Raw genomic sequence first — 144179 nt, 5'->3', positions numbered from 1 at the left:
GAGAACTGAGGAAATAATTTTTTCATGAAAATTCCGTTTTTTCGTCATGACGTCATCAAATGACGTCATAGCGTCAAACTGTTTACAGATCTGGGAAGCACTCATCAAGGGCATTCATATGAGGTATTACTCGATATGGTACCTACGATTTCAAAATTTGACCTTGGGGTCAATAATTTTCGACCTCCAGCGCTAACCATGAAGGTCAAGGCCGATCGCCACCAAAAAATAATCAGCTGAGAGCCGGACCATATACTAGATAGATTCCCATGAAGTTTGGAGACGATCCGATCAAAGTTACTCAAAAAATAAGGATTTCAACATTTGACCTTGGGGTCAATAATTTTCGACCTCCAGCGCTAACCATGAAGGTCAAGGCCGATCGCCACCAAAAACTAATCAGCTGAGCGCCGGACCATATACTAGATTCCCATGAAGTTTGGAGACGATCCGATCAAAGTTACTCAAAAAATAAGGGTTTCGTCGACCTCCATGATTGACCACAAAGTGACCTTGACCTTTGACCTTGACCTTCAAAATTTTGTGTGCTGAAGGGTATCTCTATAGGACTCTGATATGTGAAGTTACATGTGAAGATATGCGAAGATATGGTACCTACGATTTCAACATTTGACCTTGGGGTCAATAATTTTCGACCTCCAGCGCTAACCATGAAGGTCAAGGCCGATCGCCACCAAAAACTAATCAGCTGAGCGCCGGACCATATACTAGATTCCCATGAAGTTTGGAGACGATCCGATCAAAGTTACTCAAAAAATAAGGGTTTCAACATTTGACCTTGGGGTCAATAATTTTCGACCTCCAGCGCTAACCATGAAGGTCAAGGCCGATCGCCACCAAAAACTAATCAGCTGAGCGCCGGACCATATACTAGATTCCCATGAAGTTTGGAGACGATCCGATCAAAGTTACTCAAAAAATAAGGGTTTCGTCGACCTCCATGATTGACCACAAAGTGACCTTGACCTTTGACCTTGACCTTCAAAATTTTGTGTGCTGAAGGGTATCTCTATAGGACTCTGATATGCGAAGTTACAGGAGTTTCCAATAATAACTGTGGTCTACAGAGTGATCTAAACGTGAAAAAAAATGATTAACCACAAACAAAAAAACAAAAAAACAAACAAAAAAACAAACATACAAGCTGACTAATACATCTTGCAAAAACTTCGTTTTGGCAAGATAAAAACAAAAAAACAAACATACAAGCTGACTAATACATCTTGCAAAAACTTCGTTTTGGCAAGATAAAAATGAACATATGTCACCCACAGGGTGAACCGTATCTTGCCATTTGACCTTGACCTTAATAATTTCGTATGGTGAATAGTATGTCTTCATGACCAACGCACATGAAATATTGAAAGATTTTGATGAGAACTGAGGAAATAATTTTTACATGAAAATTCCGTTTTTTCATCATGACGTCATCAAATGACGTCATAGCGTCAAACTGTTTACAGATCTGGGAAGCACTCATCAAGGGCATTCATATGAGGTATTACTCGATATGGTACCTACGATTTCAAAATTTGACCTTGGGGTCAATAATTTTCGACCTCCAGCGCTAACCATGAAGGTCAAGGCCGATCGCCACCAAAAACTAATCAGCTGAGCGCCGGACCATATACTAGATTCCCATGAAGTTTGGAGACGATCCGATCAAAGTTACTCAAAAAATTAGTGTTTCGTCGACCTCCATGATTGACCACAAAGTGACCTTGACCTTTGACCTTGACCTTCAAAATTTTGTGTGCTGAAGGGTATCTCTATAGGACTCTGATATGCGAAGTTACAGGAGTTTCCAATAATAACTGTGGTCTACAGAGTGATCTAAACGTGAAAAAAAATGATTAACCACAAACAAAAAAACAAAAAAACAAACAAAAAAACAAACATACAAGCTGACTAATACATCTTGCAAAAACTTCGTTTTGGCAAGATAAAAACAAAAAAACAAACATACAAGCTGACTAATACATCTTGCAAAAACTTCGTTTTGGCAAGATAAAAATGAACATATGTCACCCACAGGGTGAACCGTATCTTGCCATTTGACCTTGACCTTAATAATTTCGTATGGTGAATAGTATGTCTTCATGACCAACGCACATGAAATATTGAAAGATTTTGATGAGAACTGAGGAAATAATTTTTACATGAAAATTCCGTTTTTTCGTCATGACGTCATCAAATGACATCATAGCGTCAAACTGTTTACAGATCTGGGAAGCACTCATCAAGGGCATTCATATGAGGTATTACTCGATATGGTACCTACGATTTCAAAATTTGACCTTGGGGTCAATAATTTTCGACCTCCAGCGCTAACCATGAAGGTCAAGGCCGATCGCCACCAAAAACTAATCAGCTGAGCGCCGGACCATATACTAGATTCCCATGAAGTTTGGAGACGATCCGATCAAAGTTACTCAAAAAATTAGTGTTTCGTCGACCTCCATGATTGACCACAAAGTGACCTTGACCTTTGACCTTGACCTTCAAAATTTTGTGTGCTGAAGGGTATCTCTATAGGACTCTGATATGCGAAGTTACAGGAGTTTCCAATAATAACTGTGGTCTACAGAGTGATCTAAACGTGAAAAAAAATGATTAACCACAAACAAAAAAACAAAAAAACAAACAAAAAAACAAACATACAAGCTGACTAATACATCTTGCAAAAACTTCGTTTTGGCAAGATAAAAACAAAAAAACAAACATACAAGCTGACTAATACATCTTGCAAAAACTTCGTTTTGGCAAGATAAAAATGAACATATGTCACCCACAGGGTGAACCGTATCTTGCAATTTGACCTTGACCTTAATAATTTCGTATGGTGAATAGTATGTCTTCATGACCAACGCACATGAAATATTGAAAGATTTTGATGAGAACTGAGGAAATAATTTTTACATGAAAATTCCGTTTTTTCGTCATGACGTCATCAAATGACGTCATAGCGTCAAACTGTTTACAGATCTGGGAAGCACTCATCAAGGGCATTCATATGAGGTATTACTCGATATGGTACCTACGATTTCAAAATTTGACCTTGGGGTCAATAATTTTCGACCTCCAGCGCTAACCATGAAGGTCAAGGCCGATCGCCACCAAAAACTAATCAGCTGAGCGCCGGACCATATACTAGATTCCCATGAAGTTTGGAGACGATCCGATCAAAGTTACTCAAAAAATTAGTGTTTCGTCGACCTCCATGATTGACCACAAAGTGACCTTGACCTTTGACCTTGACCTTCAAAATTTTGTGTGCTGAAGGGTATCTCTATAGGACTCTGATATGCGAAGTTACAGGAGTTTCCAATAATAACTGTGGTCTACAGAGTGATCTAAACGTGAAAAAAAAATGATTAACCACAAACAAATGAATGACCTTCAAAATGACCTTGAAGGTCAAGGCCGATCGACACCAAAAACTAATCAGCTGAGCGCCATACCACACCCTATATACCCACCAAGTTTGGAGATCATAAGATCAAAGTTACTCAAAAAATAAGGGTTTCGTTGACCTCCATGATTGACCGCAAAGTGACCTTGACCTTTGACCTTGACCTTCAAAATTTTGTGTGCTGAAGGGTATCTCTATAGGACTCTGATATGCGAAGTTACAGGAGTTTCCAATAATAACTGTGGTCTACAGAGTGATCTAAACGTGAAAAAAAAATGATTAACCACAAACAAAAAAACAAAAAAACAAACAAAATGAACATATGTCACCCACAGGGTGAACCGTATCTTGCCATTTGACCTTGACCTTAATAATTTCGTATGGTGAATAGTATGTCTTCATGACCAACGCACATGAAATATTGAAAGATTTTGATGAGAACTGAGGAAATAATTTTTTCATGAAAATTCCGTTTTTTCGTCATGACGTCATCAAATGACGTCATAGCGTCAAACTGTTTACAGATCTGGGAAGCACTCATCAAGGGCATTCATATGAGGTATTACTCGATATGGTACCTACGATTTCAAAATTTGACCTTGGGGTCAATAATTTTCGACCTCCAGCGCTAACCATGAAGGTCAAGGCCGATCGCCACCAAAAAATAATCAGCTGAGCGCCGGACTATATACTAGATAGATTCCCATGAAGTTTGGAGACGATCCGATCAAAGTTACTCAAAAAATAAGGATTTCAACATTTGACCTTGGGGTCAATAATTTTCGACCTCCAGCGCTAACCATGAAGGTCAAGGCCGATCGCCACCAAAAACTAATCAGCTGAGCGCCGGACCATATACTAGATTCCCATGAAGTTTGGAGACGATCCGATCAAAGTTACTCAAAAAATAAGGGTTTCGTCGACCTCCATGATTGACCACAAAGTGACCTTGACCTTTGACCTTGACCTTCAAAATTTTGTGTGCTGAAGGGTATCTCTATAGGACTCTGATATGCGAAGTTACATGTGAAGATATGCGAAGATATGGTACCTACGATTTCAACATTTGACCTTGGGGTCAATAATTTTCGACCTCCAGCGCTAACCATGAAGGTCAAGGCCGATCGCCACCAAAAACTAATCAGCTGAGCGCCGGACCATATACTAGATTCCCATGAAGTTTGGAGACGATCCGATCAAAGTTACTCAAAAAATAAGGGTTTCAACATTTGACCTTGGGGTCAATAATTTTCGACCTCCAGCGCTAACCATGAAGGTCAAGGCCGATCGCCACCAAAAACTAATCAGCTGAGCGCCGGACCATATACTAGATTCCCATGAAGTTTGGAGACGATCCGATCAAAGTTACTCAAAAAATAAGGGTTTCGTCGACCTCCATGGTTGACCACAAAGTGACCTTGACCTTTGACCTTGACCTTCAAAATTTTGTGTGCTGAAGGGTATCTCTATAGGACTCTGATATGCGAAGTTACAGGAGTTTCCAATAATAACTGTGGTCTACAGAGTGATCTAAACGTGAAAAAAAATGATTAACCACAAACAAAAAAACAAAAAAACAAACAAAAAAACAAACATACAAGCTGACTAATACATCTTGCAAAAACTTCGTTTTGGCAAGATAAAAACAAAAAAACAAACATACAAGCTGACTAATACATCTTGCAAAAACTTCGTTTTGGCAAGATAAAAATGAACATATGTCACCCACAGGGTGAACCGTATCTTGCCATTTGACCTTGACCTTAATAATTTCGTATGGTGAATAGTATGTCTTCATGACCAACGCACATGAAATATTGAAAGATTTTGATGAGAACTGAGGAAATAATTTTTACATGAAAATTCCGTTTTTTCGTCATGACGTCATCAAATGACGTCATAGCGTCAAACTGTTTACAGATCTGGGAAGCACTCATCAAGGGCATTCATATGAGGTATTACTCGATATGGTACCTACGATTTCAAAATTTGACCTTGGGGTCAATAATTTTCGACCTCCAGCGCTAACCATGAAGGTCAAGGCCGATCGCCACCAAAAACTAATCAGCTGAGCGCCGGACCATATACTAGATTCCCATGAAGTTTGGAGACGATCCGATCAAAGTTACTCAAAAAATTAGTGTTTCGTCGACCTCCATGATTGACCACAAAGTGACCTTGACCTTTGACCTTGACCTTCAAAATTTTGTGTGCTGAAGGGTATCTCTATAGGACTCTGATATGCGAAGTTACAGGAGTTTCCAATAATAACTGTGGTCTACAGAGTGATCTAAACGTGAAAAAAAATGATTAACCACAAACAAAAAAACAAAAAAACAAACAAAAAAACAAACATACAAGCTGACTAATACATCTTGCAAAAACTTCGTTTTGGCAAGATAAAAACAAAAAAACAAACATACAAGCTGACTAATACATCTTGCAAAAACTTCGTTTTGGCAAGATAAAAATGAACATATGTCACCCACAGGGTGAACCGTATCTTGCCATTTGACCTTGACCTTAATAATTTCGTATGGTGAATAGTATGTCTTCATGACCAACGCACATGAAATATTGAAAGATTTTGATGAGAACTGAGGAAATAATTTTTACATGAAAATTCCGTTTTTTCGTCATGACGTCATCAAATGACATCATAGCGTCAAACTGTTTACAGATCTGGGAAGCACTCATCAAGGGCATTCATATGAGGTATTACTCGATATGGTACCTACGATTTCAAAATTTGACCTTGGGGTCAATAATTTTCGACCTCCAGCGCTAACCATGAAGGTCAAGGCCGATCGCCACCAAAAACTAATCAGCTGAGCGCCGGACCATATACTAGATTCCCATGAAGTTTGGAGACGATCCGATCAAAGTTACTCAAAAAATTAGTGTTTCGTCGACCTCCATGATTGACCACAAAGTGACCTTGACCTTTGACCTTGACCTTCAAAATTTTGTGTGCTGAAGGGTATCTCTATAGGACTCTGATATGCGAAGTTACAGGAGTTTCCAATAATAACTGTGGTCTACAGAGTGATCTAAACGTGAAAAAAAAATGATTAACCACAAACAAATGAATGACCTTCAAAATGACCTTGAAGGTCAAGGCCGATCGACACCAAAAACTAATCAGCTGAGCGCCATACCACACCCTATATACCCACCAAGTTTGGAGATCATAAGATCAAAGTTACTCAAAAAATAAGGGTTTCGTTGACCTCCATGATTGACCGCAAAGTGACCTTGACCTTTGACCTTGACCTTCAAAATTTTGTGTGCTGAAGGGTATCTCTATAGGACTCTGATATGCGAAGTTACAGGAGTTTCCAATAATAACTGTGGTCTACAGAGTGATCTAAACGTGAAAAAAAAATGATTAACCACAAACAAAAAAACAAAAAAACAAACAAAATGAACATATGTCACCCACAGGGTGAACCGTATCTTGCCATTTGACCTTGACCTTAATAATTTCGTATGGTGAATAGTATGTCTTCATGACCAACGCACATGAAATATTGAAAGATTTTGATGAGAACTGAGGAAATAATTTTTTCATGAAAATTCCGTTTTTTCGTCATGACGTCATCAAATGACGTCATAGCGTCAAACTGTTTACAGATCTGGGAAGCACTCATCAAGGGCATTCATATGAGGTATTACTCGATATGGTACCTACGATTTCAAAATTTGACCTTGGGGTCAATAATTTTCGACCTCCAGCGCTAACCATGAAGGTCAAGGCCGATCGCCACCAAAAAATAATCAGCTGAGCGCCGGACCATATACTAGATAGATTCCCATGAAGTTTGGAGACGATCCGATCAAAGTTACTCAAAAAATAAGGATTTCAACATTTGACCTTGGGGTCAATAATTTTCGACCTCCAGCGCTAACCATGAAGGTCAAGGCCGATCGCCACCAAAAACTAATCAGCTGAGCGCCGGACCATATACTAGATTCCCATGAAGTTTGGAGACGATCCGATCAAAGTTACTCAAAAAATAAGGGTTTCGTCGACCTCCATGATTGACCACAAAGTGACCTTGACCTTTGACCTTGACCTTCAAAATTTTGTGTGCTGAAGGGTATCTCTATAGGACTCTGATATGCGAAGTTACATGTGAAGATATGCGAAGATATGGTACCTACGATTTCAACATTTGACCTTGGGGTCAATAATTCTCGACCTCCAGCGCTAACCATGAAGGTCAAGGCCGATCGCCACCAAAAACTAATCAGCTGAGCGCCGGACCATATACTAGATTCCCATGAAGTTTGGAGACGATCCGATCAAAGTTACTCAAAAAATAAGGGTTTCAACATTTGACCTTGGGGTCAATAATTTTCGACCTCCAGCGCTAACCATGAAGGTCAAGGCCGATCGCCACCAAAAACTAATCAGCTGAGCGCCGGACCATATACTAGATTCCCATGAAGTTTGGAGACGATCCGATCAAAGTTACTCAAAAAATAAGGGTTTCGTCGACCTCCATGATTGACCACAAAGTGACCTTGACCTTTGACCTTGACCTTCAAAATTTTGTGTGCTGAAGGGTATCTCTATAGGACTCTGATATGCGAAGTTACAGGAGTTTCCAATAATAACTGTGGTCTACAGAGTGATCTAAACGTGAAAAAAAATGATTAACCACAAACAAAAAAACAAAAAAACAAACAAAAAAACAAACATACAAGCTGACTAATACATCTTGCAAAAACTTCGTTTTGGCAAGATAAAAACAAAAAAACAAACATACAAGCTGACTAATACATCTTGCAAAAACTTCGTTTTGGCAAGATAAAAATGAACATATGTCACCCACAGGGTGAACCGTATCTTGCCATTTGACCTTGACCTTAATAATTTCGTATGGTGAATAGTATGTCTTCATGACCAACGCACATGAAATATTGAAAGATTTTGATGAGAACTGAGGAAATAATTTTTACATGAAAATTCCGTTTTTTCGTCATGACGTCATCAAATGACGTCATAGCGTCAAACTGTTTACAGATCTGGGAAGCACTCATCAAGGGCATTCATATGAGGTATTACTCGATATGGTACCTACGATTTCAAAATTTGACCTTGGGGTCAATAATTTTCGACCTCCAGCGCTAACCATGAAGGTCAAGGCCGATCGCCACCAAAAACTAATCAGCTGAGCGCCGGACCATATACTAGATTCCCATGAAGTTTGGAGACGATCCGATCAAAGTTACTCAAAAAATTAGTGTTTCGTCGACCTCCATGATTGACCACAAAGTGACCTTGACCTTTGACCTTGACCTTCAAAATTTTGTGTGCTGAAGGGTATCTCTATAGGACTCTGATATGCGAAGTTACAGGAGTTTCCAATAATAACTGTGGTCTACAGAGTGATCTAAACGTGAAAAAAAATGATTAACCACAAACAAAAAAACAAAAAAACAAACAAAAAAACAAACATACAAGCTGACTAATACATCTTGCAAAAACTTCGTTTTGGCAAGATAAAAACAAAAAAACAAACATACAAGCTGACTAATACATCTTGCAAAAACTTCGTTTTGGCAAGATAAAAATGAACATATGTCACCCACAGGGTGAACCGTATCTTGCCATTTGACCTTGACCTTAATAATTTCGTATGGTGAATAGTATGTCTTCATGACCAACGCACATGAAATATTGAAAGATTTTGATGAGAACTGAGGAAATAATTTTTACATGAAAATTCCGTTTTTTCGTCATGACGTCATCAAATGACATCATAGCGTCAAACTGTTTACAGATCTGGGAAGCACTCATCAAGGGCATTCATATGAGGTATTACTCGATATGGTACCTACGATTTCAAAATTTGACCTTGGGGTCAATAATTTTCGACCTCCAGCGCTAACCATGAAGGTCAAGGCCGATCGCCACCAAAAACTAATCAGCTGAGCGCCGGACCATATACTAGATTCCCATGAAGTTTGGAGACGATCCGATCAAAGTTACTCAAAAAATTAGTGTTTCGTCGACCTCCATGATTGACCACAAAGTGACCTTGACCTTTGACCTTGACCTTCAAAATTTTGTGTGCTGAAGGGTATCTCTATAGGACTCTGATATGCGAAGTTACAGGAGTTTCCAATAATAACTGTGGTCTACAGAGTGATCTAAACGTGAAAAAAAATGATTAACCACAAACAAAAAAACAAAAAAACAAACAAAAAAACAAACATACAAGCTGACTAATACATCTTGCAAAAACTTCGTTTTGGCAAGATAAAAACAAAAAAACAAACATACAAGCTGACTAATACATCTTGCAAAAACTTCGTTTTGGCAAGATAAAAATGAACATATGTCACCCACAGGGTGAACCGTATCTTGCCATTTGACCTTGACCTTAATAATTTCGTATGGTGAATAGTATGTCTTCATGACCAACGCACATGAAATATTGAAAGATTTTGATGAGAACTGAGGAAATAATTTTTACATGAAAATTCCGTTTTTTCGTCATGACGTCATCAAATGACGTCATAGCGTCAAACTGTTTACAGATCTGGGAAGCACTCATCAAGGGCATTCATATGAGGTATTACTCGATATGGTACCTACGATTTCAAAATTTGACCTTGGGGTCAATAATTTTCGACCTCCAGCGCTAACCATGAAGGTCAAGGCCGATCGCCACCAAAAACTAATCAGCTGAGCGCCGGACCATATACTAGATTCCCATGAAGTTTGGAGACGATCCGATCAAAGTTACTCAAAAAATTAGTGTTTCGTCGACCTCCATGATTGACCACAAAGTGACCTTGACCTTTGACCTTGACCTTCAAAATTTTGTGTGCTGAAGGGTATCTCTATAGGACTCTGATATGCGAAGTTACAGGAGTTTCCAATAATAACTGTGGTCTACAGAGTGATCTAAACGTGAAAAAAAAATGATTAACCACAAACAAATGAATGACCTTCAAAATGACCTTGAAGGTAAAGGCCGATCGACACCAAAAACTAATCAGCTGAGCGCCATACCACACCCTATATACCCACCAAGTTTGGAGATCATAAGATCAAAGTTACTCAAAAAATAAGGGTTTCGTTGACCTCCATGATTGACCGCAAAGTGACCTTGACCTTTGACCTTGACCTTCAAAATTTTGTGTGCTGAAGGGTATCTCTATAGGACTCTGATATGCGAAGTTACAGGAGTTTCCAATAATAACTGTGGTCTACAGAGTGATCTAAACGTGAAAAAAAAATGATTAACCACAAACAAAAAAACAAAAAAACAAACAAAATGAACATATGTCACCCACAGGGTGAACCGTATCTTGCCATTTGACCTTGACCTTAATAATTTCGTATGGTGAATAGTATGTCTTCATGACCAACGCACATGAAATATTGAAAGATTTTGATGAGAACTGAGGAAATAATTTTTTCATGAAAATTCCGTTTTTTCGTCATGACGTCATCAAATGACGTCATAGCGTCAAACTGTTTACAGATCTGGGAAGCACTCATCAAGGGCATTCATATGAGGTATTACTCGATATGGTACCTACGATTTCAAAATTTGACCTTGGGGTCAATAATTTTCGACCTCCAGCGCTAACCATGAAGGTCAAGGCCGATCGCCACCAAAAACTAATCAGCTGAGTGCCGGACCATATACTAGATTCCCATGAAGTTTGGAGACGATCCGATCAAAGTTACTCAAAAAATAAGGATTTCAACATTTGACCTTGGGGTCAATAATTTTCGACCTCCAGCGCTAACCATGAAGGTCAAGGCCGATCGCCACCAAAAACTAATCAGCTGAGCGCCGGACCATATACTAGATTCCCATGAAGTTTGGAGACGATCCGATCAAAGTTACTCAAAAAATAAGGGTTTTGTCGACCTCCATGATTGACCACAAAGTGACCTTGACCTTTGACCTTGACCTTCAAAATTTTGTGTGCTGAAGGGTATCTCTATAGGACTCTGATATGCGAAGTTACATGCGAAGATATGCGAAGATATGGTACCTACGATTTCAACATTTGACCTTGGGGTCAATAATTTTCGACCTCCAGCGCTAACCATGAAGGTCAAGGCCGATCGCCACCAAAAACTAATCAGCTGAGCGCCGGACCATATACTAGATTCCCATGAAGTTTGGAGACGATCCGATCAAAGTTACTCAAAAAATAAGGGTTTCAACATTTGACCTTGGGGTCAATAATTTTCGACCTCCAGCGCTAACCATGAAGGTCAAGGCCGATCGCCACCAAAAACTAATCAGCTGAGCGCCGGACCATATACTAGATTCCCATGAAGTTTGGAGACGATCCGATCAAAGTTACTCAAAAAATAAGGGTTTCGTCGACCTCCATGATTGACCACAAAGTGACCTTGACCTTTGACCTTGACCTTCAAAATTTTGTGTGCTGAAGGGTATCTCTATAGGACTCTGATATGCGAAGTTACAGGAGTTTCCAATAATAACTGTGGTCTACAGAGTGATCTAAACGTGAAAAAAAATGATTAACCACAAACAAAAAAACAAAAAAACAAACAAAAAAACAAACATACAAGCTGACTAATACATCTTGCAAAAACTTCGTTTTGGCAAGATAAAAACAAAAAAACAAACATACAAGCTGACTAATACATCTTGCAAAAACTTCGTTTTGGCAAGATAAAAATGAACATATGTCACCCACAGGGTGAACCGTATCTTGCCATTTGACCTTGACCTTAATAATTTCGTATGGTGAATAGTATGTCTTCATGACCAACGCACATGAAATATTGAAAGATTTTGATGAGAACTGAGGAAATAATTTTTACATGAAAATTCCGTTTTTTCGTCATGACGTCATCAAATGACATCATAGCGTCAAACTGTTTACAGATCTGGGAAGCACTCATCAAGGGCATTCATATGAGGTATTACTCGATATGGTACCTATGATTTCAAAATTTGACCTTGGGGTCAATAATTTTCGACCTCCAGCGCTAACCATGAAGGTCAAGGCCGATCGCCACCAAAAACTAATCAGCTGAGCGCCGGACCATATACTAGATTCCCATGAAGTTTGGAGACGATCCGATCAAAGTTACTCAAAAAATTAGTGTTTCGTCGACCTCCATGATTGACCACAAAGTGACCTTGACCTTTGACCTTGACCTTCAAAATTTTGTGTGCTGAAGGGTATCTCTATAGGACTCTGATATGCGAAGTTACAGGAGTTTCCAATAATAACTGTGGTCTACAGAGTGATCTAAACGTGAAAAAAAATGATTAACCACAAACAAAAAAACAAAAAAACAAACAAAAAAACAAACATACAAGCTGACTAATACATCTTGCAAAAACTTCGTTTTGGCAAGATAAAAACAAAAAAACAAACATACAAGCTGACTAATACATCTTGCAAAAACTTCGTTTTGGCAAGATAAAAATGAACATATGTCACCCACAGGGTGAACCGTATCTTGCCATTTGACCTTGACCTTAATAATTTCGTATGGTGAATAGTATGTCTTCATGACCAACGCACATGAAATATTGAAAGATTTTGATGAGAACTGAGGAAATAATTTTTACATGAAAATTCCGTTTTTTCGTCATGACGTCATCAAATGACGTCATAGCGTCAAACTGTTTACAGATCTGGGAAGCACTCATCAAGGGCATTCATATGAGGTATTACTCGATATGGTACCTACGATTTCAAAATTTGACCTTGGGGTCAATAATTTTCGACCTCCAGCGCTAACCATGAAGGTCAAGGCCGATCGCCACCAAAAACTAATCAGCTGAGCGCCGGACCATATACTAGATTCCCATGAAGTTTGGAGACGATCCGATCAAAGTTACTCAAAAAATTAGTGTTTCGTCGACCTCCATGATTGACCACAAAGTGACCTTGACCTTTGACCTTGACCTTCAAAATTTTGTGTGCTGAAGGGTATCTCTATAGGACTCTGATATGCGAAGTTACAGGAGTTTCCAATAATAACTGTGGTCTACAGAGTGATCTAAACGTGAAAAAAAAATGATTAACCACAAACAAATGAATGACCTTCAAAATGACCTTGAAGGTCAAGGCCGATCGACACCAAAAACTAATCAGCTGAGCGCCATACCACACCCTATATACCCACCAAGTTTGGAGATCATAAGATCAAAGTTACTCAAAAAATAAGGGTTTCGTTGACCTCCATGATTGACCGCAAAGTGACCTTGACCTTTGACCTTGACCTTCAAAATTTTGTGTGCTGAAGGGTATCTCTATAGGACTCTGATATGCGAAGTTACAGGAGTTTCCAATAATAACTGTGGTCTACAGAGTGATCTAAACGTGAAAAAAAAATGATTAACCACAAACAAAAAAACAAAAAAACAAACAAAATGAACATATGTCACCCACAGGGTGAACCGTATCTTGCCATTTGACCTTGACCTTAATAATTTCGTATGGTGAATAGTATGTCTTCATGACCAACGCACATGAAATATTGAAAGATTTTGATGAGAACTGAGGAAATAATTTTTTCATGATAATTCCGTTTTTTCGTCATGACGTCATCAAATGACGTCATAGCGTCAAACTGTTTACAGATCTGGGAAGCACTCATCAAGGGCATTCATATGAGGTATTACTCGATATGGTACCTACGATTTCAAAATTTGACCTTGGGGTCAATAATTTTCGACCTCCAGCGCTAACCATGAAGGTCAAGGCCGATCGCCACCAAAAAATAATCAGCTGAGCGCCGGACCATATACTAGATTCCCATGAAGTTTGGAGACGATCCGATCAAAGTTACTCAAAAAATAAGGATTTCAACATTTGACCTTGGGGTCAATAATTTTCGACCTCCAGCGCTAACCATGAAGGTCAAGGCCGATCGCCACCAAAAACTAATCAGCTGAGCGCCGGACCATATACTAGATTCCCATGAAGTTTGGAGACGATCCGATCAAAGTTACTCAAAAAATAAGGGTTTTGTCGACCTCCATGATTGACCACAAAGTGACCTTGACCTTTGACCTTGACCTTCAAAATTTTGTGTGCTGAAGGGTATCTCTATAGGACTCTGATATGCGAAGTTACATGCGAAGATATGCGAAGATATGGTACCTACGATTTCAACATTTGACCTTGGGGTCAATAATTTTCGACCTCCAGCGCTAACCATGAAGGTCAAGGCCGATCGCCACCAAAAACTAATCAGCTGAGCGCCGGACCATATACTAGATTCCCATGAAGTTTGGAGACGATCCGATCAAAGTTACTCAAAAAATAAGGGTTTCAACATTTGACCTTGGGGTCAATAATTTTCGACCTCCAGCGCTAACCATGAAGGTCAAGGCCGATCGCCACCAAAAACTAATCAGCTGAGCGCCGGACCATATACTAGATTCCCATGAAGTTTGGAGACGATCCGATCAAAGTTACTCAAAAAATAAGGGTTTCGTCGACCTCCATGATTGACCACAAAGTGACCTTGACCTTTGACCTTGACCTTCAAAATTTTGTGTGCTGAAGGGTATCTCTATAGGACTCTGATATGCGAAGTTACAGGAGTTTCCAATAATAACTGTGGTCTACAGAGTGATCTAAACGTGGAAAAAAATGATTAACCACAAACAAAAAAACAAAAAAACAAACAAAAAAACAAACAAAAAAATGATTAACCACAAACAAAAAAACAAAAAACAAAAAAACATATGTCACCCACAGGGTGAACCGTATCTTGCCAAAATGTGAACATGAGTGACTTGCTTCAGGTCACACTGAGGTGAACACCTCCATGATTGGCCGCAAAGTGACCTTGACCTTTGACCTTGACCTTCATAATTTTGTGTGCTAAAGGGTATCTCTAAAAGACTCTGATATGCGAACTTACAAGAGTTTCCAAAGGGAACTGTGCTCTACAGAGTGACCTAAACAATGCGAACTAAAGCAATACAATATACATGAAAAGTGCAGTTTTTTCGTCATAACGCCGTCAAATGACGTCACATTGTCAAACTAGTTATATGTTTGGAAAGCACTCAACCAGGGCTTCAATTTGAGGTACTACTCGATATGGTAACTGAAACTTGAAAATTTTACCTTTTGGTCAAAATTGAATGACCTTCAAAATGACCTTGAAGGTCAAGGCCGATCGACACCAAAAACTAATCAGCTGAGCGCCATACCACACCCTATATACCCACCAAGTTTGGAGATCATAAGATCAAAGTTACTCAAAAAATAAGGGTTTCGTTGACCTCCATGATTGACCCAATTGAATGACCTTCAAAATGACCTTGAAGGTCAAGGCCGATCGACACCAAAAACTAATCAGCTGAGCGCCATACCACACCCTATATACCCACCAAGTTTGGAGATCATAAGATCAAAGTTACTCAAAAAATAAGGGTTTCGTTGACCTCCATGATTGACCGCAAAGTGACATTGACCTTTGACCTTGACCTTCAAAATTTTGTGTGCTGAAGGGTATCTCTATAGGACTCTGATATGCGAAGTTACAGGAGTTTCCAATAATAACTGTGGTAAATATGGTAACTGAAACTTGAAAATTTTACCTTTTGGTCAAAATTGAATGACCTTCAAAATGACCTTGAAGGTCAAGGCCGATCGACACCAAACACTAATCAGCTGAGCGCCATACCACACCCTATATACCCACCAAGTTTGGAGATCATAAGATCAAAGTTACTCAAAAAATAAGGGTTTCGTTGACCTCCATGATTGACCCAATTGAATGACCTTCAAAATGACCTTGAAGGTCAAGGCCGATCGCCACCAAAAACTAATCAGCTGAGCGCCGGACCATATACTAGATTCCCATGAAGTTTGGAGACGATCCGATCAAAGTTACTCAAAAAATAAGGGTTTCGTTGACCTCCATGATTGACCGCAAAGTGACCTTGACCTTTGACCTTGACCTTCAAAATTTTGTGTGCTGAAGGGTATCTCTATAGGACTCTGATATGCGAAGTTACAGGAGTTTCCAATAATAACTGTGGTCTACAGAGTGATCTAAACGTGAAAAAAAAATGATTAACCACAAACAAAAAAACAAACAAACAAACAAACATACAAGCTGACTGATACATCTAGCAAAAACTTCGTTTTGGCAAGATAATAAACATATGTCACCCACAGGGTGAACCGTATCTTGCCAAAATGTGAAAATTCCGTTTTTTCGTCATGACGTCATCAAATGACGTCATAGCGTCAAACTGTTTACAGATCTGGGAAGCACTCATCAAGGGCATTCATATGAGGTATTACTCAATATGGTACCTACGATTTCAAAATTTGACCTTGGGGTCAATAATTTTCGACCTCCAGCGCTAACCATGAAGGTCAAGGCCGATCGCCACCAAAAACTAATCAGCTGAGCGCCGGACCATATACTAGATTCCCATGAAGTTTGGAGACGATCCGATCAAAGTTACTCAAAAAACTACGATTTCAAAATTTGACCTTGGGGTCAATAATTTTCGACCTCCAGCGCTAACCATGAAGGTCAAGGCCGATCGCCACCAAAAACTAATCAGCTGAGCGCCGGACCATATACTAGATTCCCATGAAGTTTGGAGACGATCCGATCAAAGTTACTCAAAAAATAAGGGTTTCGTTGACCTCCATGATTGACCGCAAAGTGACCTTGACCTTTGACCTTGACCTTCAAAATTTTGTGTGCTGAAGGGTATCTCTATAGGACTCTGATATGCGAAGTTACAGGAGTTTCCAATAATAACTGTGGTCTATATGGTACCTACGATTTCAAAATTTGACCTTGGGGTCAATAATTTTCGACCTCCAGCGCTAACCATGAAGGTCAAGGCCGATCGCCACCAAAAACTAATCAGCTGAGCGCCGGACCATATACTAGATTCCCATGAAGTTTGGAGACGATCCGATCAAAGTTACTCAAAAAACTACGATTTCAAAATTTGACCTTGGGGTCAATAATTTTCGACCTCCAGCGCTAACCATGAAGGTCAAGGCCGATCGCCACCAAAAACTAATCAGCTGAGCGCCGGACCATATACTAGATTCCCATGAAGTTTGGAGACGATCCGATCAAAGTTACTCAAAAAATAAGGGTTTCGTTGACCTCCATGATTGACCACAAAATGACCTTGACCTTTGACCTTGACCTTCAAAATTTTGTGTGCTGAAGGGTATCTCTATAGGACTCTGATATGCGAAGTTACAGGAGTTTCCAATAATAACTGTGGTCTACAGAGTGATCTAAACGTGAAAAAAAAAATGATTAACCACAAACAAAAAAACAAACAAACAAACAAACATACAAGCTGACTGATACATCTTGCAAAAACTTCGTTTTGGCAAGATAAAAACAAACATACAAGCTGTCTAATACATCTTGCAAAAACTTCGTTTTGGCAAGATAACAAACATACAAGCTGACTAATACATCTTGCAAAAACTTCGTTTTGGCAAGATAACAAACATACAAGCTGACTAATACATCTTGCAAAAACTTCGTTTTGGCAAGATAAAAACAAACATACAAGCTGACTAATACATCTTGCAAAAACTTCGTTTTGGCAAGATAATGAACATATGTCACCCACAGGGTGAACCGTATCTTGCCAAAATGTGAAAATTCCGTTTTTTCGTCATGACGTCATCAAATGACGTCATAGCGTCAAACTGTTTACAGATCTGGGAAGCACTCATCAAGGGCATTCATATGAGGTATTACTCGATATGGTACCTACGATTTCAAAATTTGACCTTGGGGTCAATAATTTTCGACCTCCAGCGCTAACCATGAAGGTCAAGGCCGATCGCCACCAAAAACTAATCAGCTGAGCGCCGGACCATATACTAGATTCCCATGAAGTTTGGAGACGATCCGATCAAAGTTACTCAAAAAATTAGTGTTTCGTCGACCTCCATGATTGGCCGCAAAGTGACCTTGACCTTTGACCTTGACCTTCATAATTTTGTGTGCTAAAGGGTATCTCTAAAAGACTCTGATATGCGAACTTACAAGAGTTTCCAAAGGGAACTGTGCTCTACAGAGTGACCTAAACAATGCGAACTAAAGCAATACAATATACATGAAAAGTGCAGTTTTTTCGTCATAACGCCGTCAAATGACGTCACATTGTCAAACTAGTTATATGTTTGGAAAGCACTCAACAAGGGCTTCAATTTGAGGTACTACTCGATATGGTAACTGAAACTTGAAAATTTTACCTTTTGGTCAAAATTGAATGACCTTCAAAATGACCTTGAAGGTCAAGGCCGATCGACACCAAAAACTAACCAGCTGAGCGCCATACCACACCGTATATACCCACCACGTTTGGAGATCATAAGATCAAAGTTACTCAAAAAATAAGGGTTTCGTTGACCTCCATGATTGGCCGCAAAGTGACCTTGACCTTTGACCTTGACCTTCATAATTTTGTGTGCTAAAGGGTATCTCTAAAAGACTCTGATATGCGAACTTACAAGAGTTTCCAAAGGGAACTGTGCTCTACAGAGTGACCTAAACAATGCGAACTAAAGCAATACAATATACATGAAAAGTGCAGTTTTTTCGTCATAACGCCGTCAAATGACGTCACATTGTCAAACTAGTTATATGTTTGGAAAGCACTCAACAAGGGCTTCAATTTGAGGTACTACTCGATATGGTAACTGAAACTTGAAAATTTTACCTTTTGGTCAAAATTGAATGACCTTCAAAATGACCTTGAAGGTCAAGGCCGATCGACACCAAAAACTAATCAACTGAGCGCCATACCACACCCTATATACCCACCAAGTTTGGAGATCATAAGATCAAAGTTACTCAAAAAATAAGGGTTTCGTAATTTGACCTTGGGGTCAATAATTTTCGACCTCCAGCGCTAACCATGAAGGTCAAGGCCGATCGCCACCAAAAACTAATCAGCTGAGCGCCGGACCATATACTAGATTCCCATGAAGTTTGGAGACGATCCGATCAAAGTTACTCAAAAAATAAGGGTTTCGTTGACCTCCATGATTGACCGCAAAGTGACCTTGACCTTTGACCTTGACCTTCAAAATTTTGTGTGCTGAAGGGTATCTCTATAGGACTCTGATATGCGAAGTTACAGGAGTTTCCAATAATAACTGTGGTCTACAGAGTGATCTAAACGTGAAAAAAAAATGATTAACCACAAACAAAAAAACAAAAAAACAAAATGAACATATGTCACCCACAGGGTGAACTGTATCTTGCCAAAATGTGAAAATTCCGTTTTTTCGTCATGACGTCATCAAATGACGTAATAGCGTCAAACTGTTTACAGATCTGGGAAGCACTCATCAAGGGCATTCATATGAGGTATTACTCGATATGGTACCTACGATTTCAAAATTTGACCTTGGGGTCAATAATTTTCGACCTCCAGCGCTAACCATGAAGGTCAAGGCCGATCGCCACCAAAAACTAATCAGCTGAGCGCCGGACCATATACTAGATTCCCATGAAGTTTGGAGACGATCCGATCAAAGTTACTCAAAAAATTAGTGTTTCGTCGACCTCCATGATTGACCACAAAGTGACCTTGACCTTTGACCTTGACCTTCAAAATTTTGTGTGCTGAAGGGTATCTCTATAGGACTCTGATATGCGAAGTTACAGGAGTTTCCAATAATAACTGTGGTCTACAGAGTGATCTAAACGTGAAAAAAAAATGATTAACCACAAACAAAAAAACAAACAAACATACAAGCTGACTAATACATCTTGCAAAAACTTCGTTTTGGCAAGATAAAAACAAACAAACAAACATACAAGCTGACTGATACATCTTGCAAAAACTTCGTTTTGGCAAGATAATAAACATATGTCACCCACAGGGTGAACTGTATCTTGCCATTTGACCTTGACCTTAATAATTTCGTATGGTGAATAGTATGTCTTCATGACCAACGCACATGAAATATTGAAAGATTTTGATGAGAACTGAGGAAATAATTTTTTCATGAAAATTCCGTTTTTTCGTCATGACGTCATCAAATGACGTCATAGCGTCAAACTGTTTACAGATCTGGGAAGCACTCATCAAGGGCATTCATATGAGGTATTACTCGATATGGTACCTACGATTTCAAAATTTGACCTTGGGGTCAATAATTTTCGACCTCCAGCGCTAACCATGAAGGTCAAGGCCGATCGCCACCAAAAACTAATCAGCTGAGCGCCGGACCATATACTAGATTCCCATGAAGTTTGGAGACGATCCGATCAAAGTTACTCAAAAAATAAGGGTTTCGTTGACCTCCATGATTGACCGCAAAATGACCTTGACCTTTGACCTTGACCTTCAAAATTTTGTGTGCTGAAGGGTATCTCTATAGGACTCTGATATGCGAAGTTACAGGAGTTTCCAATAATAACTGTGGTCTACAGAGTGATCTAAACGTGAAAAAAAAATGATTAACCACAAACAATAAACATATGTCACCCACAGGGTGAACCGTATCTTGCCAAAATGTGAACATGAGTGACTTGCTTCAGGTCACACTGAGGTGAACAGAACTGCTATCCACTAGAAGCGACTCTTTGAGGAATGTCTGCCCACGAGATATTCCGATGATAATCGTTCTAGAGAGTGACCTTGAAAAATACGTGTTTGCCTTATAACGTCACCAAATGACGTCATTTATATAATGTCTAAAGCTTGACCTTGACCTATAAATGTCTAAAGCTTCACTTCGCAAAGTGACCTTGACCTTTGACCTTGACCTTAATAATTTAGTATGGTGAATAGTATGTCTTCATGACCAACGCACATGAAATATTGAAAGATTTTGATGAGAACTGAGGAAATAATTTTTTCATGAAAATTCCGTTTTTTCGTCATGACGTCATCAAATGACGTCATAGCGTCAAACTGTTTACAGATCTGGGAAGCACTCATCAAGGGCATTCATATGAGGTATTACTCGATATGGTACCTACGATTTCAAAATTTGACCTTGGGGTCAATAATTTTCGACCTCCAGCGCTAACCATGAAGGTCAAGGCCGATCGCCACCAAAAACGAATCAGCTGAGCGCCGGACCATATACTAGATTCCCATGAAGTTTGGAGACGATCCGATCAAAGTTACTCAAAAAATAAGGGTTTCGTTGACCTCCATGATTGACCGCAAAGTGACCTTGACCTTTGACCTTGACCTTCAAAATTTTGTGTGCTGAAGGGTATCTCTATAGGACTCTGATATGCGAAGTTACAGGAGTTTCCAATAATAACTGTGGTCTACAGAGTGATCTAAACGTGAAACAAGCTGACTAATACATCTTGCAAAAACTTCGTTTTGGCAAGATAAATATGTCACCCACAGGGTGAACCGTATCTTGCCAAAATGTGAAAATTCCGTTTTTTCGTCATGACGTCATCAAATGACGTCATAGCGTCAAACTGTTTACAGATCTGGGAAGCACTCATCAAGGGCATTCATATGAGGTATTACTCGATATGGTACCTACGATTTCAAAATTTGACCTTGGGGTCAATAATTTTCGACCTCCAGCGCTAACCATGAAGGTCAAGGCTGATCGCCACCAAAAACTAATCAGCTGAGCGCCGGACCATATACTAGATTCCCATGAAGTTTGGAGACGATCCGATCAAAGTTACTCAAAAAATTAGTGTTTCGTCGACCTCCATGATTGACCACAAAGTGACCTTGACCTTTGACCTTGACCTTCAAAATTTTGTGTGCTGAAGGGTATCTCTATAGGACTCTGATATGCGAAGTTACAGGAGTTTCCAATAATAACTGTGGTCTACAGAGTGATCTAAACGTGAAAAAAAATGATTAACCACAAACAAAAAAACAAATAAACATATGTCACCCACAGGGTGAACCGTATCTTGCCAAAATGTGAAAATTCCGTTTTTTCGTCATGACGTCATCAAATGACGTCATAGCGTCAAACTGTTTACAGATCTGGGAAACACTCATCAAGGGCATTCATATGAGGTATTACTCGATATGGTACCTACGATTTCAAAATTTGACCTTGGGGTCAATAATTTTCGACCTCCAGCGCTAACCATGAAGGTCAAGGCCGATCGCCACCAAAAACTAATCAGCTGAGCGCCGGACCATATACTAGATTCCCATGAAGTTTGGAGACGATCCGATCAAAGTTACTCAAAAAATTAGTGTTTCGTCGACCTCCATGATTGACCACAAAGTGACCTTGACCTTTGACCTTGACCTTCAAAATTTTGTGTGCTGAAGGGTATCTCTATAGGACTCTGATATGCGAAGTTACAGGAGTTTCCAATAATAACTGTGGTCTACAGAGTGATCTAAACGTGAAAAAAAATGATTAACCACAAACAAAAAAACAAATAAACATATGTCACCCACAGGGTGAACCGTATCTTGCCAAAATGTGAAAATTCCGTTTTTTCGTCATGACGTCATCAAATGACGTCATAGCGTCAAACTGTTTACAGATCTGGGAAGCACTCATCAAGGGCATTCATATGAGGTATTACTCGATATGGTACCTACGATTTCAAAATTTGACCTTGGGGTCAATAATTTTCGACCTCCAGCGCTAACCATGAAGGTCAAGGCCGATCGCCACCAAAAACTAATCAGCTGAGCGCCGGACCATATACTAGATTCCCATGAAGTTTGGAGACGATCCGATCAAAGTTACTCAAAAAATTAGTGTTTCGTCGACCTCCATGATTGGCCGCAAAGTGACCTTGACCTTTGACCTTGACCTTCATAATTTTGTGTGCTAAAGGGTATCTCTAAAAGACTCTGATATGCGAACTTACAAGAGTTTCCAAAGGGAACTGTGCTCTACAGAGTGACCTAAACAATGCGAACTAAAGCAATACAATATACATGAAAAGTGCAGTTTTTTCGTCATAACGCCGTCAAATGACGTCACATTGTCAAACTAGTTATATGTTTGGAAAGCACTCAACAAGGGCTTCAATTTGAGGTACTACTCGATATGGTAACTGAAACTTGAAAATTTTACCTTTTGGTCAAAATTGAATGACCTTCAAAATGACCTTGAAGGTCAAGGCCGATCGACACCAAAAACTAATCAGCTGAGCGCCATACCACACCCTATATACCCACCAAGTTTGGAGATCATAAGATCAAAGTTACTCAAAAAATAAGGGTTTCGTTGACCTCCATGATTGACCGCAAAGTGACCTTGACCTTTGACCTTGACCTTCAAAATTTTGTGTGCTGAAGGGTATCTCTATAGGACTCTGATATGCGAAGTTACAGGAGTTTCCAATAATAACTGTGGTCTACAGAGTGATCTAAACGTGAAAAAAAAATGATTAACCACAAACAAAAAAACAAAAAAACAAACAAAAAAATAAAAATCACCCACAGGGTGAACCGTATCTTGCCAAAATGTGAACATGAGTGACTTGCTTCAGGTCACACTGAGGTGAACAGAACTGCTATCCACTAGAAGCGACTCTTTGAGGAATGTCTGGAGCGGCTATCTCTAAAAGACTCTGATATGCGAACTTACAAGAGTTTCCAAAGGGAACTGTGCTCTACAGAGTGACCTAAACAATGCGAACTAAAGCAATACAATATACATGAAAAGTGCAGTTTTTTCGTCATAACGCCGTCAAATGACGTCACATTGTCAAACTAGTTATATGTTTGGAAAGCACTCAACAAGGGCTTCAATTTGAGGTACTACTCGATATGGTAACTGAAACTTGAAAATTTTACCTTTTGGTCAAAATTGAATGACCTTCAAAATGACCTTGAAGGTCAAGGCCGATCGACACCAAAAACTAATCAGCTGAGCGCCATACCACACGCTATATACCCACCAAGTTTGGAGATCATAAGATCAAAGTTACTCAAAAAATAAGGGTTTCGTTGACCTCCATGATTGACCCAATTGAATGACCTTCAAAATGACCTTGAAGGTCAAGTCCGATCGACACCAAAAACTAATCAGCTGAGCGCCATACCACACCCTATATACCCACCAAGTTTGGAGATCATAAGATCAAAGTTACTCAAAAAATAAGGGTTTCGTTGACCTCCATGAGTGACCGCAAAGTGACCTTGACCTTTGACCTTGACCTTCAAAATTTTGTGTGCTGAAGGGTATCTCTATAGGACTCTGATATGCGAAGCTACAGGAGTTTCCAATAATAACTGTGGTAAATATGGTAACTGAAACTTGAAAATTTTACCTTTTGGTCAATATTGAATGACCTTCAAAATGACCTTGAAGGTCAAGGTCGATCGACACCAAAAACTAATCAGCTGAGCGCCATACCACACCCTATATACCCACCAAGTTTGGAGATCATAAGATCAAAGTTACTCAAAAAATAAGGGTTTCGTAATTTGACCTTGGGGTCAATAATTTTCGACCTCCAGCGCTAACCATGAAGGTCAAGGCCGATCGCCACCAAAAACTAATCAGCTGAGCGCCGGACCTTATATACTAGATTCCCATGAAGTTTGGAGACGATCCGATCAAAGTTACTCAAAAAATTAGTGTTTCGTCGACCTCCATGATTGGCCGCAAAGTGACCTTGACCTTTGACCTTGACCTTCATAATTTTGTGTGCTAAAGGGTATCTCTAAAAGACTCTGATATGCGAACTTACAAGAGTTTCCAAAGGGAACTGTGCTCTACAGAGTGACCTAAACAATGCGAACTAAAGCAATACAATATACATGAAAAGTGCAGTTTTTTCATCATAACGCCGTGAAATGACGTCACATTGTCAAACTAGTTATATGTTTGGAAAGCACTCAACAAGGGCTTCAATTTGAGGTACTACTCGATATGGTAACTGAAACTTGAAAATTTTACCTTTTGGTCAAAATTGAATGACCTTCAAAATGACCTTAAAGGTCAAGGCCGATCGACACCAAAAACTAATCAACTGAGCGCCATACCACACCCTATATACCCACCAAGTTTGGAGATCATAAGATCAAAGTTACTCAAAAAATAAGGGTTTCGTAATTTGACCTTGGGGTCAATAATTTTCGACCTCCAGCGCTAACCATGAAGGTCAAGGCCGATCGCCACCAAAAACTAATCAGCTGAGCGCCGGACCATATACTAGATTCCCATGAAGTTTGGAGACGATCCGATCAAAGTTACTCAAAAAATAAGGGTTTCGTTGACCTCCATGATTGACCGCAAAGTGACCTTGACCTTTGACCTTGACCTTCAAAATTTTGTGTGCTGAAGGGTATCTCTATAGGACTCTGATATGCGAAGTTACAGGAGTTTCCAATAATAACTGTGGTCTACAGAGTGATCTAAACGTGAAAAAAAAATGATTAACCACAAACAAAAAACAAAATAAACATATGTCACCCACAGGGTGAACCGTATCTTGCCAAAATGTGAAAATTCCGTTTTTTCGTCATGACGTCATCAAATGACGTCATAGCGTCAAACTGTTTACAGATCTGGGAAGCACTCATCAAGGGCATTCATATGAGGTATTACTCGATATGGTACCTACGATTTCAAAATTTGACCTTGGGGTCAATAATTTTCGACCTCCAGCGCTAACCATGAAGGTCAAGGCCGATCGCCACCAAAAACTAATCAGCTGAGCGCCGGACCATATACTAGATTCCCATGAAGTTTGGAGACGATCCGATCAAAGTTACTCAAAAAATTAGTGTTTCGTCGACCTCCATGATTGGCCGCAAAGTGACCTTGACCTTTGACCTTGACCTTCATAATTTTGTGTGCTAAAGGGTATCTCTAAAAGACTCTGATATGCGAACTTACAAGAGTTTCCAAAGGGAACTGTGCTCTACAGAGTGACCTAAACAATGCGAACTAAAGCAATACAATATACATGAAAAGTGCAGTTTTTTCATCATAACGCCGTCAAATGACGTCACATTGTCAAACTAGTTATATGTTTGGAAAGCACTCAACAAGGGCTTCAATTTGAGGTACTACTCGATATGGTAACTGAAACTTGAAAATTTTACCTTTTGGTCAAAATTGAATGACCTTCAAAATGACCTTGAAGGTCAAGGCCGATCGACACCAAAAACTAATCAGCTGAGCGCCATACCACACGCTATATACCCACCAAGTTTGGAGATCATAAGATCAAAGTTACTCAAAAAATAAGGGTTTCGTTGACCTCCATGATTGACCCAATTGAATGACCTTCAAAATGACCTTGAAGGTCAAGGCCGATCGACACCAAAAACTAATCAGCTGAGCGCCGGACCATATACTAGATTCCCATGAAGTTTGGAGACGATCCGATCAAAGTTACTCAAAAAACTACGATTTCAAAATTTGACCTTGGGGTCAATAATTTTCGACCTCCAGCGCTAACCATGAAGGTCAAGGCCGATCGCCACCAAAAACTAATCAGCTGAGCGCCGGACCATATACTAGATTCCCATGAAGTTTGGAGACGATCCGATCAAAGTTACTCAAAAAATAAGGGTTTCGTTGACCTCCATGATTGACCGCAAAGTGACCTTGACCTTTGACCTTGACCTTCAAAATTTTGTGTGCTGAAGGGTATCTCTATAGGACTCTGATATGCGAAGTTACAGGAGTTTCCAATAATAACTGTGGTCTATATGGTACCTACGATTTCAAAATTTGACCTTGGGGTCAATAATTTTCGACCTCCAGCGCTAACCATGAAGGTCAAGGCCGATCGCCACCAAAAACTAATCAGCTGAGCGCCGGACCATATACTAGATTCCCATGAAGTTTGGAGACGATCCGATCAAAGTTACTCAAAAAACTACGATTTCAAAATTTGACCTTGGGGTCAATAATTTTCGACCTCCAGCGCTAACCATGAAGGTCAAGGCCGATCGCCACCAAAAACTAATCAGCTGAGCGCCGGACCATATACTAGATTCCCATGAAGTTTGGAGACGATCCGATCAAAGTTACTCAAAAAATAAGGGTTTCGTTGACCTCCATGATTGACCACAAAGTGACCTTGACCTTTGACCTTGACCTTCAAAATTTTGTGTGCTGAAGGGTATCTCTATAGGACTCTGATATGCGAAGTTACAGGAGTTTCCAATAATAACTGTGGTCTACAGAGTGATCTAAACGTGAAAAAAAATGATTAACCACAAACAAAAAAACAAATAAACATATGTCACCCACAGGGTGAACCGTATCTTGCCAAAATGTGAAAATTCCGTTTTTTCGTCATGACGTCATCAAATGACGTCATAGCGTCAAACTGTTTACAGATCTGGGAAGCACTCATCAAGGGCATTCATATGAGGTATTACTCGATATGGTACCTACGATTTCAAAATTTGACCTTGGGGTCAATAATTTTCGACCTCCAGCGCTAACCATGAAGGTCAAGGCCGATCGCCACCAAAAACTAATCAGCTGAGCGCCGGACCATATACTAGATTCCCATGAAGTTTGGAGACGATCCGATCAAAGTTACTCAAAAAATTAGTGTTTCGTCGACCTCCATGATTGGCCGCAAAGTGACCTTGACCTTTGACCTTGACCTTCATAATTTTGTGTGCTAAAGGGTATCTCTAAAAGACTCTGATATGCGAACTTACAAGAGTTTCCAAAGGGAACTGTGCTCTACAGAGTGACCTAAACAATGCGAACTAAAGCAATACAATATACATGAAAAGTGCAGTTTTTTCGTCATAACGCCGTCAAATGACGTCACATTGTCAAACTAGTTATATGTTTGGAAAGCACTCAACAAGGGCTTCAATTTGAGGTACTACTCGATATGGTAACTGAAACTTGAAAATTTTACCTTTTGGTCAAAATTGAATGACCTTCAAAATGACCTTGAAGGTCAAGGCCGATCGACACCAAAAACTAATCAGCTGAGCGCCATACCACACCCTATATACCCACCAAGTTTGGAGATCATAAGATCAAAGTTACTCAAAAAATAAGGGTTTCGTTGACCTCCATGATTGACCGCAAAGTGACCTTGACCTTTGACCTTGACCTTCAAAATTTTGTGTGCTGAAGGGTATCTCTATAGGACTCTGATATGCGAAGTTACAGGAGTTTCCAATAATAACTGTGGTCTACAGAGTGATCTAAACGTGAAAAAAAAATGATTAACCACAAACAAAAAAACAAAAAAACAAACAAAAAAATAAAAATCACCCACAGGGTGAACCGTATCTTGCCAAAATGTGAACATGAGTGACTTGCTTCAGGTCACACTGAGGTGAACAGAACTGCTATCCACTAGAAGCGACTCTTTGAGGAATGTCTGGAGCGGCTATCTCTAAAAGACTCTGATATGCGAACTTACAAGAGTTTCCAAAGGGAACTGTGCTCTACAGAGTGACCTAAACAATGCGAACTAAAGCAATACAATATACATGAAAAGTGCAGTTTTTTCGTCATAACGCCGTCAAATGACGTCACATTGTCAAACTAGTTATATGTTTGGAAAGCACTCAACAAGGGCTTCAATTTGAGGTACTACTCGATATGGTAACTGAAACTTGAAAATTTTACCTTTTGGTCAAAATTGAATGACCTTCAAAATGACCTTGAAGGTCAAGGCCGATCGACACCAAAAACTAATCAGCTGAGCGCCATACCACACGCTATATACCCACCAAGTTTGGAGATCATAAGATCAAAGTTACTCAAAAAATAAGGGTTTCGTTGACCTCCATGATTGACCCAATTGAATGACCTTCAAAATGACCTTGAAGGTCAAGTCCGATCGACACCAAAAACTAATCAGCTGAGCGCCATACCACACCCTATATACCCACCAAGTTTGGAGATCATAAGATCAAAGTTACTCAAAAAATATGGGTTTCGTTGACCTCCATGAGTGACCGCAAAGTGACCTTGACCTTTGACCTTGACCTTCAAAATTTTGTGTGCTGAAGGGTATCTCTATAGGACTCTGATATGCGAAGCTACAGGAGTTTCCAATAATAACTGTGGTAAATATGGTAACTGAAACTTGAAAATTTTACCTTTTGGTCAATATTGAATGACCTTCAAAATGACCTTGAAGGTCAAGGTCGATCGACACCAAAAACTAATCAGCTGAGCGCCATACCACACCCTATATACCCACCAAGTTTGGAGATCATAAGATCAAAGTTACTCAAAAAATAAGGGTTTCGTAATTTGACCTTGGGGTCAATAATTTTCGACCTCCAGCGCTAACCATGAAGGTCAAGGCCGATCGCCACCAAAAACTAATCAGCTGAGCGCCGGACCTTATATACTAGATTCCCATGAAGTTTGGAGACGATCCGATCAAAGTTACTCAAAAAATTAGTGTTTCGTCGACCTCCATGATTGGCCGCAAAGTGACCTTGACCTTTGACCTTGACCTTCATAATTTTGTGTGCTAAAGGGTATCTCTAAAAGACTCTGATATGCGAACTTACAAGAGTTTCCAAAGGGAACTGTGCTCTACAGAGTGACCTAAACAATGCGAACTAAAGCAATACAATATACATGAAAAGTGCAGTTTTTTCATCATAACGCCGTCAAATGACGTCACATTGTCAAACTAGTTATATGTTTGGAAAGCACTCAACAAGGGCTTCAATTTGAGGTACTACTCGATATGGTAACTGAAACTTGAAAATTTTACCTTTTGGTCAAAATTGAATGACCTTCAAAATGACCTTAAAGGTCAAGGCCGATCGACACCAAAAACTAATCAACTGAGCGCCATACCACACCCTATATACCCACCAAGTTTGGAGATCATAAGATCAAAGTTACTCAAAAAATAAGGGTTTCGTAATTTGACCTTGGGGTCAATAATTTTCGACCTCCAGCGCTAACCATGAAGGTCAAGGCCGATCGCCACCAAAAACTAATCAGCTGAGCGCCGGACCATATACTAGATTCCCATGAAGTTTGGAGACGATCCGATCAAAGTTACTCAAAAAATAAGGGTTTCGTTGACCTCCATGATTGACCGCAAAGTGACCTTGACCTTTGACCTTGACCTTCAAAATTTTGTGTGCTGAAGGGTATCTCTATAGGACTCTGATATGCGAAGTTACAGGAGTTTCCAATAATAACTGTGGTCTACAGAGTGATCTAAACGTGAAAAAAAAATGATTAACCACAAACAAAAAACAAAATAAACATATGTCACCCACAGGGTGAACCGTATCTTGCCAAAATGTGAAAATTCCGTTTTTTCGTCATGACGTCATCAAATGACGTCATAGCGTCAAACTGTTTACAGATCTGGGAAGCACTCATCAAGGGCATTCATATGAGGTATTACTCGATATGGTACCTACGATTTCAAAATTTGACCTTGGGGTCAATAATTTTCGACCTCCAGCGCTAACCATGAAGGTCAAGGCCGATCGCCACCAAAAACTAATCAGCTGAGCACCGGACCATATACTAGATTCCCATGAAGTTTGGAGACGATCCGATCAAAGTTACTCAAAAAATTAGTGTTTCGTCGACCTCCATGATTGGCCGCAAAGTGACCTTGACCTTTGACCTTGACCTTCATAATTTTGTGTGCTAAAGGGTATCTCTAAAAGACTCTGATATGCGAACTTACAAGAGTTTCCAAAGGGAACTGTGCTCTACAGAGTGACCTAAACAATGCGAACTAAAGCAATACAATATACATGAAAAGTGCAGTTTTTTCGTCATAACGCCGTCAAATGACGTCACATTGTCAAACTAGTTATATGTTTGGAAAGCACTCAACAAGGGCTTCAATTTGAGGTACTACTCGATATGGTAACTGAAACTTGAAAATTTTACCTTTTGGTCAAAATTGAATGACCTTCAAAATGACCTTGAAGGTCAAGGCCGATCGACACCAAAAACTAATCAGCTGAGCGCCATACCACACGCTATATACCCACCAAGTTTGGAGATCATAAGATCAAAGTTACTCAAAAAATAAGGGTTTCGTTGACCTCCATGATTGACCCAATTGAATGACCTTCAAAATGACCTTGAAGGTCAAGGCCGATCGACACCAAAAACTAAACAGCTGAGCGCCGGACCATATACTAGATTCCCATGAAGTTTGGAGACGATCCGATCAAAGTTACTCAAAAAACTACGATTTCAAAATTTGACCTTGGGGTCAATAATTTTCGACCTCCAGCGCTAACCATGAAGGTCAAGGCCGATCGCCACCAAAAACTAATCAGCTGAGCGCCGGACCATATACTAGATTCCCATGAAGTTTGGAGACGATCCGATCAAAGTTACTCAAAAAATAAGGGTTTCGTTGACCTCCATGATTGACCGCAAAGTGACCTTGACCTTTGACCTTGACCTTCAAAATTTTGTGTGCTGAAGGGTATCTCTATAGGACTCTGATATGCGAAGTTACAGGAGTTTCCAATAATAACTGTGGTCTATATGGTACCTACGATTTCAAAATTTGACCTTGGGGTCAATAATTTTCGACCTCCAGCGCTAACCATGAAGGTCAAGGCCGATCGCCACCAAAAACTAATCAGCTGAGCGCCGGACCATATACTAGATTCCCATGAAGTTTGGAGACGATCCGATCAAAGTTACTCAAAAAACTACGATTTCAAAATTTGACCTTGGGGTCAATAATTTTCGACCTCCAGCGCTAACCATGAAGGTCAAGGCCGATCGCCACCAAAAACTAATCAGCTGAGCGCCGGACCATATACTAGATTCCCATGAAGTTTGGAGACGATCCGATCAAAGTTACTCAAAAAATAAGGGTTTCGTTGACCTCCATGATTGACCACAAAGTGACCTTGACCTTTGACCTTGACCTTCAAAATTTTGTGTGCTGAAGGGTATCTCTATAGGACTCTGATATGCGAAGTTACAGGAGTTTCCAATAATAACTGTGGTCTACAGAGTGATCTAAACGTGAAAAAAAAATGATTAACCACAAACAAAAAAACAAACAAACAAACAAACATACAAGCTGACTGATACATCTTGCAAAAACTTCGTTTTGGCAAGATAAAAACAAACATACAAGCTGTCTAATACATCTTGCAAAAACTTCGTTTTGGCAAGATAACAAACATACAAGCTGACTAATACATCTTGCAAAAACTTCGTTTTGGCAAGATAACAAACATACAAGCTGACTAATACATCTTGCAAAAACTTCGTTTTGGCAAGATAAAAACAAACATACAAGCTGACTAATACATCTTGCAAAAACTTCGTTTTGGCAAGATAATGAACATATGTCACCCACAGGGTGAACCGTATCTTGCCAAAATGTGAAAATTCCGTTTTTTCGTCATGACGTCATCAAATGACGTCATAGCGTCAAACTGTTTACAGATCTGGGAAGCACTCATCAAGGGCATTCATATGAGGTATTACTCGATATGGTACCTACGATTTCAAAATTTGACCTTGGGGTCAATAATTTTCGACCTCCAGCGCTAACCATGAAGGTCAAGGCCGATCGCCACCAAAAACTAATCAGCTGAGCGCCGGACCATATACTAGATTCCCATGAAGTTTGGAGACGATCCGATCAAAGTTACTCAAAAAATTAGTGTTTCGTCGACCTCCATGATTGGCCGCAAAGTGACCTTGACCTTTGACCTTGACCTTCATAATTTTGTGTGCTAAAGGGTATCTCTAAAAGACTCTGATATGCGAACTTACAAGAGTTTCCAAAGGGAACTGTGCTCTACAGAGTGACCTAAACAATGCGAACTAAAGCAATACAATATACATGAAAAGTGCAGTTTTTTCGTCATAACGCCGTCAAATGACGTCACATTGTCAAACTAGTTATATGTTTGGAAAGCACTCAACAAGGGCTTAAATTTGAGGTACTACTCGATATGGTAACTGAAACTTGAAAATTTTACCTTTTGGTCAAAATTGAATGACCTTCAAAATGACCTTGAAGGTCAAGGCCGATCGACACCAAAAACTAACCAGCTGAGCGCCATACCACACCGTATATACCCACCACGTTTGGAGATCATAAGATCAAAGTTACTCAAAAAATAAGGGTTTCGTTGACCTCCATGATTGGCCGCAAAGTGACCTTGACCTTTGACCTTGACCTTCATAATTTTGTGTGCTAAAGGGTATCTCTAAAAGACTCTGATATGCGAACTTACAAGAGTTTCCAAAGGGAACTGTGCTCTACAGAGTGACCTAAACAATGCGAACTAAAGCAATACAATATACATGAAAAGTGCAGTTTTTTCGTCATAACGCCGTCAAATGACGTCACATTGTCAAACTAGTTATATGTTTGGAAAGCACTCAACAAGGGCTTCAATTTGAGGTACTACTCGATATGGTAACTGAAACTTGAAAATTTTACCTTTTGGTCAAAATTGAATGACCTTCAAAATGACCTTGAAGGTCAAGGCCGATCGACACCAAAAACTAATCAACTGAGCGCCATACCACACCCTATATACCCACCAAGTTTGGAGATCATAAGATCAAAGTTACTCAAAAAATAAGGGTTTCGTAATTTGACCTTGGGGTCAATAATTTTCGACCTCCAGCGCTAACCATGAAGGTCAAGGCCGATCGCCACCAAAAACTAATCAGCTGAGCGCCGGACCATATACTAGATTCCCATGAAGTTTGGAGACGATCCGATCAAAGTTACTCAAAAAATAAGGGTTTCGTTGACCTCCATGATTGACCGCAAAGTGACCTTGACCTTTGACCTTGACCTTCAAAATTTTGTGTGCTGAAGGGTATCTCTATAGGACTCTGATATGCGAAGTTACAGGAGTTTCCAATAATAACTGTGGTCTACAGAGTGATCTAAACGTGAAAAAAAAATGATTAACCACAAACAAAAAAACAAAAAAACAAAATGAACATATGTCACCCACAGGGTGAACTGTATCTTGCCAAAATGTGAAAATTCCGTTTTTTCGTCATGACGTCATCAAATGACGTCATAGCGTCAAACTGTTTACAGATCTGGGAAGCACTCATCAAGGGCATTCATATGAGGTATTACTCGATATGGTACCTACGATTTCAAAATTTGACCTTGGGGTCAATAATTTTCGACCTCCAGCGCTAACCATGAAGGTCAAGGCCGATCGCCACCAAAAACTAATCAGCTGAGCGCCGGACCATATACTAGATTCCCATGAAGTTTGGAGACGATCCGATCAAAGTTACTCAAAAAATTAGTGTTTCGTCGACCTCCATGATTGACCACAAAGTGACCTTGACCTTTGACCTTGACCTTCAAAATTTTGTGTGCTGAAGGGTATCTCTATAGGACTCTGATATGCGAAGTTACAGGAGTTTCCAATAATAACTGTGGTCTACAGAGTGATCTAAACGTGAAAAAAAAATGATTAACCACAAACAAAAAAACAAACAAACATACAAGCTGACTAATACATCTTGCAAAAACTTCGTTTTGGCAAGATAAAAACAAACAAACAAACATACAAGCTGACTGATACATCTTGCAAAAACTTCGTTTTGGCAAGATAATAAACATATGTCACCCACAGGGTGAACTGTATCTTGCCATTTGACCTTGACCTTAATAATTTCGTATGGTGAATAGTATGTCTTCATGACCAACGCACATGAAATATTGAAAGATTTTGATGAGAACTGAGGAAATAATTTTTTCATGAAAATTCCGTTTTTTCGTCATGACGTCATCAAATGACGTCATAGCGTCAAACTGTTTACAGATCTGGGAAGCACTCATCAAGGGCATTCATATGAGGTATTACTCGATATGGTACCTACGATTTCAAAATTTGACCTTGGGGTCAATAATTTTCGACCTCCAGCGCTAACCATGAAGGTCAAGGCCGATCGCCACCAAAAACTAATCAGCTGAGCGCCGGACCATATACTAGATTCCCATGAAGTTTGGAGACGATCCGATCAAAGTTACTCAAAAAATAAGGGTTTCGTTGACCTCCATGATTGACCGCAAAATGACCTTGACCTTTGACCTTGACCTTCAAAATTTTGTGTGCTGAAGGGTATCTCTATAGGACTCTGATATGCGAAGTTACAGGAGTTTCCAATAATAACTGTGGTCTACAGAGTGATCTAAACGTGAAAAAAAAATGATTAACCACAAACAATAAACATATGTCACCCACAGGGTGAACCGTATCTTGCCAAAATGTGAACATGAGTGACTTGCTTCAGGTCACACTGAGGTGAACAGAACTGCTATCCACTAGAAGCGACTCTTTGAGGAATGTCTGCCCACGAGATATTCCGATGATAATCGTTCTAGAGAGTGACCTTGAAAAATACGTGTTTGCCTTATAACGTCACCAAATGACGTCATTTATATAATGTCTAAAGCTTGACCTTGACCTATAAATGTCTAAAGCTTCACTTCGCAAAGTGACCTTGACCTTTGACCTTGACCTTAATAATTTAGTATGGTGAATAGTATGTCTTCATGACCAACGCACATGAAATATTGAAAGATTTTGATGAGAACTGAGGAAATAATTTTTTCATGAAAATTCCGTTTTTTCGTCATGACGTCATCAAATGACGTCATAGCGTCAAACTGTTTACAGATCTGGGAAGCACTCATCAAGGGCATTCATATGAGGTATTACTCGATATGGTACCTACGATTTCAAAATTTGACCTTGGGGTCAATAATTTTCGACCTCCAGCGCTAACCATGAAGGTCAAGGCCGATCGCCACCAAAAACGAATCAGCTGAGCGCCGGACCATATACTAGATTCCCATGAAGTTTGGAGACGATCCGATCAAAGTTACTCAAAAAATAAGGGTTTCGTTGACCTCCATGATTGACCGCAAAGTGACCTTGACCTTTGACCTTGACCTTCATAATTTTGTGTGCTAAAGGGTATCTCTAAAAGACTCTGATATGCGAACTTACAAGAGTTTCCAAAGGGAACTGTGCTCTACAGAGTGACCTAAACAATGCGAACTAAAGCAATACAATATACATGAAAAGTGCAGTTTTTTCGTCATAACGCCGTCAAATGACGTCACATTGTCAAACTAGTTATATGTTTGGAAAGCACTCAACAAGGGCTTCAATTTGAGGTACTACTCGATATGGTAACTGAAACTTGAAAATTTTACCTTTTGGTCAAAATTGAATGACCTTCAAAATGACCTTGAAGGTCAAGGCCGATCGACACCAAAAACTAATCAGCTGAGCGCCATACCACACCCTATATACCCACCAAGTTTGGAGATCATAAGATCAAAGTTACTCAAAAAATAAGGGTTTCATTGACCTCCATGATTGACCGCAAAGTGACCTTGACCTTTGACCTTGACCTTCAAAATTTTGTGTGCTGAAGGGTATCTCTATAGGACTCTGATATGCGAAGTTACAGGAGTTTCCAATAATAACTGTGGTCTACAGAGTGATCTAAACGTGAAAAAAAAATGATTAACCACAAACAAAAAAACAAAAAAACAAACAAAAAAATAAAAATCACCCACAGGGTGAACCGTATCTTGCCAAAATGTGAACATGAGTGACTTGCTTCAGGTCACACTGAGGTGAACAGAACTGCTATCCACTAGAAGCGACTCTTTGAGGAATGTCTGGAGCGGCTATCTCTAAAAGACTCTGATATGCGAACTTACAAGAGTTTCCAAAGGGAACTGTGCTCTACAGAGTGACCTAAACAATGCGAACTAAAGCAATACAATATACATGAAAAGTGCAGTTTTTTCGTCATAACGCCGTCAAATGACGTCACATTGTCAAACTAGTTATATGTTTGGAAAGCACTCAACAAGGGCTTCAATTTGAGGTACTACTCGATATGGTAACTGAAACTTGAAAATTTTACCTTTTGGTCAAAATTGAATGACCTTCAAAATGACCTTGAAGGTCAAGGCCGATCGACACCAAAAACTAATCAGCTGAGCGCCATACCACACGCTATATACCCACCAAGTTTGGAGATCATAAGATCAAAGTTACTCAAAAAATAAGGGTTTCGTTGACCTCCATGATTGACCCAATTGAATGACCTTCAAAATGACCTTGAAGGTCAAGGCCGATCGACACCAAAAACTAATCAGCTGAGCGCCGGACCATATACTAGATTCCCATGAAGTTTGGAGACGATCCGATCAAAGTTACTCAAAAAACTACGATTTCAAAATTTGACCTTGGGGTCAATAATTTTCGACCTCCAGCGCTAACCATGAAGGTCAAGGCCGATCGCCACCAAAAACTAATCAGCTGAGCGCCGGACCATATACTAGATTCCCATGAAGTTTGGAGACGATCCGATCAAAGTTACTCAAAAAATAAGGGTTTCGTTGACCTCCATGATTGACCGCAAAGTGACCTTGACCTTTGACCTTGACCTTCAAAATTTTGTGTGCTGAAGGGTATCTCTATAGGACTCTGATATGCGAAGTTACAGGAGTTTCCAATAATAACTGTGGTCTATATGGTACCTACGATTTCAAAATTTGACCTTGGGGTCAATAATTTTCGACCTCCAGCGCTAACCATGAAGGTCAAGGCCGATCGCCACCAAAAACTAATCAGCTGAGCGCCGGACCATATACTAGATTCCCATGAAGTTTGGAGACGATCCGATCAAAGTTACTCAAAAAACTACGATTTCAAAATTTGACCTTGGGGTCAATAATTTTCGACCTCCAGCGCTAACCATGAAGGTCAAGGCCGATCGCCACCAAAAACTAATCAGCTGAGCGCCGGACCATATACTAGATTCCCATGAAGTTTGGAGACGATCCGATCAAAGTTACTCAAAAAATAAGGGTTTCGTTGACCTCCATGATTGACCACAAAGTGACCTTGACCTTTGACCTTGACCTTCAAAATTTTGTGTGCTGAAGGGTATCTCTATAGGACTCTGATATGCGAAGTTACAGGAGTTTCCAATAATAACTGTGGTCTACAGAGTGATCTAAACGTGAAAAAAAAATGATTAACCACAAACAAAAAAACAAACAAACAAACAAACATACAAGCTGACTGATACATCTTGCAAAAACTTCGTTTTGGCAAGATAAAAACAAACATACAAGCTGTCTAATACATCTTGCAAAAACTTCGTTTTGGCAAGATAACAAACATACAAGCTGACTAATACATCTTGCAAAAACTTCGTTTTGGCAAGATAACAAACATACAAGCTGACTAATACATCTTGCAAAAACTTCGTTTTGGCAAGATAAAAACAAACATACAAGCTGACTAATACATCTTGCAAAAACTTCGTTTTGGCAAGATAATGAACATATGTCACCCACAGGGTGAACCGTATCTTGCCAAAATGTGAAAATTCCGTTTTTTCGTCATGACGTCATCAAATGACGTCATAGCGTCAAACTGTTTACAGATCTGGGAAGCACTCATCAAGGGCATTCATATGAGGTATTACTCGATATGGTACCTACGATTTCAAAATTTGACCTTGGGGTCAATAATTTTCGACCTCCAGCGCTAACCATGAAGGTCAAGGCCGATCGCCACCAAAAACTAATCAGCTGAGCGCCGGACCATATACTAGATTCCCATGAAGTTTGGAGACGATCCGATCAAAGTTACTCAAAAAATTAGTGTTTCGTCGACCTCCATGATTGGCCGCAAAGTGACCTTGACCTTTGACCTTGACCTTCATAATTTTGTGTGCTAAAGGGTATCTCTAAAAGACTCTGATATGCGAACTTACAAGAGTTTCCAAAGGGAACTGTGCTCTACAGAGTGACCTAAACAATGCGAACTAAAGCAATACAATATACATGAAAAGTGCAGTTTTTTCGTCATAACGCCGTCAAATGACGTCACATTGTCAAACTAGTTATATGTTTGGAAAGCACTCAACAAGGGCTTAAATTTGAGGTACTACTCGATATGGTAACTGAAACTTGAAAATTTTACCTTTTGGTCAAAATTGAATGACCTTCAAAATGACCTTGAAGGTCAAGGCCGATCGACACCAAAAACTAACCAGCTGAGCGCCATACCACACCGTATATACCCACCACGTTTGGAGATCATAAGATCAAAGTTACTCAAAAAATAAGGGTTTCGTTGACCTCCATGATTGGCCGCAAAGTGACCTTGACCTTTGACCTTGACCTTCATAATTTTGTGTGCTAAAGGGTATCTCTAAAAGACTCTGATATGCGAACTTACAAGAGTTTCCAAAGGGAACTGTGCTCTACAGAGTGACCTAAACAATGCGAACTAAAGCAATACAATATACATGAAAAGTGCAGTTTTTTCGTCATAACGCCGTCAAATGACGTCACATTGTCAAACTAGTTATATGTTTGGAAAGCACTCAACAAGGGCTTCAATTTGAGGTACTACTCGATATGGTAACTGAAACTTGAAAATTTTACCTTTTGGTCAAAATTGAATGACCTTCAAAATGACCTTGAAGGTCAAGGCCGATCGACACCAAAAACTAATCAACTGAGCGCCATACCACACCCTATATACCCACCAAGTTTGGAGATCATAAGATCAAAGTTACTCAAAAAATAAGGGTTTCGTAATTTGACCTTGGGGTCAATAATTTTCGACCTCCAGCGCTAACCATGAAGGTCAAGGCCGATCGCCACCAAAAACTAATCAGCTGAGCGCCGGACCATATACTAGATTCCCATGAAGTTTGGAGACGATCCGATCAAAGTTACTCAAAAAATAAGGGTTTCGTTGACCTCCATGATTGACCGCAAAGTGACCTTGACCTTTGACCTTGACCTTCAAAATTTTGTGTGCTGAAGGGTATCTCTATAGGACTCTGATATGCGAAGTTACAGGAGTTTCCAATAATAACTGTGGTCTACAGAGTGATCTAAACGTGAAAAAAAAATGATTAACCACAAACAAAAAAACAAAAAAACAAAATGAACATATGTCACCCACAGGGTGAACTGTATCTTGCCAAAATGTGAAAATTCCGTTTTTTCGTCATGACGTCATCAAATGACGTCATAGCGTCAAACTGTTTACAGATCTGGGAAGCACTCATCAAGGGCATTCATATGAGGTATTACTCGATATGGTACCTACGATTTCAAAATTTGACCTTGGGGTCAATAATTTTCGACCTCCAGCGCTAACCATGAAGGTCAAGGCCGATCGCCACCAAAAACTAATCAGCTGAGCGCCGGACCATATACTAGATTCCCATGAAGTTTGGAGACGATCCGATCAAAGTTACTCAAAAAATTAGTGTTTCGTCGACCTCCATGATTGACCACAAAGTGACCTTGACCTTTGACCTTGACCTTCAAAATTTTGTGTGCTGAAGGGTATCTCTATAGGACTCTGATATGCGAAGTTACAGGAGTTTCCAATAATAACTGTGGTCTACAGAGTGATCTAAACGTGAAAAAAAAATGATTAACCACAAACAAAAAAACAAACAAACATACAAGCTGACTAATACATCTTGCAAAAACTTCGTTTTGGCAAGATAAAAACAAACAAACAAACATACAAGCTGACTGATACATCTTGCAAAAACTTCGTTTTGGCAAGATAATAAACATATGTCACCCACAGGGTGAACTGTATCTTGCCATTTGACCTTGACCTTAATAATTTCGTATGGTGAATAGTATGTCTTCATGACCAACGCACATGAAATATTGAAAGATTTTGATGAGAACTGAGGAAATAATTTTTTCATGAAAATTCCGTTTTTTCGTCATGACGTCATCAAATGACGTCATAGCGTCAAACTGTTTACAGATCTGGGAAGCACTCATCAAGGGCATTCATATGAGGTATTACTCGATATGGTACCTACGATTTCAAAATTTGACCTTGGGGTCAATAATTTTCGACCTCCAGCGCTAACCATGAAGGTCAAGGCCGATCGCCACCAAAAACTAATCAGCTGAGCGCCGGACCATATACTAGATTCCCATGAAGTTTGGAGACGATCCGATCAAAGTTACTCAAAAAATAAGGGTTTCGTTGACCTCCATGATTGACCGCAAAATGACCTTGACCTTTGACCTTGACCTTCAAAATTTTGTGTGCTGAAGGGTATCTCTATAGGACTCTGATATGCGAAGTTACAGGAGTTTCCAATAATAACTGTGGTCTACAGAGTGATCTAAACGTGAAAAAAAAATGATTAACCACAAACAATAAACATATGTCACCCACAGGGTGAACCGTATCTTGCCAAAATGTGAACATGAGTGACTTGCTTCAGGTCACACTGAGGTGAACAGAACTGCTATCCACTAGAAGCGACTCTTTGAGGAATGTCTGCCCACGAGATATTCCGATGATAATCGTTCTAGAGAGTGACCTTGAAAAATACGTGTTTGCCTTATAACGTCACCAAATGACGTCATTTATATAATGTCTAAAGCTTGACCTTGACCTATAAATGTCTAAAGCTTCACTTCGCAAAGTGACCTTGACCTTTGACCTTGACCTTAATAATTTAGTATGGTGAATAGTATGTCTTCATGACCAACGCACATGAAATATTGAAAGATTTTGATGAGAACTGAGGAAATAATTTTTTCATGAAAATTCCGTTTTTTCGTCATGACGTCATCAAATGACGTCATAGCGTCAAACTGTTTACAGATCTGGGAAGCACTCATCAAGGGCATTCATATGAGGTATTACTCGATATGGTACCTACGATTTCAAAATTTGACCTTGGGGTCAATAATTTTCGACCTCCAGCGCTAACCATGAAGGTCAAGGCTGATCGCCACCAAAAACTAATCAGCTGAGCGCCGGACCATATACTAGATTCCCATGAAGTTTGGAGACGATCCGATCAAAGTTACTCAAAAAATTAGTGTTTCGTCGACCTCCATGATTGACCACAAAGTGACCTTGACCTTTGACCTTGACCTTCAAAATTTTGTGTGCTGAAGGGTATCTCTATAGGACTCTGATATGCGAAGTTACAGGAGTTTCCAATAATAACTGTGGTCTACAGAGTGATCTAAACGTGAAAAAAAATGATTAACCACAAACAAAAAAACAAATAAACATATGTCACCCACAGGGTGAACCGTATCTTGCCAAAATGTGAAAATTCCGTTTTTTCGTCATGACGTCATCAAATGACGTCATAGCGTCAAACTGTTTACAGATCTGGGAAGCACTCATCAAGGGCATTCATATGAGGTATTACTCGATATGGTACCTACGATTTCAAAATTTGACCTTGGGGTCAATAATTTTCGACCTCCAGCGCTAACCATGAAGGTCAATGCCGATCGCCACCAAAAACTAATCAGCTGAGCGCCGGACCATATACTAGATTCCCATGAAGTTTGGAGACGATCCGATCAAAGTTACTCAAAAAATTAGTGTTTCGTCGACCTCCATGATTGGCCGCAAAGTGACCTTGACCTTTGACCTTGACCTTCATAATTTTGTGTGCTAAAGGGTATCTCTAAAAGACTCTGATATGCGAACTTACAAGAGTTTCCAAAGGGAACTGTGCTCTACAGAGTGACCTAAACAATGCGAACTAAAGCAATACAATATACATGAAAAGTGCAGTTTTTTCGTCATAACGCCGTCAAATGACGTCACATTGTCAAACTAGTTATATGTTTGGAAAGCACTCAACAAGGGCTTCAATTTGAGGTACTACTCGATATGGTAACTGAAACTTGAAAATTTTACCTTTTGGTCAAAATTGAATGACCTTCAAAATGACCTTGAAGGTCAAGGCCGATCGACACCAAAAACTAATCAGCTGAGCGCCATACCACACCCTATATACCCACCAAGTTTGGAGATCATAAGATCAAAGTTACTCAAAAAATAAGGGTTTCGTTGACCTCCATGATTGACCGCAAAGTGACCTTGACCTTTGACCTTGACCTTCAAATTTTTGTGTGCTGAAGGGTATCTCTATAGGACTCTGATATGCGAAGTTACAGGAGTTTCCAATAATAACTGTGGTCTACAGAGTGATCTAAACGTGAAAAAAAAATGATTAACCACAAACAAAAAAACAAAAAAACAAACAAAAAAATAAAAATCACCCACAGGGTGAACCGTATCTTGCCAAAATGTGAACATGAGTGACTTGCTTCAGGTCACACTGAGGTGAACAGAACTGCTATCCACTAGAAGCGACTCTTTGAGGAATGTCTGGAGCGGCTATCTCTAAAAGACTCTGATATGCGAACTTACAAGAGTTTCCAAAGGGAACTGTGCTCTACAGAGTGACCTAAACAATGCGAACTAAAGCAATACAATATACATGAAAAGTGCAGTTTTTTCGTCATAACGCCGTCAAATGACGTCACATTGTCAAACTAGTTATATGTTTGGAAAGCACTCAACAAGGGCTTCAATTTGAGGTACTACTCGATATGGTAACTGAAACTTGAAAATTTTACCTTTTGGTCAAAATTGAATGACCTTCAAAATGACCTTGAAGGTCAAGGCCGATCGACACCAAAAACTAATCAGCTGAGCGCCATACCACACGCTATATACCCACCAAGTTTGGAGATCATAAGATCAAAGTTACTCAAAAAATAAGGGTTTCGTTGACCTCCATGATTGACCCAATTGAATGACCTTCAAAATGACCTTGAAGGTCAAGTCCGATCGACACCAAAAACTAATCAGCTGAGCGCCATACCACACCCTATATACCCACCAAGTTTGGAGATCATAAGATCAAAGTTACTCAAAAAATAAGGGTTTCGTTGACCTCCATGAGTGACCGCAAAGTGACCTTGACCTTTGACCTTGACCTTCAAAATTTTGTGTGCTGAAGGGTATCTCTATAGGACTCTGATATGCGAAGCTACAGGAGTTTCCAATAATAACTGTGGTAAATATGGTAACTGAAACTTGAAAATTTTACCTTTTGGTCAAAATTGAATGACCTTCAAAATGACCTTGAAGGTCAAGGTCGATCGACACCAAAAACTAATCCGCTGAGCGCCATACCACACCCTATATACCCACCAAGTTTGGAGATCATAAGATCAAAGTTACTCAAAAAATAAGGGTTTCGTAATTTGACCTTGGGGTCAATAATTTTCGACCTCCAGCGCTAACCATGAAGGTCAAGGCCGATCGCCACCAAAAACTAATCAGCTGAGCGCCGGACCATATACTAGATTCCCATGAAGTTTGGAGACGATCCGATCAAAGTTACTCAAAAAATTAGTGTTTCGTCGACCTCCATGATTGGCCGCAAAGTGACCTTGACCTTTGACCTTGACCTTCATAATTTTGTGTGCTAAAGGGTATCTCTAAAAGACTCTGATATGCGAACTTACAAGAGTTTCCAAAGGGAACTGTGCTCTACAGAGTGACCTAAACAATGCGAACTAAAGCAATACAATATACATGAAAAGTGCAGTTTTTTCATCATAACGCCGTCAAATGACGTCACATTGTCAAACTAGTTATATGTTTGGAAAGCACTCAACAAGGGCTTCAATTTGAGGTACTACTCGATATGGTAACTGAAACTTGAAAATTTTACCTTTTGGTCAAAATTGAATGACCTTCAAAATGACCTTGAAGGTCAAGGCCGATCGACACCAAAAACTAATCAACTGAGCGCCATACCACACCCTATATACCCACCAAGTTTGGAGATCATAAGATCAAAGTTACTCAAAAAATAAGGGTATCGTAATTTGACCTTGGGGTCAATAATTTTCGACCTCCAGTGCTAACCATGAAGGTCAAGGCCGATCGCCACCAAAAACTAATCAGCTGAGCGCCGGACCATATACTAGATTCCCATGAAGGTTGGAGACGATCCGATCAAAGTTACTCAAAAAATAAGGGTTTCGTTGACCTCCATGATTGACCGCAAAGTGACCTTGACCTTTGACCTTGACCTTCAAAATTTTGTGTGCTGAAGGGTATCTCTATAGGACTCTGATAGGCGAAGTTACAGGAGTTTCCAATAATAACTGTGGTCTACAGAGTGATCTAAACGTGAAAAAAAAATGATTAACCACAAACAAAAAACAAAATAAACATATGTCACCCACAGGGTGAACCGTATCTTGCCAAAATGTGAAAATTCCGTTTTTTCGTCATGACGTCATCAAATGACGTCATAGCGTCAAACTGTTTACAGATCTGGGAAGCACTCATCAAGGGCATTCATATGAGGTATTACTCGATATGGTACCTACGATTTCAAAATTTGACCTTGGGGTCAATAATTTTCGACCTCCAGCGCTAACCATGAAGGTCAAGGCCGATCGCCACCAAAAACTAATCAGCTGAGCGCCGGACCATATACTAGATTCCCATGAAGTTTGGAGACGATCCGATCAAAGTTACTCAAAAAATTAGTGTTTCGTCGACCTCCATGATTGGCCGCAAAGTGACCTTGACCTTTGACCTTGACCTTCATAATTTTGTGTGCTAAAGGGTATCTCTAAAAGACTCTGATATGCGAACTTACAAGAGTTTCCAAAGGGAACTGTGCTCTACAGAGTGACCTAAACAATGCGAACTAAAGCAATACAATATACATGAAAAGTGCAGTTTTTTCGTCATAACGCCGTCAAATGACGTCACATTGTCAAACTAGTTATATGTTTGGAAAGCACTCAACAAGGGCTTCAATTTGAGGTACTACTCGATATGGTAACTGAAACTTGAAAATTTTACCTTTTGGTCAAAATTGAATGACCTTCAAAATGACCTTGAAGGTCAAGGCCGATCGACACCAAAAACTAATCAGCTGAGCGCCATACCACACCCTATATACCCACCAAGTTTGGAGATCATAAGATCAAAGTTACTCAAAAAATAAGGGTTTCGTTGACCTCCATGATTGACCCAATTGAATGACCTTCAAAATGACCTTGAAGGTCAAGGCCGATCGACACCAAAAACTAATCAGCTGAGCGCCATACCACACCCTATATACCCACCAAGTTTGGAGATCATAAGATCAAAGTTACTCAAAAAATAAGGGTTTCGTTGACCTCCATGAGTGACCGCAAAGTGACCTTGACCTTTGACCTTGACCTTCAAAATTTTGTGTGCTGAAGGGTATCTCTATAGGACTCTGATATGCGAAGCTACAGGAGTTTCCAATAATAACTGTGGTAAATATGGTAACTGAAACTTGAAAATTTTACCTTTTGGTCAAAATTGAATGACCTTCAAAATGACCTTGAAGGTCAAGGTCGATCGACACCAAAAACTAATCAGCTGAGCGCCATACCACACCCTATATACCCACCAAGTTTGGAGATCATAAGATCAAAGTTACTCAAAAAGTAAGGGTTTCGTTGACCTCCATGATTGACCCAATTGAATGACCTTCAAAATGACCTTGAAGGTCAAGGCCGATCGACACCAAAAACTAATCAGCTGAGCGCCATACCACACCCTATATACCCACCAAGTTTGGAGATCATAAGATCAAAGTTACTCAAAAAATAAGGGTTTCGTTGACCTCCATGATTGACCGCAAAGTGACCTTGACCTTTGACCTTGACCTTCAAAATTTTGTGTGCTGAAGGGTATCTCTATAGGACTCTGATATGCGAAGTTACAGGAGTTTCCAATAATAACTGTGGTCTACAGAGTGATCTAAACGTGAAAAAAAAAAGATTAACCACAAACAAAAAAACAAAAAAACAAACAAAAAAACAAACATACAAGCTGACTAATACATCTTGCAAAAACTTCGTTTTGGCAAGATAAAAATCACCCACAGGGTGAACCGTATCTTGCCAAAATGTGAACATGAGTGACTTGCTTCAGGTCACACTGAGGTGAACAGAACTGCTATCCACTAGAAGCGACTCTTTGAGGAATGTCTGGAGCGGCTATCTCTAAAAGACTCTGATATGCGAACTTACAAGAGTTTCCAAAGGGAACTGTGCTCTACAGAGTGACCTAAACAATGCGAACTAAAGCAATACAATATACATGAAAAGTGCAGTTTTTTCGTCATAACGCCGTCAAATGACGTCACATTGTCAAACTAGTTATATGTTTGGAAAGCACTCAACAAGGGCTTCAATTTGAGGTACTACTCGATATGGTAACTGAAACTTGAAAATTTTACCTTTTGGTCAAAATTGAATGACCTTCAAAATGACCTTGAAGGTCAAGGCCGATCGACACCAAAAACTAATCAGCTGAGCGCCATACCACACCCTATATACCCACCAAGTTTGGAGATCATAAGATCAAAGTTACTCAAAAAATAAGGGTTTCGTTGACCTCCATGATTGACCCAATTGAATGACCTTCAAAATGACCTTGAAGGTCAAGGCCGATCGACACCAAAAACTAATCAGCTGAGCGCCATACCACACCCTATATACCCACCAAGTTTGGAGATCATAAGATCAAAGTTACTCAAAAAATAAGGGTTTCGTTGACCTCCATGATTGACCGCAAAGTGACCTTGACCTTTGACCTTGACCTTCAAAATTTTGTGTGCTGAAGGGTATCTCTATATGACTCTGATATGCGAAGTTACAGGAGTTTCCAATAATAACTGTGGTAAATATGGTAACTGAAACTTGAAGATTTTACCTTTTGGTCAAAATTGAATGACCTTCAAAATGACCTTGAAGGTCAAGGTCGATCGACACCAAAAACTAATCAGCTGAGCGCCATACCACACCCTATATACCCACCAAGTTTGGAGATCATAAGATCAAAGTTACTCAAAAAATAAGGGTTTTGTTGACCTCCATGATTGACCCAATTGAATGACCTTCAAAATGACCTTGAAGGTCAAGGCCGATCGACACCAAAAACTAATCAGCTGAGCGCCATACCACACCCTATATACCCACCAAGTTTGGAGATCATAAGATCAAAGTTACTCAAAAAATAAGGGTTTCGTTGACCTCCATGATTGACCGCAAAGTGACCTTGACCTTTGACCTTGACCTTCAAAATTTTGTGTGCTGAAGGGTATCTCTATAGGACTCTGATATGCGAAGTTACAGGAGTTTCCAATAATAACTGTGGTCTACAGAGTGATCTAAACGTGAAAAAAAAATGATTAACCACAAACAAAAAAACAAAACAAAATAAAACATCACCCACAGGGTGAACCGTATCTTGCCAGGGTTTCGTTGACCTCCATGATTGACCGCAAAGTGACCTTGACCTTTGACCTTGACCTTAATAATTTCGTATGGTGAATAGTATGTCTTCATGACCAACGCACATGAAATATTGAAAGATTTTGATGAGAACTGAGGAAATAATTTTTTCATGAAAATTCCGTTTTTTCGTCATGACGTCATCAAATGACGTCATAGCGTCAAACTGTTTACAGATCTGGGAAGCACTCATCAAGGGCATTCATATGAGGTATTACTCGATATGGTAACTGAAACTTGAAAATTTTACCTTTTGGTCAAAATTGAATGACCTTCAAAATGACCTTGAAGGTCAAGGCCGATCGACACCAAAAACTAATCAACTGAGCGCCATACCACACCCTATATACCCACCAAGTTTGGAGATCATAAGATCAAAGTTACTCAAAAAATAAGGGTTTCGTAATTTGACCTTGGGGTCAATAATTTTCGACCTCCAGCGCTAACCATGAAGGTCAAGGCCGATCGCCACCAAAAACTAATCAGCTGAGCGCCGGACCATATACTAGATTCCCATGAAGTTTGGAGACGATCCGATGAAAGTTACTCAAAAAATAAGGGTTTCGTCGACCTCAATGATTGACCACAAAGTGACCTTGACCTTTGACCTTGACCTTCAAAATTTTGTGTGCTGAAGGGTATCTCTATAGGACTCTGATATGCGAAGTTACATGCGAAGATATGCGAAGATATGGTACCTACGATTTCAACATTTGACCTTGGGGTCAATAATTTTCGACCTCCAGCGCTAACCATGAAGGTCAAGGTCGATCGCCACCAAAAACTAATCAGCTGAGCGCCGGACCATATACTAGATTCCCATGAAGTTTGGAGACGATTCGATCAAAGTTACTCAAAAAATAAGGGTTTCAACATTTGACCTTGGGGTCAATAATTTTCGACCTCCAGCGCTAACCATGAAGGTCAAGGCCGATCGCCACCAAAAACTAATCAGCTGAGCGCCGGACCATATACTAGATTCCCATGAAGTTTGGAGACGATCCGATCAAAGTTACTCAAAAAATAAGGGTTTCGTCGACCTCCATGATTGACCACAAAGTGACCTTGACCTTTGACCTTGACCTTCAAAATTTTGTGTGCTGAAGGGTATCTCTATAGGACTCTGATCTGCGAAGTTACAGGAGTTTCCAATAATAACTGTGGTCTACAGAGTGATCTAAACGTGGAAAAAAAATGATTAACCACAAACAAAAAAACAAAAAAACAAACAAAAAAACAAACAAAAAAACAAACATACAAGCTGACTAATACATCTTGCAAAAACTTCGTTTTGGCAAGATAAAAACAAAATGAACATATGTCACCCACAGGGTGAACCGTATCTTGCCAAAATGTGAAAATTCCGTTTTTCGTCATGACGTCATCAAATGACGTCATAGCGTCAAACTGTTTACAGATCTGGGAAGCACTCATCAAGGGCATTCATATGAGGTATTACTCGATATGGTACCTACGATTTCAAAATTTGACCTTGGGGTCAATAATTTTCGACCTCCAGCGCTAACCATGAAGGTCAAGGCCGATCGCCACCAAAAACTAATCAGCTGAGCGCCGGACCATATACTAGATTCCCATGAAGTTTGGAGACGATCCGATCAAAGTTACTCAAAAAATTAGTGTTTCGTCGACCTCCATGATTGACCACAAAGTGACCTTGACCTTTGACCTTGACCTTCAAAATTTTGTGTGCTGAAGGGTATCTCTATAGGACTCTGATATGCGAAGTTACAGGAGTTTCCAATAATAACTGTGGTCTACAGAGTGATCTAAACGTGAAAAAAAAATGATTAACCACAAACAAAAAAACAAACAAACATACAAGCTGACTAATACATCTTGCAAAAACTTCGTTTTGGCAAGATAAAAACAAACAAACAAACATACAAGCTGACTGATACATCTTGCAAAAACTTCGTTTTGGCAAGATAATAAACATATGTCACCCACAGGGTGAACTGTATCTTGCCATTTGACCTTGACCTTAATAATTTCGTATGGTGAATAGTATGTCTTCATGACCAACGCACATGAAATATTGAAAGATTTTGATGAGAACTGAGGAAATAATTTTTTCATGAAAATTCCGTTTTTTCGTCATGACGTCATCAAATGACGTCATAGCGTCAAACTGTTTACAGATCTGGGAAGCACTCATCAAGGGCATTCATATGAGGTATTACTCGATATGGTACCTACGATTTCAAAATTTGACCTTGGGGTCAATAATTTTCGACCTCCAGCGCTAACCATGAAGGTCAAGGCCGATCGCCACCAAAAACTAATCAGCTGAGCGCCGGACCATATACTAGATTCCCATGAAGTTTGGAGACGATCCGATCAAAGTTACTCAAAAAATAAGGGTTTCGTTGACCTCCATGATTGACCGCAAAGTGACCTTGACCTTTGACCTTGACCTTCAAAATTTTGTGTGCTGAAGGGTATCTCTATAGGACTCTGATATGCGAAGTTACAGGAGTTTCCAATAATAACTGTGGTCTACAGAGTGATCTAAACGTGAAAAAAAAATGATTAACCACAAACAATAAACATATGTCACCCACAGGGTGAACCGTATCTTGCCAAAATGTGAACATGAGTGACTTGCTTCAGGTCACACTGAGGTGAACAGAACTGCTATCCACTAGAAGCGACTCTTTGAGGAATGTCTGCCCACGAGATATTCCGATGATAATCGTTCTAGAGAGTGACCTTGAAAAATACGTGTTTGCCTTATAACGTCACCAAATGACGTCATTTATATAATGTCTAAAGCTTGACCTTGACCTATAAATGTCTAAAGCTTCACTTCGCAAAGTGACCTTGACCTTTGACCTTGACCTTAATAATTTAGTATGGTGAATAGTATGTCTTCATGACCAACGCACATGAAATATTGAAAGATTTTGATGAGAACTGAGGAAATAATTTTTTCATGAAAATTCCGTTTTTTCGTCATGACGTCATCAAATGACGTCATAGCGTCAAACTGTTTACAGATCTGGGAAGCACTCATCAAGGGCATTCATATGAGGTATTACTCGATATGGTACCTACGATTTCAAAATTTGACCTTGGGGTCAATAATTTTCGACCTCCAGCGCTAACCATGAAGGTCAAGGCCGATCGCCACCAAAAACTAATCAGCTGAGCGCCGGACCATATACTAGATTCCCATGAAGTTTGGAGACGATCCGATCAAAGTTACTCAAAAAATAAGGGTTTCGTTGACCTCCATGATTGACCGCAAAGTGACCTTGACCTTTGACCTTGACCTTCAAAATTTTGTGTGCTGAAGGGTATCTCTATAGGACTCTGATATGCGAAGTTACAGGAGTTTCCAATAATAACTGTGGTCTACAGAGTGATCTAAACGTGAAACAAGCTGACTAATACATCTTGCAAAAACTTCGTTTTGGCAAGATAAATATGTCACCCACAGGGTGAACCGTATCTTGCCAAAATGTGAAAATTCCGTTTTTTCGTCATGACGTCATCAAATGACGTCATAGCGTCAAACTGTTTACAGATCTGGGAAGCACTCATCAAGGGCATTCATATGAGGTATTACTCGATATGGTACCTACGATTTCAAAATTTGACCTTGGGGTCAATAATTTTCGACCTCCAGCGCTAACCATGAAGGTCAAGGCCGATCGCCACCAAAAACTAATCAGCTGAGCGCCGGACCATATACTAGATTCCCATGAAGTTTGGAGACGATCCGATCAAAGTTACTCAAAAAATTAGTGTTTCGTCGACCTCCATGATTGACCACAAAGTGACCTTGACCTTTGACCTTGACCTTCAAAATTTTGTGTGCTGAAGGGTATCTCTATAGGACTCTGATATGCGAAGTTACAGGAGTTTCCAATAATAACTGTGGTCTACAGAGTGATCTAAACGTGAAAAAAAATGATTAACCACAAACAAAAAAACAAATAAACATATGTCACCCACAGGGTGAACCGTATCTTGCCAAAATGTGAAAATTCCGTTTTTTCGTCATGACGTCATCAAATGACGTCATAGCGTCAAACTGTTTACAGATCTGGGAAGCACTCATCAAGGGCATTCATATGAGGTATTACTCGATATGGTACCTACGATTTCAAAATTTGACCTTGGGGTCAATAATTTTCGACCTCCAGCGCTAACCATGAAGGTCAAGGCCGATCGCCACCAAAAACTAATCAGCTGAGCGCCGGACCATATACTAGATTCCCATGAAGTTTGGAGACGATCCGATCAAAGTTACTCAAAAAATTAGTGTTTCGTCGACCTCCATGATTGGCCGCAAAGTGACCTTGACCTTTGACCTTGACCTTCATAATTTTGTGTGCTAAAGGGTATCTCTAAAAGACTCTGATATGCGAACTTACAAGAGTTTCCAAAGGGAACTGTGCTCTACAGAGTGACCTAAACAATGCGAACTAAAGCAATACAATATACATGAAAAGTGCAGTTTTTTCGTCATAACGCCGTCAAATGACGTCACATTGTCAAACTAGTTATATGTTTGGAAAGCACTCAACAAGGGCTTCAATTTGAGGTACTACTCGATATGGTAACTGAAACTTGAAAATTTTACCTTTTGGTCAAAATTGAATGACCTTCAAAATGACCTTGAAGGTCAAGGCCGATCGACACCAAAAACTAATCAGCTGAGCGCCATACCACACCCTATATACCCACCAAGTTTGGAGATCATAAGATCAAAGTTACTCAAAAAATAAGGGTTTCGTTGACCTCCATGATTGACCGCAAAGTGACCTTGACCTTTGACCTTGACCTTCAAAATTTTGTGTGCTGAAGGGTATCTCTATAGGACTCTGATATGCGAAGTTACAGGAGTTTCCAATAATAACTGTGGTCTACAGAGTGATCTAAACGTGAAAAAAAAATGATTAACCACAAACAAAAAAACAAAAAAACAAACAAAAAAATAAAAATCACCCACAGGGTGAACCGTATCTTGCCAAAATGTGAACATGAGTGACTTGCTTCAGGTCACACTGAGGTGAACAGAACTGCTATCCACTAGAAGCGACTCTTTGAGGAATGTCTGGAGCGGCTATCTCTAAAAGACTCTGATATGCGAACTTACAAGAGTTTCCAAAGGGAACTGTGCTCTACAGAGTGACCTAAACAATGCGAACTAAAGCAATACAATATACATGAAAAGTGCAGTTTTTTCGTCATAACGCCGTCAAATGACGTCACATTGTCAAACTAGTTATATGTTTGGAAAGCACTCAACAAGGGCTTCAATTTGAGGTACTACTCGATATGGTAACTGAAACTTGAAAATTTTACCTTTTGGTCAAAATTGAATGACCTTCAAAATGACCTTGAAGGTCAAGGCCGATCGACACCAAAAACTAATCAGCTGAGCGCCATACCACACGCTATATACCCACCAAGTTTGGAGATCATAAGATCAAAGTTACTCAAAAAATAAGGGTTTCGTTGACCTCCATGATTGACCCAATTGAATGACCTTCAAAATGACCTTGAAGGTCAAGTCCGATCGACACCAAAAACTAATCAGCTGAGCGCCATACCACACCCTATATACCCACCAAGTTTGGAGATCATAAGATCAAAGTTACTCAAAAAATAAGGGTTTCGTTGACCTCCATGAGTGACCGCAAAGTGACCTTGACCTTTGACCTTGACCTTCAAAATTTTGTGTGCTGAAGGGTATCTCTATAGGACTCTGATATGCGAAGCTACAGGAGTTTCCAATAATAACTGTGGTAAATATGGTAACTGAAACTTGAAAATTTTACCTTTTGGTCAAAATTGAATGACCTTCAAAATGACCTTGAAGGTCAAGGTCGATCGACACCAAAAACTAATCAGCTGAGCGCCATACCACACCCTATATACCCACCAAGTTTGGAGATCATAAGATCAAAGTTACTCAAAAAATAAGGGTTTCGTAATTTGACCTTGGGGTCAATAATTTTCGACCTCCAGCGCTAACCATGAAGGTCAAGGCCGATCGCCACCAAAAACTAATCAGCTGAGCGCCGGACCATATACTAGATTCCCATGAAGTTTGGAGACGATCCGATCAAAGTTACTCAAAAAATTAGTGTTTCGTCGACCTCCATGATTGGCCGCAAAGTGACCTTGACCTTTGACCTTGACCTTCATAATTTTGTGTGCTAAAGGGTATCTCTAAAAGACTCTGATATGCGAACTTACAAGAGTTTCCAAAGGGAACTGTGCTCTACAGAGTGACCTAAACAATGCGAACTAAAGCAATACAATATACATGAAAAGTGCAGTTTTTTCGTCATAACGCCGTCAAATGACGTCACATTGTCAAACTAGTTATATGTTTGGAAAGCACTCAACAAGGGCTTCAATTTGAGGTACTACTCGATATGGTAACTGAAACTTGAAAATTTTACCTTTTGGTCAAAATTGAATGACCTTCAAAATGACCTTGAAGGTCAAGGCCGATCGACACCAAAAACTAACCAGCTGAGCGCCATACCACACCGTATATACCCACCACGTTTGGAGATCATAAGATCAAAGTTACTCAAAAAATAAGGGTTTCGTTGACCTCCATGATTGGCCGCAAAGTGACCTTGACCTTTGACCTTGACCTTCATAATTTTGTGTGCTAAAGGGTATCTCTAAAAGACTCTGATATGCGAACTTACAAGAGTTTCCAAAGGGAACTGTGCTCTACAGAGTGACCTAAACAATGCGAACTAAAGCAATACAATATACATGAAAAGTGCAGTTTTTTCGTCATAACGCCGTCAAATGACGTCACATTGTCAAACTAGTTATATGTTTGGAAAGCACTCAACAAGGGCTTCAATTTGAGGTACTACTCGATATGGTAACTGAAACTTGAAAATTTTACCTTTTGGTCAAAATTGAATGACCTTCAAAATGACCTTGAAGGTCAAGGCCGATCGACACCAAAAACTAATCAACTGAGCGCCATACCACACCCTATATACCCACCAAGTTTGGAGATCATAAGATCAAAGTTACTCAAAAAATAAGGGTTTCGTAATTTGACCTTGGGGTCAATAATTTTCGACCTCCAGCGCTAACCATGAAGGTCAAGGCCGATCGCCACCAAAAACTAATCAGCTGAGCGCCGGACCATATACTAGATTCCCATGAAGTTTGGAGACGATCCGATCAAAGTTACTCAAAAAATAAGGGTTTCGTTGACCTCCATGATTGACCGCAAAGTGACCTTGACCTTTGACCTTTGACCTTCAAAATTTTGTGTGCTGAAGGGTATCTCTATAGGACTCTGATATGCGAAGTTACAGGAGTTTCCAATAATAACTGTGGTCTACAGAGTGATCTAAACGTGAAAAAAAAATGATTAACCACAAACAAAAAAACAAAAAAACAAAATGAACATATGTCACCCACAGGGTGAACCGTATCTTGCCAAAATGTGAAAATTCCGTTTTTTCGTCATGACGTCATCAAATGACGTCATAGCGTCAAACTGTTTACAGATCTGGGAAGCACTCATCAAGGGCATTCATATGAGGTATTACTCGATATGGTACCTACGATTTCAAAATTTGACCTTGGGGTCAATAATTTTCGACCTCCAGCGCTAACCATGAAGGTCAAGGCCGATCGCCACCAAAAACTAATCAGCTGAGCGCCGGACCATATACTAGATTCCCATGAAGTTTGGAGACGATCCGATCAAAGTTACTCAAAAAATTAGTGTTTCGTCGACCTCCATGATTGACCACAAAGTGACCTTGACCTTTGACCTTGACCTTCAAAATTTTGTGTGCTGAAGGGTATCTCTATAGGACTCTGATATGCGAAGTTACAGGAGTTTCCAATAATAACTGTGGTCTACAGAGTGATCTAAACGTGAAAAAAAAATGATTAACCACAAACAAAAAAACAAACAAACATACAAGCTGACTAATACATCTTGCAAAAACTTCGTTTTGGCAAGATAAAAACAAACAAACAAACATACAAGCTGACTGATACATCTTGCAAAAACTTCGTTTTGGCAAGATAATAAACATATGTCACCCACAGGGTGAACTGTATCTTGCCATTTGACCTTGACCTTAATAATTTCGTATGGTGAATAGTATGTCTTCATGACCAACGCACATGAAATATTGAAAGATTTTGATGAGAACTGAGGAAATAATTTTTTCATGAAAATTCCGTTTTTTCGTCATGACGTCATCAAATGACGTCATAGCGTCAAACTGTTTACAGATCTGGGAAGCACTCATCAAGGGCATTCATATGAGGTATTACTCGATATGGTACCTACGATTTCAAAATTTGACCTTGGGGTCAATAATTTTCGACCTCCAGCGCTAACCATGAAGGTCAAGGCCGATCGCCACCAAAAACTAATCAGCTGAGCGCCGGACCATATACTAGATTCCCATGAAGTTTGGAGACGATCCGATCAAAGTTACTCAAAAAATAAGGGTTTCGTTGACCTCCATGATTGACCGCAAAGTGACCTTGACCTTTGACCTTGACCTTCAAAATTTTGTGTGCTGAAGGGTATCTCTATAGGACTCTGATATGCGAAGTTACAGGAGTTTCCAATAATAACTGTGGTCTACAGAGTGATCTAAACGTAAAAAAAAAATGATTAACCACAAACAATAAACATATGTCACCCACAGGGTGAACCGTATCTTGCCAAAATGTGAACATGAGTGACTTGCTTCAGGTCACACTGAGGTGAACAGAACTGCTATCCACTAGAAGCGACTCTTTGAGGAATGTCTGCCCACGAGATATTCCGATGATAATCGTTCTAGAGAGTGACCTTGAAAAATACGTGTTTGCCTTATAACGTCACCAAATGACGTCATTTATATAATGTCTAAAGCTTGACCTTGACCTATAAATGTCTAAAGCTTCACTTCGCAAAGTGACCTTGACCTTTGACCTTGACCTTAATAATTTAGTATGGTGAATAGTATGTCTTCATGACCAACGCACATGAAATATTGAAAGATTTTGATGAGAACTGAGGAAATAATTTTTTCATGAAAATTCCGTTTTTTCGTCATGACGTCATCAAATGACGTCATAGCGTCAAACTGTTTACAGATCTGGGAAGCACTCATCAAGGGCATTCATATGAGGTATTACTCGATATGGTACCTACGATTTCAAAATTTGACCTTGGGGTCAATAATTTTCGACCTCCAGCGCTAACCATGAAGGTCAAGGCCGATCGCCACCAAAAACTAATCAGCTGAGCGCCGGACCATATACTAGATTCCCATGAAGTTTGGAGACGATCCGATCAAAGTTACTCAAAAAATAAGGGTTTCGTTGACCTCCATGATTGACCGCAAAGTGACCTTGACCTTTGACCTTGACCTTCAAAATTTTGTGTGCTGAAGGGTATCTCTATAGGACTCTGATATGCGAAGTTACAGGAGTTTCCAATAATAACTGTGGTCTACAGAGTGATCTAAACGTGAAACAAGCTGACTAATACATCTTGCAAAAACTTAGTTTTGGCAAGATAAATATGTCACCCACAGGGTGAACCGTATCTTGCCAAAATGTGAAAATTCCGTTTTTTCGTCATGACGTCATCAAATGACGTCATAGCGTCAAACTGTTTACAGATCTGGGAAGCACTCATCAAGGGCATTCATATGAGGTATTACTCGATATGGTACCTACGATTTCAAAATTTGACCTTGGGGTCAATAATTTTCGACCTCCAGCGTTAACCATGAAGGTCAAGGCCGATCGCCACCAAAAACTAATCAGCTGAGCACCGGACCATATACTAGATTCCCATGAAGTTTGGAGACGATCCGATCAAAGTTACTCAAAAAATTAGTGTTTCGTCGACCTCCATGATTGACCACAAAGTGACCTTGACCTTTGACCTTGACCTTCAAAATTTTGTGTGCTGAAGGGTATCTCTATAGGACTCTGATATGCGAAGTTACAGGAGTTTCCAATAATAACTGTGGTCTACAGAGTGATCTAAACGTGAAAAAAAAATGATTAACCACAAACAAAAAAACAAACAAACATACAAGCTGACTAATACATCTTGCAAAAACTTCGTTTTGGCAAGATAAAAACAAACAAACAAACATACAAGCTGACTGATACATCTTGCAAAAACTTCGTTTTGGCAAGATAATAAACATATGTCACCCACAGGGTGAACTGTATCTTGCCATTTGACCTTGACCTTAATAATTTCGTATGGTGAATAGTATGTCTTCATGACCAACGCACATGAAATATTGAAAGATTTTGATGAGAACTGAGGAAATAATTTTTTCATGAAAATTCCGTTTTTTCGTCATGACGTCATCAAATGACGTCATAGCGTCAAACTGTTTACAGATCTGGGAAGCACTCATCAAGGGCATTCATATGAGGTATTACTCGATATGGTACCTACGATTTCAAAATTTGACCTTGGGGTCAATAATTTTCGACCTCCAGCGCTAACCATGAAGGTCAAGGCCGATCGCCACCAAAAACTAATCAGCTGAGCGCCGGACCATATACTAGATTCCCATGAAGTTTGGAGACGATCCGATCAAAGTTACTCAAAAAATAAGGGTTTCGTTGACCTCCATGATTGACCGCAAAGTGACCTTGACCTTTGACCTTGACCTTCAAAATTTTGTGTGCTGAAGGGTATCTCTATAGGACTCTGATATGCGAAGTTACAGGAGTTTCCAATAATAACTGTGGTCTACAGAGTGATCTAAACGTAAAAAAAAAATGATTAACCACAAACAATAAACATATGTCACCCACAGGGTGAACCGTATCTTGCCAAAATGTGAACATGAGTGACTTGCTTCAGGTCACACTGAGGTGAACAGAACTGCTATCCACTAGAAGCGACTCTTTGAGGAATGTCTGCCCACGAGATATTCCGATGATAATCGTTCTAGAGAGTGACCTTGAAAAATACGTGTTTGCCTTATAACGTCACCAAATGACGTCATTTATATAATGTCTAAAGCTTGACCTTGACCTATAAATGTCTAAAGCTTCACTTCGCAAAGTGACCTTGACCTTTGACCTTGACCTTAATAATTTAGTATGGTGAATAGTATGTCTTCATGACCAACGCACATGAAATATTGAAAGATTTTGATGAGAACTGAGGAAATAATTTTTTCATGAAAATTCCGTTTTTTCGTCATGACGTCATCAAATGACGTCATAGCGTCAAACTGTTTACAGATCTGGGAAGCACTCATCAAGGGCATTCATATGAGGTATTACTCGATATGGTACCTACGATTTCAAAATTTGACCTTGGGGTCAATAATTTTCGACCTCCAGCGCTAACCATGAAGGTCAAGGCCGATCGCCACCAAAAACTAATCAGCTGAGCGCCGGACCATATACTAGATTCCCATGAAGTTTGGAGACGATCCGATCAAAGTTACTCAAAAAATAAGGGTTTCGTTGACCTCCATGATTGACCGCAAAGTGACCTTGACCTTTGACCTTGACCTTCAAAATTTTGTGTGCTGAAGGGTATCTCTATAGGACTCTGATATGCGAAGTTACAGGAGTTTCCAATAATAACTGTGGTCTACAGAGTGATCTAAACGTGAAACAAGCTGACTAATACATCTTGCAAAAACTTAGTTTTGGCAAGATAAATATGTCACCCACAGGGTGAACCGTATCTTGCCAAAATGTGAAAATTCCGTTTTTTCGTCATGACGTCATCAAATGACGTCATAGCGTCAAACTGTTTACAGATCTGGGAAGCACTCATCAAGGGCATTCATATGAGGTATTACTCGATATGGTACCTACGATTTCAAAATTTGACCTTGGGGTCAATAATTTTCGACCTCCAGCGTTAACCATGAAGGTCAAGGCCGATCGCCACCAAAAACTAATCAGCTGAGCGCCGGACCATATACTAGATTCCCATGAAGTTTGGAGACGATCCGATCAAAGTTACTCAAAAAATTAGTGTTTCGTCGACCTCCATGATTGACCACAAAGTGACCTTGACCTTTGACCTTGACCTTCAAAATTTTGTGTGCTGAAGGGTATCTCTATAGGACTCTGATATGCGAAGTTACAGGAGTTTCCAATAATAACTGTGGTCTACAGAGTGATCTAAACGTGAAAAAAAATGATTAACCACAAACAAAAAAACAAATAAACATATGTCACCCACAGGGTGAACCGTATCTTGCCAAAATGTGAAAATTCCGTTTTTTCGTCATGACGTCATCAAATGACGTCATAGCGTCAAACTGTTTACAGATCTGGGAAGCACTCATCAAGGGCATTCATATGAGGTATTACTCGATATGGTACCTACGATTTCAAAATTTGACCTTGGGGTCAATAATTTTCGACCTCCAGCGCTAACCATGAAGGTCAAGGCCGATCGCCACCAAAAACTAATCAGCTGAGCGCCGGACCATATACTAGATTCCCATGAAGTTTGGAGACGATCCGATCAAAGTTACTCAAAAAATTAGTGTTTCGTCGACCTCCATGATTGGCCGCAAAGTGACCTTGACCTTTGACCTTGACCTTCATAATTTTGTGTGCTAAAGGGTATCTCTAAAAGACTCTGATATGCGAACTTACAAGAGTTTCCAAAGGGAACTGTGCTCTACAGAGTGACCTAAACAATGCGAACTAAAGCAATACAATATACATGAAAAGTGCAGTTTTTTCGTCATAACGCCGTCAAATGACGTCACATTGTCAAACTAGTTATATGTTTGGAAAGCACTCAACAAGGGCTTCAATTTGAGGTACTACTCGATATGGTAACTGAAACTTGAAAATTTTACCTTTTGGTCAAAATTGAATGACCTTCAAAATGACCTTGAAGGTCAAGGCCGATCGACACCAAAAACTAATCAGCTGAGCGCCATACCACACGCTATATACCCACCAAGTTTGGAGATCATAAGATCAAAGTTACTCAAAAAATAAGGGTTTCGTTGACCTCCATGATTGACCCAATTGAATGACCTTCAAAATGACCTTGAAGGTCAAGGCCGATCGACACCAAAAACTAATCAGCTGAGCGCCATACCACACCCTATATACCCACCAAGTTTGGAGATCATAAGATCAAAGTTACTCAAAAAATAAGGGTTTCGTTGACCTCCATGAGTGACCGCAAAGTGACCTTGACCTTTGACCTTGACCTTCAAAATTTTGTGTGCTGAAGGGTATCTCTATAGGACTCTGATATGCGAAGCTACAGGAGTTTCCAATAATAACTGTGGTAAATATGGTAACTGAAACTTGAAAATTTTACCTTTTGGTCAAAATTGAATGACTTTCAAAATGACCTTGAAGGTCAAGGTCGATCGACACCAAAAACTAATCAGCTGAGCGCCATACCACACCCTATATACCCACCAAGTTTGGAGATCATAAGATCAAAGTTACTCAAAAAATAAGGGTTTCGTTGACCTCCATGATTGACCCAATTGAATGACCTTCAAAATGACCTTGAAGGTCAAGGCCGATCGACACCAAAAACTAATCAGCTGAGCGCCATACCACACGCTATATACCCACCAAGTTTGGAGATCATAAGATCAAAGTTACTCAAAAAATAAGGGTTTCGTTGACCTCCATGATTGACCCAATTGAATGACCTTCAAAATGACCTTGAAGGTCAAGGCCGATCGACACCAAAAACTAATCAGCTGAGCGCCATACCACACCCTATATACCCACCAAGTTTGGAGATCATAAGATCAAAGTTACTCAAAAAATAAGGGTTTCGTTGACCTCCATGAGTGACCGCAAAGTGACCTTGACCTTTGACCTTGACCTTCAAAATTTTGTGTGCTGAAGGGTATCTCTATAGGACTCTGATATGCGAAGCTACAGGAGTTTCCAATAATAACTGTGGTAAATATGGTAACTGAAACTTGAAAATTTTACCTTTTGGTCAAAATTGAATGACCTTCAAAATGACCTTGAAGGTCAAGGTCGATCGACACCAAAAACTAATCAGCTGAGCGCCATACCAAACCCTATATACCCACCAAGTTTGGAGATCATAAGATCAAAGTTACTCAAAAAATAAGGGTTTCGTTGACCTCCATGATTGACCCAATTGAATGACCTTCAAAATGACCTTGAAGGTCAAGGCCGATCGACACCAAAAACTAATCAGCTGAGCGCCATACCACACCCTATATACCCACCAAGTTTGGAGATCATAAGATCAAAGTTACTCAAAAAATAAGGGTTTCGTTGACCTCCATGATTGACCGCAAAGTGACCTTGACCTTTGACCTTGACCTTCAAAATTTTGTGTGCTGAAGGGTATCTCTATAGGACTCTGATATGCGAAGTTACAGGAGTTTCCAATAATAACTGTGGTCTACAGAGTGATCTAAACGTGAAAAAAAAAAGATTAACCACAAACAAAAAAACAAAAAAACAAACAAAAAAACAAACATACAAGCTGACTAATACATCTTGCAAAAACTTCGTTTTGGCAAGATAAAAATCACCCACAGGGTGAACCGTATCTTGCCAAAATGTGAACATGAGTGACTTGCTTCAGGTCACACTGAGGTGAACAGAACTGCTATCCACTAGAAGCGACTCTTTGAGGAATGTCTGGAGCGGCTATCTCTAAAAGACTCTGATATGCGAACTTACAAGAGTTTCCAAAGGGAACTGTGCTCTACAGAGTGACCTAAACAATGCGAACTAAAGCAATACAATATACATGAAAAGTGCAGTTTTTTCGTCATAACGCCGTCAAATGACGTCACATTGTCAAACTAGTTATATGTTTGGAAAGCACTCAACAAGGGCTTCAATTTGAGGTACTACTCGATATGGTAACTGAAACTTGAAAATTTTACCTTTTGGTCAAAATTGAATGACCTTCAAAATGACCTTGAAGGTCAAGGCCGATCGACACCAAAAACTAATCAGCTGAGCGCCATACCACACCCTATATACCCACCAAGTTTGGAGATCATAAGATCAAAGTTACTCAAAAAATAAGGGTTTCGTTGACCTCCATGATTGACCCAATTGAATGACCTTCAAAATGACCTTGAAGGTCAAGGCCGATCGACACCAAAAACTAATCAGCTGAGCGCCATACCACACCCTATATACCCACCAAGTTTGGAGATCATAAGATCAAAGTTACTCAAAAAATAAGGGTTTCGTTGACCTCCATGATTGACCGCAAAGTGACCTTGACCTTTGACCTTGACCTTCAAAATTTTGTGTGCTGAAGGGTATCTCTATATGACTCTGATATGCGAAGTTACAGGAGTTTCCAATAATAACTGTGGTAAATATGGTAACTGAAACTTGAAGATTTTACCTTTTGGTCAAAATTGAATGACCTTCAAAATGACCTTGAAGGTCAAGGTCGATCGACACCAAAAACTAATCAGCTGAGCGCCATACCACACCCTATATACCCACCAAGTTTGGAGATCATAAGATCAAAGTTACTCAAAAAATAAGGGTTTTGTTGACCTCCATGATTGACCCAATTGAATGACCTTCAAAATGACCTTGAAGGTCAAGGCCGATCGACACCAAAAACTAATCAGCTGAGCGCCATACCACACCCTATATACCCACCAAGTTTGGAGATCATAAGATCAAAGTTACTCAAAAAATAAGGGTTTCGTTGACCTCCATGATTGACCGCAAAGTGACCTTGACCTTTGACCTTGACCTTCAAAATTTTGTGTGCTGAAGGGTATCTCTATAGGACTCTGATATGCGAAGTTACAGGAGTTTCCAATAATAACTGTGGTCTACAGAGTGATCTAAACGTGAAAAAAAAAAGATTAACCACAAACAAAAAAACAAAAAAATAAAACATCACCCACAGGGTGAACCGTATCTTGCCAGGGTTTCGTTGACCTCCATGATTGACCGCAAAGTGACCTTGACCTTTGACCTTGACCTTAATAATTTCGTATGGTGAATAGTATGTCTTCATGACCAACGCACATGAAATATTGAAAGATTTTGATGAGAACTGAGGAAATAATTTTTTCATGAAAATTCCGTTTTTTCGTCATGACGTCATCAAATGACGTCATAGCGTCAAACTGTTTACAGATCTGGGAAGCACTCATCAAGGGCATTCATATGAGGTATTACTCGATATGGTAACTGAAACTTGAAAATTTTACCTTTTGGTCAAAATTGAATGACCTTCAAAATGACCTTGAAGGTCAAGGCCGATCGACACCAAAAACTAATCAACTGAGCGCCATACCACACCCTATATACCCACCAAGTTTGGAGATCATAAGATCAAAGTTACTCAAAAAATAAGGGTTTCGTAATTTGACCTTGGGGTCAATAATTTTCGACCTCCAGCGCTAACCATGAAGGTCAAGGCCGATCGCCACCAAAAACTAATCAGCTGAGCGCCGGACCATATACTAGATTCCCATGAAGTTTGGAGACGATCCGATGAAAGTTACTCAAAAAATAAGGGTTTCGTCGACCTCAATGATTGACCACAAAGTGACCTTGACCTTTGACCTTGACCTTCAAAATTTTGTGTGCTGAAGGGTATCTCTATAGGACTCTGATGTGCGAAGTTACATGCGAAGATATGCGAAGATATGGTACCTACGATTTCAACATTTGACCTTGGGGTCAATAATTTTCGACCTCCAGCGCTAACCATGAAGGTCAAGGTCGATCGCCACCAAAAACTAATCAGCTGAGCGCCGGACCATATACTAGATTCCCATGAAGTTTGGAGACGATTCGATCAAAGTTACTCAAAAAATAAGGGTTTCAACATTTGACCTTGGGGTCAATAATTTTCGATCTCCAGCGCTAACCATGAAGGTCAAGGCCGATCGCCACCAAAAACTAATCAGCTGAGCGCCGGACCATATACTAGATTCCCATGAAGTTTGGAGACGATCCGATCAAAGTTACTCAAAAAATAAGGGTTTCGTCGACCTCCATGATTGACCACAAAGTGACCTTGACCTTTGACCTTGACCTTCAAAATTTTGTGTGCTGAAGGGTATCTCTATAGGACTCTGATTTGCGAAGTTACAGGAGTTTCCAATAATAACTGTGGTCTACAGAGTGATCTAAACGTGGAAAAAAAATGATTAACCACAAACAAAAAAACAAAAAAACAAACAAAAAAACAAACAAATAAAACATCACCCACAGGGTGAACCGTATCTTGCCAGGGTTTCGTTGACCTCCATGATTGACCGCAAAGTGACCTTGACCTTTGACCTTGACCTTAATAATTTCGTATGGTGAATAGTATGTCTTCATGACCAACGCACATGAAATATTGAAAGATTTTGATGAGAACTGAGGAAATAATTTTTTCATGAAAATTCCGTTTTTTCGTCATGACGTCATCAAATGACGTCATAGCGTCAAACTGTTTACAGATCTGGGAAGCACTCATCAAGGGCATTCATATGAGGTATTACTCGATATGGTACCTACGATTTCAAAATTTGACCTTGGGGTCAATAATTTTCGACCTCCAGCGCTAACCATGAAGGTCAAGGCCGATCGCCACCAAAAACTAATCAGCTGAGCGCCGGACCATATACTAGATTCCCATGAAGTTTGGAGACGATCCGATCAAAGTTACTCAAAAAATAAGGATTTCAACATTTGACCTTGGGGTCAATAATTTTCGACCTCCAGCGCTAACCATGAAGGTCAAGGCCGATCGCCACCAAAAACTAATCAGCTGAGCGCCGGACCATATACTAGATTCCCATGAAGTTTGGAGACGATCCGATCAAAGTTACTCAAAAAATAAGGGTTTCGTCGACCTCCATGATTGACCACAAAGTGACCTTGACCTTTGACCTTGACCTTCAAAATTTTGTGTGCTGAAGGGTATCTCTATAGGACTCTGATATGCGAAGTTACATGCGAAGATATGCGAAGATATGGTACCTACGATTTCAACATTTGACCTTGGGGTCAATAATTTTCGACCTCCAGCACTAACCATGAAGGTCAAGGCCGATCGCCACCAAAAACTAATCAGCTGAGCGCCGGACCATATACTAGATTCCCATGAAGTTTGGAGACGATCCGATCAAAGTTACTCAAAAAATAAGGGTTTCAACATTTGACCTTGGGGTCAATAATTTTCGACCTCCAGCGCTAACCATGAAGGTCAAGGCCGATCGCCACCAAAAACTAATCAGCTGAGCGCTGGACCATATACTAGATTCCCATGAAGTTTGGAGACGATCCGATCAAAGTTACTCAAAAAATAAGGGTTTCGTCGACCTCCATGATTGACCACAAAGTGACCTTGACCTTTGACCTTGACCTTCAAAATTTTGTGTGCTGAAGGGTATCTCTATAGGACTCTGATATGCGAAGTTACATGCGAAGATATGCGAAGATATGGTACCTACGATTTCAACATTTGACCTTGGGGTCAATAATTTTCGACCTCCAGCGCTAACCATGAAGGTCAAGGCCGATCGCCACCAAAAACTAATCAGCTGAGCGCCGGACCATATACTAGATTCCCATGAAGTTTGGAGACGATCCGATCAAAGTTACTCAAAAAATAAGGGTTTCAACATTTGACCTTGGGGTCAATAATTTTCGACCTCCAGCGCTAACCATGAAGGTCAAGGCCGATCGCCACCAAAAACTAATCAGCTGAGCGCCGGACCATATACTAGATTCCCATGAAGTTTGGAGACGATCCGATCAAAGTTACTCAAAAAATAAGGGTTTCGTCCACCTCCATGATTGACCACAAAGTGACCTTGACCTTTGACCTTGACCTTCAAAATTTTGTGTGCTGAAGGGTATCTCTATAGGACTCTGATATGCGAAGTTACAGGAGTTTCCAATAATAACTGTGGTCTACAGAGTGATCTAAACGTGGAAAAAAAATGATTAACCACAAACAAAAAAACAAAAAAAAAAACAAACAAAAAAACAAACATACAAGCTGACTAATACATCTTGCAAAAACTTCGTTTTGGCAAGATAAAAAACAAACATACAAGCTGACTAATACATCTTGCAAAAACTTCGTTTTGGCAAGATAACAAACAAAAAAACAAACATACAAGCTGACTAATACATCTTGCAAAAACTTCGTTTTGGCAAGATAAAAATCACCCACAGGGTGAACCGTATCTTGCCAAAATGTGAACATGAGTGACTTGCTTCAGGTCACACTGAGGTGAACAGAACTGCTATCCACTAGAAGCGACTCTTTGAGGAATGTCTGGAGCGGCTATCTCTAAAAGACTCTGATATGCGAACTTACAAGAGTTTCCAAAGGGAACTGTGCTCTACAGAGTGACCTAAACAATGCGAACTAAAGCAATACAATATACATGAAAAGTGCAGTTTTTTCGTCATAACGCCGTCAAATGACGTCACATTGTCAAACTAGTTATATGTTTGGAAAGCACTCAACAAGGGCTTCAATTTGAGGTACTACTCGATATGGTAACTGAAACTTGAAAATTTTACCTTTTGGTCAAAATTGAATGACCTTCAAAATGACCTTGAAGGTCAAGGCCGATCGACACCAAAAACTAATCAGCTGAGCGCCATACCACACCCTATATACCCACCAAGTTTGGAGATCATAAGATCAAAGTTACTCAAAAAATAAGGGTTTCGTTGACCTCCATGATTGACCCAATTGAATGACCTTCAAAATGACCTTGAAGGTCAAGGCCGATCGACACCAAAAACTAATCAGCTGAGCGCCATACCACACCCTATATACCCACCAAGTTTGGAGATCATAAGATCAAAGTTACTCAAAAAATAAGGGTTTCGTTGACCTCCATGATTGACCGCAAAGTGACCTTGACCTTTGACCTTGACCTTCAAAATTTTGTGTGCTGAAGGGTATCTCTATATGACTCTGATATGCGAAGTTACAGGAGTTTCCAATAATAACTGTGGTAAATATGGTAACTGAAACTTGAAGATTTTACCTTTTGGTCAAAATTGAATGACCTTCAAAATGACCTTGAAGGTCAAGGTCGATCGACACCAAAAACTAATCAGCTGAGCGCCATACCACACCCTATATACCCACCAAGTTTGGAGATCATAAGATCAAAGTTACTCAAAAAATAAGGGTTTTGTTGACCTCCATGATTGACCCAATTGAATGACCTTAAAAATGACCTTGAAGGTCAAGGCCGATCGACACCAAAAACTAATCAGCTGAGCGCCATACCACACCCTATATACCCACCAAGTTTGGAGATCATAAGATCAAAGTTACTCAAAAAATAAGGGTTTCGTTGACCTCCATGATTGACCGCAAAGTGACCTTGACCTTTGACCTTGACCTTCAAAATTTTGTGTGCTGAAGGGTATCTCTATAGGACTCTGATATGCGAAGTTACAGGAGTTTCCAATAATAACTGTGGTCTACAGAGTGATCTAAACGTGAAAAAAAAAAGATTAACCACAAACAAAAAAACAAAAAAATAAAACATCACCCACAGGGTGAACCGTATCTTGCCAGGGTTTCGTTGACCTCCATGATTGACCGCAAAGTGACCTTGACCTTTGACCTTGACCTTAATAATTTCGTATGGTGAATAGTATGTCTTCATGACCAACGCACATGAAATATTGAAAGATTTTGATGAGAACTGAGGAAATAATTTTTTCATGAAAATTCCGTTTTTTCGTCATGACGTCATCAAATGACGTCATAGCGTCAAACTGTTTACAGATCTGGGAAGCACTCATCAAGGGCATTCATATGAGGTATTACTCGATATGGTAACTGAAACTTGAAAATTTTACCTTTTGGTCAAAATTGAATGACCTTCAAAATGACCTTGAAGGTCAAGGCCGATCGACACCAAAAACTAATCAACTGAGCGCCATACCACACCCTATATACCCACCAAGTTTGGAGATCATAAGATCAAAGTTACTCAAAAAATAAGGGTTTCGTAATTTGACCTTGGGGTCAATAATTTTCGACCTCCAGCGCTAACCATGAAGGTCAAGGCCGATCGCCACCAAAAACTAATCAGCTGAGCGCCATACCACACCCTATATACCCACCAAGTTTGGAGATCATAAGATCAAAGTTACTCAAAAAATAAGGGTTTCGTTGACCTCCATGAGTGACCGCAAAGTGACCTTGACCTTTGACCTTGACCTTCAAAATTTTGTGTGCTGAAGGGTATCTCTATAGGACTCTGATATGCGAAGTTACAGGAGTTTCCAATAATAACTGTGGTCTACAGAGTGATCTAAACGTAAAAAAAAAATGATTAACCACAAACAATAAACATATGTCACCCACAGGGTGAACCGTATCTTGCCAAAATGTGAACATGAGTGACTTGCTTCAGGTCACACTGAGGTGAACAGAACTGCTATCCACTAGAAGCGACTCTTTGAGGAATGTCTGCCCACGAGATATTCCGATGATAATCGTTCTAGAGAGTGACCTTGAAAAATACGTGTTTGCCTTATAACGTCACCAAATGACGTCATTTATATAATGTCTAAAGCTTGACCTTGACCTATAAATGTCTAAAGCTTCACTTCGCAAAGTGACCTTGACCTTTGACCTTGACCTTAATAATTTAGTATGGTGAATAGTATGTCTTCATGACCAACGCACATGAAATATTGAAAGATTTTGATGAGAACTGAGGAAATAATTTTTTCATGAAAATTCCGTTTTTTCGTCATGACGTCATCAAATGACGTCATAGCGTCAAACTGTTTACAGATCTGGGAAGCACTCATCAAGGGCATTCATATGAGGTATTACTCGATATGGTACCTACGATTTCAAAATTTGACCTTGGGGTCAATAATTTTCGACCTCCAGCGCTAACCATGAAGGTCAAGGCCGATCGCCACCAAAAACTAATCAGCTGAGCGCCGGACCATATACTAGATTCCCATGAAGTTTGGAGACGATCCGATCAAAGTTACTCAAAAAATAAGGGTTTCGTTGACCTCCATGATTGACCGCAAAGTGACCTTGACCTTTGACCTTGACCTTCAAAATTTTGTGTGCTGAAGGGTATCTCTATAGGACTCTGATATGCGAAGTTACAGGAGTTTCCAATAATAACTGTGGTCTACAGAGTGATCTAAACGTGAAACAAGCTGACTAATACATCTTGCAAAAACTTAGTTTTGGCAAGATAAATATGTCACCCACAGGGTGAACCGTATCTTGCCAAAATGTGAAAATTCCGTTTTTTCGTCATGACGTCATCAAATGACGTCATAGCGTCAAACTGTTTACAGATCTGGGAAGCACTCATCAAGGGCATTCATATGAGGTATTACTCGATATGGTACCTACGATTTCAAAATTTGACCTTGGGGTCAATAATTTTCGACCTCCAGCGTTAACCATGAAGGTCAAGGCCGATCGCCACCAAAAACTAATCAGCTGAGCACCGGACCATATACTAGATTCCCATGAAGTTTGGAGACGATCCGATCAAAGTTACTCAAAAAATTAGTGTTTCGTCGACCTCCATGATTGACCACAAAGTGACCTTGACCTTTGACCTTGACCTTCAAAATTTTGTGTGCTGAAGGGTATCTCTATAGGACTCTGATATGCGAAGTTACAGGAGTTTCCAATAATAACTGTGGTCTACAGAGTGATCTAAACGTGAAAAAAAAATGATTAACCACAAACAAAAAAACAAACAAACATACAAGCTGACTAATACATCTTGCAAAAACTTCGTTTTGGCAAGATAAAAACAAACAAACAAACATACAAGCTGACTGATACATCTTGCAAAAACTTCGTTTTGGCAAGATAATAAACATATGTCACCCACAGGGTGAACTGTATCTTGCCATTTGACCTTGACCTTAATAATTTCGTATGGTGAATAGTATGTCTTCATGACCAACGCACATGAAATATTGAAAGATTTTGATGAGAACTGAGGAAATAATTTTTTCATGAAAATTCCGTTTTTTCGTCATGACGTCATCAAATGACGTCATAGCGTCAAACTGTTTACAGATCTGGGAAGCACTCATCAAGGGCATTCATATGAGGTATTACTCGATATGGTACCTACGATTTCAAAATTTGACCTTGGGGTCAATAATTTTCGACCTCCAGCGCTAACCATGAAGGTCAAGGCCGATCGCCACCAAAAACTAATCAGCTGAGCGCCGGACCATATACTAGATTCCCATGAAGTTTGGAGACGATCCGATCAAAGTTACTCAAAAAATAAGGGTTTCGTTGACCTCCATGATTGACCGCAAAGTGACCTTGACCTTTGACCTTGACCTTCAAAATTTTGTGTGCTGAAGGGTATCTCTATAGGACTCTGATATGCGAAGTTACAGGAGTTTCCAATAATAACTGTGGTCTACAGAGTGATCTAAACGTAAAAAAAAAATGATTAACCACAAACAATAAACATATGTCACCCACAGGGTGAACCGTATCTTGCCAAAATGTGAACATGAGTGACTTGCTTCAGGTCACACTGAGGTGAACAGAACTGCTATCCACTAGAAGCGACTCTTTGAGGAATGTCTGCCCACGAGATATTCCGATGATAATCGTTCTAGAGAGTGACCTTGAAAAATACGTGTTTGCCTTATAACGTCACCAAATGACGTCATTTATATAATGTCTAAAGCTTGACCTTGACCTATAAATGTCTAAAGCTTCACTTCGCAAAGTGACCTTGACCTTTGACCTTGACCTTAATAATTTAGTATGGTGAATAGTATGTCTTCATGACCAACGCACATGAAATATTGAAAGATTTTGATGAGAACTGAGGAAATAATTTTTTCATGAAAATTCCGTTTTTTCGTCATGACGTCATCAAATGACGTCATAGCGTCAAACTGTTTACAGATCTGGGAAGCACTCATCAAGGGCATTCATATGAGGTATTACTCGATATGGTACCTACGATTTCAAAATTTGACCTTGGGGTCAATAATTTTCGACCTCCAGCGCTAACCATGAAGGTCAAGGCCGATCGCCACCAAAAACTAATCAGCTGAGCGCCGGACCATATACTAGATTCCCATGAAGTTTGGAGACGATCCGATCAAAGTTACTCAAAAAATAAGGGTTTCGTTGACCTCCATGATTGACCGCAAAGTGACCTTGACCTTTGACCTTGACCTTCAAAATTTTGTGTGCTGAAGGGTATCTCTATAGGACTCTGATATGCGAAGTTACAGGAGTTTCCAATAATAACTGTGGTCTACAGAGTGATCTAAACGTGAAACAAGCTGACTAATACATCTTGCAAAAACTTAGTTTTGGCAAGATAAATATGTCACCCACAGGGTGAACCGTATCTTGCCAAAATGTGAAAATTCCGTTTTTTCGTCATGACGTCATCAAATGACGTCATAGCGTCAAACTGTTTACAGATCTGGGAAGCACTCATCAAGGGCATTCATATGAGGTATTACTCGATATGGTACCTACGATTTCAAAATTTGACCTTGGGGTCAATAATTTTCGACCTCCAGCGTTAACCATGAAGGTCAAGGCCGATCGCCACCAAAAACTAATCAGCTGAGCGCCGGACCATATACTAGATTCCCATGAAGTTTGGAGACGATCCGATCAAAGTTACTCAAAAAATTAGTGTTTCGTCGACCTCCATGATTGACCACAAAGTGACCTTGACCTTTGACCTTGACCTTCAAAATTTTGTGTGCTGAAGGGTATCTCTATAGGACTCTGATATGCGAAGTTACAGGAGTTTCCAATAATAACTGTGGTCTACAGAGTGATCTAAACGTGAAAAAAAATGATTAACCACAAACAAAAAAACAAATAAACATATGTCACCCACAGGGTGAACCGTATCTTGCCAAAATGTGAAAATTCCGTTTTTTCGTCATGACGTCATCAAATGACGTCATAGCGTCAAACTGTTTACAGATCTGGGAAGCACTCATCAAGGGCATTCATATGAGGTATTACTCGATATGGTACCTACGATTTCAAAATTTGACCTTGGGGTCAATAATTTTCGACCTCCAGCGCTAACCATGAAGGTCAAGGCCGATCGCCACCAAAAACTAATCAGCTGAGCGCCGGACCATATACTAGATTCCCATGAAGTTTGGAGACGATCCGATCAAAGTTACTCAAAAAATTAGTGTTTCGTCGACCTCCATGATTGGCCGCAAAGTGACCTTGACCTTTGACCTTGACCTTCATAATTTTGTGTGCTAAAGGGTATCTCTAAAAGACTCTGATATGCGAACTTACAAGAGTTTCCAAAGGGAACTGTGCTCTACAGAGTGACCTAAACAATGCGAACTAAAGCAATACAATATACATGAAAAGTGCAGTTTTTTCGTCATAACGCCGTCAAATGACGTCACATTGTCAAACTAGTTATATGTTTGGAAAGCACTCAACAAGGGCTTCAATTTGAGGTACTACTCGATATGGTAACTGAAACTTGAAAATTTTACCTTTTGGTCAAAATTGAATGACCTTCAAAATGACCTTGAAGGTCAAGGCCGATCGACACCAAAAACTAATCAGCTGAGCGCCATACCACACGCTATATACCCACCAAGTTTGGAGATCATAAGATCAAAGTTACTCAAAAAATAAGGGTTTCGTTGACCTCCATGATTGACCCAATTGAATGACCTTCAAAATGACCTTGAAGGTCAAGGCCGATCGACACCAAAAACTAATCAGCTGAGCGCCATACCACACCCTATATACCCACCAAGTTTGGAGATCATAAGATCAAAGTTACTCAAAAAATAAGGGTTTCGTTGACCTCCATGAGTGACCGCAAAGTGACCTTGACCTTTGACCTTGACCTTCAAAATTTTGTGTGCTGAAGGGTATCTCTATAGGACTCTGATATGCGAAGCTACAGGAGTTTCCAATAATAACTGTGGTAAATATGGTAACTGAAACTTGAAAATTTTACCTTTTGGTCAAAATTGAATGACTTTCAAAATGACCTTGAAGGTCAAGGTCGATCGACACCAAAAACTAATCAGCTGAGCGCCATACCACACCCTATATACCCACCAAGTTTGGAGATCATAAGATCAAAGTTACTCAAAAAATAAGGGTTTCGTTGACCTCCATGATTGACCCAATTGAATGACCTTCAAAATGACCTTGAAGGTCAAGGCCGATCGACACCAAAAACTAATCAGCTGAGCGCCATACCACACGCTATATACCCACCAAGTTTGGAGATCATAAGATCAAAGTTACTCAAAAAATAAGGGTTTCGTTGACCTCCATGATTGACCCAATTGAATGACCTTCAAAATGACCTTGAAGGTCAAGGCCGATCGACACCAAAAACTAATCAGCTGAGCGCCATACCACACCCTATATACCCACCAAGTTTGGAGATCATAAGATCAAAGTTACTCAAAAAATAAGGGTTTCGTTGACCTCCATGAGTGACCGCAAAGTGACCTTGACCTTTGACCTTGACCTTCAAAATTTTGTGTGCTGAAGGGTATCTCTATAGGACTCTGATATGCGAAGCTACAGGAGTTTCCAATAATAACTGTGGTAAATATGGTAACTGAAACTTGAAAATTTTACCTTTTGGTCAAAATTGAATGACCTTCAAAATGACCTTGAAGGTCAAGGTCGATCGACACCAAAAACTAATCAGCTGAGCGCCATACCAAACCCTATATACCCACCAAGTTTGGAGATCATAAGATCAAAGTTACTCAAAAAATAAGGGTTTCGTTGACCTCCATGATTGACCCAATTGAATGACCTTCAAAATGACCTTGAAGGTCAAGGCCGATCGACACCAAAAACTAATCAGCTGAGCGCCATACCACACCCTATATACCCACCAAGTTTGGAGATCATAAGATCAAAGTTACTCAAAAAATAAGGGTTTCGTTGACCTCCATGATTGACCGCAAAGTGACCTTGACCTTTGACCTTGACCTTCAAAATTTTGTGTGCTGAAGGGTATCTCTATAGGACTCTGATATGCGAAGTTACAGGAGTTTCCAATAATAACTGTGGTCTACAGAGTGATCTAAACGTGAAAAAAAAAAGATTAACCACAAACAAAAAAACAAAAAAACAAACAAAAAAACAAACATACAAGCTGACTAATACATCTTGCAAAAACTTCGTTTTGGCAAGATAAAAATCACCCACAGGGTGAACCGTATCTTGCCAAAATGTGAACATGAGTGACTTGCTTCAGGTCACACTGAGGTGAACAGAACTGCTATCCACTAGAAGCGACTCTTTGAGGAATGTCTGGAGCGGCTATCTCTAAAAGACTCTGATATGCGAACTTACAAGAGTTTCCAAAGGGAACTGTGCTCTACAGAGTGACCTAAACAATGCGAACTAAAGCAATACAATATACATGAAAAGTGCAGTTTTTTCGTCATAACGCCGTCAAATGACGTCACATTGTCAAACTAGTTATATGTTTGGAAAGCACTCAACAAGGGCTTCAATTTGAGGTACTACTCGATATGGTAACTGAAACTTGAAAATTTTACCTTTTGGTCAAAATTGAATGACCTTCAAAATGACCTTGAAGGTCAAGGCCGATCGACACCAAAAACTAATCAGCTGAGCGCCATACCACACCCTATATACCCACCAAGTTTGGAGATCATAAGATCAAAGTTACTCAAAAAATAAGGGTTTCGTTGACCTCCATGATTGACCCAATTGAATGACCTTCAAAATGACCTTGAAGGTCAAGGCCGATCGACACCAAAAACTAATCAGCTGAGCGCCATACCACACCCTATATACCCACCAAGTTTGGAGATCATAAGATCAAAGTTACTCAAAAAATAAGGGTTTCGTTGACCTCCATGATTGACCGCAAAGTGACCTTGACCTTTGACCTTGACCTTCAAAATTTTGTGTGCTGAAGGGTATCTCTATATGACTCTGATATGCGAAGTTACAGGAGTTTCCAATAATAACTGTGGTAAATATGGTAACTGAAACTTGAAGATTTTACCTTTTGGTCAAAATTGAATGACCTTCAAAATGACCTTGAAGGTCAAGGTCGATCGACACCAAAAACTAATCAGCTGAGCGCCATACCACACCCTATATACCCACCAAGTTTGGAGATCATAAGATCAAAGTTACTCAAAAAATAAGGGTTTTGTTGACCTCCATGATTGACCCAATTGAATGACCTTCAAAATGACCTTGAAGGTCAAGGCCGATCGACACCAAAAACTAATCAGCTGAGCGCCATACCACACCCTATATACCCACCAAGTTTGGAGATCATAAGATCAAAGTTACTCAAAAAATAAGGGTTTCGTTGACCTCCATGATTGACCGCAAAGTGACCTTGACCTTTGACCTTGACCTTCAAAATTTTGTGTGCTGAAGGGTATCTCTATAGGACTCTGATATGCGAAGTTACAGGAGTTTCCAATAATAACTGTGGTCTACAGAGTGATCTAAACGTGAAAAAAAAAAGATTAACCACAAACAAAAAAACAAAAAAATAAAACATCACCCACAGGGTGAACCGTATCTTGCCAGGGTTTCGTTGACCTCCATGATTGACCGCAAAGTGACCTTGACCTTTGACCTTGACCTTAATAATTTCGTATGGTGAATAGTATGTCTTCATGACCAACGCACATGAAATATTGAAAGATTTTGATGAGAACTGAGGAAATAATTTTTTCATGAAAATTCCGTTTTTTCGTCATGACGTCATCAAATGACGTCATAGCGTCAAACTGTTTACAGATCTGGGAAGCACTCATCAAGGGCATTCATATGAGGTATTACTCGATATGGTAACTGAAACTTGAAAATTTTACCTTTTGGTCAAAATTGAATGACCTTCAAAATGACCTTGAAGGTCAAGGCCGATCGACACCAAAAACTAATCAACTGAGCGCCATACCACACCCTATATACCCACCAAGTTTGGAGATCATAAGATCAAAGTTACTCAAAAAATAAGGGTTTCGTAATTTGACCTTGGGGTCAATAATTTTCGACCTCCAGCGCTAACCATGAAGGTCAAGGCCGATCGCCACCAAAAACTAATCAGCTGAGCGCCGGACCATATACTAGATTCCCATGAAGTTTGGAGACGATCCGATGAAAGTTACTCAAAAAATAAGGGTTTCGTCGACCTCAATGATTGACCACAAAGTGACCTTGACCTTTGACCTTGACCTTCAAAATTTTGTGTGCTGAAGGGTATCTCTATAGGACTCTGATGTGCGAAGTTACATGCGAAGATATGCGAAGATATGGTACCTACGATTTCAACATTTGACCTTGGGGTCAATAATTTTCGACCTCCAGCGCTAACCATGAAGGTCAAGGTCGATCGCCACCAAAAACTAATCAGCTGAGCGCCGGACCATATACTAGATTCCCATGAAGTTTGGAGACGATTCGATCAAAGTTACTCAAAAAATAAGGGTTTCAACATTTGACCTTGGGGTCAATAATTTTCGATCTCCAGCGCTAACCATGAAGGTCAAGGCCGATCGCCACCAAAAACTAATCAGCTGAGCGCCGGACCATATACTAGATTCCCATGAAGTTTGGAGACGATCCGATCAAAGTTACTCAAAAAATAAGGGTTTCGTCGACCTCCATGATTGACCACAAAGTGACCTTGACCTTTGACCTTGACCTTCAAAATTTTGTGTGCTGAAGGGTATCTCTATAGGACTCTGATTTGCGAAGTTACAGGAGTTTCCAATAATAACTGTGGTCTACAGAGTGATCTAAACGTGGAAAAAAAATGATTAACCACAAACAAAAAAACAAAAAAACAAACAAAAAAACAAACAAAAAAACAAACATACAAGCTGACTAATACATCTTGCAAAAACTTCGTTTTGGCAAGATAACAAACAAAAAAACAAACATACAAGCTGACTAATACATCTTGCAAAAACTTCGTTTTGGCAAGATAAAAATCACCCACAGGGTGAACCGTATCTTGCCAAAATGTGAACATGAGTGACTTGCTTCAGGTCACACTGAGGTGAACAGAACTGCTATCCACTAGAAGCGACTCTTTGAGGAATGTCTGGAGCGGCTATCTCTAAAAGACTCTGATATGCGAACTTACAAGAGTTTCCAAAGGGAACTGTGCTCTACAGAGTGACCTAAACAATGCGAACTAAAGCAATACAATATACATGAAAAGTGCAGTTTTTTCGTCATAACGCCGTCAAATGACGTCACATTGTCAAACTAGTTATATGTTTGGAAAGCACTCAACAAGGGCTTCAATTTGAGGTACTACTCGATATGGTAACTGAAACTTGAAAATTTTACCTTTTGGTCAAAATTGAATGACCTTCAAAATGACCTTGAAGGTCAAGGCCGATCGACACCAAAAACTAATCAGCTGAGCGCCATACCACACCCTATATACCCACCAAGTTTGGAGATCATAAGATCAAAGTTACTCAAAAAATAAGGGTTTCGTTGACCTCCATGATTGACCCAATTGAATGACCTTCAAAATGACCTTGAAGGTCAAGGCCGATCGACACCAAAAACTAATCAGCTGAGCGCCATACCACACCCTATATACCCACCAAGTTTGGAGATCATAAGATCAAAGTTACTCAAAAAATAAGGGTTTCGTTGACCTCCATGATTGACCGCAAAGTGACCTTGACCTTTGACCTTGACCTTCAAAATTTTGTGTGCTGAAGGGTATCTCTATATGACTCTGATATGCGAAGTTACAGGAGTTTCCAATAATAACTGTGGTAAATATGGTAACTGAAACTTGAAGATTTTACCTTTTGGTCAAAATTGAATGACCTTCAAAATGACCTTGAAGGTCAAGGTCGATCGACACCAAAAACTAATCAGCTGAGCGCCATACCACACCCTATATACCCACCAAGTTTGGAGATCATAAGATCAAAGTTACTCAAAAAATAAGGGTTTTGTTGACCTCCATGATTGACCCAATTGAATGACCTTAAAAATGACCTTGAAGGTCAAGGCCGATCGACACCAAAAACTAATCAGCTGAGCGCCATACCACACCCTATATACCCACCAAGTTTGGAGATCATAAGATCAAAGTTACTCAAAAAATAAGGGTTTCGTTGACCTCCATGATTGACCGCAAAGTGACCTTGACCTTTGACCTTGACCTTCAAAATTTTGTGTGCTGAAGGGTATCTCTATAGGACTCTGATATGCGAAGTTACAGGAGTTTCCAATAATAACTGTGGTCTACAGAGTGATCTAAACGTGAAAAAAAAAAGATTAACCACAAACAAAAAAACAAAAAAATAAAACATCACCCACAGGGTGAACCGTATCTTGCCAGGGTTTCGTTGACCTCCATGATTGACCGCAAAGTGACCTTGACCTTTGACCTTGACCTTAATAATTTCGTATGGTGAATAGTATGTCTTCATGACCAACGCACATGAAATATTGAAAGATTTTGATGAGAACTGAGGAAATAATTTTTTCATGAAAATTCCGTTTTTTCGTCATGACGTCATCAAATGACGTCATAGCGTCAAACTGTTTACAGATCTGGGAAGCACTCATCAAGGGCATTCATATGAGGTATTACTCGATATGGTAACTGAAACTTGAAAATTTTACCTTTTGGTCAAAATTGAATGACCTTCAAAATGACCTTGAAGGTCAAGGCCGATCGACACCAAAAACTAATCAACTGAGCGCCATACCACACCCTATATACCCACCAAGTTTGGAGATCATAAGATCAAAGTTACTCAAAAAATAAGGGTTTCGTAATTTGACCTTGGGGTCAATAATTTTCGACCTCCAGCGCTAACCATGAAGGTCAAGGCCGATCGCCACCAAAAACTAATCAGCTGAGCGCCGGACCATATACTAGATTCCCATGAAGTTTGGAGACGATCCGATGAAAGTTACTCAAAAAATAAGGGTTTCGTCGACCTCAATGATTGACCACAAAGTGACCTTGACCTTTGACCTTGACCTTCAAAATTTTGTGTGCTGAAGGGTATCTCTATAGGACTCTGATGTGCGAAGTTACATGCGAAGATATGCGAAGATATGGTACCTACGATTTCAACATTTGACCTTGGGGTCAATAATTTTCGACCTCCAGCGCTAACCATGAAGGTCAAGGTCGATCGCCACCAAAAACTAATCAGCTGAGCGCCGGACCATATACTAGATTCCCATGAAGTTTGGAGACGATTCGATCAAAGTTACTCAAAAAATAAGGGTTTCAACATTTGACCTTGGGGTCAATAATTTTCGATCTCCAGCGCTAACCATGAAGGTCAAGGCCGATCGCCACCAAAAACTAATCAGCTGAGCGCCGGACCATATACTAGATTCCCATGAAGTTTGGAGACGATCCGATCAAAGTTACTCAAAAAATAAGGGTTTCGTCGACCTCCATGATTGACCACAAAGTGACCTTGACCTTTGACCTTGACCTTCAAAATTTTGTGTGCTGAAGGGTATCTCTATAGGACTCTGATTTGCGAAGTTACAGGAGTTTCCAATAATAACTGTGGTCTACAGAGTGATCTAAACGTGGAAAAAAAATGATTAACCACAAACAAAAAAACAAAAAAACAAACAAAAAAACAAACAAAAAAACAAACATACAAGCTGACTAATACATCTTGCAAAAACTTCGTTTTGGCAAGATAACAAACAAAAAAACAAACATACAAGCTGACTAATACATCTTGCAAAAACTTCGTTTTGGCAAGATAAAAATCACCCACAGGGTGAACCGTATCTTGCCAAAATGTGAACATGAGTGACTTGCTTCAGGTCACACTGAGGTGAACAGAACTGCTATCCACTAGAAGCGACTCTTTGAGGAATGTCTGGAGCGGCTATCTCTAAAAGACTCTGATATGCGAACTTACAAGAGTTTCCAAAGGGAACTGTGCTCTACAGAGTGACCTAAACAATGCGAACTAAAGCAATACAATATACATGAAAAGTGCAGTTTTTTCGTCATAACGCCGTCAAATGACGTCACATTGTCAAACTAGTTATATGTTTGGAAAGCACTCAACAAGGGCTTCAATTTGAGGTACTACTCGATATGGTAACTGAAACTTGAAAATTTTACCTTTTGGTCAAAATTGAATGACCTTCAAAATGACCTTGAAGGTCAAGGCCGATCGACACCAAAAACTAATCAGCTGAGCGCCATACCACACCCTATATACCCACCAAGTTTGGAGATCATAAGATCAAAGTTACTCAAAAAATAAGGGTTTCGTTGACCTCCATGATTGACCCAATTGAATGACCTTCAAAATGACCTTGAAGGTCAAGGCCGATCGACACCAAAAACTAATCAGCTGAGCGCCATACCACACCCTATATACCCACCAAGTTTGGAGATCATAAGATCAAAGTTACTCAAAAAATAAGGGTTTCGTTGACCTCCATGATTGACCGCAAAGTGACCTTGACCTTTGACCTTGACCTTCAAAATTTTGTGTGCTGAAGGGTATCTCTATATGACTCTGATATGCGAAGTTACAGGAGTTTCCAATAATAACTGTGGTAAATATGGTAACTGAAACTTGAAGATTTTACCTTTTGGTCAAAATTGAATGACCTTCAAAATGACCTTGAAGGTCAAGGTCGATCGACACCAAAAACTAATCAGCTGAGCGCCATACCACACCCTATATACCCACCAAGTTTGGAGATCATAAGATCAAAGTTACTCAAAAAATAAGGGTTTTGTTGACCTCCATGATTGACCCAATTGAATGACCTTCAAAATGACCTTGAAGGTCAAGGCCGATCGACACCAAAAACTAATCAGCTGAGCGCCATACCACACCCTATATACCCACCAAGTTTGGAGATCATAAGATCAAAGTTACTCAAAAAATAAGGGTTTCGTTGACCTCCATGATTGACCGCAAAGTGACCTTGACCTTTGACCTTGACCTTCAAAATTTTGTGTGCTGAAGGGTATCTCTATAGGACTCTGATATGCGAAGTTACAGGAGTTTCCAATAATAACTGTGGTCTACAGAGTGATCTAAACGTGAAAAAAAAATGATTAACCACAAACAAAAAAACAAAACAAAATAAAACATCACCCACAGGGTGAACCGTATCTTGCCAGGGTTTCGTTGACCTCCATGATTGACCGCAAAGTGACCTTGACCTTTGACCTTGACCTTAATAATTTCGTATGGTGAATAGTATGTCTTCATGACCAACGCACATGAAATATTGAAAGATTTTGATGAGAACTGAGGAAATAATTTTTTCATGAAAATTCCGTTTTTTCGTCATGACGTCATCAAATGACGTCATAGCGTCAAACTGTTTACAGATCTGGGAAGCACTCATCAAGGGCATTCATATGAGGTATTACTCGATATGGTAACTGAAACTTGAAAATTTTACCTTTTGGTCAAAATTGAATGACCTTCAAAATGACCTTGAAGGTCAAGGCCGATCGACACCAAAAACTAATCAACTGAGCGCCATACCACACCCTATATACCCACCAAGTTTGGAGATCATAAGATCAAAGTTACTCAAAAAATAAGGGTTTCGTAATTTGACCTTGGGGTCAATAATTTTCGACCTCCAGCGCTAACCATGAAGGTCAAGGCCGATCGCCACCAAAAACTAATCAGCTGTGCGCCGGACCATATACTAGATTCCCATGAAGTTTGGAGACGATCCGATGAAAGTTACTCAAAAAATAAGGGTTTCGTCGACCTCAATGATTGACCACAAAGTGACCTTGACCTTTGACCTTGACCTTCAAAATTTTGTGTGCTGAAGGGTATCTCTATAGGACTCTGATATGCGAAGTTACATGCGAAGATATGCGAAGATATGGTACCTACGATTTCAACATTTGACCTTGGGGTCAATAATTTTCGACCTCCAGCGCTAACCATGAAGGTCAAGGTCGATCGCCACCAAAAACTAATCAGCTGAGCGCCGGACCATATACTAGATTCCCATGAAGTTTGGAGACGATTCGATCAAAGTTACTCAAAAAATAAGGGTTTCAACATTTGACCTTGGGGTCAATAATTTTCGACCTCCAGCGCTAACCATGAAGGTCAAGGCCGATCGCCACCAAAAACTAATCAGCTGAGCGCCGGACCATATACTAGATTCCCATGAAGTTTGGAGACGATCCGATCAAAGTTACTCAAAAAATAAGGGTTTCGTCGACCTCCATGATTGACCACAAAGTGACCTTGACCTTTGACCTTGACCTTCAAAATTTTGTGTGCTGAAGGGTATCTCTATAGGACTCTGATATGCGAAGTTACAGGAGTTTCCAATAATAACTGTGGTCTACAGAGTGATCTAAACGTGGAAAAAAAATGATTAACCACAAACAAAAAAACAAAAAAAACAAACAAAAAAACAAACAAAAAAACAAACATACAAGCTGACTAATACATCTTGCAAAAACTTCGTTTTGGCAAGATAAAAACAAACAAATGAACATATGTCACCCACAGGGTGAACCGTATCTTGCCATTTGACCTTGACCTTCATAATTTCGTATGGTGAATAGTATGTCTTCATGACCAACACACATGAAATATTGAAAGATTTTGATGAGAACTGAGGAAATAATTTTTTCATGAAAATTCCGTTTTTTCGTCATGACGTCATCAAATGACGTCATAGCGTCAAACTGTTTACAGATCTGGGAAGCACTCATCAAGGGCATTCATATGAGGTATTACTCGATATGGTACCTACGATTTCAAAATTTGACCTTGGGGTCAATAATTCTCGACCTCCAGCGCTAACCATGAAGGTCAAGGCCGATCGCCACCAAAAACTAATCAGCTGAGCGCCGGACCATATACTAGATTCCCATGAAGTTTGGAGACGATCCGATCAAAGTTACTCAAAAAATAAGGATTTCAACATTTGACCTTGGGGTCAATAATTTTCGACCTCCAGCGCTAACCATGAAGGTCAAGGCCGATCGCCACCAAAAACTAATCAGCTGAGCGCCGGACCATATACTAGATTCCCATGAAGTTTGGAGACGATCCGATCAAAGTTACTCAAAAAATAAGGGTTTCGTCGACCTCCATGATTGACCACAAAGTGACCTTGACCTTTGACCTTGACCTTCAAAATTTTGTGTGCTGAAGGGTATCTCTATAGGACTCTGATATGCGAAGTTACATGCGAAGATATGCGAAGATATGGTACCTACGATTTCAACATTTGACCTTGGGGTCAATAATTTTCGACCTCCAGCGCTAACCATGAAGGTCAAGGCCGATCGCCACCAAAAACTAATCAGCTGAGCGCCGGACCATATACTAGATTCCCATGAAGTTTGGAGACGATCCGATCAAAGTTACTCAAAAAATAAGGGTTTCAACATTTGACCTTGGGGTCAATAATTTTCGACCTCCAGCGCTAACCATGAAGGTCAAGGCCGATCGCCACCAAAAACTAATCAGCTGAGCGCCGGACCATATACTAGATTCCCAGGAAGTTTGGAGACGATCCGATCAAAGTTACTCAAAAAATAAGGGTTTCGTCGACCTCCATGATTGACCACAAAGTGACCTTGACCTTTGACCTTGACCTTCAAAATTTTGTGTGCTGAAGGGTATCTCTATAGGACTCTGATATGCGAAGTTACAGGAGTTTCCAATAATAACTGTGGTCTACAGAGTGATCTAAACGTGAAAAAAAATGATTAACCACAAACAAAAAAACAAATGAACATATGTCACCCACAGGGTGAACTGTATCTTGCCAAAATGTGAAAATTCCGTTTTTTCGTCATGACGTCATCAAATGACGTCATAGCGTCAAACTGTTTACAGATCTGGGAAGCACTCATCAAGGGCATTCATATGAGGTATTACTCGATATGGTACCTACGATTTCAAAATTTGACCTTGGGGTCAATAATTTTCGACCTCCAGCGCTAACCATGAAGGTCAAGGCCGATCGCCACCAAAAACTAATCAGCTGAGCGCCGGACCATATACTAGATTCCCATGAAGTTTGGAGACGATCCGATCAAAGTTACTCAAAAAATTAGTGTTTCGTCGACCTCCATGATTGACCACAAAGTGACCTTGACCTTTGACCTTGACCTTCAAAATTTTGTGTGCTGAAGGGTATCTCTATAGGACTCTGATATGCGAAGTTACAGGAGTTTCCAATAATAACTGTGGTCTACAGAGTGATCTAAACGTGAAAAAAAAATGATTAACCACAAACAAAAAAACAAACAAACATACAAGCTGACTAATACATCTTGCAAAAACTTCGTTTTGGCAAGATAAAAACAAACAAACAAACATACAAGCTGACTGATACATCTTGCAAAAACTTCGTTTTGGCAAGATAATAAACATATGTCACCCACAGGGTGAACTGTATCTTGCCATTTGACCTTGACCTTAATAATTTCGTATGGTGAATAGTATGTCTTCATGACCAACGCACATGAAATATTGAAAGATTTTGATGAGAACTGAGGAAATAATTTTTTCATGAAAATTCCGTTTTTTCGTCATGACGTCATCAAATGACGTCATAGCGTCAAACTGTTTACAGATCTGGGAAGCACTCATCAAGGGCATTCATATGAGGTATTACTCGATATGGTACCTACGATTTCAAAATTTGACCTTGGGGTCAATAATTTTCGACCTCCAGCGCTAACCATGAAGGTCAAGGCCGATCGCCACCAAAAACGAATCAGCTGAGCGCCGGACCATATACTAGATTCCCATGAAGTTTGGAGACGATCCGATCAAAGTTACTCAAAAAATAAGGGTTTCGTTGACCTCCATGATTGACCGCAAAGTGACCTTGACCTTTGACCTTGACCTTCAAAATTTTGTGTGCTGAAGGGTATCTCTATAGGACTCTGATATGCGAAGTTACAGGAGTTTCCAATAATAACTGTGGTCTACAGAGTGATCTAAACGTGAAACAAGCTGACTAATACATCTTGCAAAAACTTCGTTTTGGCAAGATAAATATGTCACCCACAGGGTGAACCGTATCTTGCCAAAATGTGAAAATTCCGTTTTTTCGTCATGACGTCATCAAATGACGTCATAGCGTCAAACTGTTTACAGATCTGGGAAGCACTCATCAAGCGCATTCATATGAGGTATTACTCGATATGGTACCTACGATTTCAAAATTTGACCTTGGGGTCAATAATTTTCGACCTCCAGCGCTAACCATGAAGGTCAAGGCTGATCGCCACCAAAAACTAATCAGCTGAGCGCCGGACCATATACTAGATTCCCATGAAGTTTGGAGACGATCCGATCAAAGTTACTCAAAAAATTAGTGTTTCGTCGACCTCCATGATTGACCACAAAGTGACCTTGACCTTTGACCTTGACCTTCAAAATTTTGTGTGCTGAAGGGTATCTCTATAGGACTCTGATATGCGAAGTTACAGGAGTTTCCAATAATAACTGTGGTCTACAGAGTGATCTAAACGTGAAAAAAAATGATTAACCACAAACAAAAAAACAAATAAACATATGTCACCCACAGGGTGAACCGTATCTTGCCAAAATGTGTGAAATTCCGTTTTTTCGTCATGACGTCATCAAATGACGTCATAGCGTCAAACTGTTTACAGATCTGGGAAGCACTCATCAAGGGCATTCATATGAGGTATTACTCGATATGGTACCTACGATTTCAAAATTTGACCTTGGGGTCAATAATTTTCGACCTCCAGCGCTAACCATGAAGGTCAAGGCCGATCGCCACCAAAAACTAATCAGCTGAGCGCCGGACCATATACTAGATTCCCATGAAGTTTGGAGACGATCCGATCAAAGTTACTCAAAAAATTAGTGTTTCGTCGACCTCCATGATTGGCCGCAAAGTGACCTTGACCTTTGACCTTGACCTTCATAATTTTGTGTGCTAAAGGGTATCTCTAAAAGACTCTGATATGCGAACTTACAAGAGTTTCCAAAGGGAACTGTGCTCTACAGAGTGACCTAAACAATGCGAACTAAAGCAATACAATATACATGAAAAGTGCAGTTTTTTCGTCATAACGCCGTCAAATGACGTCACATTGTCAAACTAGTTATATGTTTGGAAAGCACTCAACAAGGGCTTCAATTTGAGGTACTACTCGATATGGTAACTGAAACTTGAAAATTTTACCTTTTGGTCAAAATTGAATGACCTTCAAAATGACCTTGAAGGTCAAGGCCGATCGACACCAAAAACTAATCAGCTGAGCGCCATACCACACCCTATATACCCACCAAGTTTGGAGATCATAAGATCAAAGTTACTCAAAAAATAAGGGTTTCGTTGACCTCCATGATTGACCGCAAAGTGACCTTGACCTTTGACCTTGACCTTCAAAATTTTGTGTGCTGAAGGGTATCTCTATAGGACTCTGATATGCGAAGTTACAGGAGTTTCCAATAATAACTGTGGTCTACAGAGTGATCTAAACGTGAAAAAAAAATGATTAACCACAAACAAAAAAACAAAAAAACAAACAAAAAAATAAAAATCACCCACAGGGTGAACCGTATCTTGCCAAAATGTGAACATGAGTGACTTGCTTCAGGTCACACTGAGGTGAACAGAACTGCTATCCACTAGAAGCGACTCTTTGAGGAATGTCTGGAGCGGCTATCTCTAAAAGACTCTGATATGCGAACTTACAAGAGTTTCCAAAGGGAACTGTGCTCTACAGAGTGACCTAAACAATGCGAACTAAAGCAATACAATATACATGAAAAGTGCAGTTTTTTCGTCATAACGCCGTCAAATGACGTCACATTGTCAAACTAGTTATATGTTTGGAAAGCACTCAACAAGGGCTTCAATTTGAGGTACTACTCGATATGGTAACTGAAACTTGAAAATTTTACCTTTTGGTCAAAATTGAATGACCTTCAAAATGACCTTGAAGGTCAAGGCCGATCGACACCAAAAACTAATCAGCTGAGCGCCATACCACACGCTATATACCCACCAAGTTTGGAGATCATAAGATCAAAGTTACTCAAAAAATAAGGGTTTCGTTGACCTCCATGATTGACCCAATTGAATGACCTTCAAAATGACCTTGAAGGTCAAGTCCGATCGACACCAAAAACTAATCAGCTGAGCGCCATACCACACCCTATATACCCACCAAGTTTGGAGATCATAAGATCAAAGTTACTCAAAAAATAAGGGTTTCGTTGACCTCCATGAGTGACCGCAAAGTGACCTTGACCTTTGACCTTGACCTTCAAAATTTTGTGTGCTGAAGGGTATCTCTATAGGACTCTGATATGCGAAGCTACAGGAGTTTCCAATAATAACTGTGGTAAATATGGTAACTGAAACTTGAAAATTTTACCTTTTGGTCAAAATTGAATGACCTTCAAAATGACCTTGAAGGTCAAGGTCGATCGACACCAAAAACTAATCAGCTGAGCGCCATACCACACCCTATATACCCACCAAGTTTGGAGATCATAAGATCAAAGTTACTCAAAAAATAAGGGTTTCGTAATTTGACCTTGGGGTCAATAATTTTCGACCTCCAGCGCTAACCATGAAGGTCAAGGCCGATCGCCACCAAAAACTAATCAGCTGAGCGCCGGACCATATACTAGATTCCCATGAAGTTTGGAGACGATCCGATCAAAGTTACTCAAAAAATTAGTGTTTCGTCGACCTCCATGATTGGCCGCAAAGTGACCTTGACCTTTGACCTTGACCTTCATAATTTTGTGTGCTAAAGGGTATCTCTAAAAGACTCTGATATGCGAACTTACAAGAGTTTCCAAAGGGAACTGTGCTCTACAGAGTGACCTAAACAATGCGAACTAAAGCAATACAATATACATGAAAAGTGCAGTTTTTTCATCATAACGCCGTCAAATGACGTCACATTGTCAAACTAGTTATATGTTTGGAAAGCACTCAACAAGGGCTTCAATTTGAGGTACTACTCGATATGGTAACTGAAACTTGAAAATTTTACCTTTTGGTCAAAATTGAATGACCTTCAAAATGACCTTGAAGGTCAAGGCCGATCGACACCAAAAACTAATCAACTGAGCGCCATACCACACCCTATATACCCACCAAGATTGGAGATCATAAGATCAAAGTTACTCAAAAAATAAGGGTTTCGTAATTTGACCTTGGGGTCAATAATTTTCGACCTCCAGCGCTAACCATGAAGGTCAAGGCCGATCGCCACCAAAAACTAATCAGCTGAGCGCCGGACCATATACTAGATTCCCATGAAGTTTGGAGACGATCCGATCAAAGTTACTCAAAAAATAAGGGTTTCGTTGACCTCCATGATTGACCGCAAAGTGACCTTGACCTTTGACCTTGACCTTCAAAATTTTGTGTGCTGAAGGGTATCTCTATAGGACTCTGATATGCGAAGTTACAGGAGTTTCCAATAATAACTGTGGTCTACAGAGTGATCTAAACGTGAAAAAAAAATAATTAACCACAAACAAAAAACAAAATAAACATATGTCACCCACAGGGTGAACCGTATCTTGCCAAAATGTGAAAATTCCGTTTTTTCGTCATGACGTCATCAAATGACGTCATAGCGTCAAACTGTTTACAGATCTGGGAAGCACTCATCAAGGGCATTCATATGAGGTATTACTCGATATGGTACCTACGATTTCAAAATTTGACCTTGGGGTCAATAATTTTCGACCTCCAGCGCTAACCATGAAGGTCAAGGCCGATCGCCACCAAAAACTAATCAGCTGAGCGCCGGACCATATACTAGATTCCCATGAAGTTTGGAGACGATCCGATCAAAGTTACTCAAAAAATTAGTGTTTCGTCGACCTCCATGATTGGCCGCAAAGTGACCTTGACCTTTGACCTTGACCTTCATAATTTTGTGTGCTAAAGGGTATCTCTAAAAGACTCTGATATGCGAACTTACAAGAGTTTCCAAAGGGAACTGTGCTCTACAGAGTGACCTAAACAATGCGAACTAAAGCAATACAATATACATGAAAAGTGCAGTTTTTTCGTCATAACGCCGTCAAATGACGTCACATTGTCAAACTAGTTATATGTTTGGAAAGCACTCAACAAGGGCTTCAATTTGAGGTACTACTCGATATGGTAACTGAAACTTGAAAATTTTACCTTTTGGTCAAAATTGAATGACCTTCAAAATGACCTTGAAGGTCAAGGCCGATCGACACCAAAAACTAATCAGCTGAGCGCCATACCACACCCTATATACCCACCAAGTTTGGAGATCATAAGATCAAAGTTACTCAAAAAATAAGGGTTTCGTTGACCTCCATGAGTGACCGCAAAGTGACCTTGACCTTTGACCTTGACCTTCAAAATTTTGTGTGCTGAAGGGTATCTCTATAGGACTCTGATATGCGAAGCTACAGGAGTTTCCAATAATAACTGTGGTAAATATGGTAACTGAAACTTGAAAATTTTACCTTTTGGTCAAAATTGAATGACCTTCAAAATGACCTTGAAGGTCAAGGTCGATCGACACCAAAAACTAATCAGCTGAGCGCCATACCACACCCTATATACCCACCAAGTTTGGAGATCATAAGATCAAAGTTACTCAAAAAATAAGGGTTTCGTTGACCTCCATGATTGACCCAATTGAATGACCTTCAAAATGACCTTGAAGGTCAAGGCCGATCGACACCAAAAACTAATCAGCTGAGCGCCATACCACACCCTATATACCCACCAAGTTTGGAGATCATAAGATCAAAGTTACTCAAAAAATAAGGGTTTCGTTGACCTCCATTATTGACCGCAAAGTGACCTTGACCTTTGACCTTGACCTTCAAAATTTTGTGTGCTGAAGGGTATCTCTATAGGACTCTGATATGCGAAGTTACAGGAGTTTCCAATAATAACTGTGGTCTACAGAGTGATCTAAACGTGAAAAAAAAAAGATTAACCACAAACAAAAAAACAAAAAAACAAACAAAAAAACAAACATACAAGCTGACTAATACATCTTGCAAAAACTTCGTTTTGGCAAGATAAAAATCACCCACAGGGTGAACCGTATCTTGCCAAAATGTGAACATGAGTGACTTGCTTCAGGTCACACTGAGGTGAACAGAACTGCTATCCACTAGAAGCGACTCTTTGAGGAATGTCTGGAGCGGCTATCTCTAAAAGACTCTGATATGCGAACTTACAAGAGTTTCCAAAGGGAACTGTGCTCTACAGAGTGACCTAAACAATGCGAACTAAAGCAATACAATATACATGAAAAGTGCAGTTTTTTCGTCATAACGCCGTCAAATGACGTCACATTGTCAAACTAGTTATATGTTTGGAAAGCACTCAACAAGGGCTTCAATTTGAGGTACTACTCGATATGGTAACTGAAACTTGAAAATTTTACCTTTTGGTCAAAATTGAATGACCTTCAAAATGACCTTGAAGGTCAAGGCCGATCGACACCAAAAACTAATCAGCTGAGCGCCATACCACACCCTATATACCCACCAAGTTTGGAGATCATAAGATCAAAGTTACTCAAAAAATAAGGGTTTCGTTGACCTCCATGATTGACCCAATTGAATGACCTTCAAAATGACCTTGAAGGTCAAGGCCGATCGACACCAAAAACTAATCAGCTGAGCGCCATACCACACCCTATATACCCACCAAGTTTGGAGATCATAAGATCAAAGTTACTCAAAAAATAAGGGTTTCGTTGACCTCCATGATTGACCGCAAAGTGACCTTGACCTTTGACCTTGACCTTCAAAATTTTGTGTGCTGAAGGGTATCTCTATATGACTCTGATATGCGAAGTTACAGGAGTTTCCAATAATAACTGTGGTAAATATGGTAACTGAAACTTGAAGATTTTACCTTTTGGTCAAAATTGAATGACCTTCAAAATGACCTTGAAGGTCAAGGTCGATCGACACCAAAAACTAATCAGCTGAGCGCCATACCACACCCTATATACCCACCAAGTTTGGAGATCATAAGATCAAAGTTACTCAAAAAATAAGGGTTTTGTTGACCTCCATGATTGACCCAATTGAATGACCTTCAAAATGACCTTGAAGGTCAAGGCCGATCGACACCAAAAACTAATCAGCTGAGCGCCATACCACACCCTATATACCCACCAAGTTTGGAGATCATAAGATCAAAGTTACTCAAAAAATAAGGGTTTCGTTGACCTCCATGATTGACCGCAAAGTGACCTTGACCTTTGACCTTGACCTTCAAAATTTTGTGTGCTGAAGGGTATCTCTATAGGACTCTGATATGCGAAGTTACAGGAGTTTCCAATAATAACTGTGGTCTACAGAGTGATCTAAACGTGAAAAAAAAATGATTAACCACAAACAAAAAAACAAAACAAAATAAAACATCACCCACAGGGTGAACCGTATCTTGCCAGGGTTTCGTTGACCTCCATGATTGACCGCAAAGTGACCTTGACCTTTGACCTTGACCTTAATAATTTCGTATGGTGAATAGTATGTCTTCATGACCAACGCACATGAAATATTGAAAGATTTTGATGAGAACTGAGGAAATAATTTTTTCATGAAAATTCCGTTTTTTCGTCATGACGTCATCAAATGACGTCATAGCGTCAAACTGTTTACAGATCTGGGAAGCACTCATCAAGGGCATTCATATGAGGTATTACTCGATATGGTAACTGAAACTTGAAAATTTTACCTTTTGGTCAAAATTGAATGACCTTCAAAATGACCTTGAAGGTCAAGGCCGATCGACACCAAAAACTAATCAACTGAGCGCCATACCACACCCTATATACCCACCAAGTTTGGAGATCATAAGATCAAAGTTACTCAAAAAATAAGGGTTTCGTAATTTGACCTTGGGGTCAATAATTTTCGACCTCCAGCGCTAACCATGAAGGTCAAGGCCGATCGCCACCAAAAACTAATCAGCTGAGCGCCGGACCATATACTAGATTCCCATGAAGTTTGGAGACGATCCGATGAAAGTTACTCAAAAAATAAGGGTTTCGTCGACCTCAATGATTGACCACAAAGTGACCTTGACCTTTGACCTTGACCTTCAAAATTTTGTGTGCTGAAGGGTATCTCTATAGGACTCTGATATGCGAAGTTACATGCGAAGATATGCGAAGATATGGTACCTACGATTTCAACATTTGACCTTGGGGTCAATAATTTTCGACCTCCAGCGCTAACCATGAAGGTCAAGGTCGATCGCCACCAAAAACTAATCAGCTGAGCGCCGGACCATATACTAGATTCCCATGAAGTTTGGAGACGATTCGATCAAAGTTACTCAAAAAATAAGGGTTTCAACATTTGACCTTGGGGTCAATAATTTTCGATCTCCAGCGCTAACCATGAAGGTCAAGGCCGATCGCCACCAAAAACTAATCAGCTGAGCGCCGGACCATATACTAGATTCCCATGAAGTTTGGAGACGATCCGATCAAAGTTACTCAAAAAATAAGGGTTTCGTCGACCTCCATGATTGACCACAAAGTGACCTTGACCTTTGACCTTGACCTTCAAAATTTTGTGTGCTGAAGGGTATCTCTATAGGACTCTGATTTGCGAAGTTACAGGAGTTTCCAATAATAACTGTGGTCTACAGAGTGATCTAAACGTGGAAAAAAAATGATTAACCACAAACAAAAAAACAAAAAAACAAACAAAAAAACAAACAAAAAAACAAACATACAAGCTGACTAATACATCTTGCAAAAACTTCGTTTTGGCAAGATAAAAAACAAACAAATAAAAACAAAGAACATATGTCACCCACAGGGTGAACCGTATCTTGCCAAAATGTGAACATGAGTGACTTGCTTCAGGTCACACTGAGGTGAACTGAGGTGAACACTGAGGTGAATATCTGAAAATTTTCGATATATTTTCGACCTCAGCACTAACCATGAACGTCAAGGCCGTTCGCCACCAAAAACTGATCAGCTGTGCACTAGACCATATACTACAATATTGTAAAGTTTCGAGCTGATTCGACTAACAATACTCCAAACATAAGGGTTTAGTTGACCTCCATGATTGGCCGCAAAGTGACCTTGACCTTTGACCTTGACCTTCATAATTTTGTGTGCTAAAGGGTATCTCTAAAAGACTCTGATATGCGAACTTACAAGAGTTTCCAAAGGGAACTGTGCTCTACAGAGTGACCTAAACAATGCGAACTAAAGCAATACAATATACATGAAAAGTGCAGTTTTTTCGTCATAACGCCGTCAAATGACGTCACATTGTCAAACTAGTTATATGTTTGGAAAGCACTCAACAAGGGCTTCAATTTGAGGTACTACTCGATATGGTAACTGAAACTTGAAAATTTTACCTTTTGGTCAAAATTGAATGACCTTCAAAATGACCTTGAAGGTCAAGGCCGATCGACACCAAAAACTAATCAGCTGAGCGCCATACCACACCCTATATACCCACCAAGTTTGGAGATCATAAGATCAAAGTTACTCAAAAAATAAGGGTTTCATTGACCTCCATGATTGACCGCAAAGTGACCTTGACCTTTGACCTTGACCTTCAAAATTTTGTGTGCTGAAGGGTATCTCTATAGGACTCTGATATGCGAAGTTACAGGAGTTTCCAATAATAACTGTGGTCTACAGAGTGATCTAAACGTGAAAAAAAAATGATTAACCACAAACAAAAAAACAAAAAAACAAACAAAAAAATAAAAATCACCCACAGGGTGAACCGTATCTTGCCAAAATGTGAACATGAGTGACTTGCTTCAGGTCACACTGAGGTGAACAGAACTGCTATCCACTAGAAGCGACTCTTTGAGGAATGTCTGGAGCGGCTATCTCTAAAAGACTCTGATATGCGAACTTACAAGAGTTTCCAAAGGGAACTGTGCTCTACAGAGTGACCTAAACAATGCGAACTAAAGCAATACAATATACATGAAAAGTGCAGTTTTTTCGTCATAACGCCGTCAAATGACGTCACATTGTCAAACTAGTTATATGTTTGGAAAGCACTCAACAAGGGCTTCAATTTGAGGTACTACTCGATATGGTAACTGAAACTTGAAAATTTTACCTTTTGGTCAAAATTGAATGACCTTCAAAATGACCTTGAAGGTCAAGGCCGATCGACACCAAAAACTAATCAGCTGAGCGCCATACCACACGCTATATACCCACCAAGTTTGGAGATCATAAGATCAAAGTTACTCAAAAAATAAGGGTTTCGTTGACCTCCATGATTGACCCAATTGAATGACCTTCAAAATGACCTTGAAGGTCAAGGCCGATCGACACCAAAAACTAATCAGCTGAGCGCCATACCACACCCTATATACCCACCAAGTTTGGAGATCAGAAGATCAAAGTTACTCAAAAAATAAGGGTTTCGTTGACCTCCATGAGTGACCGCAAAGTGACCTTGACCTTTGACCTTGACCTTCAAAATTTTGTGTGCTGAAGGGTATCTCTATAGGACTCTGATATGCGAAGCTACAGGAGTTTCCAATAATAACTGTGGTAAATATGGTAACTGAAACTTGAAAATTTTACCTTTTGGTCAAAATTGAATGACCTTCAAAATGACCTTGAAGGTCAAGGTCGATCGACACCAAAAACTAATCAGCTGAGCGCCATACCACACCCTATATACCCACCAAGTTTGGAGATCATAAGATCAAAGTTACTCAAAAAATAAGGGTTTCGTTGACCTCCATGATTGACCCAATTGAATGACCTTCAAAATGACCTTGAAGGTCAAGGCCGATCGACACCAAAAACTAATCAGCTGAGCGCCATACCACACCCTATATACCCACCAAGTTTGGAGATCATAAGATCAAAGTTACTCAAAAAATAAGGGTTTCGTTGACCTCCATGATTGACCGCAAAGTGACCTTGACCTTTGACCTTGACCTTCAAAATTTTGTGTGCTGAAGGGTATCTCTATAGGACTCTGATATGCGAAGTTACAGGAGTTTCCAATAATAACTGTGGTCTACAGAGTGATCTAAACGTGAAAAAAAAAAGATTAACCACAAACAAAAAAACAAAAAAACAAACAAAAAAACAAACATACAAGCTGACTAATACATCTTGCAAAAACTTCGTTTTGGCAAGATAAAAATCACCCACAGGGTGAACCGTATCTTGCCAAAATGTGAACATGAGTGACTTGCTTCAGGTCACACTGAGGTGAACAGAACTGCTATCCACTAGAAGCGACTCTTTGAGGAATGTCTGGAGCGGCTATCTCTAAAAGACTCTGATATGCGAACTTACAAGAGTTTCCAAAGGGAACTGTGCTCTACAGAGTGACCTAAACAATGCGAACTAAAGCAATACAATATACATGAAAAGTGCAGTTTTTTCGTCATAACGCCGTCAAATGACGTCACATTGTCAAACTAGTTATATGTTTGGAAAGCACTCAACAAGGGCTTCAATTTGAGGTACTACTCGATATGGTAACTGAAACTTGAAAATTTTACCTTTTGGTCAAAATTGAATGACCTTCAAAATGACCTTGAAGGTCAAGGCCGATCGACACCAATAACTAATCAGCTGAGCGCCATACCACACGCTATATACCCACCAAGTTTGGAGATCATAAGATCAAAGTTACTCAAAAAATAAGGGTTTCGTTGACCTCCATGATTGACCCAATTGAATGACCTTCAAAATGACCTTGAAGGTCAAGGCCGATCGACACCAAAAACTAATCAGCTGAGCGCCATACCACACCCTATATACCCACCAAGTTTGGAGATCATAAGATCAAAGTTACTCAAAAAATAAGGGTTTCGTTGACCTCCATGATTGACCGCAAAGTGACCTTGACCTTTGACCTTGACCTTCAAAATTTTGTGTGCTGAAGGGTATCTCTATATGACTCTGATATGCGAAGTTACAGGAGTTTCCAATAATAACTGTGGTAAATATGGTAACTGAAACTTGAAGATTTTACCTTTTGGTCAAAATTGAATGACCTTCAAAATGACCTTGAAGGTCAAGGTCGATCGACACCAAAAACTAATCAGCTGAGCGCCATACCACACCCTATATACCCACCAAGTTTGGAGATCATAAGATCAAAGTTACTCAAAAAATAAGGGTTTTGTTGACCTCCATGATTGACCCAATTGAATGACCTTCAAAATGACCTTGAAGGTCAAGGCCGATCGACACCAAAAACTAATCAGCTGAGCGCCATACCACACCCTATATACCCACCAAGTTTGGAGATCATAAGATCAAAGTTACTCAAAAAATAAGGGTTTCGTTGACCTCCATGATTGACCGCAAAGTGACCTTGACCTTTGACCTTGACCTTCAAAATTTTGTGTGCTGAAGGGTATCTCTATAGGACTCTGATATGCGAAGTTACAGGAGTTTCCAATAATAACTGTGGTCTACAGAGTGATCTAAACGTGAAAAAAAAATGATTAACCACAAACAAAAAAACAAAACAAAATAAAACATCACCCACAGGGTGAACCGTATCTTGCCAGGGTTTCGTTGACCTCCATGATTGACCGCAAAGTGACCTTGACCTTTGACCTTGACCTTAATAATTTCGTATGGTGAATAGTATGTCTTCATGACCAACGCACATGAAATATTGAAAGATTTTGATGAGAACTGAGGAAATAATTTTTTCATGAAAATTCCGTTTTTTCGTCATGACGTCATCAAATGACGTCATAGCGTCAAACTGTTTACAGATCTGGGAAGCACTCATCAAGGGCATTCATATGAGGTATTACTCGATATGGTAACTGAAACTTGAAAATTTTACCTTTTGGTCAAAATTGAATGACCTTCAAAATGACCTTGAAGGTCAAGGCCGATCGACACCAAAAACTAATCAACTGAGCGCCATACCACACCCTATATACCCACCAAGTTTGGAGATCATAAGATCAAAGTTACTCAAAAAATAAGGGTTTCGTAATTTGACCTTGGGGTCAATAATTTTCGACCTCCAGCGCTAACCATGAAGGTCAAGGCCGATCGCCACCAAAAACTAATCAGCTGAGCGCCGGACCATATACTAGATTCCCATGAAGTTTGGAGACGATCCGATGAAAGTTACTCAAAAAATAAGGGTTTCGTCGACCTCAATGATTGACCACAAAGTGACCTTGACCTTTGACCTTGACCTTCAAAATTTTGTGTGCTGAAGGGTATCTCTATAGGACTCTGATATGCGAAGTTACATGCGAAGATATGCGAAGATATGGTACCTACGATTTCAACATTTGACCTTGGGGTCAATAATTTTCGACCTCCAGCGCTAACCATGAAGGTCAAGGTCGATCGCCACCAAAAACTAATCAGCTGAGCGCCGGACCATATACTAGATTCCCATGAAGTTTGGAGACGATTCGATCAAAGTTACTCAAAAAATAAGGGTTTCAACATTTGACCTTGGGGTCAATAATTTTCGATCTCCAGCGCTAACCATGAAGGTCAAGGCCGATCGCCACCAAAAACTAATCAGCTGAGCGCCGGACCATATACTAGATTCCCATGAAGTTTGGAGACGATCCGATCAAAGTTACTCAAAAAATAAGGGTTTCGTCGACCTCCATGATTGACCACAAAGTGACCTTGACCTTTGACCTTGACCTTCAAAATTTTGTGTGCTGAAGGGTATCTCTATAGGACTCTGATTTGCGAAGTTACAGGAGTTTCCAATAATAACTGTGGTCTACAGAGTGATCTAAACGTGGAAAAAAAATGATTAACCACAAACAAAAAAACAAAAAAACAAACAAAAAAACAAACAAAAAAACAAACATACAAGCTGACTAATACATCTTGCAAAAACTTCGTTTTGGCAAGATAAAAAACAAACAAATAAAAACAAAGAACATATGTCACCCACAGGGTGAACCGTATCTTGCCAAAATGTGAACATGAGTGACTTGCTTCAGGTCACACTGAGGTGAACTGAGGTGAACACTGAGGTGAATATCTGAAAATTTTCGATATATTTTCGACCTCAGCACTAACCATGAACGTCAAGGCCGTTCGCCACCAAAAACTGATCAGCTGTGCACTAGACCATATACTACAATATTGTAAAGTTTCGAGCTGATTCGACTAACAATACTCCAAACATAAGGGTTTAGTTGACCTCCATGATTGGCCGCAAAGTGACCTTGACCTTTGACCTTGACCTTCATAATTTTGTGTGCTAAAGGGTATCTCTAAAAGACTCTGATATGCGAACTTACAAGAGTTTCCAAAGGGAACTGTGCTCTACAGAGTGACCTAAACAATGCGAACTAAAGCAATACAATATACATGAAAAGTGCAGTTTTTTCGTCATAACGCCGTCAAATGACGTCACATTGTCAAACTAGTTATATGTTTGGAAAGCACTCAACAAGGGCTTCAATTTGAGGTACTACTCGATATGGTAACTGAAACTTGAAAATTTTACCTTTTGGTCAAAATTGAATGACCTTCAAAATGACCTTGAAGGTCAAGGCCGATCGACACCAAAAACTAATCAGCTGAGCGCCATACCACACCCTATATACCCACCAAGTTTGGAGATCATAAGATCAAAGTTACTCAAAAAATAAGGGTTTCATTGACCTCCATGATTGACCGCAAAGTGACCTTGACCTTTGACCTTGACCTTCAAAATTTTGTGTGCTGAAGGGTATCTCTATAGGACTCTGATATGCGAAGTTACAGGAGTTTCCAATAATAACTGTGGTCTACAGAGTGATCTAAACGTGAAAAAAAAATGATTAACCACAAACAAAAAAACAAAAAAACAAACAAAAAAATAAAAATCACCCACAGGGTGAACCGTATCTTGCCAAAATGTGAACATGAGTGACTTGCTTCAGGTCACACTGAGGTGAACAGAACTGCTATCCACTAGAAGCGACTCTTTGAGGAATGTCTGGAGCGGCTATCTCTAAAAGACTCTGATATGCGAACTTACAAGAGTTTCCAAAGGGAACTGTGCTCTACAGAGTGACCTAAACAATGCGAACTAAAGCAATACAATATACATGAAAAGTGCAGTTTTTTCGTCATAACGCCGTCAAATGACGTCACATTGTCAAACTAGTTATATGTTTGGAAAGCACTCAACAAGGGCTTCAATTTGAGGTACTACTCGATATGGTAACTGAAACTTGAAAATTTTACCTTTTGGTCAAAATTGAATGACCTTCAAAATGACCTTGAAGGTCAAGGCCGATCGACACCAAAAACTAATCAGCTGAGCGCCATACCACACGCTATATACCCACCAAGTTTGGAGATCATAAGATCAAAGTTACTCAAAAAATAAGGGTTTCGTTGACCTCCATGATTGACCCAATTGAATGACCTTCAAAATGACCTTGAAGGTCAAGGCCGATCGACACCAAAAACTAATCAGCTGAGCGCCATACCACACCCTATATACCCACCAAGTTTGGAGATCAGAAGATCAAAGTTACTCAAAAAATAAGGGTTTCGTTGACCTCCATGAGTGACCGCAAAGTGACCTTGACCTTTGACCTTGACCTTCAAAATTTTGTGTGCTGAAGGGTATCTCTATAGGACTCTGATATGCGAAGCTACAGGAGTTTCCAATAATAACTGTGGTAAATATGGTAACTGAAACTTGAAAATTTTACCTTTTGGTCAAAATTGAATGACCTTCAAAATGACCTTGAAGGTCAAGGTCGATCGACACCAAAAACTAATCAGCTGAGCGCCATACCACACCCTATATACCCACCAAGTTTGGAGATCATAAGATCAAAGTTACTCAAAAAATAAGGGTTTCGTTGACCTCCATGATTGACCCAATTGAATGACCTTCAAAATGACCTTGAAGGTCAAGGCCGATCGACACCAAAAACTAATCAGCTGAGCGCCATACCACACCCTATATACCCACCAAGTTTGGAGATCATAAGATCAAAGTTACTCAAAAAATAAGGGTTTCGTTGACCTCCATGATTGACCGCAAAGTGACCTTGACCTTTGACCTTGACCTTCAAAATTTTGTGTGCTGAAGGGTATCTCTATAGGACTCTGATATGCGAAGTTACAGGAGTTTCCAATAATAACTGTGGTCTACAGAGTGATCTAAACGTGAAAAAAAAAAGATTAACCACAAACAAAAAAACAAAAAAACAAACAAAAAAACAAACATACAAGCTGACTAATACATCTTGCAAAAACTTCGTTTTGGCAAGATAAAAATCACCCACAGGGTGAACCGTATCTTGCCAAAATGTGAACATGAGTGACTTGCTTCAGGTCACACTGAGGTGAACAGAACTGCTATCCACTAGAAGCGACTCTTTGAGGAATGTCTGGAGCGGCTATCTCTAAAAGACTCTGATATGCGAACTTACAAGAGTTTCCAAAGGGAACTGTGCTCTACAGAGTGACCTAAACAATGCGAACTAAAGCAATACAATATACATGAAAAGTGCAGTTTTTTCGTCATAACGCCGTCAAATGACGTCACATTGTCAAACTAGTTATATGTTTGGAAAGCACTCAACAAGGGCTTCAATTTGAGGTACTACTCGATATGGTAACTGAAACTTGAAAATTTTACCTTTTGGTCAAAATTGAATGACCTTCAAAATGACCTTGAAGGTCAAGGCCGATCGACACCAATAACTAATCAGCTGAGCGCCATACCACACGCTATATACCCACCAAGTTTGGAGATCATAAGATCAAAGTTACTCAAAAAATAAGGGTTTCGTTGACCTCCATGATTGACCCAATTGAATGACCTTCAAAATGACCTTGAAGGTCAAGGCCGATCGACACCAAAAACTAATCAGCTGAGCGCCATACCACACCCTATATACCCACCAAGTTTGGAGATCATAAGATCAAAGTTACTCAAAAAATAAGGGTTTCGTTGACCTCCATGATTGACCGCAAAGTGACCTTGACCTTTGACCTTGACCTTCAAAATTTTGTGTGCTGAAGGGTATCTCTATATGACTCTGATATGCGAAGTTACAGGAGTTTCCAATAATAACTGTGGTAAATATGGTAACTGAAACTTGAAGATTTTACCTTTTGGTCAAAATTGAATGACCTTCAAAATGACCTTGAAGGTCAAGGTCGATCGACACCAAAAACTAATCAGCTGAGCGCCATACCACACCCTATATACCCACCAAGTTTGGAGATCATAAGATCAAAGTTACTCAAAAAATAAGGGTTTTGTTGACCTCCATGATTGACCCAATTGAATGACCTTCAAAATGACCTTGAAGGTCAAGGCCGATCGACACCAAAAACTAATCAGCTGAGCGCCATACCACACCCTATATACCCACCAAGTTTGGAGATCATAAGATCAAAGTTACTCAAAAAATAAGGGTTTCGTTGACCTCCATGATTGACCGCAAAGTGACCTTGACCTTTGACCTTGACCTTCAAAATTTTGTGTGCTGAAGGGTATCTCTATAGGACTCTGATATGCGAAGTTACAGGAGTTTCCAATAATAACTGTGGTCTACAGAGTGATCTAAACGTGAAAAAAAAATGATTAACCACAAACAAAAAAACAAAACAAAATAAAACATCACCCACAGGGTGAACCGTATCTTGCCAGGGTTTCGTTGACCTCCATGATTGACCGCAAAGTGACCTTGACCTTTGACCTTGACCTTAATAATTTCGTATGGTGAATAGTATGTCTTCATGACCAACGCACATGAAATATTGAAAGATTTTGATGAGAACTGAGGAAATAATTTTTTCATGAAAATTCCGTTTTTTCGTCATGACGTCATCAAATGACGTCATAGCGTCAAACTGTTTACAGATCTGGGAAGCACTCATCAAGGGCATTCATATGAGGTATTACTCGATATGGTAACTGAAACTTGAAAATTTTACCTTTTGGTCAAAATTGAATGACCTTCAAAATGACCTTGAAGGTCAAGGCCGATCGACACCAAAAACTAATCAACTGAGCGCCATACCACACCCTATATACCCACCAAGTTTGGAGATCATAAGATCAAAGTTACTCAAAAAATAAGGGTTTCGTAATTTGACCTTGGGGTCAATAATTTTCGACCTCCAGCGCTAACCATGAAGGTCAAGGCCGATCGCCACCAAAAACTAATCAGCTGAGCGCCGGACCATATACTAGATTCCCATGAAGTTTGGAGACGATCCGATGAAAGTTACTCAAAAAATAAGGGTTTCGTCGACCTCAATGATTGACCACAAAGTGACCTTGACCTTTGACCTTGACCTTCAAAATTTTGTGTGCTGAAGGGTATCTCTATAGGACTCTGATATGCGAAGTTACATGCGAAGATATGCGAAGATATGGTACCTACGATTTCAACATTTGACCTTGGGGTCAATAATTTTCGACCTCCAGCGCTAACCATGAAGGTCAAGGTCGATCGCCACCAAAAACTAATCAGCTGAGCGCCGGACCATATACTAGATTCCCATGAAGTTTGGAGACGATTCGATCAAAGTTACTCAAAAAATAAGGGTTTCAACATTTGACCTTGGGGTCAATAATTTTCGATCTCCAGCGCTAACCATGAAGGTCAAGGCCGATCGCCACCAAAAACTAATCAGCTGAGCGCCGGACCATATACTAGATTCCCATGAAGTTTGGAGACGATCCGATCAAAGTTACTCAAAAAATAAGGGTTTCGTCGACCTCCATGATTGACCACAAAGTGACCTTGACCTTTGACCTTGACCTTCAAAATTTTGTGTGCTGAAGGGTATCTCTATAGGACTTTGATTTGCGAAGTTACAGGAGTTTCCAATAATAACTGTGGTCTACAGAGTGATCTAAACGTGGAAAAAAAATGATTAACCACAAACAAAAAAACAAAAAAACAAACAAAAAAACAAACAAAAAAACAAACATACAAGCTGACTAATACATCTTGCAAAAACTTCGTTTTGGCAAGATAAAAAACAAACAAATAAAAACAAAGAACATATGTCACCCACAGGGTGAACCGTATCTTGCCAAAATGTGAACATGAGTGACTTGCTTCAGGTCACACTGAGGTGAACTGAGGTGAACACTGAGGTGAATATTTGAAAATTTTCGATATATTTTCGACCTCAGCACTAACCATGAACGTCAAGGCCGTTCGCCACCAAAAACTGATCAGCTGTGCACTAGACCATATACTACAATATTGTAAAGTTTCGAGCTGATTCGACTAACAATACTCCAAACATAAGGGTTTAGTTGACCTCCATGATTGGCCGCAAAGTGACCTTGACCTTTGACCTTGACCTTCATAATTTTGTGTGCTAAAGGGTATCTCTAAAAGACTCTGATATGCGAACTTACAAGAGTTTCCAAAGGGAACTGTGCTCTACAGAGTGACCTAAACAATGCGAACTAAAGCAATACAATATACATGAAAAGTGCAGTTTTTTCGTCATAACGCCGTCAAATGACGTCACATTGTCAAACTAGTTATATGTTTGGAAAGCACTCAACAAGGGCTTCAATTTGAGGTACTACTCGATATGGTAACTGAAACTTGAAAATTTTACCTTTTGGTCAAAATTGAATGACCTTCAAAATGACCTTGAAGGTCAAGGCCGATCGACACCAAAAACTAATCAACTGAGCGCCATACCACACCCTATATACCCACCAAGTTTGGAGATCATAAGATCAAAGTTACTCAAAAAATAAGGGTTTCGTTGACCTCCATGATTGACCGCAAAGTGACCTTGACCTTTGACCTTGACCTTAATAATTTCGTATGGTGAATAGTATTTCTTCATGACCAACGCACATGAAATATTGAAAGATTTTGATGAGAACTGAGGAAATAATTTTTTCATGAAAATTCCGTTTTTTCGTCATGACGTCATCAAATGACGTCATAGCGTCAAACTGTTTACAGATCTGGGAAGCACTCATCAAGGGCATTCATATGAGGTATTACTCGATATGGTACCTACGATTTCAAAATTTGACCTTGGGGTCAATAATTTTCGACCTCCAGCGCTAACCATGAAGGTCAAGGCCGATCGCCACCAAAAAATAATCAGCTGAGCGCCGGACCATATACTAGATTCCCATGAAGTTTGGAGACGATCCGATCAAAGTTACTCAAAAAATAAGGATATCAACATTTGACCTTGGGGTCAATAATTTTCGACCTCCAGCGCTAACCATGAAGGTCAAGGCCGATCGCCACCAAAAACTAATCAGCTGAGCGCCGGACCATATACTAGATTCCCATGAAGTTTGGAGACGATCCGATCAAAGTTACTCAAAAAATAAGGGTTTCGTCGACCTCCATGATTGACCATAAAGTGACCTTGACCTTTGACCTTGACCTTCAAAATTTTGTGTGCTGAAGGGTATCTCTATAGGACTCTGATATGCGAAGTTACATGCGAAGATATGCGAAGATATGGTACCTACGATTTCAACATTTGACCTTGGGGTCAATAATTTTCGACCTCCAGCGCTAACCATGAAGGTCAAGGCCGATCGCCACCAAAAACTAATCAGCTGAGCGCCGGACCATATACTAGATTCCCATGAAGTTTGGAGACGATCCGATCAAAGTTACTCAAAAAATAAGGGTTTCAACATTTGACCTTGGGGTCAATAATTTTCGACCTCCAGCGCTAACCATGAAGGTCAAGGCCGATCGCCACCAAAAACTAATCAGCTGAGCGCCGGACCATATACTAGATTCCCATGAAGTTTGGAGACGATCCGATCAAAGTTACTCAAAAAATAAGGGTTTCGTCGACCTCCATGATTGACCACAAAGTGACCTTGACCTTTGACCTTGACCTTCAAAATTTTGTGTGCTGAAGGGTATCTCTATAGGACTCTGATATGCGAAGTTACAGGAGTTTCCAATAATAACTGTGGTCTACAGAGTGATCTAAACGTGAAAAAAAATGATTAACCACAAACAAAAAAACAAAAAAACAAACAAATAATTTTCGACCTCCAGCGCTAACCATGAAGGTCAAGGCCGATCGCCACCAAAAACTAATCAGCTGAGCGCCGGACCATATACTAGATTCCCATGAAGTTTGGAGACGATCCGATCAAAGTTACTCAAAAAATAAGGATTTCAACATTTGACCTTGGGGTCAATAATTTTCGACCTCCAGCGCTAACCATGAAGGTCAAGGCCGATCGCCACCAAAAACTAATCAGCTGAGCGCCGGACCATATACTAGATTCCCATGAAGTTTGGAGACGATTCGATGAAAGTTACTCAAAAAATAAGGGTTTCGTCGACCTCCATGATTGACCACAAAGTGACCTTGACCTTTGACCTTGACCTTCAAAATTTTGTGTGCTGAAGGGTATCTCTATAGGACTCTGACATGCGAAGTTACATGCGAACATATGCGAAGATATGGTACCTACGATTTCAACATTTGACCTTGGGGTCAATAATTTTCGACCTCCAGCGCTAACCATGAAGGTCAAGGCCGATCGCCACCAAAAACTAATCAGCTGAGCGCCGGACCATATACTAGATTCCCATGAAGTTTGGAGACGATCCGATCAAAGTTACTCAAAAAATAAGGGTTTCAACATTTGACCTTGGGGTCAATAATTTTCGACCTCCAGCGCTAACCATGAAGGTCAAGGCCGATCGCCACCAAAAACTAATCAGCTGAGCGCCGGACCATATACTAGATTCCCATGAAGTTTGGAGACGATCCGATCAAAGTTACTCAAAAAATAAGGGTTTCGTCGACCTCCACGATTGACCACAAAGTGACCTTGACCTTTGACCTTGACCTTCAAAATTTTGTGTGCTGAAGGGTATCTCTATAGGACTCTGATATGCGAAGTTACAGGAGTTTCCAATAATAACTGTGGTAAATATGGTAACTGAAACTTGAAGATTTTACCTTTTGGTCAAAATTGAATGACCTTCAAAATGACCTTGAAGGTCAAGGCCGATCGACACCAAAAACTAATCAGCTGAGCGCCATACCACACCCTATATACCCACCAAGTTTGGAGATCATAAGATCAAAGTTACTCAAAAAATAAGGGTTTCGTTGACCTCCATGATTGACCCAATTGAATGACCTTCAAAATGACCTTGAAGGTCAAGGCCGATCGACACCAAAAACTAATCAGCTGAGCGCCATACCACACCCTATATACCCACCAAGTTTGGAGATCATAAGATCAAAGTTACTCAAAAAATAAGGGTTTCGTTGACCTCCATGATTGACCGCAAAGTGACCTTGACCTTTGACCTTGACCTTCAAAATTTTGTGTGCTGAAGGGTATCTCTATATGACTCTGATATGCGAAGTTACAGGAGTTTCCAATAATAACTGTGGTAAATATGGTAACTGAAACTTGAAGATTTTACCTTTTGGTCAAAATTGAATGACCTTCAAAATGACCTTGAAGGTCAAGGTCGATCGACACCAAAAACTAATCAGCTGAGCGCCATACCACACCCTATATACCCACCAAGTTTGGAGATCATAAGATCAAAGTTACTCAAAAAATAAGGGTTTTGTTGACCTCCATGATTGACCCAATTGAATGACCTTCAAAATGACCTTGAAGGTCAAGGCCGATCGACACCAAAAACTAATCAGCTGAGCGCCATACCACACCCTATATACCCACCAAGTTTGGAGATCATAAGATCAAAGTTACTCAAAAAATAAGGGTTTCGTTGACCTCCATGATTGACCGCAAAGTGACCTTGACCTTTGACCTTGACCTTCAAAATTTTGTGTGCTGAAGGGTATCTCTATAGGACTCTGATATGCGAAGTTACAGGAGTTTCCAATAATAACTGTGGTCTACAGAGTGATCTAAACGTGAAAAAAAAATGATTAACCACAAACAAAAAAACAAAACAAAATAAAACATCACCCACAGGGTGAACCGTATCTTGCCAGGGTTTCGTTGACCTCCATGATTGACCGCAAAGTGACCTTGACCTTTGACCTTGACCTTAATAATTTCGTATGGTGAATAGTATGTCTTCATGACCAACGCACATGAAATATTGAAAGATTTTGATGAGAACTGAGGAAATAATTTTTTCATGAAAATTCCGTTTTTTCGTCATGACGTCATCAAATGACGTCATAGCGTCAAACTGTTTACAGATCTGGGAAGCACTCATCAAGGGCATTCATATGAGGTATTACTCGATATGGTAACTGAAACTTGAAAATTTTACCTTTTGGTCAAAATTGAATGACCTTCAAAATGACCTTGAAGGTCAAGGCCGATCGACACCAAAAACTAATCAACTGAGCGCCATACCACACCCTATATACCCACCAAGTTTGGAGATCATAAGATCAAAGTTACTCAAAAAATAAGGGTTTCGTAATTTGACCTTGGGGTCAATAATTTTCGACCTCCAGCGCTAACCATGAAGGTCAAGGCCGATCGCCACCAAAAACTAATCAGCTGAGCGCCGGACCATATACTAGATTCCCATGAAGTTTGGAGACGATCCGATGAAAGTTACTCAAAAAATAAGGGTTTCGTCGACCTCAATGATTGACCACAAAGTGACCTTGACCTTTGACCTTGACCTTCAAAATTTTGTGTGCTGAAGGGTATCTCTATAGGACTCTGATATGCGAAGTTACATGCGAAGATATGCGAAGATATGGTACCTACGATTTCAACATTTGACCTTGGGGTCAATAATTTTCGACCTCCAGCGCTAACCATGAAGGTCAAGGTCGATCGCCACCAAAAACTAATCAGCTGAGCGCCGGACCATATACTAGATTCCCATGAAGTTTGGAGACGATTCGATCAAAGTTACTCAAAAAATAAGGGTTTCAACATTTGACCTTGGGGTCAATAATTTTCGATCTCCAGCGCTAACCATGAAGGTCAAGGCCGATCGCCACCAAAAACTAATCAGCTGAGCGCCGGACCATATACTAGATTCCCATGAAGTTTGGAGACGATCCGATCAAAGTTACTCAAAAAATAAGGGTTTCGTCGACCTCCATGATTGACCACAAAGTGACCTTGACCTTTGACCTTGACCTTCAAAATTTTGTGTGCTGAAGGGTATCTCTATAGGACTCTGATTTGCGAAGTTACAGGAGTTTCCAATAATAACTGTGGTCTACAGAGTGATCTAAACGTGGAAAAAAAATGATTAACCACAAACAAAAAAACAAAAAAACAAACAAAAAAACAAACAAAAAAACAAACATACAAGCTGACTAATACATCTTGCAAAAACTTCGTTTTGGCAAGATAAAAAACAAACAAATAAAAACAAAGAACATATGTCACCCACAGGGTGAACCGTATCTTGCCAAAATGTGAACATGAGTGACTTGCTTCAGGTCACACTGAGGTGAACTGAGGTGAACACTGAGGTGAATATTTGAAAATTTTCGATATATTTTCGACCTCAGCACTAACCATGAACGTCAAGGCCGTTCGCCACCAAAAACTGATCAGCTGTGCACTAGACCATATACTACAATATTGTAAAGTTTCGAGCTGATTCGACTAACAATACTCCAAACATAAGGGTTTAGTTGACCTCCATGATTGGCCGCAAAGTGACCTTGACCTTTGACCTTGACCTTCATAATTTTGTGTGCTAAAGGGTATCTCTAAAAGACTCTGATATGCGAACTTACAAGAGTTTCCAAAGGGAACTGTGCTCTACAGAGTGACCTAAACAATGCGAACTAAAGCAATACAATATACATGAAAAGTGCAGTTTTTTCGTCATAACGCCGTCAAATGACGTCACATTGTCAAACTAGTTATATGTTTGGAAAGCACTCAACAAGGGCTTCAATTTGAGGTACTACTCGATATGGTAACTGAAACTTGAAAATTTTACCTTTTGGTCAAAATTGAATGACCTTCAAAATGACCTTGAAGGTCAAGGCCGATCGACACCAAAAACTAATCAACTGAGCGCCATACCACACCCTATATACCCACCAAGTTTGGAGATCATAAGATCAAAGTTACTCAAAAAATAAGGGTTTCGTTGACCTCCATGATTGACCGCAAAGTGACCTTGACCTTTGACCTTGACCTTAATAATTTCGTATGGTGAATAGTATGTCTTCATGACCAACGCACATGAAATATTGAAAGATTTTGATGAGAACTGAGGAAATAATTTTTTCATGAAAATTCCGTTTTTTCGTCATGACGTCATCAAATGACGTCATAGCGTCAAACTGTTTACAGATCTGGGAAGCACTCATCAAGGGCATTCATATGAGGTATTACTCGATATGGTACCTACGATTTCAAAATTTGACCTTGGGGTCAATAATTTTCGACCTCCAGCGCTAACCATGAAGGTCAAGGCCGATCGCCACCAAAAAATAATCAGCTGAGCGCCGGACCATATACTAGATTCCCATGAAGTTTGGAGACGATCCGATCAAAGTTACTCAAAAAATAAGGATATCAACATTTGACCTTGGGGTCAATAATTTTCGACCTCCAGCGCTAACCATGAAGGTCAAGGCCGATCGCCACCAAAAACTAATCAGCTGAGCGCCGGACCATATACTAGATTCCCATGAAGTTTGGAGACGATCCGATCAAAGTTACTCAAAAAATAAGGGTTTCGTCGACCTCCATGATTGACCATAAAGTGACCTTGACCTTTGACCTTGACCTTCAAAATTTTGTGTGCTGAAGGGTATCTCTATAGGACTCTGATATGCGAAGTTACATGCGAAGATATGCGAAGATATGGTACCTACGATTTCAACATTTGACCTTGGGGTCAATAATTTTCGACCTCCAGCGCTAACCATGAAGGTCAAGGCCGATCGCCACCAAAAACTAATCAGCTGAGCGCCGGACCATATACTAGATTCCCATGAAGTTTGGAGACGATCCGATCAAAGTTACTCAAAAAATAAGGGTTTCAACATTTGACCTTGGGGTCAATAATTTTCGACCTCCAGCGCTAACCATGAAGGTCAAGGCCGATCGCCACCAAAAACTAATCAGCTGAGCGCCGGACCATATACTAGATTCCCATGAAGTTTGGAGACGATCCGATCAAAGTTACTCAAAAAATAAGGGTTTCGTCGACCTCCATGATTGACCACAAAGTGACCTTGACCTTTGACCTTGACCTTCAAAATTTTGTGTGCTGAAGGGTATCTCTATAGGACTCTGATATGCGAAGTTACAGGAGTTTCCAATAATAACTGTGGTCTACAGAGTGATCTAAACGTGAAAAAAAATGATTAACCACAAACAAAAAAACAATAAAACATCACCCACAGGGTGAACCGTATCTTGCCAGGGTTTCGTTGACCTCCATGATTGACCGCAAAGTGACCTTGACCTTTGACCTTGACCTTAATAATTTCGTATGGTGAATAGTATGTCTTCATGACCAACGCACATGAAATATTGAAAGATTTTGATGAGAACTGAGGAAATAATTTTTTCATGAAAATTCCGTTTTTTCGTCATGTCATCAAATGACGTCATAGCGTCAAACTGTTTACAGATCTGGGAAGCACTCATCAAGGGCATTCATATGAGGTATTACTCGATATGGTACCTACGATTTCAAAATTTGACCTTGGGGTCAATAATTTTCGACCTCCAGCGCTAACCATGAAGGTCAAGGCCGATCGCCACCAAAAAATAATCAGCTGAGCGCCGGACCATATACTAGATTCCCATGAAGTTTGGAGACGATCCGATCAAAGTTACTCAAAAAATAAGGATTTCAACATTTGACCTTGGGGTCAATAATTTTCGACCTCCAGCGCTAACCATGAAGGTCAAGGCCGATCGCCACCAAAAACTAATCAGCTGAGCGCCGGACCATATACTAGATTCCCATGAAGTTTGGAGACGATCCGATCAAAGTTACTCAAAAAATAAGGGTTTCGTCGACCTCCATGATTGACCACAAAGTGACCTTGACCTTTGACCTTGACCTTCAAAATTTTGTGTGCTGAAGGGTATCTCTATAGGACTCTGATATGCGAAGTTACATGCGAAGATATGCGAAGATATGGTACCTACGATTTCAACATTTGACCTTGGGGTCAATAATTTTCGACCTCCAGTGCTAACAATGAAGGTCAAGGCCGATCGCCACCAAAAACTAATCAGCTGAGCGCCGGACCATATACTAGATTCCCATGAAGTTTGGAGACGATCCGATCAAAGTTACTCAAAAAATAAGGGTTTCAACATTTGACCTTGGGGTCAATAATTTTCGACCTCCAGCGCTAACCATGAAGGTCAAGGCCGATCGCCACCAAAAACTAATCAGCTGAGCGCCGGACCATATACTAGATTCCCATGAAGTTTGGAGACGATCGGATCAAAGTTACTCAAAAAATAAGGGTTTCGTCGACCTCCATGATTGACCACAAAGTGACCTTGACCTTTGACCTTGACCTTCAAAATTTTGTGTGCTGAAGGGTATCTCTATAGGACTCTGATATGCGAAGTTACAGGAGTTTCCAATAATAACTGTGGTCTACAGAGTGATCTAAACGTGAAAAAAAATGATTAACCACAAACAAAAAAACAAAAAAACAAACAAAAAAACAAACAAAAAAACAAACATACAAGCTGACTAATACATCTTGCAAAAACTTCGTTTTGGCAAGATAAAAAAACAAACAAATAATTTTCGACCTCCAGCGCTAACCATGAAGGTCAAGGCCGATCGCCACCAAAAACTAATCAGCTGAGCGCCGGACCATATACTAGATTCCCATGAAGTTTGGAGACGATCCGATCAAAGTTACTCAAAAAATAAGGATTTCAACATTTGACCTTGGGGTCAATAATTTTCGACCTCCAGCGCTAACCATGAAGGTCAAGGCCGATCGCCACCAAAAACTAATCAGCTGAGCGCCGGACCATATACTAGATTCACATGAAGTTTGGAGACGATTCGATGAAAGTTACTCAAAAAATAAGGGTTTCGTCGACCTCCATGATTGACCACAAAGTGACCTTGACCTTTGACCTTGACCTTCAAAATTTTGTGTGCTGAAGGGTATCTCTATAGGACTCTGACATGCGAAGTTACATGCGAACATATGCGAAGATATGGTACCTACGATTTCAACATTTGACCTTGGGGTCAATAATTTTCGACCTCCAGCGCTAACCATGAAGGTCAAGGCCGATCGCCACCAAAAACTAATCAGCTGAGCGCCGGACCATATACTAGATTCCCATGAAGTTTGGAGACGATCCGATCAAAGTTACTCAAAAAATAAGGGTTTCAACATTTGACCTTGGGGTCAATAATTTTCGACCTCCAGCGCTAACCATGAAGGTCAAGGCCGATCGCCACCAAAAACTAATCAGCTGAGCGCCGGACCATATACTAGATTCCCATGAAGTTTGGAGACGATCCGATCAAAGTTACTCAAAAAATAAGGGTTTCAACATTTGACCTTGGGGTCAATAATTTTCGACCTCCAGCGCTAACCATGAAGGTCAAGGCCGATCGCCACCAAAAACTAATCAGCTGAGCGCCGGACCATATACTAGATTCCCATGAAGTTTGGAGACGATCCGATCAAAGTTACTCAAAAAATAAGGGTTTCGTCGACATCCATGATTGACCACAAAGTGACCTTGACCTTTGACCTTGACCTTCAAAATTTTGTGTGCTGAAGGGTATCTCTATAGGACTCTGATATGCGAAGTTACAGGAGTTTCCAATAATAACTGTGGTCTACAGAGTGATCTAAACGTGAAAAAAAATGATTAACCACAAACAAAAAAACAATAAAACATCACCCACAGGGTGAACCGTATCTTGCCAGGGTTTCGTTGACCTCCATGATTGACCGCAAAGTGACCTTGACCTTTGACCTTGACCTTAATAATTTCGTATGGTGAATAGTATGTCTTCATGACCAACGCACATGAAATATTGAAAGATTTTGATGAGAACTGAGGAAATAATTTTTTCATGAAAATTCCGTTTTTTCGTCATGTCATCAAATGACGTCATAGCGTCAAACTGTTTACAGATCTGGGAAGCACTCATCAAGGGCATTCATATGAGGTATTACTCGATATGGTACCTACGATTTCAAAATTTGACCTTGGGGTCAATAATTTTCGACCTCCAGCGCTAACCATGAAGGTCAAGGCCGATCGCCACCAAAAAATAATCAGCTGAGCGCCGGACCATATACTAGATTCCCATGAAGTTTGGAGACGATCCGATCAAAGTTACTCAAAAAATAAGGATTTCAACATTTGACCTTGGGGTCAATAATTTTCGACCTCCAGCGCTAACCATGAAGGTCAAGGCCGATCGCCACCAAAAACTAATCAGCTGAGCGCCGGACCATATACTAGATTCCCATGAAGTTTGGAGACGATCCGATCAAAGTTACTCAAAAAATAAGGGTTTCGTCGACCTCCATGATTGACCACAAAGTGACCTTGACCTTTGACCTTGACCTTCAAAATTTTGTGTGCTGAAGGGTATCTCTATAGGACTCTGATATGCGAAGTTACATGCGAAGATATGCGAAGATATGGTACCTACGATTTCAACATTTGACCTTGGGGTCAATAATTTTCGACCTCCAGTGCTAACAATGAAGGTCAAGGCCGATCGCCACCAAAAACTAATCAGCTGAGCGCCGGACCATATACTAGATTCCCATGAAGTTTGGAGACGATCCGATCAAAGTTACTCAAAAAATAAGGGTTTCAACATTTGACCTTGGGGTCAATAATTTTCGACCTCCAGCGCTAACCATGAAGGTCAAGGCCGATCGCCACCAAAAACTAATCAGCTGAGCGCCGGACCATATACTAGATTCCCATGAAGTTTGGAGACGATCGGATCAAAGTTACTCAAAAAATAAGGGTTTCGTCGACCTCCATGATTGACCACAAAGTGACCTTGACCTTTGACCTTGACCTTCAAAATTTTGTGTGCTGAAGGGTATCTCTATAGGACTCTGATATGCGAAGTTACAGGAGTTTCCAATAATAACTGTGGTCTACAGAGTGATCTAAACGTGAAAAAAAATGATTAACCACAAACAAAAAAACAAAAAAACAAACAAAAAAACAAACAAAAAAACAAACATACAAGCTGACTAATACATCTTGCAAAAACTTCGTTTTGGCAAGATAAAAAAACAAACAAATAATTTTCGACCTCCAGCGCTAACCATGAAGGTCAAGGCCGATCGCCACCAAAAACTAATCAGCTGAGCGCCGGACCATATACTAGATTCCCATGAAGTTTGGAGACGATCCGATCAAAGTTACTCAAAAAATAAGGATTTCAACATTTGACCTTGGGGTCAATAATTTTCGACCTCCAGCGCTAACCATGAAGGTCAAGGCCGATCGCCACCAAAAACTAATCAGCTGAGCGCCGGACCATATACTAGATTCACATGAAGTTTGGAGACGATTCGATGAAAGTTACTCAAAAAATAAGGGTTTCGTCGACCTCCATGATTGACCACAAAGTGACCTTGACCTTTGACCTTGACCTTCAAAATTTTGTGTGCTGAAGGGTATCTCTATAGGACTCTGACATGCGAAGTTACATGCGAACATATGCGAAGATATGGTACCTACGATTTCAACATTTGACCTTGGGGTCAATAATTTTCGACCTCCAGCGCTAACCATGAAGGTCAAGGCCGATCGCCACCAAAAACTAATCAGCTGAGCGCCGGACCATATACTAGATTCCCATGAAGTTTGGAGACGAGCCGATCAAAGTTACTCAAAAAATAAGGGTTTCAACATTTGACCTTGGGGTCAATAATTTTCGACCTCCAGCGCTAACCATGAAGGTCAAGGCCGATCGCCACCAAAAACTAATCAGCTGAGCGCCGGACCATATACTAGATTCCCATGAAGTTTGGAGACGATCCGATCAAAGTTACTCAAAAAATAAGGGTTTCGTCGACCTCCACGATTGACCACAAAGTGACCTTGACCTTTGACCTTGACCTTCAAAATTTTGTGTGCTGAAGGGTATCTCTATAGGACTCTGATATGCGAAGTTACAGGAGTTTCCAATAATAACTGTGGTCTACAGAGTGATCTAAACGTGGAAAAAAAATGATTAACCACAAACAAAAAAACAAAAAAACAAACAAAAAAACAAACAAAAAAACAAACATACAAGCTGACTAATACATCTTGCAAAAACTTCGTTTTGGCAAGATAAAAACAAAGAACATATGTCACCCACAGGGTGAACCGTATCTTGCCAAAATGTGAACATGAGTGACTTGCTTCAGGTCACACTGAGGTGAACTGAGGTGAACACTGAGGTGAATATTTGAAAATTTTCGATATATTTTCGACCTCAGCACTAACCATGAACGTCAAGGCCGTTCGCCACCAAAAACTGATCAGCTGTGCACTAGACCATATACTACAATATTGTAAAGTTTCGAGCTGATTCGACTAACAATACTCCAAACATAAGGGTTTAGTTGACCTCCATGATTGGCCGCAAAGTGACCTTGACCTTTGACCTTGACCTTCATAATTTTGTGTGCTAAAGGGTATCTCTAAAAGACTCTGATATGCGAACTTACAAGAGTTTCCAAAGGGAACTGTGCTCTACAGAGTGACCTAAACAATGCGAACTAAAGCAATACAATATACATGAAAAGTGCAGTTTTTTCGTCATAACGCCGTCAAATGACGTCACATTGTCAAACTAGTTATATGTTTGGAAAGCACTCAACAAGGGCTTCAATTTGAGGTACTACTCGATATGGTAACTGAAACTTGAAAATTTTACCTTTTGGTCAAAATTGAATGACCTTCAAAATGACCTTGAAGGTCAAGGCCGATCGACACCAAAAACTAATCAACTGAGCGCCATACCACACCCTATATACCCACCAAGTTTGGAGATCATAAGATCAAAGTTACTCAAAAAATAAGGGTTTCGTTGACCTCCATGATTGACCGCAAAGTGACCTTGACCTTTGACCTTGACCTTAATAATTTCGTATGGTGAATAGTATGTCTTCATGACCAACGCACATGAAATATTGAAAGATTTTGATGAGAACTGAGGAAATAATTTTTTCATGAAAATTCCGTTTTTTCGTCATGACGTCATCAAATGACGTCATAGCGTCAAACTGTTTACAGATCTGGGAAGCACTCATCAAGGGCATTCATATGAGGTATTACTCGATATGGTACCTACGATTTCAAAATTTGACCTTGGGGTCAATAATTTTCGACCTCCAGCGCTAACCATGAAGGTCAAGGCCGATCGCCACCAAAAAATAATCAGCTGAGCGCCGGACCATATACTAGATTCCCATGAAGTTTGGAGACGATCCGATCAAAGTTACTCAAAAAATAAGGATTTCAACATTTGACCTTGGGGTCAATAATTTTCGACCTCCAGCGCTAACCATGAAGGTCAAGGCCGATCGCCACCAAAAACTAATCAGCTGAGCGCCGGACCATATACTAGATTCCCATGAAGTTTGGAGACGATCCGATCAAAGTTACTCAAAAAATAAGGGTTTCGTCGACCTCCATGATTGACCATAAAGTGACCTTGACCTTTGACCTTGACCTTCAAAATTTTGTGTGCTGAAGGGTATCTCTATAGGACTCTGATATGCGAAGTTACATGCGAAGATATGCGAAGATATGGTACCTACGATTTCAACATTTGACCTTGGGGTCAATAATTTTCGACCTCCAGCGCTAACCATGAAGGTCAAGGCCGATCGCCACCAAAAACTAATCAGCTGAGCGCCGGACCATATACTAGATTCCCATGAAGTTTGGAGACGATCCGATCAAAGTTACTCAAAAAATAAGGGTTTCAACATTTGACCTTGGGGTCAATAATTTTCGACCTCCAGCGCTAACCATGAAGGTCAAGGCCGATCGCCACCAAAAACTAATCAGCTGAGCGCCGGACCATATACTAGATTCCCATGAAGTTTGGAGACGATCCGATCAAAGTTACTCAAAAAATAAGGGTTTCGTCGACCTCCATGATTGACCACAAAGTGACCTTGACCTTTGACCTTGACCTTCAAAATTTTGTGTGCTGAAGGGTATCTCTATAGGACTCTGATATGCGAAGTTACAGGAGTTTCCAATAATAACTGTGGTCTACAGAGTGATCTAAACGTGAAAAAAAATGATTAACCACAAACAAAAAAACAAAAAAACAAACAAATAATTTTCGACCTCCAGCGCTAACCATGAAGGTCAAGGCCGATCGCCACCAAAAACTAATCAGCTGAGCGCCGGACCATATACTAGATTCCCATGAAGTTTGGAGACGATCCGATCAAAGTTACTCAAAAAATAAGGATTTCAACATTTGACCTTGGGGTCAATAATTTTCGACCTCCAGCGCTAACCATGAAGGTCAAGGCCGATCGCCACCAAAAACTAATCAGCTGAGCGCCGGACCATATACTAGATTCACATGAAGTTTGGAGACGATTCGATGAAAGTTACTCAAAAAATAAGGGTTTCGTCGACCTCCATGATTGACCACAAAGTGACCTTGACCTTTGACCTTGACCTTCAAAATTTTGTGTGCTGAAGGGTATCTCTATAGGACTCTGACATGCGAAGTTACATGCGAACATATGCGAAGATATGGTACCTACGATTTCAACATTTGACCTTGGGGTCAATAATTTTCGACCTCCAGCGCTAACCATGAAGGTCAAGGCCGATCGCCACCAAAAACTAATCAGCTGAGCGCCGGACCATATACTAGATTCCCATGAAGTTTGGAGACGATCCGATCAAAGTTACTCAAAAAATAAGGGTTTCAACATTTGACCTTGGGGTCAATAATTTTCGACCTCCAGCGCTAACCATGAAGGTCAAGGCCGATCGCCACCAAAAACTAATCAGCTGAGCGCCGGACCATATACTAGATTCCCATGAAGTTTGGAGACGATCCGATCAAAGTTACTCAAAAAATAAGGATTTCAACATTTGACCTTGGGGTCAATAATTTTCGACCTCCAGCGCTAACCATGAAGGTCAAGGCCGATCGCCACCAAAAACTAATCAGCTGAGCGCCGGACCATATACTAGATTCACATGAAGTTTGGAGACGATTCGATGAAAGTTACTCAAAAAATAAGGGTTTCGTCGACCTCCATGATTGACCACAAAGTGACCTTGACCTTTGACCTTGACCTTCAAAATTTTGTGTGCTGAAGGGTATCTCTATAGGACTCTGACATGCGAAGTTACATGCGAACATATGCGAAGATATGGTACCTACGATTTCAACATTTGACCTTGGGGTCAATAATTTTCGACCTCCAGCGCTAACCATGAAGGTCAAGGCCGATCGCCACCAAAAACTAATCAGCTGAGCGCCGGACCATATACTAGATTCCCATGAAGTTTGGAGACGATCCGATCAAAGTTACTCAAAAAATAAGGGTTTCAACATTTGACCTTGGGGTCAATAATTTTCGACCTCCAGCGCTAACCATGAAGGTCAAGGCCGATCGCCACCAAAAACTAATCAGCTGAGCGCCGGACCATATACTAGATTCCCATGAAGTTTGGAGACGATCCGATCAAAGTTACTCAAAAAATAAGGGTTTCAACATTTGACCTTGGGGTCAATAATTTTCGACCTCCAGCGCTAACCATGAAGGTCAAGGCCGATCGCCACCAAAAACTAATCAGCTGAGCGCCGGACCATATACTAGATTCCCATGAAGTTTGGAGACGATCCGATCAAAGTTACTCAAAAAATAAGGGTTTCGTCGACATCCATGATTGACCACAAAGTGACCTTGACCTTTGACCTTGACCTTCAAAATTTTGTGTGCTGAAGGGTATCTCTATAGGACTCTGATATGCGAAGTTACAGGAGTTTCCAATAATAACTGTGGTCTACAGAGTGATCTAAACGTGAAAAAAAATGATTAACCACAAACAAAAAAACAATAAAACATCACCCACAGGGTGAACCGTATCTTGCCAGGGTTTCGTTGACCTCCATGATTGACCGCAAAGTGACCTTGACCTTTGACCTTGACCTTAATAATTTCGTATGGTGAATAGTATGTCTTCATGACCAACGCACATGAAATATTGAAAGATTTTGATGAGAACTGAGGAAATAATTTTTTCATGAAAATTCCGTTTTTTCGTCATGTCATCAAATGACGTCATAGCGTCAAACTGTTTACAGATCTGGGAAGCACTCATCAAGGGCATTCATATGAGGTATTACTCGATATGGTACCTACGATTTCAAAATTTGACCTTGGGGTCAATAATTTTCGACCTCCAGCGCTAACCATGAAGGTCAAGGCCGATCGCCACCAAAAAATAATCAGCTGAGCGCCGGACCATATACTAGATTCCCATGAAGTTTGGAGACGATCCGATCAAAGTTACTCAAAAAATAAGGATTTCAACATTTGACCTTGGGGTCAATAATTTTCGACCTCCAGCGCTAACCATGAAGGTCAAGGCCGATCGCCACCAAAAACTAATCAGCTGAGCGCCGGACCATATACTAGATTCCCATGAAGTTTGGAGACGATCCGATCAAAGTTACTCAAAAAATAAGGGTTTCGTCGACCTCCATGATTGACCACAAAGTGACCTTGACCTTTGACCTTGACCTTCAAAATTTTGTGTGCTGAAGGGTATCTCTATAGGACTCTGATATGCGAAGTTACATGCGAAGATATGCGAAGATATGGTACCTACGATTTCAACATTTGACCTTGGGGTCAATAATTTTCGACCTCCAGTGCTAACAATGAAGGTCAAGGCCGATCGCCACCAAAAACTAATCAGCTGAGCGCCGGACCATATACTAGATTCCCATGAAGTTTGGAGACGATCCGATCAAAGTTACTCAAAAAATAAGGGTTTCAACATTTGACCTTGGGGTCAATAATTTTCGACCTCCAGCGCTAACCATGAAGGTCAAGGCCGATCGCCACCAAAAACTAATCAGCTGAGCGCCGGACCATATACTAGATTCCCATGAAGTTTGGAGACGATCGGATCAAAGTTACTCAAAAAATAAGGGTTTCGTCGACCTCCATGATTGACCACAAAGTGACCTTGACCTTTGACCTTGACCTTCAAAATTTTGTGTGCTGAAGGGTATCTCTATAGGACTCTGATATGCGAAGTTACAGGAGTTTCCAATAATAACTGTGGTCTACAGAGTGATCTAAACGTGAAAAAAAATGATTAACCACAAACAAAAAAACAAAAAAACAAACAAAAAAACAAACAAAAAAACAAACATACAAGCTGACTAATACATCTTGCAAAAACTTCGTTTTGGCAAGATAAAAAAACAAACAAATAATTTTCGACCTCCAGCGCTAACCATGAAGGTCAAGGCCGATCGCCACCAAAAACTAATCAGCTGAGCGCCGGACCATATACTAGATTCCCATGAAGTTTGGAGACGATCCGATCAAAGTTACTCAAAAAATAAGGATTTCAACATTTGACCTTGGGGTCAATAATTTTCGACCTCCAGCGCTAACCATGAAGGTCAAGGCCGATCGCCACCAAAAACTAATCAGCTGAGCGCCGGACCATATACTAGATTCACATGAAGTTTGGAGACGATTCGATGAAAGTTACTCAAAAAATAAGGGTTTCGTCGACCTCCATGATTGACCACAAAGTGACCTTGACCTTTGACCTTGACCTTCAAAATTTTGTGTGCTGAAGGGTATCTCTATAGGACTCTGACATGCGAAGTTACATGCGAACATATGCGAAGATATGGTACCTACGATTTCAACATTTGACCTTGGGGTCAATAATTTTCGACCTCCAGCGCTAACCATGAAGGTCAAGGCCGATCGCCACCAAAAACTAATCAGCTGAGCGCCGGACCATATACTAGATTCCCATGAAGTTTGGAGACGATCCGATCAAAGTTACTCAAAAAATAAGGGTTTCAACATTTGACCTTGGGGTCAATAATTTTCGACCTCCAGCGCTAACCATGAAGGTCAAGGCCGATCGCCACCAAAAACTAATCAGCTGAGCGCCGGACCATATACTAGATTCCCATGAAGTTTGGAGACGATCCGATCAAAGTTACTCAAAAAATAAGGGTTTCGTCGACCTCCACGATTGACCACAAAGTGACCTTGACCTTTGACCTTGACCTTCAAAATTTTGTGTGCTGAAGGGTATCTCTATAGGACTCTGATATGCGAAGTTACAGGAGTTTCCAATAATAACTGTGGTCTACAGAGTGATCTAAACGTGGAAAAAAAATGATTAACCACAAACAAAAAAACAAATAAACCTATGTCACCCACAGGGTGAACCGTATCTTGCCAAAATGTGAACATGAGTGACTTGCTTCAGGTCACACTGAGGTGAACAGAACTGCTATCCACTAGAAGCGACTCTTTGAGGAATGTCTGCCCACGAGATATTGAAAGATTTTGATGAGAACTGAGGAAATAATTTTTTCATGAAAATTCCGTTTTTTCGTCATGACGTCATCAAATGACGTCATAGCGTCAAACTGTTTACAGATCTGGGAAGCACTCATCAAGGGCATTCATATGAGGTATTACTCGATATGGTACCTACGATTTCAAAATTTGACCTTGGGGTCAATAATTTTCGACCTCCAGCGCTAACCATGAAGGTCAAGGCCGATCGCCACCAAAAACTAATCAGCTGAGCGCCGGACCATATACTAGATTCCCATGAAGTTTGGAGACGATCCGATCAAAGTTACTCAAAAAATAACGATTTCAACATTTGACCTTGGGGTCAATAATTTTCGACCTCCAGCGCTAACCATGAAGGTCAAGGCCGATCGCCACCAAAAACTAATCAGCTGAGCGCCGGACCATATACTAGATTCCCATGAAGTTTGGAGACGATCCGATCAAAGTTACTCAAAAAATAAGGGTTTCGTCGACCTCCATGATTGACCACAAAGTGACCTTGACCTTTGACCTTGACCTTCAAAATTTTGTGTGCTGAAGGGTATCTCTATAGGACTCTGATATGCGAAGTTACAGGAGTTTCCAATAATAACTGTGGTCTACAGAGTGATCTGAAGGTCAAGGTCAAAGGTCAAGGTCGACCTCCAGCGCTAACCATGAAGGTCAAGGCCGATCGCCACAAAAAACTAATCAGCTGAGCGCCGGACCATATACTAGATTCCCATGAAGTTTGGAGACGATCCGATCAAAGTTACTCAAAAAATAACGATTTCAACATTTGACCTTGGGGTCAATAATTTTCGACCTCCAGCGCTAACCATGAAGGTCAAGGCCGATCGCCACCAAAAACTAATCAGCTGAGCGCCGGACCATATACTAGATTCCCATGAAGTTTGGAGACGATCCGATCAAAGTTACTCAAAAAATAAGGGTTTCGTCGACCTCCATGATTGACCACAAAGTGACCTTGACCTTTGACCTTGACCTTCAAAATTTTGGGTGCTGAAGGGTATCTCTATAGGACTCTGATATGCGAAGTTACAGGAGTTTCCAATAATAACTGTGGTCTACAGAGTGATCTAAACGTGGAAAAAAAATGATTAACCACAAACAAAAAAACAAAAAAAAAAACAAACAAAAAAACAAACATACAAGCTGACTAATACATCTTGCAAAAACTTCGTTTTGGCAAGATAAAAAACAAACAAAAAAACAAACAAAAAAACAAACATACAAGCTGACTAATACATCTTGCAAAAACTTCGTTTTGGCAAGATAAAAACAAAGAACATATGTCACCCACAGGGTGAACCGTATCTTGCCAAAATGTGAACATGAGTGACTTGCTTCAGGTCACACTGAGGTGAACTGAGGTGAACACTGAGGTGAATATTTGAAAATTTTCGATATATTTTCGACCTCAGCACTAACCATGAACGTCAAGGCCGTTCGCCACCAAAAACTGATCAGCTGTGCACTAGACCATATACTACAATATTGTAAAGTTTCGAGCTGATTCGACTAACAATACTCCAAACATAAGGGTTTAGTTGACCTCCATGATTGGCCGCAAAGTGACCTTGACCTTTGACCTTGACCTTCATAATTTTGTGTGCTAAAGGGTATCTCTAAAAGACTCTGATATGCGAACTTACAAGAGTTTCCAAAGGGAACTGTGCTCTACAGAGTGACCTAAACAATGCGAACTAAAGCAATACAATATACATGAAAAGTGCAGTTTTTTCGTCATAACGCCGTCAAATGACGTCACATTGTCAAACTAGTTATATGTTTGGAAAGCACTCAACAAGGGCTTCAATTTGAGGTACTACTCGATATGGTAACTGAAACTTGAAAATTTTACCTTTTGGTCAAAATTGAATGACCTTCAAAATGACCTTGAAGGTCAAGGCCGATCGACACCAAAAACTAATCAACTGAGCGCCATACCACACCCTATATACCCACCAAGTTTGGAGATCATAAGATCAAAGTTACTCAAAAAATAAGGGTTTCGTTGACCTCCATGATTGACCGCAAAGTGACCTTGACCTTTGACCTTGACCTTAATAATTTCGTATGGTGAATAGTATGTCTTCATGACCAACGCACATGAAATATTGAAAGATTTTGATGAGAACTGAGGAAATAATTTTTTCATGAAAATTCCGTTTTTTCGTCATGACGTCATCAAATGACGTCATAGCGTCAAACTGTTTACAGATCTGGGAAGCACTCATCAAGGGCATTCATATGAGGTATTACTCGATATGGTACCTACGATTTCAAAATTTGACCTTGGGGTCAATAATTTTCGACCTCCAGCGCTAACCATGAAGGTCAAGGCCGATCGCCACCAAAAAATAATCAGCTGAGCGCCGGACCATATACTAGATTCCCATGAAGTTTGGAGACGATCCGATCAAAGTTACTCAAAAAATAAGGATTTCAACATTTGACCTTGGGGTCAATAATTTTCGACCTCCAGCGCTAACCATGAAGGTCAAGGCCGATCGCCACCAAAAACTAATCAGCTGAGCGCCGGACCATATACTAGATTCCCATGAAGTTTGGAGACGATCCGATCAAAGTTACTCAAAAAATAAGGGTTTCGTCGACCTCCATGATTGACCATAAAGTGACCTTGACCTTTGACCTTGACCTTCAAAATTTTGTGTGCTGAAGGGTATCTCTATAGGACTCTGATATGCGAAGTTACATGCGAAGATATGCGAAGATATGGTACCTACGATTTCAACATTTGACCTTGGGGTCAATAATTTTCGACCTCCAGCGCTAACCATGAAGGTCAAGGCCGATCGCCACCAAAAACTAATCAGCTGAGCGCCGGACCATATACTAGATTCCCATGAAGTTTGGAGACGATCCGATCAAAGTTACTCAAAAAATAAGGGTTTCAACATTTGACCTTGGGGTCAATAATTTTCGACCTCCAGCGCTAACCATGAAGGTCAAGGCCGATCGCCACCAAAAACTAATCAGCTGAGCGCCGGACCATATACTAGATTCCCATGAAGTTTGGAGACGATCCGATCAAAGTTACTCAAAAAATAAGGGTTTCGTCGACCTCCATGATTGACCACAAAGTGACCTTGACCTTTGACCTTGACCTTCAAAATTTTGTGTGCTGAAGGGTATCTCTATAGGACTCTGATATGCGAAGTTACAGGAGTTTCCAATAATAACTGTGGTCTACAGAGTGATCTAAACGTGAAAAAAAATGATTAACCACAAACAAAAAAACAAAAAAACAAACAAATAATTTTCGACCTCCAGCGCTAACCATGAAGGTCAAGGCCGATCGCCACCAAAAACTAATCAGCTGAGCGCCGGACCATATACTAGATTCCCATGAAGTTTGGAGACGATCCGATCAAAGTTACTCAAAAAATAAGGATTTCAACATTTGACCTTGGGGTCAATAATTTTCGACCTCCAGCGCTAACCATGAAGGTCAAGGCCGATCGCCACCAAAAACTAATCAGCTGAGCGCCGGACCATATACTAGATTCACATGAAGTTTGGAGACGATTCGATGAAAGTTACTCAAAAAATAAGGGTTTCGTCGACCTCCATGATTGACCACAAAGTGACCTTGACCTTTGACCTTGACCTTCAAAATTTTGTGTGCTGAAGGGTATCTCTATAGGACTCTGACATGCGAAGTTACATGCGAACATATGCGAAGATATGGTACCTACGATTTCAACATTTGACCTTGGGGTCAATAATTTTCGACCTCCAGCGCTAACCATGAAGGTCAAGGCCGATCGCCACCAAAAACTAATCAGCTGAGCGCCGGACCATATACTAGATTCCCATGAAGTTTGGAGACGATCCGATCAAAGTTACTCAAAAAATAAGGGTTTCAACATTTGACCTTGGGGTCAATAATTTTCGACCTCCAGCGCTAACCATGAAGGTCAAGGCCGATCGCCACCAAAAACTAATCAGCTGAGCGCCGGACCATATACTAGATTCCCATGAAGTTTGGAGACGATCCGATCAAAGTTACTCAAAAAATAAGGGTTTCGTCGACCTCCATGATTGACCACAAAGTGACCTTGACCTTTGACCTTGACCTTCAAAATTTTGTGTGCTGAAGGGTATCTCTATAGGACTCTGATATGCGAAGTTACAGGAGTTTCCAATAATAACTGTGGTCTACAGAGTGATCTAAACGTGGAAAAAAAATGATTAACCACAAACAAAAAAACAAAAAAACAAAAAAACAAAAAAACAAACAAAAAAACAAACATACAAGCTGACTAATACATCTTGCAAAAACTTCGTTTTGGCAAGATAAAAACAAACATACAAGCTGACTAATACATCTTGCAAAAACTTCGTTTTGGCAAGATAATAAAACATCACCCACAGGGTGAACCGTATCTTGCCAGGGTTTCGTTGACCTCCATGATTGACCGCAAAGTGACCTTGACCTTTGACCTTGCCCTTAATAATTTCGTATGGTGAATAGTATGTCTTCATGACCAACGCACATGAAATATTGAAAGATTTTGATGAGAACTGAGGAAATAATTTTTTCATGAAAATTCCGTTTTTTCGTCATGACGTCATCAAATGACGTCATAGCGTCAAACTGTTTACAGATCTGGGAAGCACTCATCAAGGGCATTCATATGAGGTATTACTCGATATGGTAACTGAAACTTGAAAATTTTACCTTTTGGTCAAAATTGAATGACCTTCAAAATGACCTTGAAGGTCAAGGCCGATCGACACCAAAAACTAATCAGCTGAGCGCCGGACCATATACTAGATTCCCATGAAGTTTGGAGACGATCCGATCAAAGTTACTCAAAAAATAAGGGTTTCAACATTTGACCTTGGGGTCAATAATTTTCGACCTCCAGCGCTAACCATGAAGGTCAAGGCCGATCGCCACCAAAAACTAATCAGCTGAGCGCCGGACCATATACTAGATTCCCATGAAGTTTGGAGACGATCCGATCAAAGTTACTCAAAAAATAAGGGTTTCGTCGACCTCCACGATTGACCACAAAGTGACCTTGACCTTTGACCTTGACCTTCAAAATTTTGTGTGCTGAAGGGTATCTCTATAGGACTCTGATATGCGAAGTTACAGGAGTTTCCAATAATAACTGTGGTCTACAGAGTGATCTAAACGTGGAAAAAAAATGATTAACCACAAACAAAAAAACAAAAAAACAAACAAAAAAACAAACAAAAAAACAAACATACAAGCTGACTAATACATCTTGCAAAAACTTCGTTTTGGCAAGATAAAAACAAAGAACATATGTCACCCACAGGGTGAACCGTATCTTGCCAAAATGTGAACATGAGTGACTTGCTTCAGGTCACACTGAGGTGAACTGAGGTGAACACTGAGGTGAATATTTGAAAATTTTCGATATATTTTCGACCTCAGCACTAACCATGAACGTCAAGGCCGTTCGCCACCAAAAACTGATCAGCTGTGCACTAGACCATATACTACAATATTGTAAAGTTTCGAGCTGATTCGACTAACAATACTCCAAACATAAGGGTTTAGTTGACCTCCATGATTGGCCGCAAAGTGACCTTGACCTTTGACCTTGACCTTCATAATTTTGTGTGCTAAAGGGTATCTCTAAAAGACTCTGATATGCGAACTTACAAGAGTTTCCAAAGGGAACTGTGCTCTACAGAGTGACCTAAACAATGCGAACTAAAGCAATACAATATACATGAAAAGTGCAGTTTTTTCGTCATAACGCCGTCAAATGACGTCACATTGTCAAACTAGTTATATGTTTGGAAAGCACTCAACAAGGGCTTCAATTTGAGGTACTACTCGATATGGTAACTGAAACTTGAAAATTTTACCTTTTGGTCAAAATTGAATGACCTTCAAAATGACCTTGAAGGTCAAGGCCGATCGACACCAAAAACTAATCAACTGAGCGCCATACCACACCCTATATACCCACCAAGTTTGGAGATCATAAGATCAAAGTTACTCAAAAAATAAGGGTTTCGTTGACCTCCATGATTGACCGCAAAGTGACCTTGACCTTTGACCTTGACCTTAATAATTTCGTATGGTGAATAGTATGTCTTCATGACCAACGCACATGAAATATTGAAAGATTTTGATGAGAACTGAGGAAATAATTTTTTCATGAAAATTCCGTTTTTTCGTCATGACGTCATCAAATGACGTCATAGCGTCAAACTGTTTACAGATCTGGGAAGCACTCATCAAGGGCATTCATATGAGGTATTACTCGATATGGTACCTACGATTTCAAAATTTGACCTTGGGGTCAATAATTTTCGACCTCCAGCGCTAACCATGAAGGTCAAGGCCGATCGCCACCAAAAAATAATCAGCTGAGCGCCGGACCATATACTAGATTCCCATGAAGTTTGGAGACGATCCGATCAAAGTTACTCAAAAAATAAGGATTTCAACATTTGACCTTGGGGTCAATAATTTTCGACCTCCAGCGCTAACCATGAAGGTCAAGGCCGATCGCCACCAAAAACTAATCAGCTGAGCGCCGGACCATATACTAGATTCCCATGAAGTTTGGAGACGATCCGATCAAAGTTACTCAAAAAATAAGGGTTTCGTCGACCTCCATGATTGACCATAAAGTGACCTTGACCTTTGACCTTGACCTTCAAAATTTTGTGTGCTGAAGGGTATCTCTATAGGACTCTGATATGCGAAGTTACATGCGAAGATATGCGAAGATATGGTACCTACGATTTCAACATTTGACCTTGGGGTCAATAATTTTCGACCTCCAGCGCTAACCATGAAGGTCAAGGCCGATCGCCACCAAAAACTAATCAGCTGAGCGCCGGACCATATACTAGATTCCCATGAAGTTTGGAGACGATCCGATCAAAGTTACTCAAAAAATAAGGGTTTCAACATTTGACCTTGGGGTCAATAATTTTCGACCTCCAGCGCTAACCATGAAGGTCAAGGCCGATCGCCACCAAAAACTAATCAGCTGAGCGCCGGACCATATACTAGATTCCCATGAAGTTTGGAGACGATCCGATCAAAGTTACTCAAAAAATAAGGGTTTCGTCGACCTCCATGATTGACCACAAAGTGACCTTGACCTTTGACCTTGACCTTCAAAATTTTGTGTGCTGAAGGGTATCTCTATAGGACTCTGATATGCGAAGTTACAGGAGTTTCCAATAATAACTGTGGTCTACAGAGTGATCTAAACGTGAAAAAAAATGATTAACCACAAACAAAAAAACAAAAAAACAAACAAATAATTTTCGACCTCCAGCGCTAACCATGAAGGTCAAGGCCGATCGCCACCAAAAACTAATCAGCTGAGCGCCGGACCATATACTAGATTCCCATGAAGTTTGGAGACGATCCGATCAAAGTTACTCAAAAAATAAGGATTTCAACATTTGACCTTGGGGTCAATAATTTTCGACCTCCAGCGCTAACCATGAAGGTCAAGGCCGATCGCCACCAAAAACTAATCAGCTGAGCGCCGGACCATATACTAGATTCACATGAAGTTTGGAGACGATTCGATGAAAGTTACTCAAAAAATAAGGGTTTCGTCGACCTCCATGATTGACCACAAAGTGACCTTGACCTTTGACCTTGACCTTCAAAATTTTGTGTGCTGAAGGGTATCTCTATAGGACTCTGACATGCGAAGTTACATGTGAACATATGCGAAGATATGGTACCTACGATTTCAACATTTGACCTTGGGGTCAATAATTTTCGACCTCCAGCGCTAACCATGAAGGTCAAGGCCGATCGCCACCAAAAACTAATCAGCTGAGCGCCGGACCATATACTAGATTCCCATGAAGTTTGGAGACGATCCGATCAAAGTTACTCAAAAAATAAGGGTTTCAACATTTGACCTTGGGGTCAATAATTTTCGACCTCCAGCGCTAACCATGAAGGTCAAGGCCGATCGCCACCAAAAACTAATCAGCTGAGCGCCGGACCATATACTAGATTCCCATGAAGTTTGGAGACGATCCGATCAAAGTTACTCAAAAAATAAGGGTTTCGTCGACCTCCATGATTGACCACAAAGTGACCTTGACCTTTGACCTTGACCTTCAAAATTTTGTGTGCTGAAGGGTATCTCTATAGGACTCTGATATGCGAAGTTACAGGAGTTTCCAATAATAACTGTGGTCTACAGAGTGATCTAAACGTGGAAAAAAAATGATTAACCACAAACAAAAAAACAAAAAAACAAAAAAACAAAAAAACAAACAAAAAAACAAACATACAAGCTGACTAATACATCTTGCAAAAACTTCGTTTTGGCAAGATAAAAACAAACATACAAGCTGACTAATACATCTTGCAAAAACTTCGTTTTGGCAAGATAATAAAACATCACCCACAGGGTGAACCGTATCTTGCCAGGGTTTCGTTGACCTCCATGATTGACCGCAAAGTGACCTTGACCTTTGACCTTGCCCTTAATAATTTCGTATGGTGAATAGTATGTCTTCATGACCAACGCACATGAAATATTGAAAGATTTTGATGAGAACTGAGGAAATAATTTTTTCATGAAAATTCCGTTTTTTCGTCATGACGTCATCAAATGACGTCATAGCGTCAAACTGTTTACAGATCTGGGAAGCACTCATCAAGGGCATTCATATGAGGTATTACTCGATATGGTAACTGAAACTTGAAAATTTTACCTTTTGGTCAAAATTGAATGACCTTCAAAATGACCTTGAAGGTCAAGGCCGATCGACACCAAAAACTAATCAACTGAGCGCCATACCACACCCTATATACCCACCAAGTTTGGAGATCATAAGATCAAAGTTACTCAAAAAATAAGGGTTTCGTAATTTGACCTTGGGGTCAATAATTTTCGACCTCCAGTGCTAACCATGAAGGTCAAGGCCGATCGCCACCAAAAACTAATCAGCTGAGCGCCGGACCAGATACTAGATTCCCATGAAGTTTGGAGACGATCCGATGAAAGTTACTCAAAAAATAAGGGTTTCGTCGACCTCCATGATTGACCACAAAGTGACCTTGACCTTTGACCTTGACCTTCAAAATTTTGTGTGCTGAAGGGTATCTATATAGGACTCTGATATGCGAAGTTACATGCGAACATATGCAAAGATATGGTACCTACGATTTCAACATTTGACCTTGGGGTCAATAATTTTCGACCTCCAGTGCTAACCATGAAGGTCAAGGCCGATCGCCACCAAAAACTAATCAGCTGAGCGCCGGACCATATACTAGATTCCCATGAAGTTTGGAGACGATCCGATCAAAGTTACTCAAAAAATAAGGGTTTCAACATTTGACCTTGGGGTCAATAATTTTCGACCTCCAGCGCTAACCATGAAGGTCAAGGCCGATCGCCACCAAAAACTAATCAGCTGAGCGCCGGACCATATACTAGATTCCCATGAAGTTTGGAGACGATCCGATCAAAGTTACTCAAAAAATAAGGGTTTCGTCGACCTCCATGATTGACCACAAAGTGACCTTGACCTTTGACCTTGACCTTCAAAATTTTGTGTGCTGAAGGGTATCTCTATAGGACTCTGATATGCGAAGTTACAGGAGTTTCCAATAATAACTGTGGTCTACAGAGTGATCTAAACGTGAAAAAAAATGATTAACCACAAACAAAAAAACAAAAAAACAAACAAAATAAAACATCACCCACAGGGTGAACCGTATCTTGCCAGGGTTTCGTTGACCTCCATGATTGACCGCAAAGTGACCTTGACCTTTGACCTTGACCTTAATAATTTCGTATGGTGAATAGTATGTCTTCATGACCAACGCACATGAAATATTGAAAGATTTTGATGAGAACTGAGGAAATAATTTTTTCATGAAAATTCCGTTTTTTCGTCATGACGTCATCAAATGACGTCATAGCGTCAAACTGTTTACAGATCTGGGAAGCACTCATCAAGGGCATTCATATGAGGTATTACTCGATATGGTAACTGAAACTTGAAAATTTTACCTTTTGGTCAAAATTGAATGACCTTCAAAATGACCTTGAAGGTCAAGGCCGATCGACACCAAAAACTAATCAACTGAGCGCCATACCACACCCTATATACCCACCAAGTTTGGAGATCATAAGATCAAAGTTACTCAAAAAATAAGGGTTTCGTAATTTGACCTTGGGGTCAATAATTTTCGACCTCCAGCGCTAACCATGAAGGTCAAGGCCGATCGCCACCAAAAAGTAATCAGCTGAGCGCCGGACCATATACTAGATTCCCATGAAGTTTGGAGACGATCCGATCAAAGTTACTCAAAAAATAACGATTTCAACATTTGACCTTGGGGTCAATAATTTTCGACCTCCAGCGCTAACCATGAAGGTCAAGGCCGATCGCCACCAAAAACTAATCAGCTGAGCGCCGGACCATATACTAGATTCCCATGAAGTTTGGAGACGATCCGATCAAAGTTACTCAAAAAATAAGGGTTTCGTCGACCTCCATGATTGACCACAAAGTGACCTTGACCTTTGACCTTGACCTTCAAAATTTTGTGTGCTGAAGGGTATCTCTATAGGACTCTGATATGCGAAGTTACAGGAGTTTCCAATAATAACTGTGGTCTACAGAGTGATCTGAAGGTCAAGGTCAAAGGTCAAGGTCGACCTCCAGCGCTAACCATGAAGGTCAAGGCCGATCGCCACAAAAAACTAATCAGCTGAGCGCCGGACCATATACTAGATTCCCATGAAGTTTGGAGACGATCCGATCAAAGTTACTCAAAAAATAACGATTTCAACATTTGACCTTGGGGTCAATAATTTTCGACCTCCAGCGCTAACCATGAAGGTCAAGGCCGATCGCCACCAAAAACTAATCAGCTGAGCGCCGGACCATATACTAGATTCCCATGAAGTTTGGAGACGATCCGATCAAAGTTACTCAAAAAATAAGGGTTTCGTCGACCTCCATGATTGACCACAAAGTGACCTTGACCTTTGACCTTGACCTTCAAAATTTTGGGTGCTGAAGGGTATCTCTATAGGACTCTGATATGCGAAGTTACAGGAGTTTCCAATAATAACTGTGGTCTACAGAGTGATCTAAACGTGGAAAAAAAATGATTAACCACAAACAAAAAAACAAAAAAAAAAACAAACAAAAAAACAAACATACAAGCTGACTAATACATCTTGCAAAAACTTCGTTTTGGCAAGATAAAAATGAACATATGTCACCCACAGGGTGAACCGTATCTTGCCATTTGACCTTGACCTTAATAATTTCGTATGGTGAATAGTATGTCTTCATGACCAACGCACATGAAATATTGAAAGATTTTGATGAGAACTGAGGAAATAATTTTTTCATGAAAATTCCGTTTTTTCGTCATGACGTCATCAAATGACGTCATAGCGTCAAACTGTTTACAGATCTGGGAAGCACTCATCAAGGGCATTCATATGAGGTATTACTCGATATGGTACCTACGATTTCAAAATTTGACCTTGGGGTCAATAATTTTCGACCTCCAGCGCTAACCATGAAGGTCAAGGCCGATCGCCACCAAAAAATAATCAGCTGAGCGCCGGACCATATACTAGATTCCCATGAAGTTTGGAGACGATCCGATCAAAGTTACTCAAAAAATAAGGATTTCAACCTTTGACCTTGGGGTCAATAATTTTCGACCTCCAGCGCTAACCATGAAGGTCAAGGCCGATCGCCACCAAAAACTAATCAGCTGAGCGCCGGACCATATACTAGATTCCCATGAAGTTTGGAGACGATCCGATCAAAGTTACTCAAAAAATAAGGGTTTCGTCGACCTCCATGATTGACCACAAAGTGACCTTGACCTTTGACCTTGACCTTCAAAATTTTGTGTGCTGAAGGGTATCTCTATAGGACTCTGATATGCGAAGTTACATGCGAAGATATGCGAAGATATGGTACCTACGATTTCAACATTTGACCTTGGGGTCAATAATTTTCGACCTCCAGCGCTAACCATGAAGGTCAAGGCCGATCGCCACCAAAAACTAATCAGCTGAGCGCCGGACCATATACTAGATTCCCATGAAGTTTGGAGACGATCCGATCAAAGTTACTCAAAAAATAAGGGTTTCAACATTTGACCTTGGGGTCAATAATTTTCGACCTCCAGCGCTAACCATGAAGGTCAAGGCCGATCGCCACCAAAAACTAATCAGCTGAGCGCCGGACCATATACTAGATTCCCATGAAGTTTGGAGACGATCCGATCAAAGTTACTCAAAAAATAAGGGTTTCGTCGACCTCCATGATTGACCACAAAGTGACCTTGACCTTTGACCTTGACCTTCAAAATTTTGTGTGCTGAAGGGTATCTCTATAGGACTCTGATATGCGAAGTTACAGGAGTTTCCAATAATAACTGTGGTCTACAGAGTGATCTAAACGTGAAAAAAAATGATTAACCACAAACAAAAAAACAAAAAAACAAACAAAATAAAACATCACCCACAGGGTGAACCGTATCTTGCCAGGGTTTCGTTGACCTCCATGATTGACCGCAAAGTGACCTTGACCTTTGACCTTGACCTTAATAATTTCGTATGGTGAATAGTATGTCTTCATGACCAACGCACATGAAATATTGAAAGATTTTGATGAGAACTGAGGAAATAATTTTTTCATGAAAATTCCGTTTTTTCGTCATGACGTCATCAAATGACGTCATAGCGTCAAACTGTTTACAGATCTGGGAAGCACTCATCAAGGGCATTCATATGAGGTATTACTCGATATGGTACCTACGATTTCAAAATTTGACCTTGGGGTCAATAATTTTCGACCTCCAGCGCTAACCATGAAGGTCAAGGCCGATCGCCACCAAAAACTAATCAGCTGAGCGCCGGACCATATACTAGATTCCCATGAAGTTTGGAGACGATCCGATCAAAGTTACTCAAAAAATAAGGATTTCAACATTTGACCTTGGGGTCAATAATTTTCGACCTCCAGCGCTAACCATGAAGGTCAAGGCCGATCGCCACCAAAAACTAATCAGCTGAGCGCCGGACCATATACTAGATTCCCATGAAGTTTGGAGACGATCCGATCAAAGTTACTCAAAAAATAAGGGTTTCGTCGACCTCCATGATTGACCACAAAGTGACCTTGACCTTTGACCTTGACCTTCAAAATTTTGTGTGCTGAAGGGTATCTCTATAGGACTCTGATATGCGAAGTTACATGCGAAGATATGCGAAGATATGGTACCTACGATTTCAACATTTGACCTTGGGGTCAATAATTTTCGACCTCCAGCGCTAACCATGAAGGTCAAGGCCGATCGCCACCAAAAACTAATCAGCTGAGCGCCGGACCATATACTAGATTCCCATGAAGTTTGGAGACGATCCGATCAAAGTTACTCAAAAAATAAGGGTTTCAACATTTGACCTTGGGGTCAATAATTTTCGACCTCCAGCGCTAACCATGAAGGTCAAGGCCGATCGCCACCAAAAACTAATCAGCTGAGCGCCGGACCATATACTAGATTCCCATGAAGTTTGGAGACGATCCGATCAAAGTTACTCAAAAAATAAGGGTTTCGTCGACCTCCATGATTGACCACAAAGTGACCTTGACCTTTGACCTTGACCTTCAAAATTTTGTGTGCTGAAGGGTATCTCTATAGGACTCTGATATGCGAAGTTACAGGAGTTTCCAATAATAACTGTGGTCTACAGAGTGATCTAAACGTGGAAAAAAAATGATTAACCACAAACAAAAAAAACAAAAAAAAAAAAAAAAATGAACATATGTCACCCACAGGGTGAACCGTATCTTGCCAAAATGTGAACATGAGTGACTTGCTTCAGGTCACAGTGAGGTGAACAGAACTGCTATCCACTAGAAGCGCAAAGTGACCTTGACCTTTGACCTTGACCTTAATAATTTCGTATGGGGAATAGTATGTCTTCATGACCAACGCACATGAAATATTGAAAGATTTTGATGAGAACTGAGGAAATAATTTTTTCATGAAAATTCCGTTTTTTCGTCATGACGTCATCAAATGACGTCATAGCGTCAAACTGTTTACAGATCTGGGAAGCACTCATCAAGGGCATTCATATGAGGTATTACTCGATATGGTACCTACGATTTCAAAATTTGACCTTGGGGTCAATAATTTTCGACCTCCAGCGCTAACCATGAAGGTCAAGGCCGATCGCCACCAAAAAATAATCAGCTGAGCGCCGGACCATATACTAGATTCCCATGAAGTTTGGAGACGATCCGATCAAAGTTACTCAAAAAATAAGGATTTCAACATTTGACCTTGGGGTCAATAATTTTCGACCTCCAGCGCTAACCATGAAGGTCAAGGCCGATCGCCACCAAAAACTAATCAGCTGAGCGCCGGACCATATACTAGATTCCCATGAAGTTTGGAGACGATCCGATCAAAGTTACTCAAAAAATAAGGGTTTCGTCGACCTCCATGATTGACCACAAAGTGACCTTGACCTTTGACCTTGACCTTCAAAATTTTGTGTGCTGAAGGGTATCTCTATAGGACTCTGATATGCGAAGTTACATGCGAAGATATGCGAAGATATGGTACCTACGATTTCAACATTTGACCTTGGGGTCAATAATTTTCGACCTCCAGCGCTAACCATGAAGGTCAAGGCCGATCGCCACCAAAAACTAATCAGCTGAGCGCCGGACCATATACTAGATTCCCATGAAGTTTGGAGACGATCCGATCAAAGTTACTCAAAAAATAAGGGTTTCAACATTTGACCTTGGGGTCAATAATTTTCGACCTCCAGTGCTAACCATGAAGGTCAAGGCCGATCGCCACCAAAAACTAATCAGCTGAGCGCCGGACCATATACTAGATTCCCATGAAGTTTGGAGACAATCCGATCAAAGTTACTCAAAAAATAAGGGTTTCGTCGACCTCCATGATTGACCACAAAGTGACCTTGACCTTTGACCTTGACCTTCAAAATTTTGTGTGCTGAAGGGTATCTCTATAGGACTCTGATATGCGAAGTTACAGGAGTTTCCAATAATAACTGTGGTCTACAGAGTGATCTAAACGTGAAAAAAAATGATTAACCACAAACAAAAAAACAAAAAAACAAACAAAAAAATAAACCTATGTCACCCACAGGGTGAACCGTATCTTGCCAAAATGTGAACATGAGTGACTTGCTTCAGGTCACACTGAGGTGAACAGAACTGCTATCCACTAGAAGCGACTCTTTGAGGAATGTCTGCCCACGAGATATTGAAAGATTTTGATGAGAACTGAGGAAATAATTTTTTCATGAAAATTCCGTTTTTTCGTCATGACGTCATCAAATGACGTCATAGCGTCAAACTGTTTACAGATCTGGGAAGCACTCATCAAGGGCATTCATATGAGGTATTACTCGATATGGTACCTACGATTTCAAAATTTGACCTTGGGGTCAATAATTTTCGACCTCCAGCGCTAACCATGAAGGTCAAGGCCGATCGCCACCAAAAACTAATCAGCTGAGCGCCGGACCATATACTAGATTCCCATGAAGATTGGAGACGATCCGATCAAAGTTACTCAAAAAATAACGATTTCAACATTTGACCTTGGGGTCAATAATTTTCGACCTCCAGCGCTAACCATGAAGGTCAAGGCCGATCGCCACCAAAAACTAATCAGCTGAGCGCCGGACCATATACTAGATTCCCATGAAGTTTGGAGACGATCCGATCAAAGTTACTCAAAAAATAAGGGTTTCGTCGACCTCCATGATTGACCACAAAGTGACCTTGACCTTTGACCTTGACCTTCAAAATTTTGTGTGCTGAAGGGTATCTCTATAGGACTCTGATATGCGAAGTTACAGGAGTTTCCAATAATAACTGTGGTCTACAGAGTGATCTGAAGGTCAAGGTCAAAGGTCAAGGTCGACCTCCAGCGCTAACCATGAAGGTCAAGGCCGATCGCCACAAAAAACTAATCAGCTGAGCGCCGGACCATATACTAGATTCCCATGAAGTTTGGAGACGATCCGATCAAAGTTACTCAAAAAATAACGATTTCAACATTTGACCTTGGGGTCAATAATTTTCGACCTCCAGCGCTAACCATGAAGGTCAAGGCCGATCGCCACCAAAAACTAATCAGCTGAGCGCCGGACCATATACTAGATTCCCATGAAGTTTGGAGACGATCCGATCAAAGTTACTCAAAAAATAAGGGTTTCGTCGACCTCCATGATTGACCACAAAGTGACCTTGACCTTTGACCTTGACCTTCAAAATTTTGGGTGCTGAAGGGTATCTCTATAGGACTCTGATATGCGAAGTTACAGGAGTTTCCAATAATAACTGTGGTCTACAGAGTGATCTAAACGTGGAAAAAAAATGATTAACCACAAACAAAAAAACAAAAAAAAAAACAAACAAAAAAACAAACATACAAGCTGACTAATACATCTTGCAAAAACTTCGTTTTGGCAAGATAATAAACATATGTCACCCACAGGGTGAACCGTATCTTGCCAAAATGTGAACATGAGTGACTTGCTTCAGGTCACACTGAGGTGAACAGAACTGCTATCCACTAGAAGCGACTCTTTGAGGAATGTCTGCCCACGAGATATTCCGATGATAATCGTTCTAGAGAGTGACCTTGAAAAATACGTGTTTGCCTTATAACGTCACCAAATGACGTCATTTATATAATGTCTAAAGCTTGACCTTGACCTATAAATGTCTAAAGCTTCACTTTGCAAAGTGACCTTGACCTTTGACCTTGACCTTAATAATTTCGTATGGTGAATAGTATGTCTTCATGACCAACGCACATGAAATATTGAAAGATTTTGATGAGAACTGAGGAAATAATTTTTTCATGAAAATTCCGTTTTTTCGTCATGACGTCATCAAATGGCGTCATAGCGTCAAACTGTTTACAGATCTGGGAAGCACTCATCAAGGGCATTCATATGAGGTATTACTCGATATGGTACCTACGATTTCAAAATTTGACCTTGGGGTCAATAATTTTCGACCTCCAGCGCTAACCATGAAGGTCAAGGCCGATCGCCACCAAAAACTAATCAGCTGAGCGCCGGACGATATACTAGATTCCCATGAAGTTTGGAGACGATCCGATCAAAGTTACTCAAAAAATAAGGGTTTCGTTGACCTCCATGATTGACCACAAAGTGACCTTGACCTTTGACCTTGACCTTCAAAATTTTGTGTGCTGAAGGGTATCTCTATAGGACTCTGATATGCGAAGTTACAGGAGTTTCCAATAATAACTGTGGTCTACAGAGTGATCTAAACGTGAAAAAAAAAAGATTAACCACAAACAAAAAAACAAACATACAAACTGACTAATACATCTTGCAAAAACTTCGTTTTGGCAAGATAAAAAACAAAAAAAACATATGTCACCCACAGGGTGAACCGTATCTTGCCAAAATGTGAAAATTCCGTTTTTTCGTCATGACGTCATCAAATGACGTCATAGCGTCAAACTGTTTACAGATCTGGGAAGCACTCATCAAGGGCATTCATATGAGGTATTACTCGATATGGTACCTACGATTTCAAAATTTGACCTTGGGGTCAATAATTTTCGACCTCCAGCGCTAACCATGAAGGTCAAGGCCGATCGCCACCAAAAACTAATCAGCTGAGCGCCGGACCATATGCTAGATTCCCATGAAGTTTGGAGACGATCCGATCAAAGTTACTCAAAAAATAAGGGTTTCATTGACCTCCATGATTGACCGCAAAGTGACCTTGACCTTTGACCTTGACCTTCAAAATTTTGTGTGCTGAAGGGTATCTCTATAGGACTCTGATATGCGAAGTTACAGGAGTTTCCAATAATAACTGTGGTCTACAGAGTGATCTAAACGTGAAAAAAAAATGATTAACCACAAACAAAAAAACAAAAAAACAAATAAACATATGTCACCCACAGGGTGAACCGTATCTTGCCATTTGACCTTGACCTTTGACCTTGACCTTAATAATTTCGTATGGTGAATAGTATGTCTTCATGACCAACGCACATGAAATATTGAAAGATTTTGATGAGAACTGAGGAAATAATTTTTTCATGAAAATTCCGTTTTTTCGTCATGACGTCATCAAATGACGTCATAGCGTCAAACTGTTTACAGATCTGGGAAGCACTCATCAAGGGCATTCATATGAGGTATTACTCGATATGGTACCTACGATTTCAAAATTTGACCTTGGGGTCAATAATTTTCGACCTCCAGCGCTAACCATGAAGGTCAAGGCCGATCGCCACCAAAAACTAATCAGCTGAGCGCCGGACCATATACTAGATTCCCATGAAGATTGGAGACGATCCGATCAAAGTTACTCAAAAAATAACGATTTCAACATTTGACCTTGGGGTCAATAATTTTCGACCTCCAGCGCTAACCATGAAGGTCAAGGCCGATCGCCACCAAAAACTAATCAGCTGAGCGCCGGACCATATACTAGATTCCCATGAAGTTTGGAGACGATCCGATCAAAGTTACTCAAAAAATAAGGGTTTCGTCGACCTCCATGATTGACCACAAAGTGACCTTGACCTTTGACCTTGACCTTCAAAATTTTGTGTGCTGAAGGGTATCTCTATAGGACTCTGATATGCGAAGTTACAGGAGTTTCCAATAATAACTGTGGTCTACAGAGTGATCTGAAGGTCAAGGTCAAAGGTCAAGGTCGACCTCCAGCGCTAACCATGAAGGTCAAGGCCGATCGCCACAAAAAACTAATCAGCTGAGCGCCGGACCATATACTAGATTCCCATGAAGTTTGGAGACGATCCGATCAAAGTTACTCAAAAAATAACGATTTCAACATTTGACCTTGGGGTCAATAATTTTCGACCTCCAGCGCTAACCATGAAGGTCAAGGCCGATCGCCACCAAAAACTAATCAGCTGAGCGCCGGACCATATACTAGATTCCCATGAAGTTTGGAGACGATCCGATCAAAGTTACTCAAAAAATAAGGGTTTCGTCGACCTCCATGATTGACCACAAAGTGACCTTGACCTTTGACCTTGACCTTCAAAATTTTGGGTGCTGAAGGGTATCTCTATAGGACTCTGATATGCGAAGTTACAGGAGTTTCCAATAATAACTGTGGTCTACAGAGTGATCTAAACGTGGAAAAAAAATGATTAACCACAAACAAAAAAACAAAAAAAAAAACAAACAAAAAAACAAACATACAAGCTGACTAATACATCTTGCAAAAACTTCGTTTTGGCAAGATAATAAACATATGTCACCCACAGGGTGAACCGTATCTTGCCAAAATGTGAACATGAGTGACTTGCTTCAGGTCACACTGAGGTGAACAGAACTGCTATCCACTAGAAGCGACTCTTTGAGGAATGTCTGCCCACGAGATATTCCGATGATAATCGTTCTAGAGAGTGACCTTGAAAAATACGTGTTTGCCTTATAACGTCACCAAATGACGTCATTTATATAATGTCTAAAGCTTGACCTTGACCTATAAATGTCTAAAGCTTCACTTTGCAAAGTGACCTTGACCTTTGACCTTGACCTTAATAATTTCGTATGGTGAATAGTATGTCTTCATGACCAACGCACATGAAATATTGAAAGATTTTGATGAGAACTGAGGAAATAATTTTTTCATGAAAATTCCGTTTTTTCGCCATGACGTCATCAAATGGCGTCATAGCGTCAAACTGTTTACAGATCTGGGAAGCACTCATCAAGGGCATTCATATGAGGTATTACTCGATATGGTACCTACGATTTCAAAATTTGACCTTGGGGTCAATAATTTTCGACCTCCAGCGCTAACCATGAAGGTCAAGGCCGATCGCCACCAAAAACTAATCAGCTGAGCGCCGGACGATATACTAGATTCCCATGAAGTTTGGAGACGATCCGATCAAAGTTACTCAAAAAATAAGGGTTTCGTTGACCTCCATGATTGACCACAAAGTGACCTTGACCTTTGACCTTGACCTTCAAAATTTTGTGTGCTGAAGGGTATCTCTATAGGACTCTGATATGCGAAGTTACAGGAGTTTCCAATAATAACTGTGGTCTACAGAGTGATCTAAACGTGAAAAAAAAAAGATTAACCACAAACAAAAAAACAAACATACAAACTGACTAATACATCTTGCAAAAACTTCGTTTTGGCAAGATAAAAAACAAAAAAAACATATGTCACCCACAGGGTGAACCGTATCTTGCCAAAATGTGAAAATTCCGTTTTTTCGTCATGACGTCATCAAATGACGTCATAGCGTCAAACTGTTTACAGATCTGGGAAGCACTCATCAAGGGCATTCATATGAGGTATTACTCGATATGGTACCTACGATTTCAAAATTTGACCTTGGGGTCAATAATTTTCGACCTCCAGCGCTAACCATGAAGGTCAAGGCCGATCGCCACCAAAAACTAATCAGCTGAGCGCCGGACCATATGCTAGATTCCCATGAAGTTTGGAGACGATCCGATCAAAGTTACTCAAAAAATAAGGGTTTCATTGACCTCCATGATTGACCGCAAAGTGACCTTGACCTTTGACCTTGACCTTCAAAATTTTGTGTGCTGAAGGGTATCTCTATAGGACTCTGATATGCGAAGTTACAGGAGTTTCCAATAATAACTGTGGTCTACAGAGTGATCTAAACGTGAAAAAAAAATGATTAACCACAAACAAAAAAACAAAAAAACAAATAAACATATGTCACCCACAGGGTGAACCGTATCTTGCCATTTGACCTTGACCTTTGACCTTGACCTTAATAATTTCGTATGGTGAATAGTATGTCTTCATGACCAACGCACATGAAATATTGAAAGATTTTGATGAGAACTGAGGAAATAATTTTTTCATGAAAATTCCGTTTTTTCGTCATGACGTCATCAAATGACGTCATAGCGTCAAACTGTTTACAGATCTGGGAAGCACTCATCAAGGGCATTCATATGAGGTATTACTCGATATGGTACCTACGATTTCAAAATTTGACCTTGGGGTCAATAATTTTCGACCTCCAGCGCTAACCATGAAGGTCAAGGCCGAT

Source organism: Myxine glutinosa, chromosome 10 (genome assembly GCF_964187855.1).
Source record: "Myxine glutinosa chromosome 10, kmMyxGlut1.1, whole genome shotgun sequence".
In the NCBI taxonomy this organism is placed as follows: domain Eukaryota; kingdom Metazoa; phylum Chordata; class Myxini; order Myxiniformes; family Myxinidae; genus Myxine; species Myxine glutinosa.
This window is presented reverse-complemented; position numbering follows the sequence as displayed.